At 44.2% G+C, this 106,770-nt stretch overlaps 2 protein-coding genes and 1 long non-coding RNA gene across 4 annotated transcripts; 2 read left to right on the forward strand and 1 right to left on the reverse strand.

Moving 5' to 3' along the window:
* Window positions 1-3,768: 3,768 nt before the first annotated feature.
* UBAP1L (ubiquitin associated protein 1 like) lies at window positions 3,769-33,584 on the forward strand. Its single transcript, XM_069762416.1, has 6 exons — window positions 3,769-3,838; window positions 10,335-10,477; window positions 15,509-16,243; window positions 17,142-17,324; window positions 20,833-20,934; window positions 33,412-33,584. The coding sequence occupies exons 1-6, from the start codon at window positions 3,769-3,771 to the stop codon at window positions 33,544-33,546; spliced, it is 1,368 nt and encodes a 455-aa protein (XP_069618517.1). The 3' UTR covers window positions 33,547-33,584.
* A 1,069-nt stretch (window positions 33,585-34,653) lies between these two features.
* LOC138676762 (uncharacterized) lies at window positions 34,654-102,015 on the reverse strand. Of its 2 annotated transcripts, none has more exons than XR_011320822.1 (4): window positions 101,925-102,015; window positions 101,237-101,288; window positions 95,800-95,918; window positions 34,654-35,883 (listed from the first exon to the last, which is right to left on the reverse strand). It is a non-coding gene; the product is annotated as an uncharacterized lncRNA (long non-coding RNA). The 2 variants fall into 2 exon arrangements; XR_011320821.1 differs by lacking the exon at window positions 34,654-35,883 and adding an exon at window positions 64,346-64,471.
* A 2,357-nt stretch (window positions 102,016-104,372) lies between these two features.
* Window positions 104,373-105,878, forward strand: KBTBD13 (kelch repeat and BTB domain containing 13). Its single transcript, XM_069762145.1, has one exon. The coding sequence runs from the start codon at window positions 104,422-104,424 to the stop codon at window positions 105,799-105,801; it is 1,380 nt and encodes a 459-aa protein (XP_069618246.1). The 5' UTR covers window positions 104,373-104,421; the 3' UTR covers window positions 105,802-105,878.
* The last annotated feature ends 892 nt before the right edge of the window (window positions 105,879-106,770 follow it).

A 106,770-nucleotide genomic window follows, 5' to 3' on the forward strand; every position in this document is an offset into this window, starting at 1 on the left:
GTTGGCACATGAGTTCAAGTAATTTCAGGATGGTTTTTTGAAGGGTTTTTCGCTGACCGCGCAGTTCACTTTTGTATCCTCTGCTATCTAGCTTTAGCGGGCCTCATTTTTGCTGATTCTATTTTCATAACTACGTATGTGCTTTCCTCTCATTTCACCGTTATTACATGTGGGGGGCTGCTATTTCTGTGGGGTGTTTCTCTGGAGGCAAGTGAGGTCTGTGTTTCTTCTTATAGGGGAAGTTAATCCTTCGGCTGGCGCGAGACGTCTAGGAATCATCGTAGGCACGTTCCCCGGATACTGCTAGTTGTGTGTTTAGGTTCAGGATCTCGGTCAGCTCAGGTTCCATCACCCTAGAGCTTGTTTTGTTTTTGTGCTTGTCCTTTTGTGATCCCCTGCCATTGGGATCATGACAGGGGCCATTCTGCGTCTGCCACGCCGCTCTCTCCCCCTCTGTTGGGCGACTTCCGGGTGCGCGGCTGGCGTTCAGCGCAGAGCACGCTGGGAATGGGCGTGCCTGTGTGACGTCAGAGAGGCGCGCCGGATCCAAGATGGCGGCGCCCATGGAATGAAACGCCGGTGATAGTGTACGCTTCCCGGCGGTATTCTGGAGGGGGAGAGGAGCGAAAAATGATTACCGGAAGAGGCGGGGAGCGCTGTGGAAGACCCCTTATTAAGGGGGTGGCTGCACAAGATCGCTGCTCTCACTCATACAGTTTCCAGAGATGGAAGATCGTATGGAGCAGCAGCAGCAGCTATTACAGCAGCAGCAGCAGCAAGAGCCCTTATCAGGTGATGCACCAGCTCACCAACATGTGAAGAAGGATAGCCGCTCAAGTGGAAGGAGCAGCAATCGTCCTAGTCGGACGTCTCAGGACTCTTCAGCCTCCAGGAGGAACGTTCCCCGTGCTCCTAGTCCGCCTCGGAATCCGGTACCCTTTATGGTCAGCAGGTGGTGAGTGATCTACGTGAATGTCACCCTGGTGGTAATGGGCTACATTTTCTGTTTACTTGGCAGGCGCCGAGGAAGGCTAGCTCCAAGACAAAGAATAAGGAATGTGCCCTCTGTAGAGTTCCATTGGCAGTCCAGTGGCAGAAAAGTCTTTGTGTAGATTGCATCCAAAAGACTATCCAGGAAGAGACCCCTGACTTTGCCTCTAGCCTTAGAGCAATAATCAGAGCCGAAGTACAAGACTCTGTAAAAGCAGCCCTTAAGAAAAAGGGTAGTAAACACCCAGAACCAGTTTCGGTTTCTGAGGTGTCTCTTTCTGACGAGGAATGTCAAGAGAAACCGTTATCTCCCTGCTCTTCCCCTAAGTCCTCTGGCTCCTCTTCTGATAGTGATGTTGGAGGCCGTCCGTGCTTTCTTACCGAGAACACGGACAAGCTAATAAAAGCCGTTAGAGCTTCGATGGGCCTAAAAGATGAGAAAGCGGCCAAGTCCCTGGAGGACATAATGTTTGGGGGCTTAGAGGAAAAGAGAAAGCACACCTTTCCAGTTAATTCTAGGATAAAAGCCCTTATAGAGAAGGAATGGAGGAAGCCAGAAAAATCGGGTAATCTACCCTCGGCTTCTAAAAGACATTACCTCTTTGAGGACAAAGATTCAGAGACATGGGATAAAGTTCCGAAAATCGATGGTGCGGTTGCTAGATCATCTAAAAAGTCATCCCTTCCCTTAGAAGACTCTGGTGTATTAAGGGATCCCTTAGATAAAAAAGCGGATGGGTTCCTAAGACACACCTGGGAAGCGACCGCAGGGGGCTTAAAACCAGCAATCGCAGGGACCTGTGTCTCTCGCTCCCTTATTGTCTGGTTGCAGCAGATAGAGGAGCAACTGAGGTCTAAAGCCCCGAGAGATTAAATTTTAATGAATGTGACTTTGGCTAAAGGTGCAGCTGCCTTTGTAGCGGATTCTTCAGCAGACTCCGTAAGGCTGGCAGCTAGGGCGCAAGTTTATCCAACGCGGCTAGACGTGCTCTCTGGTTGAAGGGGTGCCCGGGTGATTTACCTTCAAAAAATAGACTCTGTTCTATACCATGCGACGGCCATTTCCTCTTCGGTCAAAAGTTGGAAGACATTTTAGAGAAAGCAGGAGATAGAAAAAAAGGGATTTCCTCGTTTTCCTGTGGACTTTAGAAGGCCTTATTTTCGGAGGGGCAAATTTAGTAGGGGCCGCCCCCCGGGAGATAGAAGAAATTGGGACTCCAGAGACAGGAAGGGATCTGGATATATGTTTAAAGGTCCCTCAACATCTGCAAAAAAGCCCTCCCAATGACACCAGGCCGGAGGTGGGGGGAAGGCTTTCATCTTTTCTCCCAGCCTGGGTAAACATCTCCCCCAGTCATTGGACTCTAAGGGTACCGTCACACTATACGATTTACCTACGATCACGACCAGCGATATGACCTGGCCGTGATCGTAGGTAAATCGTAGTGTGGTCGCTGGGGAGCTGTCACACAGACAGCTCTCCAGCGACCAACGATGCCGAGGTCCCTGGGTAACCAGGGTAAACATCGGGTAACTAAGCGCAGGACCGCGCTTAGTTACCCGATGTTTACCCTGGTTACAAGCGTTAAACTAAACAAAAACAAACAGCACATACTTACATTCTGGTGTCCGTCAGGTCCCTTGCAGTCTGCTTCCCGCACTCAGTGACTGCCGGCCGTAAAGTGAGCCGCTGTGCTCTGCTTTCACTTTACGGCCGGCAGTCACAGTGCGAACGCATCGCTGGATCGCATCGCTAGATCGCTAGATCGGTGTCACACACACCGATCTAGCGATGACAGCGGGAGATCCAGCGATGAAAGAAAGTTCCATACGATCTGCTACGACGTACGATTCTCAGCAGGATCCCTGATCGCTGCTGCGTGTCAGACACAGCGATATCGTAACGATATCGCTGGAACGTCACGAATCGTACCGTCGTAGCGATCGAAATGTTATAGTGTGACGGTACCCTAAAGGTCATCAAACACGGCCTAAAAATAAATTTTGTTTTTCCACCGCGACAAACTTTTGTTTTAACACCCCAAAGAAAAACCCCGGAGGAGCAGCTAGCCTTGGAGGCAGAGGTACTGGAGCTGGTATCAAAACGGGTTCTGGTGGAAGTCCCGGGGGAAGAGCAGGGAAAAGGTTTTTACTCCTCTCTTTTTTTGATACGAAAACCGGACGGATCTCTGAGAACCATTGTCAATTTAAAAAATCTAAATCGGTCAGTGGTAAACTGCTTCAAAATGGAGTCGGTGAATACGGCGATAAAACTCTTGTTCCCAGGTTGCTTCATGGCAGCCATAGACCTAAAGGACGCCTACTACCACGTCCCAATTCAGCAAGACTACCAAAAATTCCTAAGAGTAGCGGTTTATGTCCAAGGTTGTCTCAGGCACTATCAATATGCTGCCCTACCATTCGGCCTGTCAATAGCACCGAGAATTTTTACCAAGCTAATGTCAGAAGTCATGTCCTTCCTCCGCTCTCAGAACGTGGTTATAGTTCCGCATCTGGACGACTTCCTTATAATAGGAAACTCATCAACACATTGCCAGGCACAAATAAAACAAGTCATAACAACACTAGAGCGGTTGGGGTGGAAAATAAATCTGGCCAAGTCGAGGTTGACGCCGGAGCAAATTCAATTCAAAATCTTGTGGAGTCAGCAATTCATCACCCCGTAATGACGTTGAGAAAGGCAATGTCCCTGTTGGGTTCTCTGACGTCCTGTGTACCCGCAGTAAGATGGGCACAGTTCCATCTAAGACAGTTACAATGGGAGGTCCTGTCAGCACAGAGGTGGTTAAAAGGGCATTTAGAGGGGAAGCTACGCCTTACGCTAGAGGTAACGGATTCCCTAAAATGGTGGGCCGTGAGAGATCATTTGGCGTCAGGGGTCCAGTGGGTAACTCCGATAGATCAGATCATCACCACAGATGCAAGCGGTTCAGGATGGGGGGCTCATTTAGGGACTCTCTCAGTTCAGGGATTTTGGTCCCAATTACAATCACAACAGGCGTCAAACCTAAGAGAGTTATGGGCTGTAGAGAGAGCTGTAAAACATTTCCTTCCCATCCTTCAGGGTCATCATACCAGGGTCATGTCAGACAATCACGCAGTGGTTGCATATATCAACCACCAAGGGGGGACGAGATCCCCTTCCCTGATGAAGTCAGCGTCTGTCCTCCTACAACTAGCGGAGCGCCACCCATTATCCCTCTCGGCTCTCCACATAAAGGGAGTCGAGAATACAAAAGCAGACTACCTAAGTCGCAAAACACTGAAACAAGGAGAGTGGTCTTTGAATCCCCAGGTGTTTCAACAGATAGTGCAGGCTTGGGGCTTACCTGTGATAGTTTTATTTGCCACCATAAACAACAGGAAAGTAGAGAGTTTCTGTTCATTAGACCCGAGAGAGAGACCCTTCGCGGTGGATGCTCTCCAAATACAATGGAATTTCAGTCTCGCGTATGTGTTTCCACCGATAGCGATGATTCCGACTGTGGTAAGAAAGATCAGAATGGAGCAGGCGAGAGTAATTTTGATTGCTCCATTTTGGCCAAAAAGACCTTGGTTCTCCCTTCTGAGACAAATGTCAGTGACCGATCCATGGATTCTGCCAGAAATTCCAGACCTGCTTACTCAGGGTCCAATATGCCACTCTCAAGTGAAGGGCTTCCATCTTGCAGCCTGGAATTTGAGAGGGCGTTATTGAGTAGGCAGGGTTTTTCACCAGGGTTAGTCTCCACCCTGTTGAAAAGTAGAAAGCCAGTTACATCGAGGATATATGGCAGAACATGGAAAAAGTTTCTGGATTTTTCAGGGCAACCTTTGGGGGCAAAGCTCCTGTAGGTACTATTTTAGAGTTTTTACAGGCGGGTTTACAACTAGGGTTGGCAACTAATACGCTCAAGGTACAAGTGTCGGCATTAGGAGCCTTGTATAATTGTAATCTGGCCTCCAATAGATGGGTGTCCCGCTTTATAAAATCCTGTAGTAGATCTAGACCAGTGGTAATTCAGAGGGTTCCCCCATGGGATTTGAATCTGGTGTTAGAGGCTCTGACTAGTGATCCATTTGAACCTTTGCTGGAATCATCAATAAAAATACTTACTCTTAAGACAGTACTTCTGGCAGCGTTGACATCAGCCCGTAGGGTGAGTGACTTGCAAGCCCTGTCTATCTCCCCTCCTTACACGCAGATATTTGATGACAGAGTAGTGCTCAGACCAGATCCGGCATATCTGCCGAAAGTAGTACTTAAGTTCCATAGGAGTCAAGAAATTGTGTTACCCTCTTTTTGTGATAATCCCAAGAACCCAGGGGAAGAGAAATTTCATACACTGGATGTAAGAAGAGCTATTTTGCAGTACATATCTTTGACTAGTCAGTGGAGGAAGGATCAGTCCTTATTTGTAGCTTTCCAGGGTAGCAGGAAGGGATATGGTGTATCCAAGGGTACTATTGCTAGGTGGATTAGGGAGGCCATTTCCTTGACCTATGCTTCTCGTGGTGCCCCGATCCCTGAAGGCATCAAGGCTCACTCCACCAGAGCTGTGGCTACTTCCTGGGCAGAAAAAGCAGAGGTATCGATTGATCAGATTTGTAAGGCCGCTACCTGGTCCTCACCGTCTACCTTCTTTAGACACTACCGACTAGATCTATCCTCTTCAACTGACCTTACCTTTGGTAGGAGGGTGCTGCTATCGGTGGTCCCTCCCTAAGGTGTTTCTTCTCCAAAAATCTCTCAGGTGTGCTGTCATGGGAGACGGGAAAACACCAAGGTTACTTGCTGGTAGCCGGTTTTTCCGGAGCCCATGACAGCACCTGTATATTCCCTTCCTACTTTTTTCCCCCTTTTTGGTGCGCACTTTTTAGTTGGGTGTTATTTATTATTACAATGTGGTGGTAGATTGGCATGTGTACTAACCAAGGGGGCCTCTCATGCTCTGAAAACCAGCTGAAGCGAGGGAGAGGTACCGCCCTTTTATTTCAGTAGGTTTCCTGTCCCGACTGGGCGGATCCCTCTCAGGTGTGCTGTTATGGGCTCCGGAAAAACCGGCTACCAGTAAGTAACCTTGGTGTTTTCCTCCCAAATTTGGGTTGAAATAGTGCATCTTATAATTAAAAACATAAGGTAGTTTCAGCAAATTGGTTCGTCGCTCCACAACAGTCATGGTCTCTCATGTTGGCGACATGGGAAAATTAATTTCCCACTCGTGCATAGGGGATTTCACATTTGTAACATATTTGTTAAATCAGTGTAAGGCCGGGGTCACACAAGCGGATATTCTCTTATCCAAGAGAATCGGATCGATTACGTTAATGACACGCCGATCTGATCCGAGTTTGATCTGACTGTCAGCATAGTGTGATCCGATTCACTCGCAGGTCAGGAGACAGAATGTCTCCACTTTCTCCATTGTGGAAATCGGACTGCAGTTGGATGTCATTCGAGTGCAGTCCGATGTTTTCCACAACTTGAATGAGTGAGTGGCATCTTATTTGCGCTGCAGATCGCAGCATGCTATAAAAAAAAATCTCCTTCCGGATCGGCAGCACAGGCGTTCTTGCAAACTCTCCCAGAATGTCCCTAATCTTTTGTGTGTATAGCCCTATAGGATGGGGGCATCATTAGACTCGGCCCCAATATTGGAACGTACATTAAAGGAGGAGGTGTTTATTGTAAAAAATAAATAGAGCCCAACTTGTACATGTTCCTGTTCTACAAGCCATATACTTTAATAGGAATTCCTTTTATATTCAGAGGGTTTTTTTCACAAATACTCCAATTATCTCATATTTTAGGCTATTAAATAGAATGAATCTCCAGTTTTAATGCACATTATTCCCATTGTGTAGCATCCTGTCACATTTCGCTATCATACACCCCTTCACGAATGAATGGGATTAATAAGCATCCTGCGTATCTTGTGTTGTGTGGCCTGATGCTACCTGCGGGTGTTACACGTGGCATCACTAAGCTTTTAGGCTGATTAGTAAGCCTGCCGTGGTAAATACCTGCTGGCGTCCTGCGAATGTCTTCAGACGTCTTGCTTCCATAGAACTGTTCACTTGGGACACAGCCTGCAGCAGCAGCGAGTTCTGCGCTCCCAGCGGTAAGTGCAATCCCTATACATTGCATGGATGTTAACTTGTATAACTCCCCGTGATCCGTTTTGATATTTATTACATTACACAGCATAGTACAATACTCGTTATAATGATTCATTTGATACTAATCCCTTTTTTGGTAGAACTAGAAGAATATTCTGTGGCTTTGACGTTCAGATAATTATTCGTTATACGCTGCTATCATTCTTCTGTAGGATTATCTGTGTGCCTGCTGTAGGAATTAAAATCACAGAAATCAGGAGGCAAAAACAGAAAGGCTATTAAGAAAAAAACGTATATTTACTGTATATCATAATTAACCTGAAAGAACAATTCATTTCATGCCTTACAACTAACATCTATGATATTTAACAGTTCAATATTTCGTATATTAAGATAATGCCCAGAAAAGTAATATTCATTTGTAAATAATTTTTTAGTGCACTGATAACAATGACTTCCAGCTTATATTATATCACCCAGAGCTGCATTCATAATTCTGCTAGCTGTCATTGGGATCAGCTTGTCGACAGGCACAACCCTAGAAGCTGCACACCTATAAAGTAATGCTCATTCCTATGTATTTGGGGATAGCTGTTCCTACATAGGTTACTGATGTAAAGATCACAAATTCTGGAAAGCATATCACAAGGACAAGCAAGGAAGTTGCTATTGGTAAAGCAGTGCGACATGAGAGTGAGCTATAAGGTGCGCTCCTGTGATCGATAGCCTTCCAACCAGGTCACCAAAGCGAGATCTGTATCTTTCAGAACACCGGATGGACTCCTCTGGTAATACTGATAGAAAAGAAGGATTTCCCACTGAAATGCATGCTGTCAACGGTAGTTTACTTGAATGGGACTTTTACGACGCGTTTCGACCTGACCAAGGCTGTTGAAGCCAAAACGCGTTGTTTAGATTCCATTGAAATGAACTATCGCTGACAGCACGCACCGTTTCCGTGGGAACTTTTTCTTTTACATCAGGATCTGAAGAGGAGTCCATCCGGTATTTTTACAGGTATAAAGTATAAAATATTGTTTAACAGTTTTTATTTTCTGTATAATATGCATCCCATCTAAAAAATAAATGACATAAACGTGTTACTCTACAATATACACACCACCGTATCCATTGTAGGAATCGTAGGCCTCATTCACACGTCAGTGATTTTTCATCAGTGTTTGTATACCAAAACCAGGAGTGGAACTTACAGAGAAAAACTTTACTTGAAAGATCGACACCCGGTCTGCGTTTTGGAGACAGTCCTGGTTTTGGAATAAAATTACAGATGAAACTCTGATGTGTGAATGAGGCCTAAGATTCCTACAACGGATAAGGATAGGTGTGTATAGGAGACAATTTGCATCTTTTCAAGAGAGTCTCCTCACCTTGGCATGTCAGGCTTGACATGTCACTCTCCGCAAGGAGAAATGTTTACCCTTGGATCCTGGTCAGATACGTCTCACCCAGCCAACCAGATCTCACACTTTGCATTGATGAGTGGCAGTGCCTCGAAACACAGTTCTGCAAATTGAGATTTTGGTTTTGGCTTCTATCCTAACTCATGTGACAAGGCTCGTTAAAGGGTCGACATTGACTTTTAGGATTGCTACTTCCTGTAGGTGGCACTAGAGTTCTAGTAGTCTTGATCTCTGAAGAGGATATTTGCATATTGTAGACTAATACGTCTATGTCATTGGTTTTCTAGATGGCCCGTTTTCATGCAACCATACTATGCTCACATTTTAACATCCACATTTCGGCTACAAGACCCAAATGCAGACTTTCCACGATTCTGCTAAACCAAACGTAGGTCATAGTATGGTTCTATGGGGCTCATTTTCAGTTCAGGTAGGGTCACAGGAGGTCTGGGTTATGCGGCCAAGAAGAAGAGGTTAACTTCTGGACATTTTATGGTCTGGTATCTGATATCTACGCCTGCTGTAGGTGTCTATATGTCCAGCATTGTTTCCTGGCTGTCCGATCAGGGTACTAAATAACCAAGATTGTGAACACTGGCCACCCATGGGAGCGTTTAGGATAGTTATACCCTTAGACCCCAGTCCAGAGCCTCTCACCTAGCCAAATTAGTTCTCATGCTTCACACTGACGAGGGCCAACAGCCCGAAACACCGTGTCTGCGAATTGAGATACTAATTTGGCTTTTATCCTTAGGGTACCGTCACACAGTGGCATTTTGATCGCTACGACGGCACGATTTGTGACGTTCCAGCGATCTCGCTGTGTCTGACACGCTCCTGCGATCAGGGACCCCGCTGAGAATCGTACGTCGTAGCAGATCGTTTGAAACTTTCTTTCGTCGTCTAGTGTCCCGCTGTAGCGGCATGATCGCATGGTGTAACAAAGGTGTGCACGATATTGTATACGATGTGCGCATAGTAACCAACGGCTTCTACATCGCACATACGTCATGAAATTATCGCTCCAGCGTCGTACATTGCAAAGTGTGACAGCAGTCTACGACGCTGGAGCGATATTGTTACGATGCTGGAGCGTCACGGATCGTGCCGTCGTAGCGATCAAAATGCCACTGTGTGACGGTACCCTAAGTCATATTGCACGACTCGTTAAAGGGTTGATTGTGACTTGTAGGATCGCTAGTTCCAACCGGTGGCGCTATAGAGTTTAAGTCCTCTTTTTCTCAGAAGAGGCAATTTGCATAGGATAGTTATATGATTTCTTGCAGAGCAGGCATACTCATGGATAATGTGCTGTATTTTCCAAAACATTTCATCTCTCATTACAACATTGACAGTAAGTTGTTAGGAAATATATGCCAATGTCGCCCATGTTATGGTGAAGTATTACACCATGCTTACAGCCGGTTAAAGGTAAAAAGGGAAAGAAACAGAACTCAACCTGACTGTGTTGGAGATGGGGACACCATGTCCATATTATTCCAAGGGATAGAAGAGGTGATGGGGCTGTCAGATCTCATCATCACACAATGTCGATGAGATATTTGTCAGTTCATAGTATCATGAACATTCGGCATAGTCCTGTTACTCGGTTTGTATCAGCAGCATGTATTTTAATGTGGTATTGCTATTTCATTGCTTTCGTTATATGCAATTGTCCTTTACTTGATTGTAGTGATTACGGGGTAAGAACATATAGTAATCGTCACACATCAAATTACCGTAAGTTTAGTGTCTTCCCTTCTAAGTTTTGGTTATCATTGTCTAGGCTTCACCTATATTGAGACGCCACAGGAATGAATGTTCTGGATGACATCCCATTCAAATTGTATGATGGATTCACCCCTGTCCCCTCTCCTGAAGAAAGTATAGCCAACCTCTCAAATATTAATGTTCCAGACTGCAGCGATACATTAATGTGTACTGTGGTGAGTCATGGAGATCAGATTACTACTTGCATAGACCATTCCTATATTATATATGTATTTATTTGAGAATGTCTGTTCAACCCCCGTGCAGGCGCTCAGTGCAGCTTTGGCGCAGCCAAACATTTAAATACTCTTTCCCAAATAATTCTTTTCCCTCTATCTCCAACCTCCCTCTTCTTTGACAGCTCTGGCTTTATAGAACCAGAGAAGGGAGGACATAGATGGAAAACCAGCAGGTGCGAAGGTGCACTGAGATATTTGGCCACACCATGTGGGACTGGGTAGGGTGAGCAGCCATTTACTGTAATTTAATGGATAGGTTCGTTGGGAGAGTCAAGTGAGATGGGGGAAAGATGATGAATTCTGTTTTGTCCATGTTAAGTTTTAGAAATCTAGCAGAGAAGAAGGATGAAATAGCGGACAGACATTGTGGGATTCTGGTTAGTAGGGAGGTGATATCTGGTCCAGAGATGTAGATCTGTGTGTCATTAGCATAGAGATGATACTGCAAGCCGTGAGATTATATGAGCTGTCCCAGTCCGAAGGTGTAAATGGAGAAGAACAGGGGCCCTGGGACTGAACCTTACGGGACAGATAGGGGGCAAGTTGAGGAGGCGGTGTGTGAGTGGGAGACACTGAATGTCCAGTCTCTTAGGTATGATGCGATCCAAGATAGGGCCAAGTCTGTGATGCCAAGGGATGAGAGGGTCTGTAGTAATAGGGAGTGGTCCACTGTGTCAAAGGCAGATGACAGGTCCAGGAGAAGGAGTACAGAGTAGTGTCGCTTGCTTTTGGCAGGCAGCAGGTCATTGGTGACTTTTGTTAGGGCAGTTTCAGTAGAGTGATGCGGCCAGAAGCCAGATTGTAAGTGGTTGAAGAGGGAACAGAAAGAGAGGTGGGAGGTCAGTTCGAAATGGACATGTTGTTCCAGTAGTTTTGAGGCAAAGGGGAGAAGTGATATTGGGCGATAGCTAGATACAAAGGATGGGTCAAGAAATGGCTTTTTGATGATAGGTGCGACTGAGGGATGTTTGAAGCATGAGGGGAAAACACCAGTTGTTATTGATAGGTTGAAGAGATGGGTTAGAGTTGGTATGAAGACTGGAGAGGTTTGGGATGAAGTGGGATGGGATCGGGTCGAGTGCACAAGTGGTGAGATGTGATATTGAGAGTAGGGTGGAAAGTTTGTCTTCTATAATGGTGGAAAAGCTGGTTTTGGAGGAGGAGGGCTGAGTAGTTAGGAATAGGGGTTGGGTGGGTTGTAGGACAAAGCTTTCTCTGATCTTGTCAATCTTCTGTTTGAAGAATGAGGCAAAGTCTTCAGTTGAGATGAGTGGAGAGGGAGGAGGTGCTGGGGGACAGAGGAGAGAGTTGACAGGGAGGATATGAGAGATGAAAAGTAGGTTTATTTTGCTGCAGCGAGTGTGGTCTTGAAATTAGTGAGGGACTGTTTGAATGCGGTGAAGTCCTCTTTGGAGTGTGATTTTTTTCCATCTCCTCTCAGTAACCCTGGAAGCCCGCCTCAGTTCTTTGGTCAGGTTGGTGTGCCAGGATTGACTATTGATTTTGCGGGCTATGGTATGTATAAGAGGGGCAACCGATTCAAGCGCTACAGCTATTGTGGTGTTATACAAAGCGGCAGCGAGCGGCATCCGCGTTGAGTAAGGAACTTACACTGTGTGCAGAATTATTAGGCAAGTTGTATTTTAGAGGATTATTTTTATTATTGATCAACAACTATGTTCTCAATCAACCCAAAAGACTCACAAATATCAAAGCTTAATATTTTTGGAAGTTGGAGTGGTTTTTTTTAGATTTGGCTATCTTAGGAGGATATCTGTGCAGATTTATTAGGCAACTTAGTAAAAACCAAATATATTCCCATCTCACTTGCTTATTTTCACCAGGTAAACCAATATAACTGCACAAAATTTAGAAATAAACATTTCTGACATGCAAAAATAAAACCCAAAAACATTAGTGACCTATATAGCCTTTCTTTATGATGACACTCAACTGCCTTCCATCCATAGATTCTGTCAGTTGCTTGATCTGTTTACGATCAACATTGCATGCAGCAGCCACCACAGCCTCCCAGACACTGTTCCGAGAGGTGGACTGTTTTCCATCCCTGTAGTTCTCACATTTTATGAGGGACCACAGGTTCTCTATGGGGTTCAGATCAGGTGAACAAGGGAGCCATGTCATTATTTTTTCTTCTTTGAGACCTTTACTGGCCAGCCACTCTGTGGAGTAAGTAGTTGGAGGCATGTGATGGAGCATTGTCCTGCATGAAAATCATGTTTTTCTTGAACGATACCGACTTCTTCCTGTACCACTGCTTGAAGAAGTTGTCTTCCAGAAACTGGCAGTAGGTCTGGGAGTTGAACTTCACTCCATCCTCAACCCGAAAAGGTCCCACAAGTTCATGTTTGATGATACCAGACCATACCAGTACCCCACCTCCACCTTGTTGGTGTCTGAGTCGGAGTGGGGCTCTCTTCCCTTTACTGATCCAGCCTCTGGCCCATCCATCTGGCCCATCAAGAGTCACTCTCTTTTCATCAGTCCATAAAACCTTTGAAAAGTCAGTCTTAAGATATTTCTTGGCCCAGTCTTGACGTTTTATCGTATGTTTCTTGTTCAAAGGTGGTCATTTTTCAGCCTTCCTTTCCTTGGCCATGTCCCTAGGTATCACACACCTTGTGCTTTTTGTTACTCCAGTAACGTTGCAGCTCTGAAATATGGCAAAACTGGAGGCAAATGGCATCTTGGCAGCTTCACGCTTGATTTTCCTCAATTCATGGGCAGTTATTTTGCGTCTTTTTTGCCCAACACGCTTCTTTCGACCCTGTTGGCTATTTGCCATGAAACGCTTGATTGTTCAGTGATCACGCTTCAAAAGTTTGGCAATTTCAAGACTGCTGCAAGACATTTCACAATTTTAGACTTTTCAGAGACCGTAAAATCTCTCTTCTGACCCATTTTGCCAAAGGAAAGGAAGTTGCCTAATAATTAAGCACACCTTATATAGGGTTTTGATGTCATTAGACAACACCCCTCCTCATTACAGAGATGCACATCACCTGATTTACTTAATTGGTAGTTGGCTCTCAAGCCTGAGCAGCTTGGAGTAGGACAACATATATAAAAAGTATCATGTGATCAAAATACAACTTGCCTAATAATTCTGCACACAGTGTATGTCTGTGAGAGGGAGAAGAGATTCAGAGAGTGAGTGTAGATTAAGGTGTTTGATATTTCTGCGAGGGTGTGCAAGTTTGTGTCGTGGGGACTGTGGACCTAGAGAGGAAAGGGAAGAGATGTACGCAGGTTGTGGTCATAAAGAGGTAGAGGTGAGTTAAAGAGGTTAGATAGGGAGCAGAGGCGGGTGAAGATATGGTCCAGTGTGTGACCATCTTTGTAAGTGGCTGCAGAAGACCATTGAGCGAGGCCGAAGGAGGAAGTGAGAGATAGAAGTTTAGTGGCAGCTGAGAGGAAAATGTCAATGGGGATGTTGAAGTCACCCATGATAGTAGGGATGTCAGCAGACAGGAAATTAAGTAGCCAGGTGGTGAAGTGGTCAAAGAAGGTGGTGGCTGGCCCTGGCGGGGTGGTAAATGACAGCCAGTTGGAGGTTGGCGGGGGAGTAGATGCGCACAGAGTGCATATCAAAGGAAGGGAGGGTAACGGAGGGTGGCAGTGGGATGTGGGTGAAGAAGCAGTTATTTAACAGGAGAAAACCAACTACTCCACCATGCTTGCTGCTGGGGCGGGATGTGTGGGAAAGGTGGAATCCACCATGTGAAAGTGCAGCAGGAGAGGCTGTGTCAGAAGGGGTGAGCAAGGTTTCGGTGATAGCGAGGAAGGAAAGTTTGTTAGTAATGAAAAGATCATGGACGTAGGAAAGTTTGTTGCAGAGAGAGCGAGCATTCCATAGAGCTCCTGTTAGTGGGACTGGGGAGGTGGGGGCCGGGAAAAAAGGTATAAGGTTAGAGAGGTTACGGAAATTTGTGATAGAGCGTGGATGGGACATGTACTGTTGATAGGAAACCAAAATTAAAAGATAGATCACAGGGCCTCAAAATATCGAAAACCAAAAAAAGCAAACAGACCCCTAAAATGTAACTTTTATTAATATATTAAAAGTACCATACTCCAAACAATCTTTTAAAACTAGTGTAGAGGCCTGATCAGACGAGGCTGTCCAGGGTTTCTCACTAGGTACTGCCGATAGCATGATATTCTATGTGCACAAAACAATCGTAATAATGATAACTCGTACACATAAACGACCACTGATCAGCTTTCATCTCCTTTGAAGGGAACCGGTCACCCCCAAAAACATCATTTACCTGCAGATATGGGATTAATCTGCATAGCCACCTTACTGAAAATGCAGCTAGAGGGAGAAAAGCAGATTATTTCCTCCTGGAAGCAGTTACAGTCACCATTCACAACACTACTACAGTATATTGTGATTGGTGGCTGTAAGCATTCCCTGGCACTTTGATTGACAGCCTGCTCTGCTAAGATGCTCAACAGAGCGATATGTCAATCATAACTTTGGGGCGTACTTAGAACTGCTCCTCACCATATAGGCAGCGGTGCTGTGCGCTGTGAGCGATGACTGTAGCCCCTCTGTGCAAGCCTACACAACTGAAGGCCAGCGGCTTAGAGGAAGAAATAAGTACATATTCTCCCAGTAGCCGCACTTTCAGTAATGCCACCAGGCAGCATTCTAACACAATTTACCTGCAGATTAACCCCATATATCTGCAGGTAAATAATGTTTTCCAAGGGGATAAGTTTCCTTTAACAGCCCGGATCAGTATGTGTTTTAAGACATTACTAATTACAGCGATCTGTAGCAATATACAGTAGACTGTTAGGAGTTTGCATTTTCAGTAGTCTCTGAGAACAGTCCGATGGATGCACAGTATATGGGGCCTGTCAGCTACTTGGCAATTTGTTGAATATATTGTTCTACCTTTAGATCAGAGGTAAAACCATACTTTTCTTTATCTACAGCATGATTTCTCCATAGAAAGAAAGATTCTAGACTGGGTGGAAGAAATGTACAGTCGGAAAGCACCTATATATGATGTCAGACCCTCTGCACCTCCACACTGGATGATACATGAAAGGAAGGGGTTATGCCCAAACAGACGCAGCAGTCCTCAGCGGCCATCTTTACCCATGAGAAGGTGTAGAAGTTTGAGCTCTTCGGATGTTAATTCTAGTCGATCACGAAGCAGCTGGGGTGGAGCGGAAATCTTGGAGAAAAAGAACATGTTTGAGGAAGATGGATACTCTGAAGATGATGAGTACTCTTCATCGGGGGAGAGTGAGAAGGAGGCTCGACAAAAGGAAGCAAGGATGCGCCCCAGCAAGAGCCCTCAGCCTCAGTGGTCTAACAGACCACATACTTCTCCATTTCTTCCGAGCCCACATCCCACATGTCACTGTTCTCATCTTGAATCTCCGTCATCCCACCTGAAGAGGAGAAAGTCAGTTGTTACTCCATCACATAAGCCAAAGCATGAGCTTGAGTCTGCAAATAAAAGAATTGCATCTCTAGTACACCCAGGGAAGGAAAATTCGGAATTCAGAGGCAGCCCCCAAGGTCAGCACCAAAGGAGCAACTGCTGTGGACACATTTTGAGCCCAACGCCACCTCCATGTCCTAAGTGCTGCTGCTGCTCCAAAAGACCTTACAGTGCTGGCAGTATTCCTCCAATTCGCTGCCACAAACCCACCCATACGGTATAATATATGCCCATCTTAACCTCATTTACTAAACGGATAGATAATCAAAATGAACATTCCACAATAGGTTTAATTAACTGGTAATTTATTTGATCAAGTCAGGGTTAGGCTCTTAACTGTTGAGTCGATCAGCTGAATGAAGGGGCTGAGGCACCATATACAGACACAGCACCATACATACGCTGTGCCCCTTTTTCAGCTGAATACTGAGGATCTTGTTTATGTACATGGACTGCATTTTGCAGTATAATGTGTACCTATATATCCTTATTACTCCTCGTTTAAGACCACGATCTTCTAAGAGAGAGAACCTAATTTTTCTTTCTTTTTTAACCTATTAGAAAAAACCCTAAAAAAGTAAAACTGGCTCATAGAATTACAAATCCTTACCTAAAGAGTTGTTGATCAGAAATATTAAAGGAGTTGATCCACCATAACTACTTATTAACTATATAATTGCTAGAGTCCTTTCTACTGGGACATCCTCCGAACCTTGAGAACAGGGCTCAGAAGTCTCCCATCTAAATGCCATGATGGTCACATATGTGCACCACTACTCCATTCATTGTCTATGAGACTGATAGGAACAGCTAAAAATTGTACTTGGCTATTTTTCCGTCCCATAGACAATAAATCTGGTGGCGGTGCAGATATGTGACCATCACACTATTCAAAATGGGGCTGCAAAGCCTTATTCTCGGGATTGTGGGGGTCCAAGTAGTCTGACACCTACCTAGTGATCAGACACTTATCGCCTTTCCTGTGGATAAATGCTAAGACCTGATGGTGTGCCAATAAAATTATGGACGTTTTATTATTGTATTCTTACAAGTTAGAAACTTTCCAGTACAGGACCATTTTGTAATTTGCAACTTTTCTGGGTTTTTACCTTCAGTCTCTGAATCCATACTTCTGCCTCCCACCTACGAGAAAGAAACATTCCGACAGCTCAGGTGACGTCCTGTCAGCTCTTAGCCAAGAAGAGCGTGATATCATTGAGGGTGTGACGTCTATGGGATACCCACTTCGTAGAGCATTGATCGCAATGCAGAAAATGGGAGGGCAAACCCTGGAACAGGTAACTAGCAAGGTTTGCTCACCATGAATTATTTTTTTAGCTATCTCGTAAAATAAAGGTCTTACATTTGTAATAACTTACTATAGTAGTGTACATATATTGCTATAGGATTGATTTTAGATTATTATCATTACATGTTTAGTAAGAGATCGTTAAAACTAATGAAGAATACCTATTATATTAAATTGAGCGTTAATTCATTGTCTTTAGTTGCATTTCTATTCCTTTCATTAGTTCATCAGCAAGATTGACATCTTTAGATAATAAATTATAATGATGGCATCTAGTCTGGCAGCACAAAAAAAAAATGATCACTAAGTTTCTAGTTTACTTGTCTTCTAAGACTTATTATTACTGATCCTTCATATTGATAAATGAACTGTGAATTACCGTATATACTCGAGTATAAGCCGACCCGAGTATAAGCCGACCCCCCTAATTTTGCCACAAAAAACTGGGAAAACTTATTGACTCGAGTATAAGCCTAGGGTGGAAAATGCAGCAGCTACCGGTGAATTTCAAAAATAAAAATAGATGCTCCATACCGTTCATTATGGCCCCATTGCTGTGCCATATAGTGCTCTGCACCGTTCATTATTGCCCCATAGCTGTGCCATATAGTGCTCTGCACCGTTCATTCTTGCCCCATAGCTCTGCCATATAGTGCTCTGCACCGTTCATTATTGCCCCATAGCTGTGCCATATAGTGCTCTGCACCGTTCATTCTTGCCCCATATATGCTCCTTATAAACCTGTGCACCGTTCATTCTTGCCCCATATATGCTCCTTATAAAGCTCTGCCATTGCTGCTGCTGCAATAATAAAAAAAAAAGCCATACTCACCTCTCTTGATTGCAGCTCCCGGCGTCTCGTCCCGGCGTCTCTCTGCACTGACTGATCAGGCAGAGGGCGCCGCGCACACTATATGCGTCATCGCACCCTCTGACCTGCACAGGCAGAGCGGAGCGGCGCCGGGAAGACAGAGCGGCGCCGGGAAGATGGAGCGACACCCGGCGTGTGGAACGCGGACAGGTGAATATAAAATACTCACCTAGTCCCGCCGCTCCTGACGCTGCCCCTGCCTGTCACACTGTCTCCGTGTGCCGCAGCTCTTCCTGTCAGCGGTCACTGGCACCGCTCAGAGGAATGAATATGTGGCTCCACCCCTATGGGAGTGGAGTCCATATTCATTTCTCTAATGAGCGGTCCCACGTGACCGTTGACAGGAAGAGCTGCGGCACCCGGAGACAGTGTGACAGGCAAGGGCAGCGTCAGGAGCGCCAGGACTAGGTAAGTATGCCTCAGCGCCCTCTCCCCCTCACCCGCCGACCCTGCCGCCCACCGTGACTCGAGTATAAGCCGAGAGGGGCACTTTCAGCCCAAAAATTTGGGCTGAAAATCTCGGCTTATACTCGAGTATATACGGTATTTAGAGTCAGGGGCATACATTTCTCCACAGACCACATTCTAGACTCCACTGCCGTGCATGCGGAGCCCTCCTTATAAGCGGCAGTCAAGTTGCCTCTAATTGTGTCACCTAGTGCCCCCATTAGTACCGTCTCCTGATTCCGCACTGTTCCTCTGACCAAAGACACGCAGGACCTAGAAGACCTTTGCATGCATCTCCCAAGTTCTTCATTAATTATTGTAGAGGGGAACTGCCTTTAAAAAAAGATCTGCCAGCTACATCTTTCTTTAAGGCTCTTCATCTCGGCATGCTTAGCATGTCAGTCTCCGCAAGGAGAAACGATACTTCTTGGATCCCGGTCAGACGCCTCTCAATCAGCCAAACCAGATCTTCACTTTGCACTGACGAGGGGCAGTACCCCGAAACACAGTGTCTGCAAATTGAGATTCTGGTTTGGCTATTATCCTAAGCCATATGACAAGGCTCGTTAAAGGGTCGACATTGACTTGTAGGATTGCTACCTTCCAATAGGTGGCACAAGAGTTTCAGTTCACTTCCTCTCTGAAGAGACAATTTGCATAATTAGTATATCTCCCAGAGGAGCATTGCGGCTTTAAGTCTCCTCATCTCGGCATGCTTAGCATGTCAATCTCCGCAAGGAGAAACAATACTTCTTGGATATACCACTGGTACACACACAAACATGTCTGTGTCGCAATGGTTGTGATATGCAAATAGTCTATTGGGAGAGGAAGAGGACTTGAGCTTTAGTTCCATCTATTGGAGGTAGCAATCCTTAAAGTCTATATTGACCCTTTTATGAGCCTTGCCACATGACTTAGGGTAAGAAGCCGTAGTGCAAAGCAGGAGTTCTGATTTGACTAGGTGTGAGGCTTCTGACAGGGGAGCTAAGGGGGAACATTTCTTCTTGTGCACAGTGCCAGGTCGGCATAAGGAAACTTATTAAATGCTTCTCTGGGAATTTAGAAAAGGAAATAGCATCTTTAGAGAGGACTAGAACTCTACCACCACTTATTGGGATTAGCAATTCTAAAGTCAATATCGACCCTTCAACAAGCGTCGCCACATAACGTAGGATAACATGTACTTTATGGTGTTTACCCATCTTTGTGGTTGTGAAGGACACAGAATAGCATTGCAGACTATGGGTTGTGCACCCAGATAACTTCTCTACTAAAGCTGTTACTACCTGCATGGTGTAGGTAAACCTTGGAGTGTCTGTTGTACACCTCCTATTCCTGTCTATGCCAAGATTAGAGCAGTGATTCTTCTGATGAAGAAGTTGGTTGAACTTCGGAATACATTGAGAATAAACCACATGATCTAATCCCTCACCACATCCTCCGGATCTCTTGAATCTAGCACTGCAGTGCAGACTATTACTCTTACCTTTCTACCAATTATTCTACATAGCGGGATCTCCCGACCTGAAAGTACTGCAGCAGCTATCATACCTTGATTCCTCAGTTGCAGGTTAAACAACCCCAAAAGGTGAGAAATCCCTATATCTCTCACCGAGACCACTTTCTCCACCGGATATGACCCTGTTGCACTTGGTGTCTCCCCCTCTTTTGAGATTAGAGCAGTAAGACAGACACTATGGTCAAACCTGCATAAGATGTATAATTTGGGGACATGATGGTTTTTCGTTGCCACATGGCAGAAGTTCTAATAGTCAAGAATTTAATTATAAGGGACATGTCAATAGCGGAGTTTTCCTAGTGCTCCCACAGTCCTAGCCAATGACTAAAATGACCAATTTGCAATTTTACTAGAATTCAATTTTAGTTATTTTTTACTATTTTTTTTTTCACTTTCTAATCAGATACAATTCAAATAAACTATTTGGCTCCTGAAATGGAAGTTGTCTTTATGGGGCAACATAGTCTGTGACATTGAACAAAAATTGCTTCCATTCACATCATTTCCTGTCCCGAAAAAAGGCTCTAAATCGAATTTACAAATCTTAAACACACACTAGAGGAAATCTCACACTGGCTTCCAGTTATCCTTTATTATTGCAGTATGGAGTTAAACAGTTACCCAGTTAATCGCTGTTCATACTTGATCATCATATAGGTTCTGAGTTACCTGGGAGCCACAGATCGCCTCTGTAAACTGGGGTACGAGGAAGCACAAGTGGAAGAAGCTATGGAAATATTCCAGAATTCTGAGCTAAAGGTAAGGAGTTACAGTGATATGTAATGGAATGGTGTAAGAATATTTCTCTGAGCATCCTCTGCACAATGCAGTAGCACTTTACATGTACAGAAAGTAGATAAAGGACAACATGTGGTCAACGATCCACTTCAAGCCTGGGTAATGTTTCATTTTTCAACTTTTGTTTTTTTCCTCTTCTTCTTCCAAGAGCAATAACTTTTTGTATTTTTCTGTCGACATTGGGATAGTTTGTTACCCGACAAACTGCAGTTTTGAATTACATCATTTATTTTGCCATTAAATTTAATGCACCTAAAAAAGGAAATGTGCAAAGGCAAATAAATAATAGTAAAAAATACAAAAAAAATTATTTAGCAAAAAACATAAAAAATTAATTCTTTAGTTAAAAAAATATGCAAGAACACCAGAAAAACTGGTAAGTGACTCAGAACAATTTGTTCATGTATAGAAATAGAAAAAGCCCCAGTGCATATTCTTTACAAAGGAAATGCCATCAGTAAATTACTGTTCAGGGTGTCATAAATCCCTAGATATCCTTGTAGCTATATGGTACGTTTAAAAATGAAACTAAACAGATATAGTATAGAATGAATAATATGAAACCCAACCAATCCACAACATGTTCTGGAAAACTTGAGAAAAAAATGCTGAAATGCTGACAAGAATGCAATTCCACCACTATATTATTGGGGTTTGTTTTAGCGCGTTTTCTGTGCTGTAAAAATGGCCTGGAAACATGTTTTCTGGCCCAGCGTGATTACGGTGATACCAAATTCACATCAATTTGTTTAAGTAATGAAAAAAAATACTGACTTTTGTAAAAAAGTTTTTTTGCCTTGTATGTCTATTTTGTGCGACTTGTAGCATTTTTATTTTTTCATCAATGGAGCCGAATGAAGTCTTCGTTTTTTTCTGCCCGGTTAGATGATGTTTTTTATTGATACATACTCGTATTTGGGGTCCATACAGTGTTTTGATTGTTTTTTTATTGTATTTTTAGGGAGGTGTGGTGACCCTAAAAAAACATAATTCTGGCATTTCATTTTTTTCTTCTTTCCCGTATAGGCTAATTATTTTATATTTTGAAAGATTGGACTTTTATAGACCCAGCGCTACAATTATTAATATGTTTTTTAATTTTTGAAAAAGTGTTGTTTTTATTCTTTACATTATTTTTTTCAGTCCCATTGGGGGACCTGAGCCTTTGATCATTCGATCGCTCATACTACAGCATATACTGCAGTACCACTGTATTGCAGTACGTAGGAACAATTCTGGTTAATAAGTGGTTAGCATATCAGCTCTTGTTCCCCCTCCACCTGTGCACACTCTTTCCCAGAATGTTCGTTCCCATCGTACTGCAGGAAGGGTTAATAGATGAGAATTGTGCATTTTTCCTTGTGACAACAGTAGGTGCAGCCATGTTGCTTGTCATCTTTGAAAGGGTTTGTCAGAAACTAAAATAATAATAATAATAATAATAATAAACGACTTTCGACTAACCTCTGCACTAATCTGTACCTCCCACTCCCATCTACAAGACTTCTCCCGTGCTGCACCAATCCTCTGGAATGCTCTACCCCAAGATATTAGGATCATCCACAATTTGCACAGTTTTAGGCGCTCCCTCAAAACACATTTGTTCAGGGCGGCCTATCACGTTCTCTATTCAAAATCATTTTATGTTTGTGTGTAGCCCATTCACTATCTCCATCTATCCCCCACCCCCTGAAGATGGCTGGACCATCATTGTAAATACATCATTGTAACTACACACCTGTGCTTGTATCTCCCCCACCTCATTGTAGATTGTAAGCTCTCACGCGCAGGGTCGTCTTATTTTGCTTTAATCATTATATTATTGTTAACGTTGTTTATGACTGTTGTGTTTGAAACTGTTTAACTGTAAAGTGCTGCGGAATATGTTGGCGCTATGTAAATAAAGATTATTATTGTCATTATTATTAGTCCTATCCTCTATTACTGGGAAATCACCCTCCTTTGCATATTAAAGGGACTCTGTCACCTGAATTTGGCGGGACTGGTTTTGGGTCATATGGGCGGAGTTTTCGGGTGTTTGATTCACCCTTTCCTTACCCGCTGGCTGCATGCTGGCTGCAATATTGGATTGAAGTTCATTCTCTGTCCTCCATAGTACACGCCTGCACAAGGCAATCTTGCTTTGCGCAGGTGTGTACTATGGAGGACAGAGAATGAACTTCAATCCAATATTGCAGCCAGCATGCAGCCAGCGGGTAAGGAAAGGGTGAATCAAACACCCGAAAACTCCGCCCATATGACCCAAAACCAGTCCCGCCAAATTCAGGTGACAGGTTCCCTTTAAGTGAAATACTGACTTCTCAGTAACAGAGGAATGGCCTGGCCATGTAAAGGCATTGCTGAACTAGTCTGTGAGAGAGCTACAGTGGGGCAAAAAAGTATTTAGTCAGTCAGCAATAGTGCAAGTTCCACCACTTAAAAAGATGAGAGGCGTCTGTAATTTACATCATAGGTAGACCTCAACTATGGGAGACAAACTGAGAAAAAAAAATCCAGAAAATCACATTGTCTGTTTTTTTAACATTTTATTTGCCTATTATGGTGGAAAATAAGTATTTGGTCAGAAACAAAATTTAATCTCAATACTTTGTAATATATCCTTTGTTGGCAATGACAGAGGTCAAACGTTTTCTGTAAGTCTTCACAAGGTTGCCACACACTGTTGTTGGTATGTTGGCCCATTCCTCCATGCAGATCTCCTCTAGAGCAGTGATGTTTTTGGCTTTTCGCTTGGCAACACGGACTTTCAACTCCCTCCAAAGGTTTTCTACAGGGTTGAGATCTGGAGACTGGCTAGGCCACTCCAGGACCTTGAAATGCTTCTTACGAAGCCACTCCTTCGTTGCCCTGGTGGTGTGCTTTGGATCATTGTCATGTTGAAAGACCCATCCACGTTTCATCTTCAATGCCCTTGCTGATGGAAGGAGGTTTGCACTCAAAATCTCACGATACATGGCCCCATTCATTCTTTCATGTACCCGGATCAGTCGTCCTGGCCCCTTTGCAGAGAAACAGCCCCAAAGCATGATGTTTCCACCACCATGCTTTACAGTAGGTATGGTGTTTGATGGATGCAACTCAGTATTCTTTTTCCTCCAAACACGACAAGTTGTGTTTCTACCAAACAGTTCCAGTTTGGTTTCATCAGACCATAGGACATTCTCCCAAAACTCCTCTGGATCATCCAAATGCTCTCTAGCAAACTTCAGACGGGCCCGGACATGTACTGGCTTAAGCAGTGGGACACGTCTGGCACTGCAGGATCTGAGTCCATGGTGGCGTAGTGTGTTACTTATGGTAGGCCTTGTTACATTGGTCCCAGCTCTCTGCAGTTCATTCACTAGGTCCCCCCGCGTGGTTCTGGGATTTTTGCTCACCGTTCTTGTGATCATTCTGACCCCACGGGGTGGGATTTTGCGTGGAGCCCCAGATCGAGGGAGATTATCAGTGGTCTTGTATGTCTTCCATTTTCTAATTATTGCTCCCACTGTTGATTTCTTCACTCCAAGCTGGTTGGCTATTGCAGATTCACTCTTCCCAGCCTGGTGCAGGGCTACAATTTTGTTTCTGGTGTCCTTTGACAGCTCTTTGGTCTTCACCATAGTGGAGTTTGGAGTCAGACTGTTTGAGGGTGTGCACAGGTGTCTTTTTATACTGATAACAAGTTTAAACAGGTGCCATTACTACAGGTAATGAGTGGAGGAAAGAGGAGACTCTTAAAGAAGAAGTTACAGGTCTGTGAGAGCCAGAAATCTTGATTGTTTGTTTCTGACCAAATACTTATTTTCCACCATAATATGCAAAAAAATGATAAAAAAAACAGACAATGTGATTTTCTGGATTTTTTTTTCTCAGTTTGTCTCCCATCGTTGAGGTCTACCTATGATGTAAATTACAGACGCCTCTCATCTTTTTAAGTGGTGGAACTTGCATTGTTGCTGACTGACTAAATACTTTTTTGCCCCACTGTACATGCAGATATATATAGTTTGGGGTGTGAAATTCAATTGGCAGAGTCCCTTTAAAAAGGTAATTCAGCTGCATTCACAGGACTGTATTTTCGGTCTTATTGCTGCATGTGGAAAATTCTGACCTCACAAAAACAGTACTCGGACCAATGTTATTTAATTGGGCTGCTCAGATTACCATTTTTTTTTACACGGACCGAATGTTCACCTGAAATAAATTGTCAGCACGCACTAGTGTTCTCTGTATTTTGAATGAGACTCGCCCATTCTAGTCTATGGGAGCTCAAAAAAAATAAGATCCCACCGGATCAACTGTATAGCATGCGATCTTTACAGATCTATTGCCATTAATAACATAGGAATCTGAATTTGGGTTTGTCCATTTTGTTATTAATCTGTGTAGTGAGTCAGCCCATCACACAGAGCAGTACTGGCATGATAGCACAAGACACTCCCGTGTGGGACACAAGATGGAAGTGGAGTTGCTGAACCTGACGTCCGAACCGACACTTCACAATCAGGGCACATGGCATAATTGAAGCATATTGATAAGTTATATAACATATTTTTGACCTGTCTATCCCTTTATTAATTACGTTAATGGACTTGTGCAATAAAATAACTAATAATACTTGTGAAAACTATAATTGCGTTATGCCTTGCATAATCTGTGGAAGCCCTTCCATCCGTGAAAGGGTTAACTTCATAATCCAGGAAAAAAATCCATCCTAGAATAATACAGGAGTAGGCAGATAGGCTTGGAAAAGTACAAAAATATTAAAAGCAATGTACTGTAGTATACGAGTCATTTTTCTTGTCTTCAGCGTCAATGGGCTGTGCGATCCCAATTTTGCATAGCATTTTGCACGATGGCATGTCTGGGAAAACTGTTCATTTCCTGTTTGTATGAAGCCGAATCAGGGATCAGACAGAGACTGTGAGAAAGTTCCCCGTCAGCTCCTGAGAGTCCTCGTCACAGGGTCAGCGAATCACATGGGCCTGACTATGTATCATCAACAGCCAGGGCATAAGTAACACTGTGTGAAATATGCTGACTGCTCCGTACAGCACGCGTCTGATTACACAGAATGATCATGATTATATATATGTATTTATATCTATATATAATGTATTTATTTATATGTATATATAGAATGACTCTTATCAAAGTGAATGGAGAGAGTCACGCGTACGTGCAGCTGCCTGTCCATCCATTGTCCATCTGGATATGGAGGCTGGTAATCACCTCTTTGGGAGGAACAGTAGGCGGTAGACCCCATTCTGGAGACAGGAGCAATCGTAGAGATCATCGAAAATGGGAACACCCCTTTACTGTATTAAGAGAATAATCACTGACAACCTTGAATACAACTAGATTCTATAAAAATATTGCTATGGAATACTCTTTTTATTTTTTCCTTTGCAAAAGTAGTTGCTGTCAGCAAGTAAAAAAAAGATAAAAGTTTTATTGTACGAGGTTGAAGAACTATGACAACTAGTTTTCCAGTTTCATGATCAGTATCCTTAAGGGGTTTATCCGGGATATTGTTTTTGTGTATGGGGCCAAACCCTTACTGGCAGGTAGTTGCTAACTAGAGAGATGGGCCAGAAGATCTCGGCGTTTGGTTACATGAACTCCTGCACTGATTAGAACTGCTTCTCCATCGTATTAAATAGTGTAAGTTTTCCTTGCTCTGTCATGACAAGGGTTAATCAGTTCAGTGGATCTCCTGGAGCTCTCCATCCTGAATTGTCTCAGCTGTTCTGTGTTGGCCACTCCCCTCTGGTATATATGATTGCCACTGGCACTTGACAGTTGCCAGTGATAGTAGTTCTACTTCCTGGTTTGGTGGTGAAGGAGAAAGTTCAGTGTTTGGAGTTAGCGGTTGGAAAGTTTTTCTGGAGATTGCTGTGTGGAGTTGGTTTGCGTCTTTATCCTTATCCTCTCACATTTGGTTTCCACTTCCTATGCCTCCTGTTTCCCACTCTGTTGTTTTGTAAGTGTATTTGCTTGAGTGTAGTTTTCCTTTTTCCCTGTCTGTTCACCCCTGTGTGTCTGTTTAGTGTGTTCCTATACACTTTGGCCCAACACCTATGTGGGTGGGGGAGAGATCAAATAAGGGTTAAGTTGGAAGCATAGCTACTTACAAGACCTCCGGGGTAATCCAGGGGTGCCCCTAGTTCGAGGAATCGGGTAGGTGCCCACAGTCCCTTGCCACTACAAGATATTGACAAGGGATTAAATGAAGAAGGGGAAACGCAGTCTGAGATCGTCTCCATACAGAACAGGCAAGTAGCTAGCAAATACCTGCCTAGAATTCTTAGCCCCATAAGCAAAAATATTGCAAGTCCCGGATAACTCCTTTAAGGCTATGTTCCCACGATGAGTTTTTGAACTGTGTATTTTAAAGGTGTTTCCAACCATAAAGTTTTTTGACCTTTTAAAAGAATTGACTATAAAACACTGAACACTAGGACACTTTGGAGTGAGACTGTGGAGTCTCTCCCCCATTGAAGTGAATGAGAATGATAGAAATCTCAGAGTAAGCAACATAACTTCCATTTATATCAATGGAATTGAGAGCACTGGGACCACATATGTGTGTTTAGCTTTCCTGGACCATATAGTTCTGGGAATCATTGGGAAACCCATCAATCTATTGATCATGTAATATCAATGTATCAATGTGCCATTTTGCAATAGGATTTGAACAACAATTTAGAGAGATAATCAGTTTCAGAAGACATACTGGAACTCATTGGCTTTTTATATTCTAATGAGATGTGCACATTTCTGCTTCCTATTACATAAGCAGCCAGTGAGAACATGAGCAGCCAAATCACAATGAACATCATCTTCCCATTTTCTCTATGTGTGATGAAGAACCTGCTGATCACATCTAAATATTTCATATTTAAAACATAAAATCTCATTATACAGTATAGTTTAGCCTCTCGGTTTCTTAGGAGTTTTGGCATAGATCCTTCATTAACGAATTTGTCCCATATAGACATCATAGACATAGAGGGATCCTCTTGGTGACCCCCAGTGAGAGCCCCAATGTCCGGTGTTGGTAGATCTAAACAATCTATGTATAAGATAAAAGACCATTCATTTTTCCACATCAGACTAGACAGAATTGGCACCCTCCAGCCATCAGATGGCCCACTGAGATGCAACTGATTGGGGTTCAGCATTTATTCAGAAGGGGTCTTCATGGGGTCTTCAGATGGTTTTGTCCTGTGGCTCCTGGAGCGCCCCCAGACGTAGGGCCGCAGAGTACGCGGTACTGGTCCTCTCTGTCTCGGTGCTGGGGTTGTCACGGTGGCTGGACCCGGTCCGTGACCCTGCTAAGGGGCATCCAATAAAAGAGGTGATGAAAGTTTGTCAAGGGTTCGTGACGCCACCTGTGGTGTTCGGTCAGGGTGACCGACGCTGCTTAGGGGTCCGCTGGGGTGATGGAATGGCAGGTAGATGGTATACCTTCCCACAGGTGAAATATATCCCCAGGGCTTCCCAGTAGTGTAAGTGGCGATGACGTGAGGCGCAGTTAATAACGAGGACACAGGGTTGCAGTCTCTTTACCTTTTTACTGAAGACTTCGGGATCCGCAATCCAGAGCGCTGCTAACAGGGCTGGCTGAGTCCGGCCGGTCCCAAGGCACATCCAGAGTTCCCTTTGCAGGTGGAAATCAGTGCCTACCAACTAGTGCCTGTGTGTTGTAGTCCTTCCCTGCTGAGCATTCGGGATAGTCGTCATAACTTTCGTATTCGTTCTTTCTCTTCTCCGTCCCCCAAGTTTATCTGTCTAGGACGCACCCGTATGATGGGTAGGCTCGGAGCTATTCTGGGACCCTAGAGATGCCCCTCTCCACGTTTGCCCCCTATGTCTGTTTAGGTGATGTAAGGTAGACAGCCAACCTATAATCAACTGTCCTGCCGCTGTTTGAAGTAATGCTTGAAGTCTGTTACTTCCTTGGCGTTCCGGCCACCGGCTACGCGCCTCAGTAGGATGTTGCCGATCTCGGGGCATGACTCCTACTGGCTTATCTCCTTGTGCTGCAATTTCGTTTCTCACTTCTCCACAATATCCTTTGCTTCGTGTCCTTCCTTAGGATGCCGCCGCAAGGTAGTGCAGGCGCGGCTCTGTAACGATCTGTCCTTTCTGCTGGGCACCTGCCAGGAACCCACCCCTGACAGGTCCTCCCTGGAGCTCTCCCAGGCTGCGTTCTGTCTAACTTCCTGTCCAACCCCCAGTTTTACCAGAGTGTGAGGAGTGGCCTAATACATAGTGCCTTTTGCTCCCCCTGGTGGCCGGAGTGTGAAGTGTAATGTGTGACTGTGATACCTGGTCAGGTGAACTCCTTTAGTGCAATCAGACATAACATCACTCCCCTTAGTGGCAGAGCAACATTACTGCAATGACCAGGACTCTGGGGCGCTGCACTCCTATTTTCTATTGTGTTTCCTGAGGCATTATATTACTCCTCATTCCATTTTGCCCTGGCATTGTATTCCTGCACACAAACGTGGACACATGCCAGCATGGCTGATCGATAAGAAGATTTATAGGTTGCAGTTTTGGTGTCCCCTATAAATGTAGCTTTGTGGGAACACGCACTTGAATGACATGTCTGCATATTAAAAGTGTGAGATAATTGGGATTTTGTAGCCTGTCTGTGAGGAAGAGAACTACACGTTTGGTATCCTTCAGGGGATCCACTTTAGGGGCTTTCTAAAAACCACCGCTTTTAGTGAAAACCACCGCTTTTAGTGATCCAATTCCGGGATTGTCCTGGCACCATCTGGACAGTTGGCATGTAAGGGTCCATAATTGGAACTTTTGATACTTTTGTTTGGAAGGAGTTAAGACTCAAATTCTATTCCTCATCTTGATTTAATAAAATCAAGAAAGCGGATAATCTCTCTGAAGTGAAATCCTTCCAGACCAGGCTTTTAACAGGGTGCCTTAAAATAGTGTGCGATGGAGGGGGTAAATTGGGCCTTGTTCAAATATGAGGCAAAGCTTCCATCGAAGAATTTAATGTCTTAAGATGGAAATAAACTAGAACAGTTACATCTCTAGATGCTAAGGAAAGACAATGTAGACATTGCTGAAAAGGATGGAGGAACCCTTATGAAGACCAAGCTGCCCAGGCTTATGGCCGCAGGTCGGAGAAGCTATGTAGTGCTACTCACAAAATTAGAAGATCATCAAAAAGTGAATTTATTTCAGTTCTTCAATACAAGAAGTGAAACTCACATATTATATAGAGTCATTACAAACAGAGTGATCTATTTCTAGTGTTTATTTCTGTTAATGTTGATGATTATGACTTACAGCCAATGAAAACCCAAAAGTCATTATCTCAGTAAATTAGAATACTTTATAACACCAGCTTGAAAAATGATTTTTAAATTGGAAATGTTGGCCTACTGAGATGTACGTTCAGTAACTGCACTCAGTACTTGGTCGGGGCTCATTTTGCATCCACTACTCGGCAAACCTTCAATGACAAAACTGAAAACTTCCATCATCAGAAATAAATCATTTTGTTGGAGCTTCACCATACCAGTAATGACACCTGAATTCCAGATGCCGGTTATGTGACACGGACCCATTCCCGTCAGATTGTAAACTCGTATAGCTATGGCTCTCACATTCATCTTATTACTATGAGGCTATGTGCACACGTTGCGGATTCTCTGCGGATCCGCAGCGTTTTTTGCAGTGCAGAAACGCTGCAGATCCGCAATTGATTTACAGTACAATGTAAATCAATGAGAAAAAAAAATGCTGTGCACACTTTGCGGAAAATCCGCTGCGGAAACGCTGCGGTTTAAAAGAAGTAGCATGTCACTTCTTTTTTGTGAATCTGCAGCGTTTTTGTACCCATTCCATTATAGAAAACCGCAGGGGTAAAAAACACAGCAAATCCGCAAGAAAACCGCAGCAAAAACGCACAAAAAACGCTGTGGAACCGCACAAAAAACGTGACATCCATAGGTGCGTTTTCTGCCAGGAGAGGCAGAATCCGCACCAGAAATTCCTAAGCCTAATCCACAACGTGTGCACATAGCCTTAAAGTGGTTGCCATGTTAAAAAGCTATAGACATAAATTTGCCTGAAAAACATTAAAGAGGTGGTCCAAAACTAACATTTACTAAATGTGTGTCGTTTTAATGTCATAATCTACTGTTTTTTTAATATACTTTATTTAAAGGGAACCTGTCATGTAAAATAAATCTATTAAACTGCAGATATAGGGTTATTCTGCAGGTTAATAGCGTTCCAACACCGGCACTGAGAACCCCGCTGCCAGGAGGAAATTGATTTTATTCAGTCGGAATTCAGTCACAGGGTGGCGCCGCTCTTGTTCAGTCATGTTCATAGAGAGCAGTGGCTGTAACTGAACCCCCAACACTGACTTACAGCTGGCCCAAAGGCCGGGGTCACACGGCAGTTGATTCTTTAATGCTAGAGGCCAATTATGCTGATAACATTCGCCTCAAACTCTGTCAGAGTTTGAGCCGAGTGTTCCTTTAGTGTGATCTGACTCTCTCGCATGAGAAACTCGGATCACAGGTGCGGAGAAGATGGAGAACTTAATTTCTCCACATTTTCCATTATCTGTGTCCACAAATGTCGTCCTGCACTTGGATGACATCCAAGCACAGTCCGAAGTTACATACATTCTCCTGGGCATGGGAGGACACAAAAAGAGTATACAGACATTCCGGCACAGGATCACAGCTGCTGCTTTTTGTGAGGTAAAACATTGCTTGGAAATAGGCAAGGAAATGTTTTACCTCACAGAAAGAATCAGCTATGTTCCCCATGCTGTAATGTCTGTATACTCTTTTTTACTTCCTCCCTGCCCAAGAGCTGTGGTATGATCAGACCATGTCCCTGTACAGTTAAGGCCCCGTCACACTTAGCGACGCTAAAGCGATCCCGACAACGATACGACCTGTCAGGGATCGTTGCTGCGTCGCTATGTGGTCGCTGGTGAGATGTCAAACAGTGAGATCTTCCCAATGACGCAGCAGCGATGCGGCAACCTGTAGCGACCTGTACAACGATGTCGTTGGTCGTTGTGACCCTGTCACATGGCAGCTATTATGACGATTCAGACTTCGATGAGGGACGTCCTGTGTGACGTTGTAGTCACACAGGCGTGCATTTGCGTTGCCTTTTCCGCGCCCATTCAGTTCCGATTGGTGGTTGCTACTGCGTTCTGATTGGTGGCGGCCTTGCCTTATGAGGCGACACAATAGCCCTTCGGTGGGAACGCATTTGAGACCCCAAACGATACCTACCGTGCACAAAAGGTGTCAGAAGAACCGTTGAAGAATAGATAAATCGAAGAGGAGTCGCAGGTCGGAGAACTCTACAATGATCTGCAAACCACCACGCGGTCAGGAACAAAGGATGGAAGCGCTACTATGTCGCCTTCTGTTGAAGGCATGACCGCCAATCAGAAAGCAGTAGCGACCACCAATCGGAACGGAGGGGTGCGGAACAGGCAACGCAAATGCACGCCTATGTGACGGTGTCTGAGTCGTCAACGAGGTCGTTGGTAAGGTGTCAAACACAGCGATGTGTGCTACCCAGCGGGACCTCAACGATCAAAAAAAGGTCCAGGCCATTCCGACACGACCAGTGATCTCACAGCAGGGGCCTGGTCGCTGCTACGTGTCAAACATAGCGAGATCGCTACTGAGGTCGCTGTTGCGTCACAAAACTTGTGACTCAGCAGCGATCTCGCTAGCGACCTCGCTTAGTGTGAAGGTACCTTTAGACACGGCCATTACACAGTACACAGGAGGGGCACATTTATAAGATTATCTCAGCACAGGAACATAATTTTTACACATATCCAATTGTGGAAATTATTATTATTCAAAGATCTGTTAAAGTGTTGATTAAAATTAATATTGTGGGAAAACTCCTTTAAAGTATATTTGAAAAGAGATTAGATTTTGACATTAAATAGACAGACATTAAGGATTAAAACAAATGTTAGTTTCGGAGCACACCTTTTAATTTAATCAATATGCTTCCATTGTGCCAGGTTTAGGCAGCACAATTACTGGTCCTGTGCTTAACACAGGAGAGATTCTTGTAGTGGCTTATGTCCAGCACTCTGTAGACTGCCTTTTTCAATAGCTAAGCCAGCCCCCTTCTCTGTCTGTAAATCAGCTGTTAAAATCAAATGAGCAGTCAGTCAGCCCCTTCACACACAGCACTGATAACGCATCGGCAAAGATAATTCTCTCCTGTGTTGAGCACAGCACTGAAACTGGAGGGAAATTTCTAACTGTGACCGTGGAATTCACCTGTTCCCATATACAGCGCCACATTGCTGAATATACGTAAGCGCCATTTGTGAAAATGTGTCTGAGCTTATTCTGAAGCATCCTGACCTTTGTTCTGTGTCTTGTGCAGGCTGCAGAATATCTCCGTCTCCTACTTCAGTTCAACGACATGGGGTTCCAACAAGAGGACATCAAAGAAGTTCTGCTAATTTATGACAATCACAGGGATCGGTCTTTGGAGGACCTCATGACGAGAGCGCAGTGACAGCCGGACATCCTGCTCACTGACAGAAGATTCTGACCTGACAGAATTAATCAGGATCACCCTGATACACCAGTTTGGCCGGGGTCACACTTGCGAGTGCAATGTAAGAAACTCGCATCAATACCCGGGCACTGCCGCCGGCACTCGGGAGCGTTCAGCTGCATAGGAATACATGCATCCACACGCTCCGGTCCCGAATGCCGGGTATTGAGGTGAGAGACTAGCGAAAGTTTCTCGCATTGCACTCGCAAGTGTGACCCCGGCCTTTCTGTCTGGATTTGCGGATCTGCAGCTTCTTACTAGCAGATAACACACCGCTAAAAAGTGGCTTCTCCGGGGAAAACTCTGCGGCTGTGCCGGCATCCAGATGGCGCACGGTGGACATAGCCTCTGTGCCGTTTAGATGCCGGCACAACCACCTTCTAAGGTGCCCACATGCATGCACATCTGGCTATCTGAAGGCTAAGTTCACACTAGGCTTTTTTAATGCATTTTTTATGCTAATTTTCAGCTATTTTTTAAGTACCAGCAAAGCCTAAAGGTACCTTCACACTGAACAACTTAACAATGATATCGCTAGCGATCCGTGACGTTGCAGCGTCCTGGATAGCGATATCGTTGTGTTTGACACGCAGCAGCGATCTGGATCCTGCTGTGATATCGCTGGTCAGAGCAGAAAGGCCAGAACTTTATTTCGTCGCTGGATCTCCCGCAGACATCGCTGAATCGGCGTGTGTGATGCCGATTCAGCGATGTCTTCACTGGTAACCAGGGTAAACATCGGGTTACTAAGCGCAGGGCCGCGCTTAGTAACCCGATATTTCTGCTTCCCTGCACTGTGTCAGCGCCGGCTGGCCGTAAAGCATAGCACAGCGGTGACGTCACCGCTCTGCTTTACAGCCGGCGCTTACACAGTGCAGGGAAGCAGAACGCCGGGGGACGCGACAGACACCGGAATGTAAGTATGTAGTGTTTTTTTTTTTTACATTTACACTGGTAACCAGGGTAAACATCGGGTTACTAAGCGCGGCCCTGCGCTTAGTAACCTGATGTTTACCCTGGTTACACGGGGACTTCGGCATCGTTGGTCGCTAGAGAGCTGTCTGTGTGACAGCTCTCCAGCGACCACACAGCGACGCTGCAGCGATCGGCATCGTTGTCTAGATCGCTGCAGCGTCGCTAAATGTGACGGTACCTTAAGAGATTTCAGAAATCTGATGCACGCACATTGTTTTTTTGTCATCAGTATTTTTTAGCGTTGCATGGCTTTTTGGACATGTCACTTCTTTTTGCGTTTTTTCAACGTTTTTCACCCACTGACTTGAATAAGGGGTAAAAAAATGCACCAAAAACGCAAGTATCATGTTGTGCTGCGTTTTTTGTGCCAAAACCTGATTCGAATGGAATAGGACTTTTTTTTTCCCAACACTAAACTTTATCAGCACGCACAAGAGACAAATCCAGCATGCCAAAACCGCCGTGAAAATCGCAAGAAAAGCATGCTTTTTTTCCTACAGCTTCTTTCCTGCCAGGAGATCAGGTCTTGCTGCAGAAATAAAAACACTGAAAAAACGCCTAGTGTGAACTTACTCTAAAAAGTGAAGTATGGTATCCAATGCTGAAATGATGCCTGGTGAAGATAAAAGCCTCTTTTCACAGCATTTTAAGCCTACGATGCTTGTTAAAATCTCCTAGCATCCGAGGTGAGGACACGGCAGGAATATTTAACCAGGAAACTCCTTTCTGCTTTGAGTGTTGTTTCTTGTGTCATCATCATTAATAGTTTTACGTGAAAAATGATAAACGTATTACATTCTTGCCATCTTTATTGGCTAACAAGAATCTTTATATTTAGAAGGTTTCGGGCCCGGCATTGGGTGTGAAATCTTTTATTTATCTTACCACTAACTTTAGATGATTATTATGACAGTTTCTCTTAGGAAAAAGAAACAATTCTAGATGCTTTATTCATTTATTACTTTCAGACGTGAGGGATTTTTTATTATGAGTATTTATTTTTGGGTTTAGACAAGTTTTATGGGTTTTCCAGATTCAAAACAGATGTCAGGAGGAAAGACAGTTCCATGGACTGAGAGCAAATAGTGACAATGAGGTTTACAGGAAGGAACGTATTAGTATCACTGTGTCGTATGAAGCGGGTGTAATTGTAGGGGAAAAAGCCTTTAAAATGGGTGAACTTCATCAGTGGGGTCCAGGTAACATATATGGTTGTTCGGCTGGGTGCCGGTATTGGATGCCTGGTTGTCACCAGCGGTTCTCTTTTCCCGACTAATAAAATAGCAGTTTTTTAGGACAAAGTCTTTGGAGCCTTGTATCCTGTTAGGAAAGAAAAATCCCAATGAATGCTACATATCTGTTATGAAAAAGCTGCTGAACAACGCTCTATATCTCAATGTTAAAATTAACCTACCCTTAAAATTGTAGACTGTTCATAAAACTGTATACACTGTTTATAAAATCAGCAAGGGATCAAATACTTATTTCCCCCACTGTATCTGTCCCATATCTTAGATTTTTTTATGTAGCCATACATAATATCACATTACTTCATGTGCCCATTATTGAGCAATACTTTCCTAGCCATGTTTATAAAGCTAAAAGTGTAAATGTCTATTTCTGTCTCACATCTACAATAAACTGCTGAATCAGTTCTTCCCTCCGATTTTGTATCGTGTCATTAAATCCTATGTTGGAGCAGAAGTTATTTTTTTTTTTCCCTAAGGCTAGGTTCACATTGCGTTAGTGGGTGTCCGCTAACGGAATCCGTTACATGGCGATATTGGAGCAATCAACGCTATGTAACGGATCCGTTAGCGCACCCATTGACCGCAATGCGCTAACGCATCGCTAACGAATGCCATTTTTGGCATGCGTCAGCGATGTCCCGTTATTTTCGGACGGACCTCGAACGCTGCTTGCAGCGTTCAGGGTTCGTTCTTCGCTAGCGCAGATCGGGCATCTGCGCTAGCGAGATCGCCAAACGCAATCCCTTTTTGGACATTGCGTTAGCGCATTCCGTTAGCGTATGCGCTAAACAGATTGCACTAACGCAATGTGAACCTAGCCTTACTGGTGTCAGTATTTAAAAACACTTTCCTCCATTTTTTTTCTCTTAAATCCTTTTATATTAGGTCATGGTCTTTATGGCACATGTGTGATGGTCATTAATACCAGGTAATGGTTTACATACTACAGAGATGAGTTAAGGGAATGGATATTAGATGATGCCCCTCTATAATTGCCTGATTGATGGTGACTGTGTGACAGACATAGCAGGTCTATGAGCGCTAATATGGCTGAAGGCCCCTATAAACATTTGATGAAAATCAGCCAAATATGCTCTTGACGAGACCAGATGACCATCTATTGAGTATGTGGGCCTCCTGACTCTCTTCCCACAGAGGATGTCTTGTGTTATGATAGGCAATTCAGTATCACTATGGACATGGAGGTCAGAGCACATACAGTGATCTGACAATAACCCAAAATAATAGAACGAGCTCTGAGACGTGGGAACTCTGCAGACCGCAATCCCTGATCCTCTCCAAACACAACTAGAGGCAGCCGTGGATTGCGCCTAACGCTCCCTATGCAACTCGGCACAGCCTGAGAAACTAACTAGCCTGAAGATAGAAAAAATAAGCCTACCTTGCCTCAGAGAAATACCCCAAAGGAAAAGGCAGCCCCCCACATATAATGACTGTGAGTAAGATGAAAAGACAAACGTAGGGATGAAATAGATTCAGCAAAGTGAGGCCCGATATTCTAGACAGAACGAGGATAGGAAAGATAACTTTGCGGTCTACACAAAACCCTAAAGAAAACCACGCAAAGGGGCAAAAAGACCCTCCGTACCGAACTAACGGCACGGAGGTACACCCTTTGCGTCCCAGAGCTTCCAGCAAAACAAATAGACAAGCTGGACAGAAAAAATAGCAACAAATAGCAAAGAAGCACTTATCTATGCAGAGCAGCAGGCCACAGGAATGATCCAGAGAAACACAAGGAACATTGACAGGAAGCATGAATCAAAGCATTAGGTGGGGTTAAGTAGAGAAGCACCTAACGACCTCACCAGATCACCTGAGGGAGGAAACTCAGAAGCAGCAGTACCAGTTTCCTCCACAAACGGAAGCTCCCAGAGAGAATCAGCCGAAGTACCACTTGTGACCACAGGAGGGAGCTCTGCCACAGAATTCACAACAGTACCCCCCCTTGAGGAGGGGTCACCGAACCCTCACCAGAGCCCCCAGGCCGACCAGGATGAGCCACATGAAAGGCACGAACAAGATCGGGAGCATGGACATCAGAGGCAAAAACCCAGGAATTATCCTCCTGAGCATAACCCTTCCATTTAACCAGATACTGGAGTTTCCGTCTTGAAACACGAGAATCCAAAATCTTCTCCACAATATACTCCAATTCCCCCTCCACCAAAACCGGGGCAGGAGGGTCAACAGATGGAACCATAGGTGCCACGTATCTCCGCAACAATGACCTATGGAAGACGTTATGTATGAAAAAAGAATCTGGGAGGGTCAGACGAAAAGACACAGAATTAATAACCTCAGAAATCCTATAAGGACCAATGAAACGAGGTTTAAACTTCGGAGAGGAAACCGTCATAGGAATATGACGAGAAGATAACCAAACCAGATCCCCAACACGAAGTCGGGGACCCACACGGCGTCTGCGATTAGCGAAACGTTGAGCCTTCTCCTGGGACAAGGTCAAATTGTCCACTACATGAGTCCAAATCTGCTGCAACCTGTCCACCACAGTATCCACACCAGGACAGTCCGAAGACTCAACCTGTCCTGAAGAGAAACGAGGATGGAACCCAGAATTGCAGAAAAATGGCGAAACCAAGGTAGCCGAGCTGGCCCGATTATTAAGGGCGAACTCAGCCAAAGGCAAAAAGGACACCCAGTCATCCTGATCGGCAGAAACAAAGCATCTCAGATAGGTTTCCAAGGTCTTATTGGTTCGTTCGGTCTGGCCATTAGTCTGAGGATGAAAAGCCGAGGAAAAAGACAAGTCAATGCCCATCCTACCACAAAAGGCTCGCCAAAACCTCGAAACAAACTGGGAGCCTCTGTCAGAAACGATATTCTCTGGAATGCCATGCAAACGAACCACATGCTGGAAGAACAATGGCACCAAATCAGAGGAGGAAGGCAACTTGGACAAGGGTACCAGATGGACCATCTTAGAAAAGCGATCACAGACCACCCAAATGACTGACATCTTTTGAGAGACGGGAAGATCTGAAATAAAATCCATAGAGATATGTGTCCAAGGTCTCTTCGGGACCGACAAGGGCAAAAGCAACCCACTGGCACGAGAACAGCAGGGCTTAGCCCGAGCACAAATCCCACAGGACTGCACAAAAGAACGCACATCCCGCGACAGAGATGGCCACCAAAAGGATCTAGCCACTAACTCTCTGGTACCAAAGATTCCAGGATGACCAGCCAACACCGAACAATGAACCTCAGAGATCACTTTATTTGTCCACCTATCCGGGACAAACAGTTTCTCCGCTGGACAACGATCAGGTTTATTAGCCTGAAATTTTTGCAGCACCCGCCGCAAATCAAGGGAGATGGCAGACACAATTACTCCTTCCTTGAGGATACCCGCCGGCTCAGATAAACCCGGAGAGTCGGGCACAAAACTCCTAGACAGAGCATCCGCCTTCACATTTTTAGAGCCCGGAAGGTACGAAATCACAAAGTCAAAACGGGCGAAAAACAGCGACCAACGAGCCTGTCTAGGATTCAAACGCTTAGCAGACTCGAGATAGGTCAGGTTCTTATGATCAGTCAATACCACCACGCGATGCTTAGCTCCTTCAAGCCAATGACGCCACTCCTCGAATGCCCACTTCATGGCCAGCAACTCTCGGTTGCCCACATCATAATTCCGCTCAGCAGGCGAAAACTTCCTGGAAAAAAAAGCGCATGGTTTCATCACTGAACAATCAGAACCTCTCTGCGACAAAACAGCCCCTGCTCCAATCTCAGAAGCATCAACCTCGACCTGGAACGGAAGAGAAACATCAGGTTGACACAACACAGGGGCAGAAGAAAAACGACGCTTCAACTCTTGAAAAGCTTCCACAGCAGCAGAAGACCAATTGACCAAATCAGCACCCTTCTTGGTGAAATCGGTCAATGGTTTGGCAATACTAGAAAAATTGCAGATGAAGCGACGATAAAAATTAGCAAAGCCCAGGAACTTTTGCAGACTTTTCAGAGATGTCGGCTGAGTCCAATCATGGATGGCTTGGACCTTAACAGGATCCATCTCGATAGTAGAAGGGGAAAAGATGAACCCCAAAAATGAAACCTTCTGCACACCAAAGAGACACTTTGATCCCTTCACAAACAAAGAATTAGCACGCAGGACCTGAAAAACCGTTCTGACCTGTTTCACATGAGACTCCCAATCATCCGAGAAGATCAAAATGTCATCCAAGTACACAATCAGGAATTTATCCAGGTACTCTCGGAAGATGTCATGCATAAAGGACTGAAACACTGATGGAGCATTGGCAAGTCCGAATGGCATCACTAGATACTCAAAATGACCCTCGGGCGTATTAAATGCAGTTTTCCATTCATCGCCTTGCCTGATTCGCACCAGATTATACGCACCACGAAGATCAATCTTGGTGAACCAACTAGCCCCCTTAATCCGAGCAAACAAATCAGATAACAAAGGCAAGGGGTACTGAAATTTAACAGTGACCTTATTAAGAAGGCGATAATCTATACAAGGTCTCAGCGAACCATCCTTTTTGGCTACAAAAAAGAACCCTGCTCCTAATGGCGACGATGACGGGCGAATATGCCCCTTCTCCAGGGATTCCTTCACATAACTGCGCATAGCGGTGTGCTCAGGCACGGATAAATTAAACAGTCGACCTTTTGGGAATTTACCACCAGGAATCAAATTGATAGCACAATCACAATCCCTATGCGGACGTAGGGCATCGGACTTGGGCTCATCAAATACATCCCGGTAATCAGACAAGAACTCTGGAACCTCAGAAGGGGTGGATGACGAAATTGACAGAAATGGAACATCACCATGTACCCCCTGACAACCCCAGCTGGACACCGACATGGATTTCCAATCCAATACTGGATTATGGGCTTGTAGCCATGGCAACCCCAACACGACCACATCATGCAGATTATGCAACACCAGAAAGCGAATATCCTCCTGATGTGCAGGAGCCATGCACATGGTCAGCTGGGTCCAGTATTGAGGCTTATTCTTGGCCAAAGGCATAGCATCAATTCCTCTCAATGGAATAGGACACTGCAAGGGCTCCAAGAAAAACCCACAACGCTTAGCATATTCCAAGTCCATCAAATTCAGAGCAGCGCCTGAATCCACAAACGCCATGACAGAATAAGATGACAAAGAGCAGATCAAGGTAACGGACAGAAGAAATTTTGACTGTACCGTACCAATGGTGGCAGACCTAGCGAACCGCTTAGTGCGCTTAGGACAATCAGAGATAGCATGAGTGGAATCACCACAGTAGAAACACAGCCCATTCAGACGTCTGTGTTCTTGCCGTTCAACTCTGGTCAAAGTCCTATCGCACTGCATAGGCTCAGGTTTAAGCTCAGGTAATACCGCCAAATGGTGCACAGATTTACGCTCACGCAAGCGTCGACCGATCTGAATAGCCAAAGACATAGACTCATTCAAACCAGCAGGCATAGGAAATCCCACCATGACATCCTTAAGGGCTTCAGAGAGACCCTTTCTGAACATAGCTGCCAGCGCAGATTCATTCCATTGAGTGAGCACTGACCATTTTCTAAATTTCTGGCAATATACCTCTATCTCATCCTGACCCTGACAAAGAGCCAGCAAATTCTTTTCTGCCTGATCCACTGAATTAGGCTCATCGTACAGCAATCCGAGCGCCAGGAAAAACGCATTGATATTATTTAATGCAGGATCTCCTGGCGCAAGAGAAAATGCCCAGTCCTGAGGGTCGCCGCGCAAAAAAGAAATAATAATCAAAACCTGTTGAACTGGATCACCAGAGGAACGAGGTTTCAAGGCCAGAAATAACTTACAATTATTTTTGAAACTCAGAAACTTAGTTCTATCTCCAAAAAACAAATCAGGAATAGGAATTCTTGGTTCTAACGTAGATTTCTGCTTAATAGTGTCTTGAATCTTTTGTACTCTTGCCGAGAGCTGATCCACAAATGAAGACAGACTTCTAATGTCCATCGCTACACCTGTGTACTGAACCACCCAAATGTCTAGGGGGAAAAAAAGACAAAACACAAACCAAGAAAAAAAAATGGTCTCAGAACTTCTTTTTTCCCTCTATTGAGAATCATTAGTACTTTTGGCTTCCTGTACTGTTATGATAGGCAATTTAGTACCACAATGGACATAGCGGTCAGAGCACATACAGTGATCTGACAATAACCCAAAATCATAGAACGAGCTCTGAGACGTGGGAACTCTGCAGACCGCAATCCCTGATCCTCTCCAAACACAACTAGAGGCAGCCGTGGATTGCGCCTAACGCTCCCTATGCAACTCGGCACAGCCTGAGAAACTAACTAGCCTGAAGATAGAAAAAATAAGCCTACCTTGCCTCAGAGAAATACCCCAAAGGAAAAGGCAGCCCCCCACATATAATGACTGTGAGTAAGATGAAAAGACAAACGTAGGGATGAAATAGATTCAGCAAAGTGAGGCCCGATATTCTAGACAGAACAAGGATAGGAAAGATAACTTTGCGGTCTACACAAAACCCTAAAGAAAACCACGCAAAGGGGCAAAAAGACCCTCCGTACCGAACTAACGGCACGGAGGTACACCCTTTGCGTCCCAGAGCTTCCAGCAAAACAAATAGACAAGCTGGACAGAAAAAATAGCAACAAATAGCAAAGAAGCATTTAGCTATGCAGAGCAGCAGGCCACAGGAATGATCCAGAGAAACACAAGTCCAACACTGGAACATTGACAGGAAGCATGAATCAAAGCATTAGGTGGGGTTAAGTAGAGAAGCACCTAACGACCTCACCAGATCACCTGAGGGAGGAAACTCAGAAGCAGCAGTACCAGTTTCCTCCACAAACGGAAGCTCCCAGAGAGAATCAGCCGAAGTACCACTTGTGACCACAGGAGGGAGCTCTGCCACAGAATTCACAACAGTCTTGGGAGAGAACAATCAGATTGTTGCCGATCAGTGTGTGGTTTCCATGTGGAGAGAGGAGCCGGCGCCATACCTGGTAGGTGATGGCTGGGTATCACAACCAGGACCTGCTGCTACATTACAATCTCTGACAGCAGCATTTAACATGCCCCAACGCGCGCATCAGTACTTCCGGCCATTGGCACGCCAGTGACGTAATCCCAGGTCACTGATGGGTTGTCGTGACAGCCGGGGGTCATCTGATAACCCCCATGCCTGTCATTATGGAGCTCCTTTGAAACCCTGCCTGTTTCCAGACTTAGAGGAGACTATGCATCGCTGCATATAGCACAAGCGATCGGACGATCGCATATTCAAGCCCCATAAGGGGGCTAACAAGGTCAGTATAAAAAAAGTTTTTAAAAAATGTGTCCAACCCCCGACTCAATGCAGGATTCACTAAACCATCCCAGACAGATGTTTGTCCAGCCTCTGTTTGAAGACTTCCATTGAAGGAGAACTCACCACCTCTCGTGGCAGCCTGTTCCACTCATTGATCACCCTGTCAAAAAGTTTTTTCTAATATCTAATCTGTATCTTCTCCTTTTAGCTTCATTTCATTGCTTCTCTTGTTTCCATGTGCAAATGAGAATAAGGATAATCCCTCTACACTGTGACAACCCTTCAGATATTTGTAGACAGCTATTAAGTCTCCTCTTAGCCTTTTCTTTTGTAAACTAAACATTCCTAGATTCTTTAACCGTTTCTCGTAGGACATAGTTTGCAGTCTGCTCACCATCCTGGTAGCTCTTCTCTGAACTTGCTACAGTTTTTCACATTTTTTTTTTTTAAATGTGGTGCCCAGAACTGGACCCAGTATTTCAGATGGGTACTGACCAATTAGGAGTAGATAATTTCTTCACGTGATCTAGACTCTATGCTTCTCTTAACCCTTTTCTGACCTCGGACGGGATAGTACGTCCGATGTCAGATCCCCTGCTTTGATGTGGGCTCCGGCGGTGAGCCCACATCAAAGCCGCGACATGTTAGCTGTTTTCAACAGCTGACATGTGCGTGCAATAGCTGCGAGTGGAATAGCGATCCACCCGCCGCTATTAACTAGTTAAATGCCGCTGTCAAACACTGACAGCGGCAGTTAACTACCGCTTCCGGCAGTGCGGCCGGAAATGCGCTTATCGTCGACCCGTCACATGATCAAGGGGTCTCCTTGAGACCTCTATGGTTGTTGATGCCAGCTTGCTGTGAGTGCCACCCTGTGGTCGGCGCTCATAGCAAGCCTGTAATTCAGCTACATAGGAGCTCCTATGTAGCAGAGCCGATCGAGTGGTGCCAGCTTCGAGCCTCCCATGGAGGCTATTGAAGCATGGCAAAAGTAAAAAAAAAATGTTTAAAAAAATATGAAATAAATAAAAAAAATATAAAAGTTGAAATCACCCCCCTTTCGCCCCATTCAAAATAAAACAATAATAATCTTTATTTTTACATAGCGCTAACATATTCCGCAGCGCTTTTACATTTTTGCACACATTATCATCACTGTCCCCGTTGGGGCTCACAATCTAAATTCCCCATCAGTATGTCTTTGGAATGTGGGAGGAAACCGGAGTACCCAGAGGAAACCCACGCAAACACGGGGAGAACATACAAACTCTTTGCAGATGTTGTCCTTGGTGGGATTTGAACCCAGGACTCCAGCGCTGCAGTGCTAACCACTGCGCCACCGTGCCACCCAAAATCAAATATACACATATTTGGAATCGCCCCGTTCAGAATCGCCCGATCTATCAATAAAAAAAGGATTAACCTGATCGCTAAACGGCGTAGCGAGAAAAAAATTAGAAGCGCCCGAATTACGTTTTTTTGGTTGCATTAAAATGCAATAACGGGCAATGAAAAGAACGCATCTGCACCAAAATGGTATCACTAAAAACACCAGCTCAGCATGCAAAAAATAAGCCCTCACCTGACCCCAGATCACGAAAAATGGAGACACTACGGGTATCGGAAAATGGCGCATTTTTTTTTTTTTTTTAGCAAAGCTTGGAATTTTTTTTCACCACTTAGATAAAAAAGAACCTAGACATGTTTGGTGTCTATGAACTCGTAATGACTTGGAGAATCATAATGGCAGGTCAGTTGTAGCATTAGTGAACCTAGCAAAAAAGCCAAACAAAAAACACGCATGGGATTGCAATTTTTTGCAATCTCACCGCACTTGGAATTTTTTTCCCATTTTCTAGTACATGACATGGTAAAACCAATAATGTCGTTCAAAAGTACAACTCGTCCTGCAAAACATAAGCCCTCACTTGGCTATATTGACGGAAAAATAAAAAAGTTATGGCTCTGGGAAGGATGGGAGCGAAAAACAACCACAGAAAAAAATGGAAAATCCACAAGGTCATGAAGGGGTTAATACATCTCAGAACAGTGTCTGCCTTTTCTGGTGCATCACACTGTTGACTCATGTGCAGTCTGTGATCTATTAGTATACCCAAGTCTTTTTCACACGCGCTGTTGCTTGTTTTCCCCCACATATGGGGCATCAGCGAGTTCACGAGAAATTGCACAACAACTTTTAGGCTATGTGCACACGTCAGGATTTTTTGTGTTTTTTTTGCGGATTTTCCCGATAAAAACGCTATAAAATTGCTAAAAAACGCAAACAATATGCATCCTATCATTTAGAATGCATTCTGCATGTTTTGTGCACGTTTGCGTTTTTTTCTGCAAAAAAACGCATTCCACAAAAAGAAGTAGCATGTTCATTATTTTTGCGGATTTTTGGCGGATTTCCCATTAAATTGGAGTGTCTGGAAAAAAACGTAAAAAATCCGCTAAAAATCCGCACAAAAAACGCGTAAAATCCGCGCAAAAAACACGTAAAAAATGCATGCGGATTTCTGGCAGAAATGTCCTGATTTTGTCAGGAAATTTCTGCAAGAAAATCCTGCCGTGTGCACATAGCCTTAAGGGTACAATTTCTCCTGCTATCCTTGTGAAAAAAAAAAATTGGGGACAAAAAGATCAAAGTGCTCACCACACATCTAGATAGGTTCCTTGAGGGTTTTAGTTTCCTAAATGGGGTCCCTTGTGGGGGTTTCCACTGTTTAGGCACATCAGGGGCTCTCCAAACGGGACATAACATCCACTAATGATTCCAGTTAATTTTGCGTTCAATAGGTCAAATGGCGCTCCTTCCCTTCCCAGCTCTGCTGTGCGCCCAAACAGTGGTTTTCCCCCACATATGGGGTATCAACGTACTCAGGAGAAATAGCACAACTTTTATGTCTAATTTCTACTGCTACCCTTGTAAAAATAAAAATTGGGGGTTAAAAGATACTTGTTATAGAAAAAATTAGATTTTTCTGATTTTCACTGCTCTACGTTATAAACTTCTGTGAAGCACCTGAGGGTTCAAAGTGCTCACCACACATCTAGATAAGTGCCTTGAGGGAACTAATGATTCCAGCAGATTTTGCATTCAAAAAGTCAGTATCTTCTGAGCTCTGCCGTGCGCCCACACAGTGGTTTTCTCTCTCATATGGGGTATTGCCATGTTCAGGAGAAATTGCACTACAAATTTTGGGGTCCATTTATTCCTGATACCCTTGTGAAAATAAAAAAATGCGGGTCTAAAATAATATTTTAGTGAAAAATAGTTAAATGTTCATTTTTTTTCTTCCACATTGATTCACTTCCTGTGAAGCACCTGAAGGGTTATTAAACTTCTTGAATGCAGTTTTGAGCACCTTTAGGGGTGCAGTATTTAGAATGGTGTCACTTTTAGGTATTTTCTGTCATATAGGCCCCTCAATGTCACTTCAAATATGAGGTGGTCCTGAAAAAAATGGTTATGCAAATTTTGTTGGAAAAATGAGAAATTGCAGGTCAACTGTTTAACCTTTATAACTCCTAACCAAAAAAAATATTAAAGGGGTTAATCACATAGTGATTATAGTGATTATGAGTCTCTCAGATAAAAGCTCCTTCCTAATGCAAATAATCACAAGACTTTCTAAAATGTTACTATGTATAACTAGAGGGTGCGAATATTGTGGTTGCACCTGGTCCCTAAAGCTTAATGATGGAGACCCTAATAGTCCCACTGCACCATAAGAGAGAGAAGACCAGTTCTATAAATGTGACATAATATTCCCAGGGGGGTTAAACATTTTTGCATTGGGGTCCTGGGGAGTCAAGGACCTTAAATATACGCATCTGCTTATTCCCTTACTGCAGTCTGTTAGAAAATAGCATAATGTCTTAGATCCAAATATTACTCTAAAATGCCAACTATTGGGTGACTCCTTTCCATCTACATTTTGTCCATTGCCTGTTGTCAAGTGCCAGAGATGCCAAGGTGTATTAAACCAAGCGGAGACGGGGTCTTGTCCCTCTTCTCCTGCCCTGCTGGTTATTAAACTGCATAAAGTCATAAAAGAGGAGGTTTTCAGTTCAGGACAAGAAAGCCATTGAACAATAGCAGGACCAATGAAAACTAGACAGTGAGGCACAGTTCCAGCACCTATCGTCCTTGGAGAATGCTTGTTAAAGAGGAACTTCCCATTGAAAAATAGTAGATAGTAGAGTTGTTGTAAATCAATTTTGACGACCTATTCCATTGACCAGGTTGGTGCCCCAGGCGCTTTTGATTAGCTGTTTGGCGCTGCCATGATGACATCACGCCTGACCAGCTAAGCATAAGAGGACCTGCGGACATCCCAGACATATTAGACTGGTATGTGCACCAGAAGCAGTTAGATTATGTTGTGAATGAGGGAAGCAAGACCATACATTGCTAGCGGACTTGTGTGAAAGGACAGCTTTAGATAAAAATAGATCCTACACAGGGCAAATACGACCGGAAACTACACTTGAGGACTGGCATAAAGCATGAGGACTGTTACATTACGCTCTACTATCCCAAATTAGAGTGTTTATCTTCCTTCATGTCTGGATTAAATGGAGCCTTATATGGCCAGTAAATCCTCCAAATCCTTTGTGCCAAGATGAGGTCAGCACTTTAGTACAGTATGTGAACTCTAAAGTTAAAAGGCGCCAGCAGGTTGGACGCGGGCACAGTCTGACCTCCTGTTTACCTGCAGCTTAACTCTTCTCTACAGCCCTATAGTCTGGTCAAAAGCTCTGGATGTCCTAACATCTCGTGCACTACTGAGTAGATGTAGAACACACAGTAACATATTGATAATCCAAAACTGAATGTAACAAACTGAAGACAGATGTCTGCTAATATTACTGTGCTCCAAGGAAGGAATTTCACCATTGGTATATGTTTCTTTATGAAAAAAAATTAAATAATCGGGAACATTTATAAGAACCGATCTTATAACAATGGTTTAAAATGAACGAAAACGGCAAAAAATGTATTGATGTATGAAAATGTATATGAAATATTAAAATTATCCTTCAATGGCAGACCAGGGGGCACTTATTACAGGTAGAAGAAAGGTGATTCTGCCAGCTAAATAGGAAAGGGTTCTTTACAGTTAGAGCAGTCAGGCTGTGGAATGCCCGACCACAAGAGGTAGTAATGACAGACACTATAACAGCTTTTAAAAAAGGGCTGGGTGATTTCCTCAATACACATAAGATTGCGGGTTATAGTTAATTTAGTGACTAATAAAACAATTCATGGAGAAAGTTTGAACTTGACGGACCTAGGTCTTTTTTCAACCTATATAACAATATATGTAGCTATATACCGTATTTTGCTGACTATAAGACGCACTTTTCCCCCCTCAAATTCGGGGGGGGAAATGAGGGTGCGTCTTATAGATGGAATGTACATGTAAATGGGGTTCGCTGGAGCTGGGAGCCGGCGTCGGTCGAGCTGAAATGCTGGAGCTGGGAGCCACGGAAGTCCCTCAGCGCTGCCAAAGCCGCCGGCGGTGGAGCGGCCACTGCGGGAGCCGCCGGCGGTGTTATAGCAACTACCTGATTTGCCGACGGTGGAGCGGCCCTGCTGAAACCGCCAGCTGTACTGGCTTTCCCTGGAACTGCATGGAGGTCTGTCCCGGAGCGGCCCTGCTGGAGCAGCAGCGTGGGAGCCGTCGGCGGTGGAGCGGCATTATGGGAGCCGCCGGCAGAGTCGCTATCTGTCGGCGGTGCAGGGGCCACTGCGGGAGCCGCCGGTGGAGTCGAGGAGGTCTCGCAGCCGCTGTAGTTCGTATACTGCGGCCACCCTAAACAGGAAGTAGGAGGTCTCACATCCGGTCACGTGCTGCAGTGAAGTACTGGCCTTGTCTCAGCTACTGTTGTCACTGTGGCTCGTGATCTGGATAGGAGAACGTCTACTTCCCCTTCTAGAGTGGCCACGGTAATTTGGAGAAAAGTAAAAAAAAAAGTTACAGTAACACACTCACTGCTGTCACAAACTCTAAGGCTAGGTTCCCATTGCGTTAATGGGACCGCGCTAACGGACAGCCTTGCACGGCGAAATTAACGCCGTGCAACACGTCCGTTAGCGCGCCCATTCACAGCAATGGGGACGCGCATCACTAGCGCGTGCCATTTTCGGCACGCGCTAGCGATGTGCCGGTGTTTTGTGGCGCGCCGCGGATGCTGCCGAGGTCCGTTCCCCGCTCTCGCAGATCGGAGATCTGCGAGAGCGGGGACGTTTAACGCGACCCCTTTATACAACATTGCGTTAGCGCAATCCGCTAGCGCTAAACGGATTGCTCTAACGCAATCTGAACCTTACTCCCAGCATGTTACAGGAGCTGCATGTTGGGAGTTAGGGCCTGTTTCCATGTAGAATAATACATCTGGATTTGCTACGGATTGGATGCTGCGTACATCCGTAGAGTCCAATCCGCAGCGTCCAGATGTTACAGCATAGTGGAGAGGATTTTATGAAATCCCATCTCCACTATGCGTGTAGCCACATGTGTATCCGGACATGGGGCGCGTCTTTATAGACTGCAGCATGTCTATCTTGCGGAGATGCTCCATCTCGCAAGATATCGTAAATATCAGTCAATGAATACAATGCGGTGCTTCCACATGTGCTCAATGAACACATTCGGAATCACTGCGCATACAACAGGAGTGGTGCTTTGGGCGGAGCGGGGCATCCGCTGCGTCCAAAGCGCTGAGTTTCCTGAATGAATGTGGAAACATAGCCATAGTTCTCCAAAGGACTTGACATACGGTACAATAAATGGCATCTATGACATACGGTATTAAAGGTGATATGTTTTCTGAATACAGGCTGTCCAATGCGTAGGCAGCGTGCATTAGTGTAGCAGCAAGCTGTATGACTTTAGCCACTTTTTTCTCTGAAATGCCACAGCATTTCAGAAGGAAAAAAAAGTGGCTAAAGTCATACAGCCCACTGTTACGCTAATACCGTACATGCTGGCTATGCATTGAACAGCCTATACTTTAAAAGCCACCTAAAGACTAGTCAGACAGGTCCCCAGCCGCTTCTCCCCATCCACTCCCAATGAGTGACAATTTTCTTCCTGCGTGCGCATACAGGAAGAGTGATTGGCAGCAGGAGGGGAAAAGCCAAAGGTACGGTACAGTGTGTTTTTCTCTGAAACGCCGTAGCATTTCAGAGTGAAGCATACCATACCTGGCTTACGGTAGATCATACAGCTAGTGTCTGATACATGCTGTCCGTGGATTACGGTAGCATGTATCAGCTGTCAGGTTCCCTTTATACCGTAGTGTTTACGGTACTTCTGCATTGGGAGGTGAACTGCATTCACATGTGGAAAGATGCATGATTGGCAACTACAGTGTCATGCAGGTGCCTTGGTTGGTTCACTTTGATGGTAGGATGTCAGCACTACTCAGTTCCCAATCCAGAAGCAAACGGTGCCAGAAAAACCCTTTTAACCCATCAAAAAATACAATATGTCTGTACACACGCTTCTTTTTCATCACACCACATAAAAAAGTGATTGAAAACCATAAGTACGGTACCATACCACAAATTGATACCAATAAAAACTTCAGCTTGTTAAAAAAAACTCACACATACGGTGAACAGAAAAATTACCACAGAGTTAGTGGTCAATTACGGTATCGGTATTACCGTATTTTTTATTATGCATTGCCTATGGTACCGTATATTGGACTATCCTATTCCACAGCATTTTACAGACTTTATCATCACTGTCCCCATTGGGGCTCACAATATCTCTATCTGTATGTGTTGGAAGTGTGGGAGGAAAGCTGAGAATGCGGAGGAAACCCACACAAACCTCGGGACAACATACAAACTCCTTGCAGATGTTCTCTTTGGGGGGTGTTGTTCTGTACAAGAGCGTAGAACTACCTGTGGTCCTCCAGCAACAGATCCCCCACAATAACAGTGTCAGCAGCAGGACAAAGTACCGTACTGATACCATAATTTTGTATTTTCTTGCAGAAAGATACGTTACCTTACTCTTCTGGAAAGATGTCAAAGCAGAGAAGGATTTCATATAAATTCCCTTTTAAACTGGAGGTAGTGAAGTACGCCAAAGAACATGGGAACAGGGCAGCGGAGAGACACTTTGGGCCACCTCCAACTGAAAAAATGATACGGGAATGGAGGAAACAGGAGGATCAGCTACAAAAAATGGACAAAGATAAAAAATGTTTACGTGGGCATGTTGCAAAGTGGCCACATTTAGAAGTGGATGTGAAAGAGTGGATCATACGTCACAGGAACAATGGATATTCTGTATCGACAAAAATTATCATTTATGAAGCTAAACGTCTTGCTGCAGAGAAAGGCATTCAGGACTTCACAGGATCACCATCATGGTGCTATAGATTTATGAAGCGATGTGGCCTTGCTATGCGCACAAAAACTAGGATTGCACAAAAAATGCCTAAAGAATACGAAACCAAGATTGTGTCTTTTCACAAATTTGTACTGGATGCAAGAAAGAAAAATGGATATGAAATGATTCAGATTGGGAACATGGATGAAGTCCCATTGACCTTCGATGTTCCGTCAAACAAAACTGTTCTGCCCATTCTAGCGAAGGTCAGGTTTCGTATCTAGCTTTAAAAAGGTTTAATACCATAGTTTTGGTTTTGCTGTGTTATAGCACCACCCAGTGGTGGTTAAATTTATTACCTGTGTTTTTCAGTAACTATTAGAGTGTTGCATTCTGGGATTCACCAAGGTATCATGGGAAGGGGAAACTCCATTTTCTCTCTGTGTATTTCCCTGGACACACGTGTTAATCTGCTGTGTTGAACTACCTCATTTACTTGCCATTCCGGTTAAGATTATCCGGTAAGACCATTATCCCTGTTCTTGCTATGTAATGTTGTACAGAGTGTGATTAACTGTATAGCAGCTAGTACACAGGAAATGTGATTTTTGGTTACCTGCTGTATGTAGTTATTATAGAAGTTGCATCATCCTGTATGCTTTCCCTGTTAGTTGCAGTCATGTTATTATTTGCCCAATACTTATACAAATCATTTGTATTCTTATAGTTTTACCGCGCTCATGTTTACCAATAAACAAGTTAGACTACAGAGAACAGTCTGCTTATTTGGGAGACAGAAGTGGTTTATGCCGTATGTCGGATCACACACCGTATCAACGTGTATGAAGACAGAACAGTAAAACGGATTCTAGATACCAGCGGAGGCCAGTAAAACGCAGGCTAGATACCAGCAAGCAGTAAAACAGAAGCTAAATACCAGCGGAGGCTAGCAAAACCAGGCTAGACGCCAGCAATAACAAGACCACTTACACAGCCGCTTGTACCACACCGCACAGCCTGCAGATACCGCAGCGGCCGCCATATTGCCCGCCAAGCGCTACACGTCTCAGTCTACGCTGAAGTCATTCCTACCCGCTCTGAGACGTCCTACAGCCTGCAAACGGACACACAATGTCTGCAAGTCGAGCATCCTCCGTCAGGACGAGGTCTCAAACAAGCCGCTCTAGCAAGTCTTCCTCGAAAAGGTCTGTCACCCTCGCCCGAGCAGAAGCTGAGGCGGCGAAGGTAAGATCCTCCTTCGCTGCACAAGAGATGCAGTTAAAGTTAAGACAAGCAGAGCAAGAAGCAGAAAGAGCTCGCCTGCAAGCAGATAGAGAAGCAGAAAGAGCCCGCCTGCAAGCCGATAGAGACGCAGATACAGCACGCCTGCGAGCGACCTTAGAAAGGCTTTCCGCCGAAAAAGAAGCAGCAGCCGCAATAGCCAAAGCTGAGTTCTTAGAAGCTGTGGAGTTTCCCGAATCTGAGCGTGACAGCGACGTACGTGGACCAGACCTTGATCGTCAGGACCCTGCTCAACGCGTCTCAGAATATGTCCACCAACATCCCGGAATAGAAGACAACTCTGATCCGTTACACCAACCAGCCTATACAGATTACCAGAGATCCTTCCTCCAAACACCGTACTGGAAGCAGGAAGGTATACTGCGAAACGACATCGACCACCACTACCGTCTTGCAGAACAGAAGGTACGGCCTCCTCCCAGACTGACAGGGACACCCTTCACTTCAGAACGGTTTTATACAGACTTTCCTAAGCCAGAAACTCCTACCAGGTATGAGGATGCACCACACACACTGCATGACAACAGCACACCAGCTCATGTTGACACTGACTCAGCCACTATGAACTTTGCAAGGTTCTTTACCCGCCGGGAGCTGGTGACCAAGGGACTTGTAAAGTTCACCGATCGAGCTGAAAGCTACAGAGCTTGGCGAGCCTCCTTCCAGAACGCCATCAGAGACTTGCATCTTTCCAGTAGTGAAGAGTTAGATCTGCTGGTTAAGTGGCTTGGGAACGAGTCAGCTGAACACGCCAAAAGAATCAGGAACATTAACATAAAGTACCCACACACAGGACTTCGCATGGTGTGGGAGAGACTCGAAGAATGTTATGGGTCAATAGAAGCTATAGAAAATGCTTTGTATAAAAGAATTGATGATTTCCCCAAGATAGCAAATAAGGGTTATCAAAAGCTCAGGGAACTGAGCGACTTGTTAATGGAGGTACATGCTGCTCAGGCAGAAGGTGACCTACCAGGGTTGGCATTCCTGGACACTGCCAGAGGTGTCAACCCGATTGTCCAAAAGCTCCCTTACAATTTACAAGAAAAGTGGGTCAGTCACGGGTCCCGTTACAAACAGGCTCATAAGGTGCCATTTCCTCCTTTCAGGGTGTTTGTAGACTTTGTTGCTCAGCAGGCTAAAGTTAGAAATGACCCCAGTTTCGATTTCACTATGTCCTGTACCACTGCCTCTGGTGTAAAACCCAGTAAAACACCAGTGGCAGTACACAAAACTAATGTTACCTCCACAGGTTTTCCTTACAGGGCAAGTAAGTCCTCTCCAGAGGAGGACAAACCTCAGGATCTCAGCAAACACTGCCCCCTACACAAGAAACCTCATCCTCTACTAAAATGTAGAGCCTTCAGGGAGAAGCCTCTAGAAGACCGTAAGAGCTTCCTAAGGGAAAACAAGATATGCTTCAGATGCTGCGCGACTACCTCACACTTCGCCAAGAACTGTGAAACCAGTGTGAAATGCGCAGAATGCAGTAGTGTGGAGCACAACACGGCTTTACACCCTGGACCACCCTCAGGGGTATCGTCACGAGTAGAAGAGTCTGCCGAAAAACAGACGGACACTGACATTGACACCCCAGTGGTCACTTCTCAGTGTACAGAGATCTGCAAGGAATTTGTAGCAGGGAGATCCTGCTCGAAGATCTGTCTTGTCAGAGTATTCCCAGTGAGCCAACGGGATAAGGCAATCAAGGTATATGCAATATTGGACGATCAGAGCAACAGGTCTCTAGCTAAGTCCTTTTTCTTCAACACCTTCAACATTGCTGGTCCCGGCTCTCCGTACTCCTTGAAGACATGTGCAGGTACTGTCGAGACGGCGGGGAGAAAGGCGACCGGATTCAAAGTAGAGTCTATAGACGGTCAAACCTGCTTATCCTTGCCATCGATACTGGAGTGCAATCAAATTCCCGACAACAGGTCGGAGATACCTACACCAGAGGTAGCAGCTCATCATACCCACTTGAAATGTATAGCTCACCTGATACCGGAGCTTGACCAAGGAGCTCCTATCGTCTTACTCCTCGGAAGAGACATTCTACAGGTCCACAAGGCTAGAGGACAGATCAACGGCCCACAAAATGCCCCATATGCTCAGAGACTTGACCTAGGATGGGTCATTGTGGGAGACGTCTGTTTGGGTGGAGCACACAGGCCGACATCAGTCAACAGCATGCTCACCAATACCCTCGAGAATGGACGCCCGTCTCTCTTCCAGCCATGCGAGAGCAGTTTCCTGATTAAAGAATTGCCACACAACACCCCTCCATCTTGTCCGTTAGCTGATCCCTCCTGTGAAGACCATGCATGCGACGGTGAGCAAGATCATATAGGGTGCACAGTTTTCCACAGGACAAGAGAAGACAACCAGGCAGCAACGTCCATAGAGGACAGACTGTTCTTGGACATCATGGAGCGGGAGATAGTAAGAGATGAATCAAAGAGTTGGGTCGCACCTTTACCATTCAAACCACAGAGGCAACGCTTACCCAACAACAGAGAACTTGTGTACAGTCGATTTGTCTCCCTTACACGCAAACTGCAGAAGTCACCAGAGACAAAAGAACACTTCTTTACCTTCATGGAGAGAATATTCCAGAGTGGCCACGCGGAAATTGCACCTGTACTTCAAGATTCCGAGGAATGTTGGTACTTACCTATTTTCGGCGTGTATCATCCGAAGAAACCTGGTCAGATAAGAGTGGTATTTGACTCAAGTGCCAGATACGAAGGTGTTTCTTTAAACGACGTCTTTCTATCTTGTCCAGACCTCAACAACAGACTTCTGGGAGTACTTCTTCGTTTCCGCAAAGATGCAGTAGCATTTATGGCCGACATACAACAGATGTTTCACTGCTTCCTTGTTAAAGAAGAACACAGAAACTACTTGAGGTTTTTCTGGTACCGCGATAATGACCCCTACAAGGACATCGTGGAATATCGTATGAAGGTACACATCTTCGGGAACAGCCCTTCCCCTGCTGTCGCTATCTATGGGCTTAGACATTCAGCCAGAGAGGGTGAAGCAAAGTACGGATCGGATGTAAGATCTTTTGTGGAAAAGGATTTCTACGTAGATGACTGCCTGAAATCCACACCCACAGATGAGTCGGCAGTCAGTCTCCTGAAAAGGGCGCAAGAAATGCTTGCTTCATCCAATTTGAGGTTGCACAAAATTGCTTCCAACAGCCAAAAACTAATGGCAGCCTTTCCCTTTCAAGATTACTCAACCGATTTAAAAGACTTGGATTTAAGCACGGACTCCCTCCCTATGCAGCGGAGCCTGGGTTTACTTTGGGATTTGAAAAGGGATGCATTCACCTTCCAGATCAGCGAAGAAGAGAAACCTTTCACGCGTAGAGGCGTCCTGTCCGTTGTGAACAGCTTGTACGATCCTCTGGGATTTGTAATTCCTGTAACTATCCAAGGTAAAATTATGTTGAGAGACTTCACCCAAGAGACGTCCGATTGGGATGATCCGCTTCCCAGTGAGAAAAGAGACTTGTGGGTAAGATGGAAGAACTCGTTAGAAGCCCTGTCAAGTCTCTACGTTGCACGACCATATGCTTCTGTGCCATCAACAGAAATCAAGATGCAAAGGCTTTGTATCTTCTGCGATGCCTCAACCAAAGCAATTGCAGCAGTAGCGTATTTGAAAACTATTGACATCAACGAACAATGCCACGTGAGGCTTGTTATGAGCCGGACAAAACTGGCCCCGCTCCGTGAACACACAGTACCCAGACTGGAACTCTGTGCAGCTGTGTTAGCAGTAGAGTTAGCTGAGCTTATCTCAACAGAAATGGACCTGGAGGTCAAAGAAATCGAGTTCTACACTGACAGCAAGGTAGTGTTGGGGTACATTTGCAATGAAACTCGTCGTTTCTATGTCTACGTCAGCAATCAGGTGCTAAGGATCAGGAGATCCACCGACCCTAAACAGTGGCATTATGTGTCCACAAACCACAACCCTGCGGACCACGCAACCAGATCCATTGAAGCAAGACACCTTAAGGACACAACCTGGTTTACTGGCCCAACATTCTTATACCGTTCGTCGCCATACACGGACGAGTCAAACATCTTTGAGCTGGTAGATCCGGAGGCAGATGAAGAAATCCGCCCTCAGGTATCCGTCCTACGTACGGTGACTATAGACAATCACCTCAAATCCCACCGTTTCAATAGGTTCTCAACTTGGAACTCGCTTGTTCGTGCCCTCGCTTGTTTAAAGGGAACCTGTCACCTGAATTTGGCGGGACCAGTTTTGGGTCATATGGGCGGAGTTTTCGGGTGTTTGATTCACCCTTTCCTTACCTGCTGGCTGTATGCTGGCTGCAATATTGAATTGAAGTTCATTCTCTGTCCTCCGTAGTACACGCCTGCGCAAAGTAATCTTACCTTGCACAGGTGTGTACTATGGAGGACAGAGAATGAACTTCAATCCAATATTGCAGCCAGCATGCAGCCAGCAGGTAAGGAAAGGGTGAATCAAACACCCGAAAACTCCGCCCATATGACCCAAAACTGGTCCCGCCAAATTCAGGTGACAGGTTCCCTTTAATTCATGCGGCTCGATCCTACAAGTCAACGTCACCCGCCATCCAGGAACCTTGCAAAGGTTGGCACCACTGCAAGCTTGCCTTTACCGTTCCAAACATGGAAAATGCCAAGAACGTTATAATTCGTACCATACAACGTGAATGTTACGCCAAAGAAATAGATAACCTCAATAAAAACCAACCTGTCTCTAGAGACAGTGTATTGAAGAAGCTTGATCCAATCATCGACCAAGATGGGCTGTTAAGAATTGGAGGTCGTCTTCAAGAAGCTGATGTGGAATTTGGGGAGAAACACCCTATAATAATTCCTGGACATCATCATGTCACGACCCTGCTTGTGCAACACCACCACGTCTTGGTGAAACATCAGGGCCCACTGTTTACCGAAGGAAATCTACGAACTGCTGGACTATGGATAGTTGGAGCAAAGCGGTGCGTGAGTAAACTCATTTACAACTGCGTGATTTGTCGCAAACTCCGTGGCGGGACTCAAAAGCCAAAGATGGCCAATCTCCCACCAGACAGACTTAGTACAGAACCTCCTTTTACCAACGTCGGATTGGACGTATTCGGGCCATGGTCTGTGGTTGCACGGCACACTAGAAGAGTCCAAGCCAACGCCAAACGCTGGGCGGTTATGTTCACCTGTATGTCCATCAGAGCAGTCCACATCGAAGTAATTGAGTCCATGGACACTTCAGGGTTTATAAATGCACTCCGACGTTTCATCGCCATCAGAGGGCCCGTGAAGCACATACGCTCCGATAGAGGTACTAACTTTGTAGGAGCAGTGAAAGAACTTCAAATTCCTTCCAACCTAGACACCACCAGTGTGGAAAGATACTTGAACGAGCAGGGATGCACCTGGACTTTCAATCTTCCACACTCTTCTCACATGGGAGGCGCTTGGGAGAGGATGATAGGAATGGCACACAGAATCCTTGACTCCATCTTCTTGCAAGCAGGTAGCGCAAGACTCACACATGAAAGTTTGACCACATTCCTGGCAGAAGTTTCGGCCATTATTAATGCTAGACCATTGACTTCACTTTCTAGTGACTCTGAGGATCCGACCATTCTCACTCCTGCCATGTTACTTACTCAGAAAGCCAGCGTTCTCAGCGCTCCACCTGGAGAATTTAGCAACAAGGACCTCTACAGACGACAATGGAGACAAGTCCAAAGTCTCTCCAATACCTTCTGGGACAGATGGAGGAAGCAGTACCTCTCTACCTTACAACCCAGGAAGAAGTGGCAGACCGACAAACCAAACATCAAAACCGGTGATGTCGTTCTCATGAAAGACAGCCAGTCTCGCCGTAATGAGTGGCCACTAGGCCTCATCACTAAGATACTCCCAAGCAAAGATGGGAAGGTGCGTAAGGTCGAGGTCAAAGTAGGCAAGTCCGGGGAGAGTAAACTATTCCTCAGACCAGTTGCGGAACTTGTCTTACTGTTTTCGCCAAAAGAACCTGTGGGTGGCATCGGTTGATGCCAAGCGGGGAGTGTTCTGCCCATTCTAGCGAAGGTCAGGTTTCGTATCTAGCTTTAAAAAGGTTTAATACCATAGTTTTGGTTTTGCTGTGTTATAGCACCACCCAGTGGTGGTTAAATTTATTACCTGTGTTTTTCAGTAACTATTAGAGTGTTGCATTCTGGGATTCACCAAGGTATCATGGGAAGGGGAAACTCCATTTTCTCTCTGTGTATTTCCCTGGACACACGTGTTAATCTGCTGTGTTGAACTACCTCATTTACTTGCCATTCCGGTTAAGATTATCCGGTAAGACCATTATCCCTGTTCTTGCTATGTAATGTTGTACAGAGTGTGATTAACTGTATAGCAGCTAGTACACAGGAAATGTGATTTTTGGTTACCTGCTGTAAGTAGTTATTATAGAAGTTGCATCATCCTGTATGCTTTCCCTGTTAGTTGCAGTCATGTTATTATTTGCCCAATACTTATACAAATCATTTGTATTCTTATAGTTTTACCGCGCTCATGTTTACCAATAAACAAGTTAGACTACAGAGAACAATCTGCTTATTTGGGAGACAGAAGTGGTTTATGCCGTATGTCGGATCACACACCGTATCAACGTGTATGAAGACAGAACAAAAACGGTTGATGTGAAAGGTGCCAAAACTATAGTCGTGAAGACGTCAGGGCATGAGAAAACCCGTTATACCGTTGTGTTGTCCTGCTGTGCAGATGGCACCAAATTGCCTCCACTGCTGATTTTTAAGAGCAAAACCATGCCAAAAGAGACAATCCCAAAAGGAGTCATTGTTCATGTTCACGACAAGGGATGGATGGATGAAAATGGCATGAAGATATGGATAGAAAAAGTGTGGTCCAAACGTCCTGGAGGGCTTCTGAAAAAAACTGCTCTATTAGTGCTGGACCAGTTTAGGGCACATATCACTGAAGCCACAAAAAGGAGATTTAAAGAAGAGAAAACCCATATTGCCGTAATTCCTGGGGGGCTTACCAGTCAGTTGCAACCTTTGGACGTTTCCATCAACAAGCCATTTAAAGTTTTCATGAGAGAAGAGTGGAATAAATAGATGGCTGCTGGAAACCATGATCTGACACCAACTGGACGAATGAAGAGGCCCACAATCACCCAATTTTGTGAGTGGGTGAAAACCTCATGGCAGTCCGTTAAGGATGAAACCATTGTGAAGTCCTTCAAAAAATGTGGCATCAGCAATGCCTTAGATGGCTCTGAAGATGACATCCTCTATGAACAGAGTGAAGACAGTCATACTAGTGATTCTGAGGAACCGAGCTTCCTAAATATGGACAGTAGTGATGAGGAGGAGTTCTTGGGGTTCCCTGATGACTGAAGAGTTTCTGTACTTAAATCAGTAATGGTTGTTAATGTTGCTGCGGAGTTCTGTTTACATTTCCATTGGTGAAATATTATGTTATTTATGTTATTAAATATTTTACCCCGTTATTTGCTTCATAATTTTTTTTTTCCTATTTTCAACCTCTAAAACTTAGGTGCGTCTTATGGTCCGGTGCGCCTTATAGTCCGAAAAATACGGTAACTATATGTTTGCCATGAACTACCTGTTAAAATCTCACCAGCAGTATTGCAACTTCTGTACTATGTCCTGAAAATGATTAGCTAATTGATCTGTGAACTAAATCTTTTGTTGCTGAAAACGCTCAATGATGATCCGATGTATTAAAGGTGACAGAAGGATGAGCAGATCCATGGTTATTCAAGTCCCTCGAGTTCATCCGAACTTTAGAAAAAAAGTTTGGTTTGGGCATCAGAAAGGTGAGCCTGATCATCCAGCGGTTCCCACGTAGTCCTCTGTGTGGCAGTGTGGGAAACAGCAACTCTGACCGGCGGTAACCTTACTCAAGTCACCGCCGGTGATAGCAGCTGGGTGTCGCAGACAGCTGCAGTTTCCCACGCTTTGACACAGAAAAGTGTGTGAAACAGCGACTGTGACCGACAGTGACAAAATTACCATCGGTCAGGTGCCAGCCGATTACTACTGTCATCATCGCGTGCATTGTCTTGCTGAGAGCAGGCGACGCTGATAAGAATAGTCATCAGCTGGCGCCTGTTCATTGTGGTAGCTTACTGCTATCCACAGGCGCCGGAGACCAAGAAGGCAAACGTGGATTGCTTTGTGGGATCATTTGATTAATAAATTGGTGAACTAGGGCTAGTGTGGAGGAGTCTTTGTTCAAATAAACTTTTTTCCTGTGTGTTTATTTATTTTTACTACTGGCTTAGTAATGGGGGTGTCTGACTGATACCTCTATATTACTTACCCTAAAAAAAAATTACCCTGATTGCCACCTCACCTGGGCAATCAGGAAGCGCTGAGGCTAAGAACCAGATTTGGCGCATCATATATCACTTACCGGATTAGCAATAGGGGTGTCTAATATAAGCCGCTAAATCAGTAACCTCTGGGCTTGATATTAGTGGACATTACACAGCTGACATGAACTCCAAAATATTACCCTGTTTGCCAACGCACTAGGGCAAGTGTGAAGAGCCGGGCAAAGTGCCAGAGTTGGCTCATCTAATGGATACGCCTTTTCTGGGGCTGCTGCTATTTCTAAGCTGGGAAGGGGCCAATAGCCATGGACCTTCCAAACCTGAGAATACCAGCCCCCCCAGATGTCTGCTTTACCTTGGCTGGTTATCAAAAATGGGGAAGACCCCACGCGTTTTTTTTTTTACATGGTCCACCGGTCAATGACAGCCATGCCAATACTGGAAGTTCCTAAACTGGAAAAGTTTGTTTATTGGCTGTGCTGTAGCCTTTCATGGAGCATTTTTAGATGCTGCTGAACCTGGACTGTAACACGGACTTACTTGAGAAGTCTGTATCCGGGGTCCATGCACGGACACCGGTACTGACCCCGAACTTTAGCATTCGGGTTTGCACATCACTATACAGATGTTAAAAGGTTTATCTGATGACTATTTAATCTTTTAACACTTGGGTCTAATAACTAATATTCAGGTGGTTGCTAACTACCTGGCTTCAACTCAGAGTGGTCACTGGCCGCTTCTGCCAGCAATTCTGGTGCTTCACATCAACAGAGCAGCTTTTTCTCTTCCAGGCTGCTCTGTCAATCGGTGTGACTGCCGACGACATGCTGATGGATAGCCAGCATCCCTCAGTTAGGCAGTGAGACCCCACTTTTCATAATATCGGCAGCCACATCCCTTCAACAGAACAGAGCAGAAGAGAAACAGCTGCTCTGTCGACGTGATGTCAGTAGAAGTCACAGAATTGCTGGCAGGAGCTGTCTGTGAACGCTGTGAGCCAGCAGAGATTGCCGGCTGACAGAACAAGCAGGTAGTTAGCAACTACCTGGCTGTAATTCCTGGGCCTGGATAACCCCTTTAAGGTAAAAGTAATTTATAGAGGTTGGTGTTCACTGGATATACCTGGTGCATAAAGGTACCTTCACACATAACGATATCGTTAACGATATCGTTGCTTTTTGTGACGTAGCAACGATATCGTTAAGGAAATCGTTCTGTGTGACAGTGACCAACGATCAGGCCCCTGCTGGGAGATCGTTGGTCGCTGAGGAAAGTCCAGAACTTTATTTCGTCGCTGGACTCCCTGCAGACATCGCTGGATCGGCGTGTGTGACACCGATCCAGCGATGTCTTCACTAGTAACCAGGGTAAACATCGGGTTACTAAGCGCAGGGCCACGCTTAGTAACCCGATGTTTACCCTGGTTACCAGCGTAAAAGTAAAAAAAACAAACACTACAAACTTACCTACCGCTGTCTGTCCCCGGCGCTCTGCTTCTCTGCACTCCTCCTGCACTGGCTGTGAGCGTCGGTCAGCCAGAAAGCAGAGCGGTGACGTCACCGCTCTGCTTTCCGGCCGCTGTGCTCAGTCAGTGCAGGAGGAGTGCAAAGAAGCAGAGCGCCGGGGACTGACAGCGGTAGGTAAGTATGTAGTGTTTGTTTTTTTTACATTTACGCTGGTAACCAGGGTAAACATCGGGTTACTAAGCGTGGCCCTGTGCTTAGTAACCCGATGTTTACCCTGGTTACCCGGGGTCTTCGGGATCGTTGGTCGCTGGAGAGCTGTCTGTGTGACAGCTCTCCAGCGACCAAACAGCGACGCTGCAGCGATCGACATCGTTGTCAGTATCGCTGCAGCGTCGCTGAGTGTGAAGGTACCTTAAGTGTCTGGCAGACACCCATCCAATCTGTTTCCATTGTAATAACATGCACTCTCAGCCAAAGAGAACTGGAACTGATAGAGTTGTTGATGGACACATTTAGGAAAGTAATCAGTTCCCACAAGCCATCTATGGTGAGATATTAAGATATGCAGACATTAAAAGACCAGATACTGATTAACCAATTGTAGCCCGAGGTATAAAGTACAGGAAAAACTGATACACTATGCCATACTGTCCCTAATGCAGGACTTGACTTCTAGTTTAGATAGTCTCTGAGGATCTGAGTTGGGCAGTGCACCCATAGGCCCTTCATTAGGCATAATACTATGCATTAGTTTTTCCTGGAATCTTCATTTATTTGGCTTGCACATTTTGTAGTTGTGTAAATTCACAAAACTATGTAATAAGTGAACTTGGCATTGATATTGCCCAGTAAAAAAACTTTTTTACAGTGTACGACTGGTCTGAGATGGTATAAGGATTTTGAATTGCTTCACACATAAGGACTAAGACTGTACCCTCTAGTCTTTATGGAGGAGCGTAGTGGGGTAAGATGTGCCAAGTTCATTAAAAGAAACCTGTCATGTAAAAAAATATTATTGATCTGCAAATAGGGGATTAATATGCAATTCTGAAGCTGTGCGGCTGCCACACTGAATGCCCGGTTACCGGGAGCAAATTAACTTTATTCCTCCTGGAAGCCTCTAGCTTTCAGTCATAGAGGCGCGGCTTCAGTCACTGCTCAGTACATAGGGATCGGTGGCTATAAGAGCACCCCGGCACTGACTGACAGCTGGCGATACACTGATGCACTGCTGTGCTGACAGCTAGTGCCAGGGGGTGGTTACAGCTACCGATCACTATGTACTGAGCAGTGAGCAGTGACTGTAGCCACACCTCTATGACTGAAAGCAGAATTCTATTAACCTGCTGATTAACCCCATATCTGCAGGTTAGTAGCATTTTGTGACATGACATGCATGCCACGTAATGAATTTAGCACATCTACTCAAAGGCGTTGCACATGACCAGAGATGCTACTCCAGCAGTGGTGGAACTTTTGATGAACTTGGCGGCTGGGCACCACCACGCCTCTTCCCACCCATGCTCCCTCATTGTACAAAAACGTTGCGTTTCCAAAGTGTTTTATGCCAAACATCTGATGTAAATACTTTGAGAAGTCAGCCCCATAATGTTTTTGATGTTTTATTTCTGTCCATGTTTTTTAGTATAATATTTGAGAAATCTTATTCGCTGTGTTTTTTTTCATTTTGTGTGTTTTTTTTCTTTCACCTGAAGTATAATTTTATTATTTTAAACACAACGTGTTAATTCTTCCAGCATTTCACTGCAGTTTTTCCACTCTTTGGTAAATAAGGCTCCCTGCAAAAAAAAAAATGCATTAAAGAATGCACCCAAAACTGCTCTGAAACTTATTAAAAACGGACAGATTTTCTGCTTCAGATTTCTGGCAATAGTGTGTGTAATTCATGCAGAAAAAAACTGCAACAATAACTTTGGACTTCTTCACTAACATTCTTTTTGTGTTTTTTTCTAGCTGCTTTTTTAAGGCCGTGTGCACGTAAAATGATTGAGCTTTCTAAAATAAGATTCACATTGTGCATTTTCTTTCTTTCCATGTTTTTTTTCCTAAATGCAGCATCTCAATTCTTTCAGTGATTTTACAATTGTTTTTTTCCCAATGAGATCAGTGATGTTTAGCAGAATAAAAATGATCCAAACTGCATCGTTTCCTAGGGTAGAAAATGAAGCAGATTGTATAAACTCGTCACAAATCAGACAATAGAAATAAAAAAAATGACTGAAACAGAAAAAACAAAAAAACATGAAAGTAGTGGTTCCATGCTTAATAAATATCATGCATGCCATTGTGCAATTTTCCACTCCATATGTATATAAAAAAAAACTGAAACCTTTTACGACTGTTCAAACAGGCGCTTGGTACACTCTAGGCATGACCAAGCAGTTCAGTGCACCTTCCCACCTACTTGAATTCCATCTATCTTTGTCCTCCACTTACCTGATAGACAGCTCAGACTTTACATAAAGGTGAAGCTAGATGGCAAAAAGAAGGAGGGAAGCTCAGGTGCACTGAGTGGGCAAGGGTGGGCAAACTGCTGCCTGCGAGCCACATACGGCCTTCTGGCTGTTCACGTCCGGCTCGCGCACCAGGACAGCTGAAAGGCAGAAATAGTGGCCCACGGGTTGCACTGTGCCCTCTCCAGCCCCCCTCCCCATCATCAGGATGCAGACCGCGGTGAATACATTGGTGGATGAAGGTCCGCTGATCCTTTCTTCCACCAATCAGCATGCGAGACAGCTGACGTGATGATGTCATTTCATCTCAACAGCTGTGCACAGACTGGAGCAGAGGCAGAGCGCCTGGGGAATGGGAGAGAGGTGAGTATGTGGTGTTTATTTTCATGTGTATGAGATATTTGTATGCATATAGGGAAGCTATGTGGGGGATCACGTTGTATTTAGGAAGCTAAATGGGGCTCATACTGTATGAACGAGGCAATGTGGTACTCATACTGTATATAGGATGCTATGTGGGGCTCATACTGTATATAGGAGGCTAATTGGGGTTCATACTGTATATAGGATGCCATGTGGGGCTCATACTGTATATAGGAGGCTAATTGGGGTTCATACTGTAAATAGCACACTATGTGGTGCTCATACTGTATATAAGAGGCTATATGGGAGCTCATCTGCTCATACGTTATATAGAAAGCTTTATGGGTGGGCTCATCCCGCCTATAGAAGGCTATGTGGGGGTTCAAACTGTATATAGGAGGCTGTATGGGGGTTCATATTGTATATAGTAGACTATGTGGGGGCCCATCCTGCATATAGGTACTATGTGAGGCTTATACTGTATATAGAAGGCTATGTGGGGGCTCATCCTCCATATAGGTGGCTATGTGGGGCTCACACTCGGTAAGGGAGAATAGAGGTGCACCACAACAGGAAGAGGGTGGGGGAGCCCAAACACTAGGAAAGGGAGGAGTGGAGACCCCTAGACAGATCTGACAATATCTTGTCTGCCCTAACGTCCCTAAATAGGTTCCGCACCTATCGCCGAAAAGGAACCTTATCCCTGACTGCTCCTGACTAGGGTTGAGCGAAACGGATCGTTCATTTTCAAAAGTCGCCGACTTTTGGCAAAGTCGGGTTTCATGAAACCCGACCCGATCCCTGTGTGGGGTCGGCCATGCGGTACGCGACTTTCGCGCCAAAGTTGCGTGTCGTATGACGCGCTTGGCGCCATGTTTTCAGCCAATGAAGGAGCGTGGGCAGAGTGATGTCATAGGTCTTAGGGGCGTGGACGCCTATCGTCATCTTGTCGCTTGTGCGCTGTAGCGATTTGCAATGTTTAACACCAGCTTTTCTGTTGAGAGAGAGAGAGAGAGAAAAAAAATTCCCATTGACTTTGCATTGGGTTTCGTGTTTTGGTCGATCCCCGACTTTTCGCCATAATCGGCCGATTTCACTCGACTCGACTTTTGAGATAGTCGGGTTTCGCGAAACCCGACTCGACACAGAAAAAGTAAAAGTCGCAAAACCCTACTCCTGACAATAGACCCTGGAATGGTAGGGGATCGGTACCGCAAGTCAGCCCCCACTACAACTAAAGACAAAGCAGGAAAACAAATGAGGAAATACACTTAGCTTGAGATGACACAAGAGAACTCATGCCAGCAATCCTCAAAGAGGTTCCAAGATGAAACTAGTCAACTTCTAGCACTTCCAACAGGGGTAAATAGAGCTATCACCTGCTCCTTGTTGAAGTGACTAAAGGTATTTAAACATTCAAGGGTGTGTTAATCAGCAGTGTACGGTGCAGATCATCACTAGGTCCTAGAGGGAGAAGGATATCACTCCACAGCAGAAATGCAAGATTCAGAATGTGCTTGCAGAGCCAAGCATAATGACCTTCTACAGCCAGATCCAGAATAACTCTGTCACACCTGACACACCCGTGACACTCATATTGTATACAGCAGGTTATGTGGGTGTCCAAGCTGTTTATAGGAGGCTATGTTGGGGCTCATGCTGTATATAGGAGACTATGTGGGGGATCATGCTATATATAGGAGGCCATGTGGAGGCTCATAATGTATATAACGTTATATAATGCTTTATATGAGAGGCTTTATAGAGGCTCATGCTGTACATAGGAGGCTATTTGGTAGCTCATGCTGTATATTGATGCCTATGCGGTGGCTCATTCTGTAAATAGGAGGCTAAGTGGAGGTTCATGCTGTATATTGGAGGCTATTTAGGGGCTCATACGGAATATATGGGGCTGTGTGGGGGCTCTTACAACGTATAGGGTGCAGTTTGTGGGCTCTTATGGTACATGATACAAAAAATTGAAAGAAATGCGGCACTCACCCTTTTTGCTTGTGAAATCGAGCTGTTTTTATTGGACCGACATGAAGAAATTGTTACATGTCCATGTAATACATCAGGCATGCAGGAGGGTGCAGGGAGAGAAAGTGGACAGTTCTTTTGTATCATAGACTTTATGCTATTAATGCTGAGCACCTCGATCCCTGAGATTTCGTGCAAGCTGTTAAAGTGGAGTCACGTGTATCCAAGTCCTGACAGTGTAGTCCTCTGGTGCCGTTCACTCTACAAACTTTTCTGGAGTAGCTCTTATGGTACATACAGGGCTGTGTGCGGGCTCATAGGGTATATAGGGGACATGTGTGCGGGCTCATACGGTGTATAGGGGACATGTGTGCGGGCTCATACGGTGTATAGGAGTAGGAGGATGTCAGCATACTTAATTATGCTCAACAGTAAGTGATTAAATTAATATTAATATAAAATTATTCTAATTAATATGTCACCTTTAGTATTGAGTAGAATTAATTTCAGTCTATACGTTTGGCCCTCCACAACAGTCATGGTCTCACATGTGGCCCCTTGGGAAAATTATTTGCCCACCCTTGATGTAGTGGCATAGAGCCTGATCCCAGCGATGTATCACATACAGGGCTGTTTGGTGCAGTTTTGATCAAATCTCTGTTTTTCTACTGTAGATGTATCAGGGGTCAGACTGCTGAGCTCTCTATAACACCGCAAACACCCCTGTTTGGCAGCTTCCTGTGTACACTGTGAAATGACAGAAGGCTGCCAATCGACAGTAGGGGCAGAATTACGCAGATTAGCTGGACTGCCATGCACATGAGACCTAGTCCTGCACTACTAATCTCCTGCTGATAAAACACTGATTGTATTGAAACTACAACACACAGCCTAATATGTGACACATCCCAAGAATCAGTCCCTTATCCCCAACATTATACTCCCCCCCTCAGGTTAGATAGCAAAAAACTTGCTGACAGACTCCCTTTAACAGTTCAAAGTGTTGCTGGCGCCATTCAGTGATCATATTCACAATGCAATGTTCAGAAGTTGAAAAAAATTTCTATAAACATATCACAAGTTCAATCTGCAACAGAAGAATACAGCCTCAGCTTCTTGATATGACATCTGAAAATCATGATTTTGGAACATCTGCTGAGAATGTGACTAAAGATTTAGCTGCTGGACTAAGTATCCATAATTAATAGCACACCCGAGAGCAGTAAATCAAAAAATGATCCGAACTAGTAACTTACTTAGCTATTGGCATCAGGTCCCTTCAAATAAGATTTACTATTTAATATGTAACAGAATTAAGGAAACAAGGCCATTCCAAATGCTAAAATGATCATGAGAAGTGAGCGAGCTCAGGGCCCATGATTATAATCTAAATAAAATAAAACAATACAGTAAAAAAATAGAATAATACCATCTATTTATTACGCTTTGCTTATTTATCTATCTATCTATCTATCTATCTCATGTGATAATATATACAGTGTATACATAAAATATACACTGCTCCAAAAAATAAAGGGAACACTTAAAAAACACAATGCAACTCCATGTCAATCACACCTCTGTGAAATCAACCTGTCCAGTTATGGTTCAACATTGAGTGTTGATCAATTTATGCTGCTGCTGTTCAAATGGAAAAGACAATAGGTAGAAATGAAAGGCAATTAGCAAGACAAACAAAATTGCTATGAAAAACACAGTAAAAAAGAAGGTACTTAGGGTATAGATTGGCCAATGCATGTGAGCCCAACTGCCATGTCAAGGCATCCATCAAAGTTGGGTCCCTGCCCTGATGTGTCACCTCTCCTGGGCATATCAGGACAGGGACCCAACTTTGAACTTTTGCAATTTTGAAGATGAATATTTCATGTATACTTAATATAGCGTTGTTTTTTTTCATTTTCTATGGCAGTAATGCATTTTCAATGTTCTAGAGCGTATACGGCCCGCAATATCATCTGCGGCCCAGAGCCAATTTGCCCGTTATTGGTAGCGGGCCCTTTAATTCTGCAGAGGTGCGTGCGAATGGCCACTTTGTGGCCTGGTACCGCCCCCATCGCTCATTCAACTTATCAGCATCATAGACGCCGATACAGTTGAAAGCAGTGATGGAAAAGAAAGCGCCAGACGCTCCCTCTTCTATCACTCCCCTTCTGCTTCTGACTCAGCGGGGGCATGATGACATCACTTTATCGTGCGCCACGCTGCTGTTCCAGCAGTGGAGCCGATGACACCGGAGCAGAGCCTGGGGCAGCGTGGGGAACAAGTAGGAGGGGTGAGTGGGTGTGTGTGTGAGTACAGGGGCTTCATTATAATGTTTGTGTGTGTCTCTGCACTATACTGTGCATTGGGGGTGCTGCACCTGCACCATACTGTGTGTTGGTGGAGAGCTGCATTGTACTGTATTTTGGGGGAAGCTGCACTATACTGTGTGTGGGGGGAGCTGCACTATACTGTGTATTGGGGGAGCTGCGCCTGCACTATTCTGTGTATTAAGGGAGCTGTGTCTGCACTGTACTGTGTGTTGGGGGGAGCTGCACTGTACTGTGTGTGGGGGGGAGCTGCACTGTACTGTGTGTTGGGGGAGCTGCACTATACTGTGTGTTGAGGGAGCTGCACTATACTGTGTTGGAGAGAGCTGCACTATACTGTGTGTTGTGGGAGCTGCACTATGCTGTGTGTGGGGGGAACTGCACTATACTGTGTGTGGGAAACTGCACTGTATTGTGTGTGTGTGGGAGCTGCACTGTACTGCATGTTGGGGGAGCTGCACTGTACTGTGTGTTAGGGGAAGCTGCACTATACTGTATAAGGGAGAGCTGCACTATACTGTGTGTGGGGGGAGCTGCACCTGCACTATACTGTGTGTTGGGGGAGTTGCATTATACTGTGTGTTGGAGGAGTGGCATTACACTGTGTGTGTGGGGAAAGTGCACTATACTGTATGTGTGGGGGAGCTGCACTATACTGTGTGGAGGGGAGCTGCACTATACAGTACTGTGTGTGGGGGGAGCTGCACTATACTGTGTGTGGGGATGGAGCTGCACTATGCTGTGGGTGTGGGAGCTGCACTATACTATGTGTAGGGGAGAGCTGCACTATACTGTGTTTATGGGGGAGCTGCAATTTATTTAAATCTTTGAATCAATATAGTTTGTTAATTTTTAAGTTAATATTTTCATACGGCCCCCGAACGCTATTATAAAATTCCAAATGGCCATTGGCAGAAAAAAGGTTCCAGACCCCTGTTCTAAAGTAATCATTCTTGGTAATTCATAGTGCAACCTTATAGTTTTTCAAGTTATACTTTTTTTGTTTGCCACCTGTTCACACTAGCTTGGATGTGCTGGTCCTTTTTCTCTATTTGTATCAAACCTTTTTTGGACATGTGCACTCCTGCTCCCATCAGCCACAGGTGATTTTAAGTAGTTAGCTGATCCATTCCTGCCCCATAAATTGTAGGCTTTTTGCCCAGGACAGGTGACATATCAGGACAGGGACCCAACTTTGAAGGATACCTTGACATGGCAGTTGGGCTCACATATATTGAAGACTCTATGCTCTAAGTACCTTCTTTTTTACTGTATGTTTCATAGCAATTTTGCAGATGAATATTTCATATTTACATTATATAGCTTTTTTTCCCATTTTCTATGGCAATAATGCAGTTTCAAAATTCTAGCGTAATCATTCTTGGTAATTCATGGTGCAACCTTATAGTTTTTCAAGTTACACTTTTTTTGGTTGGCACCTGTTCATAGTAGCTTGGATGTGCTATTCCTTTTTCTCTATATGCATTTGTATTCAACCTCCTGTAGTCTGATACCCCTAAATAACATTCTGAGTGACCAATTGCCCCCAGAAGTCACATGATTAGTAAATTGAGTCCACCCTTGTATAATTTAGTCTTAGTATAACTACAGTTGTTCTCTGAGGCCTCAGAGGTTTGTTTGACAACAGTAGGGGTCAAACAGCATCATGAAAAGCAAGGAACACACCAGACAGGTCAGAGATAAAGTTATGGAGACTAGTAAAACATTTTTTTAAATGGCCAATAATATCACTTTCAAGGGACAAATACCATCACACCTTGGCTGGACTACCTATTACCACCATATAGTGACCGAATAATACCACATACAAAGGACAAGTACTATTACACCATGATCAGAACACATATTACCACCACATAGTGACCGAATAATACCACATACAAGGGACAAATACCACCACGCTATGTCCAGGTCACATATTACCACCACATAGTGACCAATAATACGAAATACAAGGGACATATATCACCACACCATGTCCAGATAACATATTTCCACTACAAAGTGACTGAATAATACCACATACAAGGAATAAACGCACTCACACCATGGCCAGACCACATATTTACCACCACATGGTGACCGACTAACACCACATACAAAGGACAAATACCGTCACACCATGACCAGACCATATATTACCACCACATAGTGACTTGAATAATGCTACATACAAGGGACAAATACCACCACATCATGCCCAGATTACATATTACAACCACATAGTGACTGAATAATATCACATACAAGGGACAAATACCACTACACCATCTCCAGATCACATATTACCACCACATAGGGATTGAATAATGCCACATGCAAGGGGCAAATACTGCCATACCATAACCAGACCACATACTACTACCAAAAGGTGACTGAATAATACCACATACAAGGGACAAATACCACCACACCATGTCCAAATCACATAATATAACCATATGATGTGCAATAATACTACATACAATTGACAAATACCACTATACTTTGACCAGACCACATATTACCACCACATAGTGACCGAATAATACCACATACAAGGGACAAATACTACCACAAAATGACCCAATCACATATTACCACCACATAGTGTCTGAATAATATCACATACAAGGGAGAAATACTGTCACACCATGACCAGATCACATATTACCACCACATAGTGACCGAATAATACCACATACAAGTGACAAATATTCCTTAGGGATGCACGCAGGTGGGGGTGCACGCAAGCATCCCAGAAGCAAAGCGTCCCAGAAGATAAGTGTCGTGATACAGCAGTTATTCCATGGCACAGAACTAACATCCATCTTCTCTCTTCACACAGGTATAAACTCCCTCTGCTTGCTGTCTCCTGCAATACATTCAAATGGTGCAACTTCCTACCTCTGCTAGCTGTCTCATCTGCTGCAATAGACTCTAATGGTATAAACTCCCTCTGCTTGCTGTCTCCTGCAATACATTCAAATGGTGCAACTTCCTACCTCTGCTAGCTGTCTCATCTGCTGCAATAGACTCTAATGGTATAAACTCCCTCTGCTTGCTGTCTGCTGCCTGTCTTCTGCCACTCTACCATCTAGCAACATATTTTAATGTGCCTGCTTAATGATTGGTATAATTCATTGGTTGCATTGTACGATTTACTCACTGTTTGATGTATATCCATGACTGTGGCCACTCTAGATACTATCAGGTGGAAGGTGTCATAGCATGTTGCCAGCCACAATGTGTTTGATCATTTAACCACCCCCTGGTGTGCTGGCCCCAGCTGCCAAATTATCCCCACCCTGGTCCCACAATCCATCTCTTCTGACCCAGCAGTCTGGACTATAAATTTAGAACCATCCTTAGGGGTGCACGCAGGTGGGGGTGCACGCAAGCATCCCAGAAGCAAAGCGTCCCAGAAGATAAGCGTCGTGATACAGCAGTTATTCCATGGCACAGAACTAACATCCATCTTCTCTCTTCACACAGGTATAAACTCCCTCTGCTTGCTGTCTTCTGCCTGTCTTCTGCCACTCTACCATCTAGCAACATATTTTAATGTGCCTGCTTAATGATTGGTATAATTCATTGGTTGCATTGTACGATTTACTCACTGTTTGATGTATATCCATGACTGTGGCCACTCTAGATACTATCAGGTGGAAGGTGTCATAGCATGTTGCCAGCCACAATGTGTTTGATCATTTAACCACCCCCTGGTGTGCTGGCCCCAGCTGCCAAATTATCCCCACCCTGGTCCCACAATCCATCTCTTCTGACCCAGCAGTCTGGACTATAAATTTAGAACCATCCTTAGGGGTGCACGCAGGTGGGGGTGCACGCAAGCATCCCAGAAGCAAAGCGTCCCAGAAGATAAGCGTCGTGATACAGCAGTTATTCCATGGCAGTTAGTCAGGGCAGGAGTCAGGTAACCCACACGCTGCTCTCCCTTCTATCCATGTGCTTTATTCCTATCCTCCTATGTTCCCTTGCAATTCACATCCACCGACAAATCCCCCCTCCGTCACAACTCATGTACATCAGCTCCTCTCTTCTTCCCTCTCCCATGTACAGCTCCTTTGCACTTCTCACCTTCCTGAAAAACCTCAGCCCACCTTGCCCAAACACACTGCACAAAAAAATTTCATACACTTCCAAAAACTACTTGCTTTTTATCTTCTTACTCCTACTGATTTCGGGAGACATCTCCCCCAACCCCGGTCCCCCATCCCCCAACCTCAACCGCTACTCTACCTCATATCAAAACCATACTAACCTTATTAATATTACTTGCACTCCCTCATCTCTCTCTTTCAATTGTTCCCTTTGGAATCCACGTTCTGTATGTAACAAGCTTCCTTTCCTGCACAACTACTTTGTGAACAACTCTCTGAATCTGTTGGCCCTCACTGAAACCTGGATCCAGGACTCTGACACTGTCTCCCCTGCTGCCATTTCCCATGGTGGCTTACAATTTTCCCATTCCCCGAGGCCCACAAACAGACCTGGTGGTGGAGTCGGCATACTCCTGTCCCCACAATGCACGTTCCAGGTTATACCCCCAGTTCCATCACTCTCATTCCCTTCTTTTGAGGTCCACACCATCAGGCTCTTCCGTCCCCTCTCCCTCAGAGTCGCGGTCATACACTGGCCCCCAGGCTCACCCACCCACTTCCTGGACCATTTCTCTGCCTGGCTGCTGCTCTTCATGTCCTCAGAACTCCCAACCCTTATCCTGGGAGACTTCAACATCCCCATTAACAGCCCCACTTCCATATCTGCATCCCAGCTTCTATCACTAACCACTTCTCTAGGCCTCTCCCAGCTCTCAACCTCTGAAACAAACAAAGACGGTAACACCCTGGACCTGGTCTTTGTCCGGCTCTGTTCAATCTCCTACCTAGATAACTCACCGCTTCCCCTCTCTGACCACAACATTCTATCCTTCACACTCACAATTCCTCGCCCACCCCAGCACTCTCCTACCTACCACATATTCAGAAATCTACATGCCATTAACCCTCATACACTTTCAGACTCCATACACTCATCATTGTCCCCAATCTCTTCTTTTTCCTGTCCTGATCTGGCTGTACATCACTTCAATGACACTCTTAGAAGCACCTTTGACCAAGTAGCTCCCCTCACCCTCAGAACCTCCAAACACAGAGTGAAACATCCCTGGCTCACAACGCAAACCTGATTTCTCCAGCGATGCTCTAGGAGTGCTGAAAGCTCATGGAGGAAAACTCACACACCAGAAGACTTCATACACTTCAAATTTATGTTAAGGACCCATAACTCTGCCCTTCACCTCGCCAAACTGACCTACTACACCACCCTGATCTCACTATCCAACAACCCCAAGAAACTTTTTAACACCTTTCACTCCCTCCTCAGGCCAAAAGTACAACACCCTATCACAGACATTTGTGCTGATGACCTGGCTTCCTGCTTTATAGAGAAAATAGACAATATCCATCAGGAAATCCGCTCGCAGACACCAAGTGCAATGACTCCCATCCCTCCCTGCATCTTCCCTGGCTCACTCTCCACATTCGATCCCATCACAGAAGAAGTCTCCAAGCTCCTCTCCTCTTCTCGTCCAACTACATGCACCACTGACCCCATTCCCTCACACCTCCTCCAGTCTCTCTTTCCAGTCGTCACAACTCACCTAACTACAATTTTTAATCTCTCCCTCTTCTCTGGCATTTTCCCCTCCTCCTTCAAACACTCTATCATTACTCCATTACTCAAAAAACCTACCCTCGACCCATCCTGCACAAACAACTACAGACCGGTCTCCAATCTCCCCTTCATCTCAAAACTCTTGGAGCGTCTGATGTACTCCCGTCTTACCCGTTACCTCTCCACTCATTCCCTCCTAGACCCTTCACAGTCCGGTTTCCGCCCCCTACATTCGACAGAAACTGCACTCATCAAGGTGACCAATGACCTTCTGACAGCAAAATGTAACGGTGACCACTCTCTGCTCATTCTCCTCGACCTTTCTGCAGCTTTCAACACTGTTGACCACCCTCTCCTACTCTCTAGGCTCCAGTCACTAGGCATTAAGGACACTGCTCTCTCCTGGTTCTCCTCCTACCTTTCTGACCGCTCCTTCAGTGTTCTGTTCTCTGGCTCCACTTCATCTCCTCTTCCTCTCACTGTTGGGGTACCTCAGGGCTCAGTCCCTGGCCCCCTTCTCTTCTCCCTCTACACAGCCCCAATTGGACAGACCATCAGCAGATTTGGCTTTCAGTACCATCTTTATGCTGATGACACACAACTATACACGTCATCCCCTGACCTTACCCCCGCTGTACTACAGAATGCCACTGACTGTCTGTCTGCAGTCTCCAACATCATGTCTGCCAGTGGCGTAACTACCACGGTCGCAGCAGTCGCCACTGCGACCGGGCCCGTGGGAAGTCAGGGGCCCCGGCAGGTCAGATGCACGCCGACACCAGCAAAAAGTTAAAAACTGTTGCCGTGCAGGTGATTCCTCCCGCACGGCAACAGACAGACCGGCCCTCCACCTGACCTGCCGGGCGCACACATCAGATCAGCAGCCGACGCCTGATCTGAAAGGAAGAGCTGAAGATCCTGTGGTGACGTCATCACTATCATAGGGCTTTCACCATTTATCAGCTCCGCCTCCTGATCACATGACCATGACGTCACCACAGGTCCTTCAGCTCTCAGCAGCTCAGTCCTGGTTGTGTGCAGCTCGTGTTCTCTGGTATCAACCAGCAGCAGATTTCCGGTTCCTGCTGTTCTGGTGAGATGTGGAGACAGGGGCAGAATGTGGAGACGGATGGGGCAGAATGTGGAGACGGATGGGGCAGAATGTGGAGACGGATGGGGCAGAATGCGGAGACGGATGGGGCAGAATGGGGAGACGGATGGGGCAGAATGCGGAGACGGATGGGGCAGAATGCGGAGACGAATGGGGCAGAGTGAGGAGTCGGATGGGGCAGAGTGAGGAGTCGGATGGGGCAGAGTGAGGAGTCGGATGGGGCAGAATGAGGAGTCGGATGGGGCAGAGTGTGGAGTCGGATGGGGCAGAGTGCGGAGTCGGATGGGGCAGAGTGAGGAGTCGGATGGGGCAGAATGAGGAGTCGGATGGGGCAGAGTGTGGAGTCGGATGGGGCAGAGTGGGGAGTCGGATGGGGCAGAGTGGGGAGTCGGATGGGGCAGAGTGAGGAGTCGGATGGGGCAGAGTGAGGAGTCGGATGGGGCAGAGTGAGGAGTCGGATGGGGCAGAATGCGGAGACGGATGGGGCAGAGTGCGGAGACGGATGGGGCAGAGTGCGGAGTCGGATGGGGCAGAGTGCGGAGTCGGATGGGGCAGAGTGAGGAGTCGGATGGGGCAGAGTGAGGAGTCGGATGGGGCAGAGTGAGGAGTCGGATGGGGCAGAGTGAGGAGTCGGATGGGGCAGAGTGAGGAGTCGGATGGGGCAGAGTGAGGAGACGGATGGGGCAGAATGCGGAGACGGATGGGGCAGAATGCGGAGACGGATGGGGCAGAATGGGGAGACGGATGTGGCAGAATGCGGAGACGGATGGGGCAGAATGCGGAGACGGATGGGGCAGAGTGCGGAGTCGGATGGGGCAGAGTGAGGAGTCGGATGGGGCAGAGTGCGGAGTCGGATGGGGCAGAGTGAGGAGTCGGATGGGGCAGAGTGAGGAGTCGGATGGGGCAGAGTGAGGAGTCGGATGGGGCAGAGTGAGGAGTCGGATGGGGCAGAGTGAGGAGTCGGATGGGGCAGAGTGAGGAGTCGGATGGGGCAGAGTGCGGAGTCGGATGGGGCAGAGTGCGGAGTCGGATGGGGCAGAGTGCGGAGTCGGATGGGGCAGGAGCATGGGCAGGATGTGGATTTGGGTGAAAAATATTTTGGCGGGGGGGGCCCCATTTGAAAGTTCGCACCGGGGCCCATAACTTTGTAGTTACGCCACTGATGTCTGCTCTCTATCTGAAACTCAACCTCTCCAAAACTGAACTTCTTCTGCTCCCGCCTTCTACTAACCTCCCTAAATCTGACATTTTCCCTCTCCGTGGGTGGCACCATAATAACACCCCGGCAGCAGGCACGCTGTTTGGGTGTTATGTTTGACTCTGATCTCTCCTTCACCTCCCACATACAATCTCTTGCCCGCTCATGCCGCTTACACCTAAAGAACATCTCTAGAATCCGCCCTTTTCTCACCATGGAGACAACAAAACCCCTCACTGCTGCCCTGATCCACTCCCGCCTGGACTACTGCAATGCTCTATTAATTGGCCTCCCCATTACTCGACTTTCCCCTCTCCAGTCCATCCTTAATGCGGCAGCCAGGGTTGTCCATCTGGCTAATCGTTACTCAGATGCATCCGCTCTTCGCCAGTCATTACACTAGCTGCCCATTCATTACAGGATACAATTCAAAGTACTTGTTCTCACCCACAAAGCTCTTCACAGTGCGGCACCCCCTTACATCTCCTCCCTCATTTTGGTCTATCGGCCTTATCGACCTCTGCGCTCTGCAAATGACTTTCGGCTAACCTCTGCACTAATCCGTACCTCCCACTCCCGACTCCAAGACTTTTCCCGCGCTGCGCCAATCCTCTGGAATGCTCTACCCCAAGATATTAGGACCATCCACAACTTGCATAGTTTTAGGCACTCGCTCAAAACACATTTGTTCAGAGCGGCCTACCATGTTAACTAATCAAAGTCATTTCATGTTTCTGTGTGTAGCCCATTCACTATCTCCATCTACACCCCACCCCCTGAAGATGGCTGGACCATCATTGTAAATACATCATTGTAAATACACACCTGTACTTTGTATTTCCCCCATCTCATTGTAGATTGTAAGCTCTCATGAGCAGGGTCGTCTTATTTTGCTTTATTGTATTGTTAACGTTGTTACCTATGACTGTTGTGTTTGAAACTGTTAAACTGTAAAGCGCTGCGGAATATGTTGGCGCTATATAAATAAAGATTATTATTATTATATTATTATTACACCATGACCAGAACACATATTACCACCACATAGTGACCGAATCATACCACATACAAGAGACAAATATCATCACACCATGACCAAACCACATATTACCACCACATAGTGACCAATAATACCACATATAAAGGACAAGTATCAACACACCATGGACGGACCACATACTGAAACCACATAGTGACCGAATAAAACCACTTGCTGCAAGGAACAAATACCGCCACATAGCAACCGAATACTACAATACTGATCATCAATTAAAAAATGACAATACTAATATTACTATAAGTGCCATTACACACAGAACCTCTGTATATAGTGTACAGGTAATACAGTCATTACCGGTGACATTATAGACAAGAACTCTGTATATAGTATACAGTGTATAGTGTAAGTCCTCTTGCGCTGTACCATCAGCTGAACACCGTCATACCACACACACACTGTTTACGCCGTATGCACCACACACACACAAACACACTGTATATGCCGTACGCACCAGACAGACACACACCGTATACGCCGCACGCAGCCTCTTGCGCGGTACCACCAGCGGAACACCGCCACGAACACGCTGCCGCCGCGATTAGCTGAATGATTTACTGACCGCTGCCATCTTTGTACAGGAGGAGCGCATGCACAGTTTTAAAGTGACTGCCGCTATCTGTCTGCACAAAGATGGCGGCGGTCTGGTTTACTGCACCTGCGTGAATCATTCGGCTGATCCTGGTGGCAGATGCACGACGTGTCTACAGGCAGAGGAAGCCGGTCACATTAAAGGGGTTTTCCCACAAACAAAAGTCCATTTTAAAAATTGTCTGTGTCTGACCATGTACGGAGCATACCACATTTCCTTGGCAGGGGAGGAAGGAAAGGACAATACTGACAATACAGCAGGGGATCACAGAGGAAATGAAAATATTTCACTGACTGTTTTTAAACAATATTACATCTCACAAAAGGGAAAGAGAGAGTGGATAGGTGGGTGAGCACACGGGGGAAGAGATTATCAACGCTGCAAAGCCTGCCCCCATCGTGACATTACCGCCCTCCTGATGCGATAGCATCGGGCCTCCATCTAGTATAAAATAATTAGCCTCTGTACTCTTTCCCCAAATTCAATACCAGTCAAACTCCTGCATCCTCAAAGCCCACCACTCTGTACCTCCCACTTTCCCGATTCATTATATTGACATGCCCCCATCAGCCCCAATTCATTATACCTTGTCTTCTCTATCTCCCACCCCTACCCTCAATTCATCCTTTATACAGCATCATTTACTCTTCCCTACACTCAATTCATCATCATTTACTCTCCCCATCCCCCAGTCTCAATACATTATTATTGACTCTCCCCCACCTTCAATTCATTATAGTGCTTTGGCACAAAGCACTATATTGTTATTCCACCGTAGATAACTTCTTATTATTATTAGGCTTTTTTCTGAAATTAATGCGGCCCGAACCGCTGCACGCACAGACTCCAGTGAGGTGTCATTTCGAAGCCAGCGTTCCTGAGAGGTGTGCTAAGTATTTTTCGTGTCGATCGGATTTGTAGTTTTGGCGCAATTTGCTTTTGAAATTTTGGCTCAATGTATTTCAATAGGGAAATTGTGCCATAAGCTTATAATGGCTGATTTCTGAGGCAATTTCAAAATAACTGCCAACTGCCACCTGGCTGATTAGCTCATTCATATGTGCAGTCAGATCCAGTTACTATGACAACGCCTACGAACTCTACATGACCCCACCAGGACACAGTTTTGCCAGATAATATCAGCTCTTAAAGTGACCCGCACACCAAATCTGACCCTGAGGGGCCCCGACCTCCAAATCGGAGGCCGAGGGGCCCCGACCTCCAAATCGGAGGCCGAGGGGCCCCGACCTCCAAATCGGAGGCCGAGGGGCCCCGACCTCCAAATCGGAGGCCGAGGGGCCCGACCTCCAAATCGGAGGCCGAGGGGCCCCGACCTCCAAATCGGAGGCCGAGGGGCCCCGACCTCCAAATCGGCCCCCGAGCGGCCCCGGCCACCAAATCGGCCCCGACCACCAATTCGGCCCCCGAGCGGCCCCGACCACCAAATCGGCCCCCGAGCGGCCCCTACCACCAAATCGGCCCCCGATCGGCCCCGACCACCAAATCGGCCACCGAGCGGCCCCGACCACCAAATCGGCCCCCGAGCGGCCCCGACCACCAAATCGGCCCCCGAGCTGCCCCGACCACCAAATCGGCCCCCGATCGGCCCCGACGACCAAATCGGCCCCCGAGCGGCCTCGACCACCAAATCGGCCCCCGAGCGGCCTCGACCACCAAATCGGCCCCCGAGGGGCCCCGACCTCCAAATCGGAGGCCGAGGGGCCCCGACCTCCAAATCGGAGGCCGAGGGGCCCCGACCTCCAAATCGGAGGCCGAGGGGCCCCGACCTCCAAATCGTCCCCCGAGCGGCCCCGACCACCAATTCGGCCCCCGAGCGGCCCCGACCACCAAATCGGCCCCCGAGCGGCCCCGACCACCAATTCGGCCCCCGAGCGGCCCCGACCACCAATTCGGCCACCGAGCGGCCCCGACCACCAAATCGGCCCCCGAGCGGCCCCGACCACCAATTCGGCCCCCGAGCGGCCCCGACCACCAATTCGGCCCCCGAGCGGCCCCGACCACCAAATCGGCCCCCGTGCGGCCCCGACCACCAAATCGGCCCCCGAGCGGCCCCGACCACCAAATCGGCCCCCGAGCGGCCCCGACCACCAAATCGGCTCCCGAGCGGCCCCGACCACCAAATAGGCCCCTGAGGGGCCCCGCCCACCAAGTCAGCCCCTGAGGAGCCCCCCACCAAATCAGCACCTGAGGGGAACCCAAGTGTGAAAGTTATGCAGGGGCAGCCCGGGCACCATTCCAAAGCACTATCTGTAGTTCCTTCAGGAAATACCCATCTAGTTATCATTTGATATCCCCCATTCCCAGTCTCAATTCATCATTTGCCCTCCCAACCACTTTCAATTCAACATTATTTTCTCTCCCAACCCCCACCCTCAATTTATCATTATCTGCTCTTTCAATCCCCCTAACCTCAGTTCATCATTTGCTGTCCCCCAATTCATAATTATTTGCACTGCCCCACCTCAATACATCATTATTCAAGGTCTCCAGTCTCATACTCACAATTCATCATCATTTGCTACCTCCCCCAATTCATTTTATTTATTAAAAAAAAAAAGTTTTTCATACTTACCTCTCAGACGATCCCCTGTATTGGCATGGTTGTGTTTGGCCAGCGAAGCATGTGAACCATCCGGTATAAAGGCCAGATCAAGAATGCCAACACCATTATACTTTCATTAGTGTAGGGATTGGACGCAGCTGGAATGATGGACAGATTCTGACTGCGCATTCTGCAAAAAAGTCTCTGTGTGTACTCTGTAACTCATATCTGTGAGAGTACTTTGCCTTTAAGCTGCTGTGTGTACTCTGCTCGCCCCACTTGTGGGAGTACTGTGCCTTTAAGCCACTGTGTGTACTCTGCATCACCCGCCTGTGGGAATACTGTTGCTTTAAAAGGAACCTGTCAGCAGGATTGTGCACAGTAACCTGCAGACAGTGTCAGGTCTGCACAATTATACTGATTACAATGATATCTTGGTTGATGAACTCCATCTTGTGGTTGTTGTTTAATCTTTATTTTTAGCTTTTAGTTAATGATGTATTTGTGCTCCAGGGAGGCTTTGCCTCCTTCTTTCGATCGCTGATAGCTGTTACTGCGCAGGCGCGGCCATCGCCATTTTGAGACTTTTTTTTAAATTAATTTATTCGTAGCCTAAAATAAAGGAATTAACTGCACGTTACACATGCGATCATGCTTCAGTGCAGGTGATTGCCTGCTGCAGGTGATTTTTTTCTCAATATATATAATATCCATTATGTAAAATAAGGTGCAGGTCACTGAGGGATCAGTGACCTGTCAGAAGCCATACAGATAAATACCTAAGCAGAGCACCACATGAAGACCCCCCCCCCCACAGGCCCGCCCCGAAGCACAACAACCACAAGAAGGATTTCTTCCCCCCAGGTATCATTTTAATCAGTATAACAGCGTCAACCTAACACTGTCTGGAGGTTACTCTGCACGATCCTGTTGTCAGGTTCCCTTTGAGCCACTGTGTATACTCTGCACCCCCCCCCCCCCGCCAGTGGATGTACTGTGCCTTTAAGCTGCTGTGTGTATCCTGCTCCCCAGTGCCTTTAAGCCACTGTGTGTTTTCTAGTAGTCTTGGAAATAATAATTGATCTTAGACATCTTGTTGCTATTTTTAGGCAAAATATATTATTTTTTCAGGACTGATGCATGTTTTTTAGTAGTCTGGGAAATAAATACTTTGTGTTTGAGAGTAGTCTAGGAAATAAATAATTAACATCAGTCATTTTGTTGCCATTTATAGGCCCAAGAATTTTTTTTCTCTTGCCCAGTGTGTGTTTTTTTAGTAGTCTGGGAAATAAATACTTGGCATCAGCCATCTCATTGCCATTTCTAGGCCAAATAAATAATTTTCCTAAACCGGTGTGTATCTTATAGTAGTCTTGGAAATAAGTAATTGGCATCAGGCACCTCGTTGCCATTTCTAGGCCAAAGAAATAATTTTTCTAAACCGGTATGTGTTGAAATAGACACACACCTGTCCTGGAGACCTCTATTCAAAATAAAACAATAAAAAAATCAAACATATACATAATAATAATCTTTATTTTTTATATAGCGCTAACATATTCTGCACCGCTTTACAGTTTGCACACAGTATCATCATTGTCCCCGATGGGGCTCACAAACTAAATTCTCTATCAGTATGTCTTTGGAATGTGGGATGAAACTAGAGTACCCAGAGGAAATCCACGCAAACACGGGAAGAACATACAAACTCCTTGCAGATGTTGTCCTTGGTGGGATTTGAACCCAGGACCCCAGCGCTGCAAGGCTACAGTGCTAAACACTGAGCCACCGTGCTGCACATATTTGGTATTGCCACATTCACAATCGCCCAATCTATCAATAAAAAAAGATTAATATGATTCCTAAACGTCGTAGTGAGAAAAAAAGTTAAAACGCCAGAATTACGTTTTTTGATCGCCACGACATTGCATTAAAATGCAATAACGGGTGATCAAAAGTTCGTATCTACACCAAAATGGTATAATTAAAAACATCAGTTCGACGCACAAAAAATAAACCCTCACCCAATACAAGATAACAAAAATGGAGACGATTCAAGTATCGGAAAATGGCGCAGTTTATTTATTTTTTTAACAAAGTTTGGAATTTTTTCTCCGCTTAGATAAAAAAGAACCTATACATGTTTGGTGTCTGTGAACTCGTGTTTGGTGTCTATGAACTCATGTTGAGGAGAGCCATAAGATCAAATACTTAATTAACCTCAAGATATAAGAGATTGAGAGAAACGACCCATAAAGCGTATTGTTTAACCTTACATAAGCTTGCTCAGATCAAAGCATGACACTAAAGATGGCTGCCAGTTCCTGTTTCACCACGCACCATGTGCTGGTATCCAAGGTGGCGTCCAGCCTGATGACTTCATGGATCTGCCCCACGTTGGGCGCCAAAATGTTAGGTTGAACAATAAGAAATGTTCACTTTAGTTGCCTACTCCTGGCCTAATGGATATTGATCAAGTGCGCACTAAAGAAATAAGATCAGACAACACACAGTCAGATGTAAGCTCTCCTTGATCAATCTATGGCTCAGCTCCAAGACCTTTATTTAATCCGAACGTAGATTTATATAACCCCTGTAAGGGGGATCGGTTAGCTATAAAATGGGAGTGAACAGATGTATTCCATTGGTTAGTGGGTTGGGCAATGAGCTAGTCCATGGGCGGATCCATGATGTCATCAGGCTGGGTTTGGTCCATGAGGTCATCAGAGTGGGCGTCACTGTGGGTGGGTCCATGAGGTCATCAGGCTGGGCATCCCCATCGCTGGCTTGGCCTCAGTGGACTTTGTGGAAGACAACAGAGGAAGAAACCACTGTTGAAAGCAAATTCTAAAACAATGAGACTGGAATTTGCTAAAAGGCATATTAACACTGATATTGTTGGAGATATAGTTTTACTTCATTAGAAACGTTTTCACTGCCGCTCCACAGCACTTCACTGTCTGTCTCTCTCACATTTCTCTCTGCTCTAATTGGCATGAGAAAACACTGATGAGAGCAACATGACAGTCATCGACAATAAAGTGCTGCGAAGAGACATTAAAAACTCTTCTAGAGAAGTAAAACTGTCACTAACAGCAGTGTACTTCCTATTTTCAGCTTCTTTTGCTTGCGCATGCACATTAGAAGCATGCATGGTGCATCGGAGTCAATTAGAAGCCATGCCATACACAAGATGGTGGTGTGCGTCCATTGAAAATTAGTTATATAAATCAAATTAAAGCTTTTTTATATATACAGTGGGTACGGAAAGTATTCATACCGCTTTAAATTTTTCACTCTTTATTTCATTGCAGCCATTTGATAAATTCAAAAAAGTTCATTTTTTCTCTTTAATGTACGTTCTGCATCCCATCTTAACTGAAATAAACCAAAAATGTAGAAATTTTTGCACATTTTTAAAAAAAGAAAAACTGAAATATCACATGGTCATAAGATTTCAGACCCTTTGCTCAGTATTGAGTAGAAGCACCCTTTTGAGCTAGTACAGCCATGAGTCTTCTTGGGAATGATGCAACAAGTTTTTCACACCTGGATTTGGGAATCCTCTGCCATTCTTCCATGCAGATCCTCTCCAGTTCCATCAGGTTGGATGGTGAACGTTGATGGACAGCCATTTCCAGGTCTCTCCAGAGATGCTCAATTGAGTTTAGGTCAGGGCTCTGGCTGGGCCAGTCAAGAATGGTCACAGAATTGTTCTGAAGCCACTCCTTTGTTATATTAGCTATGTGCTTAGGGTCATTGTCTTGTTGGAGGGTGAACCTTCGGCCAAGTCTGAGGTCCAGAGCATTCTGGAAGAGGTTTTCATCCAGGATATCTCTGTGCTTAGCTGCATTCATGTTTCCTTCAATGACAACCAGTCGTCCTGTCCCTGCCACCACCATGTTTCACTGTTGGGATTGTATTGGGCAGGTGATGAGCAGTGCCTGGTTTTCTCCACAAATACATAGTTACATAGTTATTAAGGGTGAAGGAAGACTATAAGTCCATCTAGTTCAACCCACAGCCTAACCTAACATGCCCTAACATGTTGATCCAGAGGAAGGCAAAAAAAACCCATGTGGCAAGAGTAAGCTCCACATTGGGGAAAAAAATTCCTTCCCGACTCCACATACGGCAATCAGACTAGTTCCCTGGATCAACACCCTATCAAGGAATCTAGTGTATGTACCCTGTAACATTATACTTTTCCAGAAATGTATCCAGTCCCCTCTTAAATTTAAGTAATGAATCACTCATTACAACATCATACGGCAGAGAGTTCCATAGTCTCACTGCTCTTACAGTAAAGAATCTGCATCTGTTATTATGCTTAAACCTTTTTTCCTCCAAACGCAGAGGATGCCCCCTTGTCCTGGTTTCAGGTCTATGATTAAAAAGATCATCAGAAAGGTCTTTGTACTGTCCCCTCATATATTTATACATTAACATAAGATCACCCCTTAGTCTTCGTTTTTCCAAACTAAATAGCCCCAAGTGTAATAACCTATCTTGGTACTGCAGACCCCCCAGTCCTCTAATAAACTTGGTCGCTCTTCTCTGCACCCGCTCCAGTTCAGCTATGTCTTTCTTATACACCGGAGACCAGAACTGTGCACAGTATTCTAAGTGTGGTCGAACTAGTGACTTGTATAGAGGTAAAATTATGTTCTCCTCATGAGCATCTATGCCTCTTTTAATGCATCCCATTATTTTATTTGCCTTTGTAGCAGCTGCCTGACACTGGCCACTGAATATGAGTTTGTCATCCACCCATACACCCAGATCTTTTTCATTGACGGTTTTGCCCAGAGTTTTAGAATTAAGCACATAATTATACATCTTATTACTTCTACCCAAGTGCACGACCTTACATTTATCCCCATTAAAGCTCATTTGCCATTTATCAGCCCAAGCTTCTAGTTTACATAAATCATCCTGTAATATAAAATTGTCCTCCTCTGTATTGATTACCCTGCAGAGTTTAGTGTCATCTGCAAATATTGAAATTCTACTCTGAATGCCCCCTACAAGGTCATTAATAAATATGTTAAAAAGAAGAGGGCCCAATACTGACCCCTGTGGTACCCCACTGCTAACCGCTACCCAGTCTGAGTGTGCTCCATTAATAAACACCCTTTGTTTCCTATCCCTGAGCCAGCTCTCAACCCACTTGCACATATTTTCCCCTATCCCCATTATTCTCATTTTATGTATCAACCTTTTGTGTGGCACAGTATCAAAAGCTTTTGAAAAGTCCATATACACTACATCCACTGGGTTCCCTTGGTCCAATCCGGAACTTACCTCTTCATAGAAACTGATCAAATTAGTCTGACATGAACGGTCCCTAGTAAACCCATGCTGATACTGGGTCATGAGGTTATTCCTCTTCAGATACTCCAGTATAGCATCCCTTAGAATGCCCTCCAGGATTTTACCCACAGTAGAGGTTAAGCTTACTGGCCTATAATTTCCGAGTTCAGTTTTTGTCCCCTTTTTGAATATTGGCACCACATTTGCTATATGCCAGTCCTGTGGTACAGACCCTGTTATTATGGAGTCTTTAAAGATTAAAAATAATGGTCTATCAATGACTGTACTTAATTCCTGCAGTACTCGAGGGTGTATCCCATCCGGGCCCGGAGATTTGTCAATTTTAGTGATTTTTAGACGCCGCCGCACTTCCTGCTGGGTTAAGCAGGTGACATTTAATTGGGAATTTTTATCACTAGTCATTTTGTCTGCCATGGGATTTTCTTGTGTAAATACTGATGAAAAAAAAGTCATTTAGCATATTGGCTTTTTCCTCATCCTCATCCACCATTTCACCCAGACTATTTTTAAGGGGGCCAACACTATCATTTTTTAGAATTAGCTTAGAATTATTACCAAAAAGGTCTCTTTGTCTCACCATCTCACCAGACCAAAGAATCTTATTTCTCATAGTCTGAGAGTCCTTCATGTGTTTTTTAGCAAACTCTATGCAGGCTTTTATATGTCTTGAACTGAGGAGAAGCTTCCGTTGGGCCACTCTGCCATCAAGGCTCGACTGGTGAAGGGCTGCAGTGATAGTTGACTTTGTGGAACTTTCTCCCATCTCCCTACTGCATCGCTGGAGCTCAGCCACAGTGATTTTAGGGTTCTTCTTTACCTCTCTCACCAAGGCTCTTCTCCCACGATTGCTCAGTTTGGGGGGACAGCCAGGTCTAGAAAGACTTCTGGTGGTCCCAAACTTCTACCATTTAAGGATTATGGAGGCCACTTGGCTTTTAAGAACCTTGAGAACTGCAGAAAATCTTTTCTATCCTTGGCCAGATCTGTGCCTAAGTTGCCATGAAAAATTGCTGCTACATTTTTAAACCTCCTAAAATGCTAACAAAATAAAAGAACATTTTACAAATGGTGCTGATATAAAGCAGTCATGTGTGAAATATTATTTATTAATGGTTTGCTGTGGTATGACCATCTGTATTAAAGGGATAATCATTCAAACTTTGAAAATTGCCAATTTTTTAAAATTTTTCTCAAATTTTTGATATTTTCTATAAATAAACACAAAACATATTGACCTAAATTTACCATTATCATAAAGTATAATGTGTCACGAAAAAACAATCTCAAAATCACTGGGATTTGTTGAAGCGTTGCAGAGTTATTACCACATAAAGTGGCACTGGTCAGATTTCAAAAATTTGGCTCTGTCACTAAGGGCAATGCCGAAAAAAACCTTCACAAAAAGACCGAAATATAAGAAACAAATATAATCTTTATTGACAAACACATAAAAACATATAAACACTGGGACAGTGACCACTGGTGCGGAAAAAACACAGTGGGACCCACATAAGAACCAACCTCACAAGAGCAGTATGAAAGTAACTATAACAGGCTGACTATAGGTAATATGTACATAAATATCAATAATATACAGAGAATAAATAACAACTCCATCAATAAATACAAATACATATAAATAGAGAAAGGCACCTGAAAAATAGCGCTATAAAGTGTAAGACATAAGCATAAAACAGCCTAAAGATACACATAGGCAATACTGCAAATGATGTAAAGTATCAGTATAATTACCAGGAGGAGGAACTCGGGGACCCACCACACCCGACGCGCGTTTCGCAATGAAATGGGGTGGGACCCCTGGACGAAGCATTTCATTGCGAAACGCGCGTCGGGTGTGGTGGGTTCCCGAATTCCTCCTCCTGGTAATTATACTGATACTTTACATCATTTGCAGTATTGCCTATGTGTATCTTTAGGCTGTTTTATGCTTATGTCTTACACTTTATAGCGCTATTTTTCAGGAGCCTTTCTCTATTTATATGTATTTGTATTTATTGATGGAGTTGTTATTTATTCTCTGTATATTATTGATATTTATATACATATTACCTATAGTCAGCCTGTTATAATTACTTTCATACTGCTCTTGTGAGGTTGGTTTTTATGTGGGTCCCACTGTGTTTTTTCCGCACCAGTGGTCACTGTCCCAGTGTTTATATGTTTTTATGTGTTTGTCAATAAAGATTATATTTGTTTCTTATATTTCGGTCTTTTTGTGAAGGTTTTTTTCGGCATTGTTTATGGTTTCCTTCATGACCTTGTTAGGGATATTATTTCGTGTCTTCTGTCACTAAGGGGTTAACACCGCTGGACTCCAATTAAGGAGTAGAACCATCTCAAGGAGGATCACAAGGAAATGGTCAGCATGTGACTTAAATATGAATGTCTGATCAAAGGGTCTGAATACTTATGACCATGTGATATTTCAGTTTTTCTTTTTTTTTAAATTTGCAAAAATTTCTACATTTCTGTTTTTTTTTCAGTCAAGATGGGGTGCAGAGTGTATATTAATGAAAAAAAAGAACTTTTTGAATTTACCAAATGGCTGCAATGAAACAAAGAGTGAAAAATTTAAAAGGGTCTGAATACTTTCCGTACCCACTGTATATTGACTTTCAAAGCAGTATCGAAAATGAGTATCTAAAACAAGTGAACAAATAAAATTGCATTTTTAATAACAATTGACTGTTTTGCCGATATGTACTCTTTAACTTGTCTATTGATCTTGTGATTTCCATAATTCCACCATTTTTTCTTCTTCGTGTTGCAATTTCATTGTATATGTAGATGATATGACTTGTTTCTCATCTTGCTCTGTATGGCTTAAAATCTACATTCATCTGAGTTTAATATTTTGGGGTTTTAAAGGGGTTGTCTCAAGTTTGAAAGTTATCTCCTATCCAACTGCTGGGACCCCCTCCCATTTCGAGAACTGGTGCTTTGCAGAGCCTTGTGTAGATCATTGATTCTTATGCGAATGCCAAAGGCTAGCTATACTCTCATCTATCTTCAGCAGGACATTAAAAATCAATGGAGCAGCAGTGCCCATGCTTGACCACTTGCTCCATTCAAATAGGGCTTTTCGGAGCCTGAATTCTTGAGATCGGTGGGGATACCAGAGGTCGGATTGGATAGGGGTTAACTTCATGATTAGAACATGGTTGACAAAACAAGTACAAGGCCTCATTCACAAATTCTTGTTTAAACATGTAAGTGAAAGAATAGTACTGGTGTCAGCAGTGTTTTGGATCAGTGTGTCATCCGTGTGTCTGTTTTTACCATTAGTGTGTCATCAGTGTTTTTCTTTAGAACTGGAGAAACAAATGGGTTATTCTGCACTGCCGTGGTCTGCAAAATTGCCAGTGTCAAATACTTATTTACCCCACTGTATCTCCTCTCCAAGATCCTATTCTAATATGTAGTAGGTGTAATAATAATATTAGCAAATACCTCCAATTAGAAATGTAGTATAGTTCTTCTGTTTCGCTATGTCTCTTACCTCATGTCCAGGCATTGCAGGACCTTAGTTAATAGTTATCCATGGTTACGAACACTGACATAGTTACAGTTAGTTAGCAAGTTGCTAGTGGTCGTATCCATGGATACATAAGGTTCTGCATTGACCCTTCTCATAAATCCTGGCAAAAAAAACCAAACATGTGTCCATGAGTTTTGCCCAGACACACAGTCTGCTAAAAAAAACGCTTACATGTGAATAGCACCATAGATTATAATGGCTACATGTTGTATTCGTGAAAAAAGGGATAGGGATGTCTGAATGACATTAGTCTGCGCAAAGTATTTGGAAAGCATAGTTTCCTATAGATAAAAATATCTTGACTGGTTTTTATCTGGTTACTATCAGCTCTATAGCACACAAGATATGTGTCTTCTCCTTATATAAAGAGGTGATCCTGGGTCACACAGCACATCATCTCGTCCTGTGTGCCAGTGATAGAGTTAAGAGATTATTGTATTCAGAAGAGCTTTTCCCCCACCCTGGCACAGTCTCGCCGTCTAAATATAGAGATGCCATTCTCAGTACTTTTCTGCATGTGTCTCCATGATTAGCACAATGAAAGCCGCCTCTGTATAGCCACAGAGTACTGTAAGTGATACATTCCCCACAATAATCCCGGCGATGTAAGCTATTTGTGAGACACCTTACATACCCCCTTGCATCCACTGACTTCATAGCAAGTCATTTATATTGATTTATATCAGTTTATTTTAACCTGAAATATCCAAAACCTTTCATTGAGTAACTAAAGAGGCAGGCAGCTAAAGTAACTCTATAAAGTTTGGACTACTTTAAAGAGTCCCCCAAATTTTGGCCTCTGTGATGAGATTAACTAGGAGGGGGCAGGTGTGGACAAGTGGAGTCACACTTAAAGAAGTTGTCCACTACTCCGGCAACCCCTTCTCATACCCCACGCTTGGCCCTGATAAAATAAAAAAGCCTATACTCCCCTCCCGTGCCAGCGCCGTTCCATCGGTGTCAGCACTTGCGTTCCCAGGGCTCTCATGCTTTTGATATGACACAAGACCCAGGCGCAAATCAGCGCTGGCATCACTATCTCCACCTTTGGTCAAATCGAACATCAAGAGAAATGCCGGACTGCGGCTCCTCTCTCACTTCCTCTTGATGATTCATTTGTCCGAAGGCGGACATAGGGTTGCCAGTGCTGACTGGGCGCCGGGCTCACATGTCATATCAACAGCACAGGAGCCCCAAGAAAGCATGTGCCAACACCACTTGAATGGCGCCGGCACGGGTGGTGAGTATAACTTTTTATTTTATCGTCGCCAAACATTTAGATCAAGAAGGGTTTGTCCTAGTAGTGGACAAACCCCTTTACACTTTCCCAAAGCTTTGATGTGACTATGTAAAGGGAGATCCTCCCAGGTTCATATCTTATACTGTGCACTCCCATACATTTACAACACAGAACCAATTAAGGAACAAGGAGCGTAGATATAAAATAACTGAAGTTTATTAAAAAATCTAAAATCTAAAATATTAAACAAGTATACTTTTGGATGCCTCAAGCCAAACTTGAAGATCAGCACAAGTTAACACGCCACAAAATCCTAAAGTATTCAACAGTCTTCATATGGAAAAAGATATATATAAGAATTTTATGTAGGTAGATTTCATTGTATTTATTTCATAGGGGGTAATTTATTAGTATATTCACTTGCATCACAGTGCAAATTTCTCTATGCACTTTAACAATGGTTATTACCAGGTAATCCGAGTATCAGATATATATATGTATTTATTCAGTGGCTATGCACTTTATCATATTATATTAGTATTTCATAGGGGGTAATTTATCATTAATATTATTTTCATTAGCATATTCATTTGCATCATGGTGCAAATATTAGTATGCACCTTTATTACGGTCATTATCATGTAATTAGATTATTAGATATATGCATGTATTTATTTAGCGGCTATGCACTTTATTACATTATGAATTATTTATATATATGTGCACTATTATAATCATTATTTTTGTTAATGTATTTGCTGCCCCTTTTGTTCTCTTAGTCTGTTTGCTTTGCTGGTTGTTGTTCACTATTATGTATTCACTTGTATCATAATATAATTATTATCATGTACTTTAATAAGAGTCATCACTATGAAATGTATATTAGACATATGTATGTATTTATTCAGCAGCTATGCACTTTATATTATTTATTTATACATATATGGGCACTATTATAATCATTATTGGTTTTATGTTAATGTGATTGTTGTCCCTTTTCCCTTGGTCTGTTTGCCCCGCTGTTCGTTGTCCCCCCTTTATGTATTCATCATATTATTGGTTTATATCTCCCATGTTTGTAGTCCTGGCTTGAGCGGCAGTGGAGTCTTATGCCGATAGTGCGCATGCGCGCCGTCCCGATCCTCCGTCGCTTCACATGACGCTCACACACTGACACGCAGCCTTCGGGCTTGCGTGTCACTGAGCGTCGGCAGGAAGTGAGGCGTTTCGGAGGAGGGCAGACACGCGATGCGCCGGCGTCATCGGCTGCTGGACTCGCACTGCTGGCCGGCTATTGGACATCTCCGGTTTAAAAGCTCGGCTCTCCTTCACCCCGGCACGCCCCCGAAAGAAGCTGGCGGCGAAACGCGCATCGGGGTGAAGGGACGCCTGGGTGAAGCTCTGTGGCAGGTAATATGTACCCGGTTCTTATTTTATCCCCCCGCATTTATTGAGACGGCTATGCCCTGTATATTGGCCCATTGTTGTGGCATTTATATATAATCTGGGGAGGTTAAATATTGTGTTAGGGTCCTTATGTTCAAGGATCCTGGGTATTGATCCATATATGTTACCCATCTTCTTAAAACATTGAGTTGGTATAGTGTCAGCATCTCTTTGACATAGGATTATCGTGTCAACCACTAGCAGGTATTTGCAGATGGTTGCTGTATGTATTTATACCTATACTCATTTTGTTTTGTGGCGTCCCTTTGTACGGTATTTTTTGGATTTATCAATTGTTCTGTTTTATATTTATTTATAATAAAAATGATTTTATACCTTTATTGAGGGATCTCTTCTTGGTCCCATTGATATCTATATGGGATTTTGTGTTATAGTGTTTATGAAGTGCCCCACGTTATTTTTGGACATTTAGTGATTATATGGAAAAAGGAACCAGACAGCCAAAATGTATAATGGATTTCCTCCTATTACTTATACAGTGCTGGTTCTATACTAGTTATTCCACCCATACCAAGAGTGCACCTAATTAGACTCCTTAATAAAGTGCATAGTGCTTTTACTACTGCCTACAAGTGCATGTCTTAATGAATACCTGGATAGCGTGTCAGCTCAGCTGCATCTCACCCCGACGCCGCAATTCGCCTATCTTTCTTCCGGGGGCGGAAGAAGGATAGGCGAAATGCGGCGTCGGGGTGAGATGCAGCTGTGAAATTGGAAGCAGAGGAATGCGATACAGCAAACATGGATGTGAATGTCATAATTTCATCTACATGCTGCTTTTTTCAGCCTGCATATTCAACCTGTGTTGCAATTTTTTTTAATCCATAGCATGTCAATTTTGCCATTGTGTTTGTTACATTTTTATTACAGATCATTCCCAGAGACATAAACAGCATACAGTGGCATGTAAAAGTTTGGGCGCCCCTGGTCAAAATTACTGTTATTGTGAATAGTTTACCAGGTTGAAGATGAAATGATCTCTAAAAGGCCTAAAGTTACAGATGACACAGTTCATTTATATTTTAGGTAAAAAGAAACATATATTCATCTTTTACATTTTAAAAATTACAAAAAGGAAAATGGGCAGATGCAAAAGTTTGGGGACCCTGCATGGTAAATACCTGGTAGCAGCCCCTTTTCAAAGTATCGCAGCTTGTAAATGCTTTTTGTAGCCAGACAAGAATTATGATGAGGACACAGGTCAGGTTTTCTTCTCATGACTCTTCCATGAAGGCCATATTTGTGCAGGCGTCTCTGAACAGTAGAACAATGTACCACAACTCCAGAGTCTGCTAAATCTTTCTGAATTTTTTTTACAGTCAAGCAGGGTTTCTGATTTTCCTCTCTTGCAATCCTATGAGCAGCTCACACTGAAATTTTGCTAGGTCTTCCAGACCTTATCTTGACTTCCACTGTTCCTTTTAACTGCTATTTCTTAATTACATTTCCAGCTGAAAAAAAGGCAGCTTGGAAATGCTTTGCTATTTTCTTATAGCCTTCTCCACTATTTGAACCTCCACCATTTTTATTTTCATAGTGCTAAGCAACTGCTTAGAAGAACCCATGGCTGTTGTTTTGTTGCAAAACAATTAAAAACTACACTCTCAAATAATCCTCAAAAAAATATGGAAAAAGTTTTTGTATAAGAAGGGGCCTACAAGTTCTCAATAGGACTGAACGCCTTGTACTTCTGGGCCTCCAGGGAAGTGGCACCTCAGGAATATAGACAGCACTGGAGGATAACGGGCTCCTGGTCCCTTCAAATTTGATTCTTCTCAAATATTTGGCTGTTAATGTGCCTCTTTTTTCTGAACACAATTTTAGTGACCCTGTTGACCGAGGAGCAAAACTTCTAATGGTTTTGTGATTACTCCCCAATATCTTAGCAATTTCAAGAGTGCTTCTCCCCTCTATAAGACTTAAACATTGTTGACTTTTCAGTTAGTGAATTCTCTTCTTGGGCCCATTTTGCCTGAGAAAAACAAACTGCCTAATAATTTTGCACACCTTGATAAAGGAGGAAGTTTCCTTAGACCTCAACAACCTCATTACACAAATACACATCCCCTGATCTGCTTCACCCAATAAGCATTCACGTTTATACAGCTAGAAGTTGGAAAATCTGCATAAAAATTGTCAAAATGGTCAAAATACTCACTTACCTAATAACTCTGCAAACAGTATAGAACATTTGTAAGTTGTATGCTCATCATGGCATGTCACAAATACAGATGAAAGAAGACTGAACATCCTAATAGATGGTCTGGATGAGTGTGGCTTCCTGTAAAATCACATCAGGAAATCCCTTAAATCTGACTCTTATCCACCATACACAGCTCAGCTAATCTAAGTATACATAGAGTCCTAATTTATATATACAGAGGCTGAGTGAGATTATACACAGAGGAAAGTCAAAGCAGCGCATTCATGAGGCAGTACGTCACTGCTGACATACAGTATATGTACAAGGAAGGGAATCAGTAGCTTCTTCTTCAGCTTAAAATGCAGATGTGAAGATCTTATTGACCATCTCACTGCCTTTAGGATCCAATTCACCATTTCTAAATCAGCATAAGGGTTCGCCCACATCTGCGTATAAAATAAGGGAGTGTAATGTGATAAAAAAAATTGCATTGCACTCTCACCAATGTTATTCAGTGAGGCAGTGTTCATCTGCAAGTTTTTCCTCAGCTGGAATCGGGCTCAGGAAAAAAATCGCAGCATGCTGTGTATGGCCACATATATCTGATAAGACTTGACAATGCAAGTCAATGGATGCGCGAAAAAAACAGACGGCACACGTACCATGCTTATGCCGTCCATTTTTTTTTCTCGCACACATCTCAAAGGAACCATGACATTTCATTAGCCAAGTACAGTAAATTCACAGCCAGAACAGTTGATGTCCTGTAGATACTGTATATAATGTCACAAGCCCCCTACATATAATAAACTTGCACCCTTTAGTGCCTTTCATGTGGTACCCAGCCACTGATGTGGCACTAAAGGGTGTTTAGCCTTGTTTAGCCTAATAAAAAAAAAAAATCAAACAATTTGATAAAACCCGACGTGGCCCCATCTTTTTTTGGTTACCAGAAAAGATAATGCAGACAGCTGTGGGATTATATTATCAAGATGGGAAGGTCCCTGGATATTGTGCTCTTCTCAGCTTAAAAATACCAGCCCATAGCCTCCCCACCGGGCTGGGCCCAACTCCTTAATGGGCCCCAGGGGAAGGATTCGCCCATTCACTAATAACTGAACGTGTGTCCCTTGGTGCACATTCAGTTGAAATCTATTGCCATGCAGGACACGATTCCTGCACTGCAATAGGATCCGCCAGCGAATCAGAGGCCAGAAGCTGACGTTGGCATCCGCACCTCAAATAATGGAGGAACAGGATGCAGCTGGACCACGGCCAGGTAAGGAGACACTTTTTTTAACTGAAATCCGCAGTATGGGGAGACATATGGTGTGAAGGGTGAGTGGACATGTATGGGGCAGGATGGACACATATGGGGGGGCAGGATGGAGACACATAGGGGAGCAGGATGGAGACATATGAGGGCAGGATGATAGGACATATATGAGGGCAGGATGGAGACATATGGGGGGGCAGGATGGATACATAAGGGGTGAGGTAGGATGGAGACATATGGGGCCAGGATGAGAGGACATATGGCAGCGCAGGATGGAGACATATGGGGGGCAGGATGGAGACATTTGGGGCCAGAATGGGAGGACATATGAGGGGCAGGATGAGAGGATATATGGGGCCAGGATGGGAGGTCATATGTGGCCAGGATGGGAGAACATATGGGAGCAAGATGGAGACACATTGGGGCCAGGAATGAAACACATGGCAGCAATGAATGAGACACATGGGGGCAGGATGGGGGACATTATTACAGGAAGGTGCCAGGATGTGCGACATTATTACTGTACGGGATATTTAAGGGATATTATTACTGCTGTGATATAAATTATTTTTGAGGATACTGATTTCAGTGGGGGGTGGGGTCCTATCACTGTGCAGTGCGGCACTGTTTTCTTCATCTGGCGTGGTGTAGAAATTGGGGACAAATTGGGGAATGTGCTCTAGATAACTGTTATTTTCTGCAGAGACAAGTCCTAACTGGAAGAATTGATGGCGGTCTGCACTGGATGAAGAAAAGCGAAGATGAATATCTTCAACTAGAGATGTCACTGATGAGTCAGTGTGTTACCTGTACGCTTATGCAACACACTGACAATATATACAGAGCTCCTGTGTATAATGTCACTTGTGATCACTTTATTACTTGTACACTGTACACTATATACAGAGCTCCTGTGACCTGCACAGTATATACAGAGCTCCTGTGCATAATGTCACTGGTGATCACTGTATTACCTGTACACTAACACTATACACTGTATACTATAAATGATCAGTATTATATTATTTGGTCAATATGTGATGATAATATGAGATCAGGTGAAGGTGTGGCAGTATTCGTTCCTTTTATATGGTATTATTCGGTCACTATGCGATGGTAATATGTGGTCTGGTCATGGATTGTTTATGTGGTATTATTTGATTACTATGTGGAGGTAATATGTGGTCTGGTCATAATTTGATGGTCCATGTGGTATTATTTTGTTTCTATGTGGTGGTAAGATGTGGTCTGGTCATGGTGTGCCGGCATTTGTACCTTTTGTGTGGTATTATTCTGTCACTATGTGGTGGTAATATGTAGTTAAGTCATGGTGTGACAGTATTTATCCCTTGTATTTTGTATTATTGGTCATTTTAAAAAATGTATGTGACACATTCCAATAAAGAAAAATAAATATAAATATATCTAAAAAGCGTATTGGTTATTTTAGGAAATGTTTAATAGATTACAGTACAGTTGGCCCTGCCAAAAGAGTCTAACTTGTTTTGGTGGTGGCTTAAGAAATCTTTTGACCAAAACAAAAACTGCTGGTTATGTATGTGATCTTGTGTTCGATGGGAATTGTTAATGTGTGATTGGTGAGGGCCTGCTGCAGAAGTGGAGTTTTTCCAAGAGTGGACAGTGGGACTGTGGAAAGTTCGCAGAGTAGTGACGGAGCCTGGGTGGAGTCTCAACAGGGCTTGAAAATTTTGCCAGTATCGGTCCCTTAAATTCTTGGTGGCAGCCCTGATTATAATACTCCTGAATAAAAAATGTCTGCCCTATGCTGTGCCCCTAAAAAAACAATGTCTCATAATTGTGTTCCCTACACAAAATATGACCTGCACGCTGTACCTCTTATGGCACATGCCCTCCACACTGCCCTCTCACTTCCATACTGGGTGCCATCTTCACATTGTCCACTCACACCATGTCTGCCTATACTGCCCAGACTCTATACTGTGCTCCCTCATCACACTCCCCCTGCTCAGCATACTGTCCCCTCCTTGATGTCGCCTCACACTGTCCCCCCATGCTGCTCCCTTTCCATACTGCCCCCCACACTACCCAGTCTCTTTTCTGTTTTGCTCACATTTTTCTTATCACATACTGTCTCCTAACACTATTTCCTTAAATAGTCTTCTGACACCCCATCTCCATACTGTTTCTGCATTAATCCTCCCCTCGCTCCCATATTGTGTCTGCTTCCATCCCCCCGCTCCTCATACTGTGTCTACCTACATTCCTCCCAGCCTCTCTCCCCATAATGTGCAAAATTTGTTCCCCCCTTCCCCTAATTCAACAAAATCTTTGGTATCTTCAGCTCGATTGAAGCACTTACCACATTAAACTTCTGACATCTATGCGGCGCCAAGGGGTGATGTCAGCAATGTGATCACATAACCTGATCACGCTGCTGATGTCGCCCTGACCAGGAAGTGCTGGTGGTCAGGGCTTCAATTGTATTTGCGCCTGAAAGACTGGGAAAGGTGAACTACACCGTCTCTGAGCTGTCGACTTTAACGACAACTCAGAGAATGGCCGACTTCCACTATGGGGGTGGCAAAATGCAGCAGTTGGAGAGACACTTTGGACTGCCACATCAGCCAGCCCAAAGATGCCCCCCGCCGACTGCACGTGGGGCAATTGCCCTGCTTGCCCCCTCAGATTCACCCCTTGTGTCAGAGCAGATGCTTATATGTCCGCTTTATGAAGAAAATGTAATAAACAGAATGTACTGTATTGATGAATGTGCCTTAGTTGGTAGTAGGAATATCTGGGTAGGTTGCTGGAGTCAGAAGAGAAAGGAAGGCTCTGGTCCAACCAGACAGTTCTTGTCATGGTTTGCTTTATTAGACACTTTAGGATTTAAGGGCACACTGTGATGTGCTTTTAGTTTCTGGGCACTATGCTCAGGGGTTTCTGATAGCAAAGGATGACATTTTTAATTAGTGTATGGTGGCTCAGTGGTTAGCACACTTGCTTTGCAGCACTGGGGTCCTGGGTTTGAATGCCATCAAGGACAACATCTGCAAGGAGTTCTCACTGTGTTTGTATGGGTGTTTGTGTGGGTTTCTCCCTACATTCCAAAGACATACTGACAGAGAATTTAGATTGTGAGCCCTAATGGGGACTGAGATGTCAATATCTGTAAAGCGCTGTGGAATATGTAAGCATAATAAATAAATAAATTAGTGGTCGGATGGCCCAGGATTTAATTTGCTCTGTGATATTCTTGGCTTGCCTTGTGTAAATCTGACCGTGACCAATTTGAATAAGAATCCTCTGGTTGGAGTTATAGCTCTGTTCGTGCCAACCATCTATCCCAGAAGATGGTGATCCCATGAGCTAATTTCACCACGAGTTGCCCAAATAGATCTTTGTGGACGACTATGATAATCTCCATGTGAGCCTATGGTAAATGTGGTTTTGGATCTGTTTGGGAAAATGAGATGGACATGTGTATTATTAATGTGTAATGTGATTACAATATATGCTCATGCAAAGATGATACCAAGAAGATAATTCCCATGACCTACATCCAGCCGACTGACCCTCCAGTAACTTCCTCTAAACATTTGCTGTTTTTATATCCATAGCAATGTCACAATAACAGGTCTCCGGTCTGGTGCGGATCTATGCACAAAAGAATAATGCCTCACTATCCATATATTATAATTCTAATATCTTCAGCAATGCAAGAGTTAACAGCGTACACAGACATAAAGCATCAAACTGATGCAGACTGACTCCAGTATAGTATTGTTGTAATGGGCAATGCAAATAACGCTGTAATGTAGCCTAATGCATGGTCCTAGGACCACTGGGTGAGTGATGGGGCTCATGTGGGGTGTCCTTAGTTACTATTTGTTTGTATGTGTGCAGCTGAGAATAGAAGGGCATGGGAAACCCATATCACTGACATTATAATCATTAACCCTTCACAAGCATGCAGTCCCCGCCGTATAATGGAAAGCAGATGGCGACCTCTTCATGAGTCGTCTGCTGCAGTAATACAAACTCGCACGATGGCTGCCAGTAATCTGACAAATGGGTTACATACACTGTGAGGCAGTATAATGTGCGACTGTGCAATTTGTTGTTGTTAGAGGTTTGATGTCTGACACTTCTGTCTGCACAAATGATATTATATTTCAGTAATGCGGACTCCAGCACTGACCTTTATGGCTGAATCCAAGGGACCTCGTGGGATAACGTTATAACAAACGGGTCTGCAATGATAAAATAAAGGGATATTCCCATCATTAAGATTTATGGCATATCCACAAGATATGCCCCAAAACATTATTTATATGTGTAGCACTCAGCTCTTTCTGTTACTGGCATAGACCACAATGGATCAGAAAAAGTGTGACACCTCTAGGTTTATATGGGCACTTTTGTCTTGAAGAGTGTAGAGCATGATTGCCCAAATTGCCATAGATCTCAAAATCCATTGCTCCCTGGCTTCTGCTTGCTACTTTGTATGATGCTAATAACAGTCCCTGTAACTGGCATAGACCACATTGGAGCAGGAAAAGTGTGAGCAACCTATCTATTAATATTAAAAGAAATCAGCGAAAATGGGTCACTGGATGAAGGTTGAGTGTGTAGCTATCAAACATTTCTTACAGAGAACCTACACAAAATGAAATATTCTATGACTTATGCCTGCAGGGACACCTCTAGATTTATATGGGCACTTTTGTCTTGATAAGTGTAGAGCATGATTGCTCAAATTGCCATAGATCCAAAACCCATTGCTCCTTGGCTTCTGCTTGCAAGTTTGTATGATGCTAATGACAGCCCCAGATGTGTAAAAGCCCTAAATTAGGACTTTAGAGTTCCCGCATGGGTTTTTTGCTTACCTTTCCTGGACTTCTAAATTAATAATTGCGCTTAGTTATTAGTAATATATCACCCTGCTCCTGTATCTCTTCACACATTACTCATTGAGGCTCCAGAGTACAAGTGACTCAAATGCAAAAAACTTGCATGATATAACTCACTCCCTTAGATGACACAAATATTTTGTGGTTGCATAGCAGGGAAGGATGTATGATTTCATTTTAAAATTAAGAAAACCAAACAAAATAATCCAATTATGCAGAAAGAAACATAAAAAGGCCATTAGTAAGAAAGGAAATTGCAAACCTCCGGAGTTTCAAAGGAATTTAATATAGATGGCAACATGTCACTGGAAACATTGGCACAGCTAAAGAAGAAGTGTTAAAATGGGTACTGCAACACAGTCTAGTAATGTGGCACTAATTATAGAGGGCACTGCTAATGAAGGCATTCTGGCTCTTGCTGTGGTCACGAACAGAATAGATTTTATTTATTAGATCTTGGAATACTTATAAGTAACACATTTGGATATGTGTAAAAAATGTTCCTGTGCTGAGATAATCTTATAAATGTGCCCCTGCTGTGTACTGTGTAATGGCTGTGTCTGACCGTGCAATTGTAAGATGCGCAGGGCGGTAGTCATGGGCGAGAGGCTCTTGTGTTCCCACACCCTGATACCCTACAAATAATCAGTTTCCTTATTCTCCTGTGTTATGTGAGTGGTGTGGAACACTATTGTTTTGGTCACAATCCTCTTCTGTTTCCGGGTCTTCAACTTCAGGAACCGCCGCACACACATTAAGGGACATCACATTTATTTTATAAAACCATCTATTTTCATCATATTGAAACACGCAGTATTGGGCTCAAACTTTTCCGTTTTCAAAGTCCATAGCACAGCTCGTCCTGATGTCCGCTGTTCGCTTGCCCTGAGCTATGCCTTTCCTCTTAGGTATCTCTGACCCCTGGGACACTCCGTCCAGCTCTGCAGCTTCCATAATTCCCGTCCCAACTCAATTATGAGATTTTCTGTCCGACTTTCTCTCCTAGGAAGATATTGTGGCACGCTTCTTAGTGCCTTAGTTGGACCATAGGCCCCGATCTTTCTAGGAATGTCCGCTCCAAGTTTATGGCTGATGTTCTCTTGCTACTGAACAGCTTGTGCTCCTCGTGTCCTCAGACCTCAAACTACTGCTCTCTCTCCATCTAATCACTTACTCTCCCTTCAATAACCAGGAAGTGTTCCTCTTGTGAACTGGCCCTTCCCCTCCCACACTGGGGCTGTATCTGAACACATTAAGTTTTTTCTATCCCAAACCTTTCTACTTCCTGAATTTATGGTGCCTTATTGTGCCCACCACTGCACTATACCCAATTCCATCTAATAGCTAAATCTTAACCTATGTCCTATATACCAATCTCAACCTTTCCCTATATCTAATACATTTACCAGAACACATTGAGTCATCACATATTATAGCAATACATTATCTATACACCATGGTGCCTATAAGGTTCTATGCAATATAAAACACTTTTTCGTGTACAAAGGCTATAACCGTTTTTCTAATCAAGGGAGAAGAACATGACCGTCCTGTTCACCATCTTACACAGGAACATGGTCTGAACATATCACAGCTCCTGGCAAGGGGGGAAGCAAAAGAGTATCAGACCATGTCCTTGTACGGTCAGACACAGCCATTGCACGTTACATAGCAATGGCACGTTTATAAGATTATCTCAGCACAGGAACATTTTATTTACACCCCCAATTGTGTAGCTTTTTATTATTGGCTTTACTGATTACAATGTACTTTGTTCCTGAAATAACCTCTTTAGGGGTTAAACTTTTTTTTGCCTAAGAGTCTTTTTCAAAGATGGCATCTCTGCTTTTGGCCCTCTTTTATATAAATACAATATATTTCCTAATAATGATAGGCGCTCCTATCATAAATTCCAATTCCAACACAAAAAACATTATAAGCCCATAACAAGGAATAAGTACATCCAATGAGGGTACTGATTAAAAATATTTTATATATTCCGCATGCACCAAAATTTTACAAAAATATATTTCCTTTTCCAGCTGTTTTAATTAAAAACAAAAACATTTTTAGTAAATGGAATCGTTTTGCAAATTTTCTTCGGAAATACCCTTATTCTCTTGGATGAAAACTGGAAAACAGATATACAGTGCCTTGAAAAGTATTCATACCCCATGAACTTTTCCACATTTTGTCACTGTATGAGAGCAGATATGATATAAAATAATGACCATTTTTTATGACTGCTGTATACATGGGACAAATCTTTTCTTGCAGGAAGCTGGCACCAGTAGCTGCCTTGCCAGAAGTGACAGGAGGTCTGCTATGCTTGGCGCTTACCATCACATGAGCGATGCTATCTTTAGCAGAAGGCATGCTAGCCCTTTCACAGCACAGATTAAATACAGACACCCGTTAGGAAGAGAAAGACGACACGACCCAAAGGCACCCATGCTTTTTATCATTTTTTATAATGACCAAGCTTCATGTTACTGTTGAAGGGACGGTGTTTGCCACAGACAAGGAATTATTGGTGAAGCACAGTGAATATTTCCGCGCTCTTTTCCAGTCTGGAATGAGGGAGAGCTCCCAGGATGAAATCCAGTTACACAACTTAGGTGCAATGGGCTTCTTGATAACTTTAAGGGTGCTGGACGGTGAGAGGCCTCTTTTGAGCTGTGAAGAGATTTTGGAAGCTGTGGAGTGTGCAGCTTTCTTACAAGTGGAACTCCTAATGAAGCATTTGGTCAATATGATTGACCCGGACAATTGTCTGGTAATGTATGAAGCTGCTGCCACCTATGGACTGCTAGACCTGTTCCACGAATCCGCCTTGTACATTCGAGATATTTATGAACTTTTGGAAAAAGACATACAGGCCTTGCCCAAAGACCTCATTGAATATGTTGAGTCTCTTATGCCCAGCACTTTTGTTGCAGTTGGCTCTCACACTCCCACCATAGCTTTCCTTGAGGATCCATCAAGGACAATGTGCTTCCTAAATGAGAGTGATAATCAATGGGTGAGTTTAGGATGCATCCCAGATAATGCCAGCACATTTTTGGCTGGTGTCACCACTCTAAACAATAAAGTTTTTATTGTAGGTGGAGCTCGAGGAGCCAACAAGCAAGTTGTAGAGAGAAGTTTCTGTTATGATCCAGAAAACCACACCTGGAGTGAGTTCTCCAGCCCACATCAGCTCCGCTACGAAGTGACACTTGTAGGACATGAAGGGTATTTATATGCCTTCGGAGGGGAGTATGAGAGGGTTCCTGTGGCTTATGTGGAGAAATATTCTTTATCTACCCAGATTTGGACCTTTGGGAAAGAGCTACCCCAACCGATGGCAGGTCCTCCTGCTACAAAAGCCATGGGAAGAGTTTTCATCTCTCTCTGGAAACCACAAGACACAACTATAATCTATGAATATGATACTGACAAAGATGATGTAATTCCTGTTTCATCTATAAATAGACCACAGAGCTATGGTCATTGCATGGTGGGACACAGAGACAACCTGTACATAATGAGGAATGGCCCTTCTGATGACTTTCTACGCTGCACAATTGAGAACTTTAACCTCAGCACCCAGCAGTGGACAACGCTCTCCGGACAGTACGTTAACAGCAAAGGAGCCCTTTTTACAGCTGTAATCCGTGGAGATACAGTTTTTACCCTGAATAGGATGATGACCTTGCAGTACAAGATAGATACCTGCAGCTGGAAGCCCATAAAAGAGAAGTCTGGATTTAATAAAGCAGGGACTATGCACACATTCTTCCTGAGACTTCCCACAGAGATAAAGCTAATGGCCAGCAAATTATATAAAAATCCCCATCAGAGCTTTGTATAATTCTTTATAGATGTCTTATTTGATACCTTATCATATTCTTCACATACTTTACTAATTTATTCATTTAAATATTTTTTGTATGCTTCTTGTAACCATACAACATTAAAGTTAAGGGGTGATTGTATAAAAATAGCTCTGTTTAATATAATGTTACTGTGTAGATATCTTACAATTTAATATAGTTCCATTATTTGTCTTCTCAACTATCTATCTATCTATCTATCTATCTATCTATCTATCTATCTATCTATCTATCTATCTATCTATCCCATATAATACTATATAACAATTTTTTATTTATTTTTTGTTCCAGGGTCCAAAGTGTGTTTTCCTAATCCATTATGCCTAAAACAAATAGAAAATAGAAAATAGATATTGTTCTACAAAATTTTTGCTTCTCTGATCAGGACAATGAAGACTATTCAGTATTGAATACGAATGGAGAATTTTTCCGAAAACAAACAAATTTCAAAATTTCATTGCAAAGTTTTTGTGGAACAACTATTTTCTATTTGTTTTAGGCATAACATGTAAGGAAAACACACTTTGGACCCAGGAACAAAAAAATAAATAAAAATTTGTTATAGTGCAATTTGCTAATTTTCTTTTTTTGACACAATAAATACAACATTTTTCTGGCCTGTGGTCATAAAATCAAAGTTTGTGCTGAATGAAGTCGTTTTTCCATAGTCTTTAAACATAACTAAGCAGTTGAAATATCAAACTTGAATGCCAGGAACAAAAATTGTGTTACATAGTGTTATCTATCTATCTATCTATCTATCTATCTATCTATCTATCTATCTATCTATCTATCTATCTATCTATCTATCTATCATCCACCTATTTATCATATCACCCTCAGACAAAGGCTTAGTGCCGAAATTCACATCAGGGCAGGCGCCATTCCAGCAGGAGAGGACCTCTCATGGGTTTGTGCATGATTATACTTTTCACTATCATTATTAT

This window comes from Ranitomeya imitator, chromosome 4 (assembly GCF_032444005.1).
Source record: "Ranitomeya imitator isolate aRanImi1 chromosome 4, aRanImi1.pri, whole genome shotgun sequence".
In the NCBI taxonomy this organism is placed as follows: domain Eukaryota; kingdom Metazoa; phylum Chordata; class Amphibia; order Anura; family Dendrobatidae; genus Ranitomeya; species Ranitomeya imitator.

Excerpts from the sequence above, each read along its gene's own strand:
- UBAP1L (XM_069762416.1), top strand. The coding sequence starts at position 3,769 with ATGGGAGGTCCTGTCAGCACAGAGGTGGTTAAAAGGGCATTTAGAGGG. Across the intron at positions 10,478-15,508 it reads ATACATTAATGTGTACTGTG|CATGATTTCTCCATAGAAAG; the intron begins GTGAGTCATGGA and ends CTTTATCTACAG. Across the intron at positions 16,244-17,141 it reads GCCACAAACCCACCCATACG|TCTCTGAATCCATACTTCTG; the intron begins GTATAATATATG and ends TTTTACCTTCAG.
- KBTBD13 (XM_069762145.1), top strand. The coding sequence starts at position 104,422 with ATGACCAAGCTTCATGTTACTGTTGAAGGGACGGTGTTTGCCACAGAC.